Genomic DNA, 144179 nt, shown 5'->3' with positions numbered 1-144179 from the left:
TTGCAGAGCAGTGCCGAATGCCCTAGTCCTGCTCCGATTTCTTATGTTATCTTGTTGTAGCATATTTCTAGAGTGGAGTGGAACAAAGTTAATCAGAAGCCCCCTCTCACTAAATGGTCCTGCAATACCAAAGTCAATGTCAGTTCCCATCTCTCCCCTATGCTCATGTTGTTGCGCTGGTTTCTATAAGCCCCCTTTATCTTACTGATCCTGTTTCCTGAGCAGCAGACTCAGTGTCCATGATAATATAGCTTCCCATTCTCTCTGTCCCTACCCTATATCCCCAACTCCAGTATATTTTTGGGGAAGCTGTTCCAATTTCAATGCACAGCCTGACCCCTGCTGCAAGTGCTGCTGGGACACCCAGGAAAATGTCAGCCCCAAACCTGGTGATGGTTTTTGCTGCGGGCGGGGTGTGGCTCATAGGCCCACTAGTCGGGTGAAGTAAGGTGGGGAAGGAGGTTGTGAGAGCTAAAAAAGAGAAGGGCAAATAAGCAGGGTTCCTGCATTATTAGTGACCCTTGCAGTAAGGTGCAGACATGCAAGTGCCAAATAAGGGCAGGCCTCGATTTGGCTGCAATGCTTTCTAGGTTCACATGCAGAAAGGCTACTTATATGCAGAGTGCTTGAGCCATACCCAATCATTGCACATGATGCATCCATAATCTGCATTCCCACCACTAGCAATTCAGTACCCAAGAATCAGAGCCCACCAGTGGGCTCACTGCACTCGTCAACAGCACCCCAACAGTGGCCAGTCTGCACTCTTCAGCTACACCCAACCAGTGGGTAATCAGTACCCACAAAACATACCCCACCTGTGGGCAATCAGCACCCACAAAACATACCCCACCTGTGGGCAATCAGCACCCACAAAACATAGCCCACCTGTGGGCACTCAGCACCCACAAAATATACCCCACCTGTGGGCACTCAGCACCCATAAAACATAGCCCACCTGTGGGCACTCAGCACCCACAAAATATACCCCGCCTGTGGGCACTCAACACCCACAAAACATACCCCACCTGTGGGCAATCAGCACCCACAAAATATAGCCCACCTGTGGGCACTAAAATATACCCCACCTGTGGGCACTCAGCACCCACAAAATATACCCCACCTGTGGGCAATCAGCACCCACAAAATATACCCCACCTGTGGGCACTAAAATATACCCCACCTGTGGGCACTCAGCACCCACAAAATATAGCCCACCTGTGGCCACTAAAACATATCCCACCTGTGGGCACTAAAATATACCCCACCTGTGGGCACTCAGCACCCATGAACTGTGTCCCGCGAGTGTGCTTTCCCCACCCATTCACCACACCACATCAATGACTCTCCACTCCAAGAGGCAACACCCTGAGGTGGGCTCAGGCATCCAGGGAGGGTGCGGGTTTGCTTTCCAATCACCTGAATTTTTGTTTTAAACCAGAGTCCTGGAAACACGGTTCCGATAAAATAAAGAGACCACCTCCTAACTTCGCGCCTCTCTTTAACTGTTGTGGAATTCTGACAGGAAACATTCCCCCATTAACCGCCGCCAAGACCGGCTGCGTGTTTACTTGATTGACACTTGTTCCGGCCACTCAGCGTGCGGCTCTGAGAGGATATGTCCAATCAGAGACCTTGGGGGCGGGACTGCAGCGGAAGGCGCGCGTTTCCTGTTTGAACACAATGTTGACAGCACTGCCCCCTATCCCGGAGGACTTGGCAATAGCCGGTACTGCACTAAGAACAAAGAACAAAGATAATTACAGCACAGGAACAGGCCCTTCGGCCCTCCAAGCCTGCGCCGATCCAGATCCTCTCTCTAAACATGTCGCCTATTTTCTAAGGTTCTGTATCTCTTTTCTTCCTGCCCATTCATGTATCTGTCTAGATACATCTTAAAAGACGCCATCGTGCCCGCATCTACCACCTCCGCTGGCAACGCGTTCCAGGCACCCACCACCCTCTGCGTAAAGAACTTTCCACGCATATCCCCCCTAAACTTTTCCCCTTTCACTTTGAACTCGTGTCCTCGAGTAATTGAATCCCCCACTCTGGGAAAAAGCCTCTTGCTATCCACCCTGTCTATACCTCTCATGATTTTGTACACCTCAATCAGGTCCCCCCTCAACCTCCGTCTTTCTAATGAAAATAATCCTAATCTACTCAACCTCTCTTCATAGCTAGCGCCCTCCATACCAGGCAACATCCTGGTGAACCTCCTCTGCACCCTCTCCAAAGCATCCACATCCTTTTGGTAATGTGGCGACCAGAACTGCACGCAGTATTCCAAATATGGCCGAACCAAAGTCCTATACAACTGTAACATGACCTGCCAACTCTTGTACTCAATACCCCGTCCGATGAAGGAAAGCATGCCATATGCCTTCTTGACCACTCTATTTACCTGCGTTGCCACCTTCAGGGTACAGTGGACCTGAACACCCAAATCTCTCTGGACATCAATTTTCCCCAGGACTTTTCCATTTACTGTATAGTTCACTCTTGAATTGGATCTTCCAAAATGCATCACCTCGCATTTGCCCTGATTGAACTCCATCTGCCATTTCTCTGCCCAACTCTCCAATCTATCTATATTCTGCTGTATTCTCTGACAGTCCCCTTCACTATCTGCTACTCCACCAATCTTAGTGTCGTCTGCAAACTTGCTAATCAGTCCACCTATACTTTCCTCCAAATCATTAATGTATATCACAAACAACAGTGGTCCCAGCACGGATCCCTGTGGAACACCACTGGTCACACGTCTTCATTTTGAGAAACTCCCTTCTACTGCTACTCTCTGTCTCCTGTTCCCCAGCCAGTTCTTTATCCATCTAGCTAGTACACCTTGGACCCCATGCGCCTTCACTTTCTCCATCAGCCTGCCATGGGGAACCTTATCAAACGCCTTACTGAAGTCCATGTATATGACATCGACAGCCCTTCCCTCATCAATCAACTTTGTCACTTCCTCAAAGAATGCTATTAAATTGGTAAGACATGACCTTCCCTGCACAAAACCATGTTGCCTATCACTGATAAGCCCATTTTCTTCCAAATGGGAATAGATCCTATCCCTCAGTATCTTCTCCAGCAGCTTCCCTACCACTGACGTCAGGCTCACCGGTCTATAATTACCTGGATTATCCCTGCTACCCTTCTTAAACAAGGGGACAACATTAGCAATTCTCCAGTCCTCCGGGACCTCACCCGTGTTTAAGGATGCTGCAAAGATATCTGTTAAGGCCCCAGCTATTTCCTCTCTCGCTTCCCTCAGTAACCTGGGATAGATCCCATCCGGACCTGGGGACTTGTCCACCTTAATGCCCTTTAGAATACCCAACACTTCCTCCCTCCCACTGGATCTCAGTCCCACTGGACTGAGATTAATTGGGGAGCAAGCTAAACAGAATCACAAATCAGCAGGAGGCCCATCAACGGAGTGGGGAGAGGTCTATTTACTGTTGTGTCAGAGCAAGCATGCATAGTCCCGTCACTGCAGAAAATGGTAAAATATTCTGTACCGCACAGGAACATCATTCAAATTGATCTGGAGCAAAATAATGCTGCTGGATTTTTTAAAAATTCTGTAAATAGAAATGATCAATCTGAACAACTTTTGGGACAAACAGCTTTAAACTGTTTCAAATTTAAATATGACTAAGTCGCTTAGTCACACTGAATGTTCCATATTTCCCTAAATTAATTGGCCAGCAATTTACTGTATAAACAAGATGTACAAGCTAATCTATACCATATGTCGTGTTAGAAGCCATATATAACCCCTGAATAATAGCTAATATGAAACTATTTCTTTATAGTTTTGATTTAGCTGACATGGGTAAAATATACTGCTCTTAAATAATGTATTAGAACTATGGAAAAATTGTTATCCAGTGCCGTCCATGATCAAATAGGCTGCTGGCAGCCATTCAACAACAACCATAACTTGTACGTATATAGGACCTTTAACAATAAAATGTCCCAAGGTGCCTCGTAGGAGTTTGTTACGACTGAGGTGGGAGGAATGCACTGTCTTTTTAGGTCCACTTCTCCACAGGTCACAACATATATTTAAATGTTTACCCAGATACCAATGTAGTCGATCATATACTTTACTCCTCATCACTGAATAAAATACACCAACCAGGTTTCTTTAATCAACAAAAAAACTATCAATTTATTGTAAAACAAGACTTAACCAGTAACGAAGCAAAGCATTAACATACAGTTTGAAATATGAAAGTTCCCATTTTAAATTCCGCACACACAAACTCACACATGCTGAAAAATATACAGAAATTCGCTCTGCAGAGGTCTGTTACAAAAAAAGACAAAAAAGAATACTTTGGCCAAATACTTGCTAATTCTTGATGAAACAAAGAGAAGAAATGGAAAAATGTCAGCTGTTCCTTTTTGATCCGGTGTCCCAATTACGTGCAGACAGCTGTCACTGGGATCTTTCTAGAGTAGTTCTTTTCAGGCGACGTTTTCAGACCAGTTTGGCAGGTTTTCCAGGAGAAATGCGGCATTAGGCGTTTCTGGCAGGCTATTCGGGAGAAATGCAGCATCAATTTCACTATTTCTTACACTTGATTCTCAGGAAGTTCTCAAAGAGATGGAAGGGTTTGAGCTGATGGTGACTGCTCTCTTGGCTGGTTTTCTCCAACTGTCTTCAAAACAGTTCACACCCCAACACACTGCCCAAAGTGAAACCAAAAACAATATCTCAAGAGTCAAGCCTCCAGACCCTGTACATCTTGACCTGTCACTTTTCTGTAAACATCTCCCCGAATCAAAAAGCCCCTGCTCAGTATTTATCTGAAGACAGACTTCCAGTGTCCTTTCAATGACCCCAGTGAAAAAACACTGTCCAGTATTTCTAAACTACTCAGCCTTCCAATTAATCCATCTCCACAATTTAAATATGAGTCCCCAAAAAAAAACTTAACAAAAAATATTGAAGCACCGTTTTATAAAGCAAAATTTGATACCTAGTCACCTAATGCGATATTAGGGCAGATGGCCAAAAGCTTGGTCATAGAAATAGGTTATGAAGAGCATCTTAAAGGAAGAAAGTGAGGTAGAAACGCGGAGAGATTTAGGGAGGGCATTCAGGAGCTTAGCACCTAAGCAGTTGAAGGAACGCCCGCCAATGGTGGCCACCCACTCCTTAGTCTATGCTTGAAAAGTAGTTTCTCAGTTGGTATTGTACTAGTGCAATGTAAACTCAATATGACTCACTGGAGGCAATTTTCTGAGTTTGTATTACCAGTGGGAAGCACATGCCAGAAAGTCGTGATCAAGGGTTTTCATCCATTAAATATGTATCCATGAATCTTCATTATTGCTGGGTCAAAATCCTGGAACTCTCTACCTAAAAGCATTGTGGGAGCACCTTCATGACATGCACAGCAGTGATTCCAGGGAGCGGCAACTATGGATGGGCAATAAATATCGGCCTTATAAGCGATACCTACATCTCAAAATTGAATTTACAAAGGACTATTTCCCATTATTGGGATCAATGACAAGGCTCCCTACTGTTAATTCAAAGCCAACTCTAAAGTCTATCTGTCTTTTAACACTGTTTGCCGCCTCACTGCGTCTAATTCCAATGTCCTTGAGTTCACCACCAGTATCCATAAGAATACTGCCAGCCTCCCTGACTCTCCTGTCGAAGACATTGCTGCTTCTCCAACTGCATACATGTCTGTTAGTTCCTCTGTACTGGGTTTATTTCCAACCTCCATCAGTTTGCTACAAACCTCGGCAAGTTAGCAGATGAAATCACAAAGATTATGCTTTCATCTGTGAAGATATAACTAGCTTTTTAAAAAATTTGTCCATGGGATGTGAGCATTGCTGGCAAGGCCAGCATTTATTGCCCATCCTTAATTGCCCTTGAGAAGGTGGTGGTGAGCTGCCTTCTTGAATCTATGTGCTGTATGTACACCCAAAGTGCTAGTTCTATGCTTATTCAATTTTTCTGTGGTGGCATGGTACAACTGAGAGGCTTGCTAGGCAATTTCAGAGGGCAGTTAAAAGTCAACCACATTGCTGCGGGTCTGGAGTCACATATAGGCCAGATGGGGTAATGACAGAAGCTCGACAAAAACAAAATACTGTGGATGCTGGAAATCTGAAATAAAGACAAGAGAAACAGAGTTACCATTTCAGGTCAATGACATTTTATTCTCCACAAATGCTGTCAGATCTGCTAACTATTTCCAGCATTTTCTGTTTTTATTTGGGTCTGAGCCTTTTATTGAAATATGTGGAAAATTCTTTAATCCAGTCCTACTCAGGCCCCCTCCCTCGCCTCATTTGTTGGTACATTGATGACTGTATCAGTGCTGTTTTCTGCTCTCGCCAGAAACTGGAAAATGTCATCAACTTTGCTTTCAATTTCCGCCCTTCCCTATCGTCACTTGATCCATCTCTGAATCTTCCCTTCCCTTTCTCGACTTCTCTCTCTCCATTTCAAAGGATACGCTATTGATCAATATTCACTATAAGCCACAATTTTGACGCCACTTCCTCCCATCCCACTTCCTGGAAGGATTCTCTTCCATTCTCCCAGTTTCTCCATCTCTATCTCATCTGTTCTAACTGTGTCATGTTCCACACCCCACCTTTCGATATGCCTTCCTTTTTCCTCAACTGTGCATTGCCCCCACCACCACTGTGGTTGACAAGACCCTTGACCGTATTTGTTCCATTTCTCACATTCTGTTCTCATTCCCTCCCCTCCCTCCCAAAACCACGACGGGGTTCCCTTGTCCTCACCTTCCATCCCACCAGTCATCACATTCAACAGATCATCCTCCACCATTTCCACCACCTTCAGCGTTATGCCACTGCCAAATACATCTTTCCTTCCCCTCCTCTTTCAGCATTCTGAAGGGACCATTCCCTCTAAGAGACCCTGGTCCACTCCTCAATCACCCCAACAACCCCTCCCTTTCCCACAAAACACGGGCCGAACAGGGTGAGGTTACCTGGTGCTTAGAGGATCAGGGAAGGGAGGAGGGGAGAACTAAGGGTGGGGTTACCGGGTCTACATGGAGGAGCTTGGGAGGGAGAAGGAGAAAACCTGAAGTGGATTATAATCCTAGCCTTTTTTTGGGACTATCCCGGATTAGGCCTACTCCCCAGATGGTCACTTTCACCTAAGATCGAGAAAGACAGACCTCACAGACACTTCTGTGGGTCTGAAGAGTCTGGGCATCTCTCCTCAATAATGTACATCCCCACTGAAGAGCGTACAGAGATGGGTTCTCGAGTTTGCAATACAGAAGACTACATAAGAAATATATTTTCTAAATTATATAAAAGTTTATTAAAGAACCGAACATGCAATTCACATGTGATGGGAAGTCAATCGCAACATTATTAGTTCCAGGGAAAGAAAGAAAGCATAATCTTATTTCTCGTAGAGAATCCAAGTTTTAAGTCTAAATATTATTACAGTAAAGTATCTGAGATATCCATCTATATTTAAAGCAGCATTTACCTTAAATCCCTGAGTAGAAAGCTACAGAGTTTAGCGAGATACCTGTATCCCAATTAAGGGGAGAACTATCATCACTGCACCACAGTAGCAGAACATGTACCATGCGAAATGCTGGAGTGACTCCAACAAATCTAAAGATCCACTGTGTGGTTCCATTATTTATACCGTTCCTAAGCTACATAACTTTTTTTTTTTGCTTATGTGGTGTTATCTCTCTTGCGAGTAGGTCCGTCCCCTTTTATTTTCCAAATAAGGCTGAATAACTGTTAATTTCTGGTTAACATCCGCCTTCTTTGATTTCTAAGAAAGGCGAGGTCAGCTGGGCCAATGCTGGTCAATTTCCATTAGTCATCTAAATGTGTTTCAAGATTAGAATTCAGTTTCTTGGGTTTGGTCAGTTTTGTCAAAACTTCAGTTGACTGTCATTTGGGGCTGTCCACATAAGACCATCTTGTCAACTATTACACTGTGGCAGCTTACATGATCGGTTGCTGTTCAGGTTACTGGCTGGCAGAGGGAACTGTAGTATAGGGATGTAAATAGTTAATACCGAAGACGGTGAGAGAGACCTCTCGCACTGTATGAGTGATGATGTAACAGTCACATGGGACAACATGGGATTCCAGATGAAATATTATCAGACAACAGACCACAGCTCGTGAACGAATGTTATACCATGAAGATAGGCTTTCAGTATCTTACGAGCTCACTGAGGCACCCACAGTACAATGGCGAAGCAGAGCGGGGTGTGAGGACCATAAAATCTTTACTCAAGAAAAATGAAGATCTTCCTATCTCACTCCTAATTTATCGTTCAGTGCTACTGCTTTGCAGATTATCACCAGCAGAATTACTTATGGGAAGGAAGTTAAGAACACAGCTTTCAGTATTGCCTCAACAATCGGGGGAGATGGTGGTGTAGTGGTAATGTCACTGAACTACCAATCCAGAAGCCCACGCTAATACTGTTCAAATCCCACCATGGCAGCTGATAGATTTTTACTGATTAATTGAATTTAAATTCCATCATTGATTGTCATAAAAACCCATCTGGTTCACTAATTTCCTTTAGGGAAGGAAATCTGCCATCCTCACCTGGTCTGGCCTACATGTGACTCCAGACCCTCAGCAATATGGTTGACTCTTAACTGCCTCTGAAATGGCCTAGTAAGTCACTCAGTTGTCAAGGGCAATTAGGGATGGGCAACAAATGCTGACCTTGCCAGTGATGCCCACATCCCATGAAAGAATTAAAAAAATTAATGCTAGGATTGAAGACTCAAGACTACGAGAAAATTCGAGAAAGAGAAAAGTTCTAGAGAAGGAAACAAACCCGGAATTACAATAGGAGATTTCAAGAGAGAAGCTTACCCAAATTAAACAATGGTCGAAAAGTTTGGATACGTAACCTAGAGCGAGAAGGTATAGTATTCCATAAACATGAGAACTATTAGCAATTGTATGTTATATGAACAAATGAAGGGAACATACAAAGGAATCAGAGGAATATCATTCCTATTCTTCAAAAGTAACAGCCAGTAATCTATCTGCAAGATCCAGCTGAAGAGAAACAAACCCAAGCCAAATGGAATACTACAACCCGTAGAAATGAAAAACCAAGTCAGCAACCCAGACTTCCTATGAAGACTATTGGTCATCCCAGACAGATTACAACCAGATCGAGGAGAGTTGTCAAACCTCTGAAGAGACTGAATCTGTAAAGTCAGAGACTTGGGGGAGAGAGAGTAGTAGAGAAGTCATAAATGTATATATGTTTGGAAAAATGTTAGATAAAGATTTGGAGGAAGATGTAGTAGAAGGATTAAAGGGTTAATACTGAAGACAGTGAGAAAGATCCCTCCCACTGTACAAGTCACAGGAGAAAGGCTTGAGAAGAAGGTATAGCAGCATGAAGGACGCTAGCTTAGGTGGCTTGCGGAAAGTGTATACAGTAAATGTAAATTATAGAGTTTTAGTTAACCCTTTCCGGAGTCTAAGGACTGAATTTTACAGACCCCGACATTGGGGGTCATGGAGGGGGGGCCGGAACATGCCTCTGGGAGAGGTCCGCCACGGGCCTCAAAACCAAGAAGGCCTGACCCCATAAGCAGCAAGGTCAAAATTGAAATACGTAAATTTATGAAAAGTAATGTATTAATTACTTACCCACTCCCGCCATTGGTCCCGGTGTAATATTTGTCCTGATGGCTGGCACTCCCGCGCCTTTGGATCCCCGTTCAGAGATTCACTGCAGGACACTGATGGGGAGGGGGGAGCAAGTAAGTATTTCAGTGCTGGGCGGGGGTGGTGGGGAGCAGGGTCAAACTCATCCGATTGATGGAGGGGATGCTGGGAAGGGGTGAAGTTAAAAATTTATGAACTTTGGGGGGTGGCGGGCGGTTGAAGGTCAGGTACACAAGGTAAGTATTTTGTGGGGGAAAGATGGCAAGGAATGAAATGTATGGCTATTGGGGGGGTGGTGTAGGAGAGGGGCTAGAAACATTCATTTAATCTTTTAAATAAATTTGAATTCAATTTCTCGTTAAAAATTTACACTGTCATGTAGGGCTTGAAGCCCTTTAAAAATGGCGTCGGCACCTGCACAGTGTTGCCTGACACCATTGCAGGGGACGGACTGCCCACCCCCTCCATGTCATCGGGGTGGGGGGGGGGGCGCAGTCCGCCTTGGCCATTTAAATGAGCTGCCGTGCTAAATATCGCAGTGGATCCGTGACGTTTGGTCCACGCAGGCAGACTGCCATTTCTGAAGCTCGCCGCCCCAGGACTTTCTCTAGAACGCACTACAACGCTACTAATACAACTAAAGCCAACAAACCCATCAGGAACGGTCACAGTCAATGGGGGCAAATTGATTCTATAGGGGGGATGGTTGAGACTTAGAATTGGATACTCTACGGCATCATAGGGAGGGATGGGGATTCAGCAGTAATATTCGGTTTGATTTCAGGAGGATCAAGGGTCAGAGTAGGCATTTCGATGGTAACAGGAGGTGGGACGGCATGAATAAATTGATTGTGACACCGTACACAGTAATAGGAGGACATTGAATGGTAACGAAGGGAAGGATTAAGGTTACATTGGATGGGTCAAGGGTAGTGGTTCAGGCTGGAAGTTGGCAGGAAGAATTTGGAAGGTGGGAGAATGGCCTTTAATTAAACCGGGACCATTTTCTCAATTGATAATGAAAACCACGTGGCTAATCAAGGATTGCAAGGCGAGTGGGAGGTGACAAATGATTGTGCGTGGTACGCAACTTGGCTGCATCTCTAAGGCTCAGAAAAGAAGATGGTACATTACCTGGATGTTTCCGCTGACTGGCAGCAGAAGGCTGCATTGGAACATTCTGCTCATTTCATTACTTGCAAAGCTGCAGCTACATTTTTCTAATACAGTGAGAAGAGGAACAGAGGAAATGACTAAGGATGGATCTTTTCCCTCAATGCATGATAGCTGAATGCCAGCAACAGAGAACAGGAAGGTGAAGATGCTGCAACTGACAACATGCAGGATTGGCATTTCTGAAGACGGGCACTGGCACGCCATCGCATCCTCGGGACCAGGACAAATGACCTTCAAATGTCAGAGAGGTAATGCTAGAGACACATAAGGATGTATCATGAAATGGTCACAGAACAATCTATGACCCTGTAGCCGCTTGGGTTTTGTGGGACACCCATGTCACTTCCCCTTAACGTGACTGCTGCACTCAATTGATTGCCTATCGGCATCTTCCAAGGATCAACAGGCGGCATATGTGGCATATTATCAAAAAGATGACCAGTGCCCTATTTCATCTAGCCAATGAGTTTATCTACTTATCTGTAGAGGAGGACAGCTATGTAGCATGGTCTAGGGACTTCGCTGCCATTGCTGAGTTCACTAGAGCAGAAGGGGTGATTGACTGCACTCATGGGGCCATTAGAGTTCTCCGGGAGACACGGCAGCATGTATGATTCGCAAAAGCTTCCAATATTTGAAAGTAAAATTGGTTTGCAAAGACAGGAGAAAATTAATTCAGGTTTGCAAACATTTCCAAAGCAGCTGTCACGACTCATACTTTTTGACAAAATTGCAGCTGCCAGAAGTTATTGAAGAAGGAGCTGAATTGGACACCTGGATCCTGCGTGATGAGGGTTACCCTCTTTGTAATGAAAGCAAAATACTGCAGATGCTGGAAATCTGAAATAAAAACAGCAAGTGCTGGAAATACTCAGCAGGTCAGGCAGCATCTGTGGAGGGAGAAGCAGAGTTAACGTTTCAGGTCTGTGACCTGAGAACTGGCAAAGATCAGAAAAGAATTAGGTTTTAAGCAAGTGAAGCGCGGGGGGCGGGGGGAGCGGATTGGTGGGGAAGAGAACAAAAGGGAAGGTTTGTGATAGGGCAGAGGTCAGGAGAGATTAAATAACAAAGCTGTCATGGGACAAAGGCAAAGAACGTGTTAATGCTTGTGGCGAAAGACAAAGCATTAGTCCAGAGAGAGTGTTAATGGCAGAATAATGAGCAGCTCTGTCCACATGAAAAACAGGCAGACGGTTGAAAAAACAAAATAATAAAAAAATAGAAAAATATAAATAAAAGGCCAGTCATGCTCTGAAATTGTTGAAATAAAGATTGAGTCTGCAAGGCTGTAACGTGTCTAATTGAATGATCAGGTGCTGCTCCTCAAGCTTGCGTTGATGTTCACTGGAACACTGCAGCAGGCCAAGGACAGAAATGTGGGCATGAGAGCGGGGGTGGGTGTGTTGAAATGGCAAACAACCGGAAGCTCGGGGTCATGCTTTCGGACTAAGTGGAGGTGTTCCGCAAAGCAATCACCTAATCTGCATTTGGTCGCCCCAGTGTAAAGGCAACCGCATTGTGAACAGTGAGTACAGTATACTAAAATGAAGGTAGTACAAGTAAATTGCTGCTTCACCCTCTTTTTACCTGGTTGATGACACCAGTACGTCATCCCCAAAGCGGTGCTGAAGATAGAAGCATCCTCCAGAGCTATAATCAATAACACCATTGGCATTTTTAAAATGCTTGTATGCTGCCTTGAGAGGGGCTCATCCTGACATACCAGAGAGGGTCTCATGAGTCATCATTGTCTGCTGTGCATTACACAGCCTGGCACTTAGACACGGCTATTTTCTGCAGGTGGAGGAACAGGAGGAACAACAGATGAGGAACACTTTGAAGAGGGTGAGGAGGAAGATAACAATGAAAACGATGTCGGTATGGATGTAAGGACCATGGGGAGACATGCAACGGACATCAGCGAACACCTCATATTTGCACTTTTCTGACAACAGTAACCCAATTTAAAAAGTTACGTTGAGAGGAGTAAACCCACGAATGAGGTTAACCAGACCAGGTGTCTTTAAATCAACAAATTAACTATTTAATTAGAAAAATGAAATTCTTAAACATTACTAAGATATAAACAACATTTAAAATAGAAAAAACTAGAATCCTTGCAAATTTACGCTCCTGCCGGAGGTGAGCTTGCTTGAAGTCCTCACAGCTGTCCGATGGGGAGAAGAAAGGTTCTTCAAAAGTAGAAAAATCCGTAGTCTAATTCCAATAGTAAGTGATGCTTTCCCTTTCCACCGATGACTGCAGTAAATCAACAATTAACAACTTGCAAACACTTGCAATAGAATCAATCTGACTTTAGAGTTTTTGAGGGATAAAAGATTGTCACAGTCTAATTTCTCTTCCTTCAGTTTAAATTATCAGAGATCTTTTCTTTCAGGTGCTAACACATAGCTGTCTGTCTGTGTCCTCAGTTAGAACAGGCTGTTTTTTTCACTATAAGCCAGTTCAAAATTAAATTGTAACAAATATATTTCTCGATGCTCAGTCCAAGTGGCTGTATCCAAGGTAACGAGAATGCACCCATTGAATTGCAGTCTCCAAATGGTTGCATTCAAAGCAACAAGAATGCACCTTCTCGATAACTCCTGAGGCCTGCTTATTCTTAAAGCAGTACAGGTCCTTTTTGCTGTCTTAAAGACACACCACATATTTCCTGAAAAAGAACTACAGGATCATAACAAGAGAACATTCGTATTGCTGGAGGTGGCAAAATTCCTTTTCTTTACTTCCAATCTAAGAGTCTTTGCTTCAAGATTAACTCTCTCTTGACTGTTTGTGTTTTCTGGAATTTGCAGTAAAGCTTCAATTGAAATCTACCAATTTTACATCCAAACATAGACCTGTCATTATACCCCGTGTTGAAAGAACTGTGTGACGCCTGCTGCAGCCAAAGTGCTTTGAATGCCTATCAAGTAAAGACTGTGCATCAAATCTGCGTGGAGACTTCGAGTGACAACTGATTATTTTTACACAAGGGTACCTCACCCATCAGGAACATAACCCACAAAGACTAACAACCCAGTTATTTATTTATTTTTAAGAAACAGCTAATTTTTAAAACATTATTTAAAAAAAAACGATTAACCATTGATTTTTGAATGGATGTGTGAATGGGAGAGTTAGGTTAAAATAAGAAATTATAAGGTCTTTAGACATAGATTTGTCTTAATAGTGTTTAAGATGTTGTTGTTGTCTAAAGATACCTGGTTTGGTGTATTTTATTCTGGGGGTTAATAAAATGTTTAATTTGGCTGCTTTCCAGTTAGGTGAAAAAACTTTAAATAATATGCTGCGACCTATGGAGTGAGTCCTGGAGTAGTGAAGTCTTGCTTCAATTGTATAGAAGCTTGGTTAGACCGCACCTAGAGTACTGTCTGCAGTTTTGGTCCCCTTACCTTAGGAAGGATATTATTACCATAGAGGGAGTGCAACAAAGATTCACCAGATTTGTTCACAGGATGGCGGGACTGTCCTATGAAGAGAGATTGGGGAAACGGGGCATGTATTCTCTAGAGTTTCGAAGAATGAGAGGTGATCTCATTGAAATCTACAAAATACTTAAAGGATAGACAGGGTAGATGCAGGTAAGATGTTTCTCCTGGTTGGGGAGTCTAGAACCAGGGTACACATTTCAAAATAAGGGGGAAGCCACTTAGGACCGAAATGAGGAGAAATTTCTTTACTCAGAGGGTTGTGAATCTTTGGAATTCTCTATCCCAGAGGGCTGTGGAAGCTCAGTCATTGAGTATGTTTAAAGTAGAGATTGACAGATTTCTAAATACAAATGACATAAGGGGATATGAGGATAGTGTGGGAAAAAGGCATTGAAGTGGATGATCAGCCATGATCATATTGAATGGCAGAATAGGCTCGATGGGCTGAATGGCCTAATCCTGCTCCTATGTTCCTATGTTCCTATGATGAGACTGAATTGACAGTGCATTGCTCCCACCTTGGTCATAACAATGTGGCCAGCAGATCTCATGGTCTTTGGGCTACGATTGAACAGGGAACACAACAATGCTAGGAAAATAAGGATGTGACCACAGGCGCATGAATGGAAGGCAGGTTTATACTTTGAACATTGAAAATAAACAGATGTGATACAGCCATCATTGAGGCCTGAGGCTAACATAAAACTGACAAATGGACACTGGACACTTTCTGAAAGACATTGCAAGCTAAAATGCGTTCCTGTCATACGCCTCCAGTAAACATCTTCCTCTTCAAATGAAACTAAGCAAATGACTTACGAGAGTGGATTACAAATTATAGTAAATAAGTGAATTGAGAATTGATTAAAATGTGGACATTATTTACAACACCCATGCCACCTTCATGCTCATAACTTTTTCATTTTACGTTTCCTACCGCAACATCTAGATGCAACTCCGACATTAGCAGCTGAGGTGGTGGCAGTCTGCTCAATGCACTGCCCCATTGCGGTGGATGACCATGGCAGGCATCCTCTAGAGGTATGGGGCCTTGATGGCTTCATCCTACTGGGGGTCTGCAGCAATGGTGATTCAGTATCCCCCGTATGCTTGCCTGCTGGAGGTAAGGGGTTCAATGTCGGGGTGGGAGGAAGAGACCCTGCTCATCCTGGGGGTGTCCTGAGAGTAAGGCCCTGGGGCTCTCGTCCTCTTTGTGCATGATGGCACCTGCCTGTCTCCCTGAGAGGAAGGAGCACCTGTTGGGAGGTCCAGGTTCCTCGTTCCCAGCAGTCCTCCGATTGTCAGGGGACCCAGCTGGCACATGCTTCCTCAGCTGCTGGCACATGTCTGTGTTGTGAGCATCACCTTGTGACCCAGATTCTAATCTTGAAACCCCCGTGGACCATGTGGATGTATTTGCACTGGCGGAGGTGGAAGAAGAGGCAGGTGATGGTGCATCCTCAGGGGAATTGGCGTCTTCATCATCCCCAGAGGAGCAGTCTTGGGCCACGTGGCGTTCCACGATTCGAGTGTGGGCATCTGCAGTGGAGACATTTTAAACATCTGATGCACATGAGTTCACACAATTTCCTTCGGCTTCCACATATGGCTGCATGAGTGGAGATAACACTTCATCTTTAAACCATATGGCTCCTGACTCGCCATCTGCGATCACCCTCCCTCCCACCTCTCTTACGATCTCCAACGCCTCCTCCTCAGCAGGGGTCAGCACCCTGATGTCAGGGATACCTCCTCTCATTTTAGCACACTCATGCTGGTTGTGGGCGCTTTTATCCTGCAGGAGACAGTGCAGATTTAATGACATGTCAAAAGATGCCTCACACCCATTGCATAATCACAACATCACTCATTCCGCAGTGGCTTTCACACGACACATCCAAGCACATAAGCAATGCCAATCATCATCTTGGTGCACAATCATTTAGTAAATGGCACCAAGCTGCTCACGCATTCCATTGCATGCCTTATGTACCCTTTGTCTTAAAGACACAGAAGCAGGGAGGAAAACAATGAAGCTGCTTTACCAAGACCACTTACCCTCGCCAATCTGAGCAAGTCATTGATCTGTTTGCGACACTGCACCCAGGTTCTGCCCATCACCCCATGGTTCGAGGCCTTGTCTGCTACCTCCCTCCAGGCTGCCTTGGTGAGGCAGGAGGGTCTTTGGACTCCATCTGGAGGGAAGAGGACCTCTCACCTTTCCCTGATGGCCTGGAGAAGAACCTGCAGGGAGGCATCACTGAACTGTGGGGCAGGACGCTGTCTGCTGGCTGACATCTGCTTTATTTTTGCTGCAGGGAAAATAAATGATGTGAAGTTTGTACTGGGTTTCACAAATTCAGGGAGGCAAAAGCATTTCACATTAAGAACAAGCTTAAATTTAGGTTACTCTGCAGAGAATTACATGACAGGAAGGCCGCTGATCCTTGAGGCTGCAAGCGCAGAATGCTTTATATCCATGGCGATCATGATGTATGGCTCCATGACAGCGGGTTCCACCAATGAAAGGCCGCCCCTGCCGCATGATCCCATGTGTCTCCCATGCCCATCACCGTGGGGTACATTTAAATATAAAATCGTGTGAGATACGGGAAAAGTGGCAGAAATTACGTCAACTTCCAGTCCCGCCATCGGAAACGCTGCAGGACTCATAAAATCCTGGTCTTTGTCCAGGACTTTTCTCCTTCCCTTGTCTCCTGAAGGTGATGATTTGTGATGGGTAAGTTGTAGAGTTGTTGGGTGCTCCCTAATGCCTTACCCAAATGATAATTGTTCCGTATGAGAGATTAAATCGACTCCAAGAAGGTTTATCAACCATGAAGGGTGCCATGGTCAGATTCAACCCTGTCCACAACCTATCATCCATATAGGGGTCACTAGATGGTAATCAGAAGCAGAACCCTTTTTTTTCCCCTCTTCCGAGCCTGGGTTACTGATACTGACTCTGCCACTGCTATCAATGCCTGGCTGAGAAGAGTATAGACTGGGAATAGAACCTGGGACCTTGGAGAATTGCAGTTCTTAGCATACAGTGAATTTACTAACTGAGCCTAGGGGAAGCTGTCAGCTGACGTCTAGAAGTTCTGCTCCTTTCCGTCATTCTGAAATGGTGGAATTGGTTGACCGTCACAAATGCTGGAGGCCTCATCTGATCTAGTGGCTGCAATCTGTGAAGATTCTTCCATTTTATGAAAGGGAATCCAAGCCAAGAGCTTCATTGAACCACAGCCTGTGAGACTTAACAGGACACAGCTGTGATTCATCTTCAGTCAAATAGCTAGCCAACATTCATTACGTAGTTTCACAAATTGAGAATAGCCGCCTTGTTGAGGTGTTGGTGTACTACCGGTAGCCTTAGAAAATTCTCCAGTGAGAGATAGCACCACCAGAAAAGGAGAGAACTGGGGAGAAAAATTTAAAAAGTAGTATTGCAGCTTTGACCTCAAGGAAAATCAAGGTTTTCAGCAAGAGACAACGTCTGCTTTGTGTTCTGCTCAAATATAGTTCTGGATCCAATCTTAGGAATACAAATGGTAAATGTATTCTAATCGTAGATTGTCAAACATGACGCACAGTTTGGGCGTTTGTGCCAAAGTCTCAATCAACTATTGAGTACCACTTTAGAGTTTATGTGACAATATGGGCGGCACAGTGGCGCAGTGGTTCGCACCGCAGCCTCATAGCTCCAGCGACCCGGGTTTAATTCTGGGTACTTCCTGTGTGGAGTTTGCAAGTTCTCCCTGTGTCTGCGTGGGTTTTCGCTGGGTGCTCCGGTTTCCTCCCACCACCAAAGACCTGCAGGTTGCTAGGTAAATTGGCCATTATAAATTGCCCCTAGTATAGGTAGGTGGTAGGGGAATATAGGGACAGATGGGGATATGGTAGGAATATGGGATTAGTGTAGGATTACACTGATGGTCGGCACAGACTCGGTGGGCCGAAGGGCCTGTTTCAGTGCTGTATCTCTAAATAAATAAAATAAATAAGAAATACAGGAGCAGCCCTGCTATTTGTAAATGATAGAGTCACATTCATTTCTGGGTAATCATCAAATGCAGGAGATGCTATAATTAATCTTTTCCAAATTAATAGGAATTAGTTTCTTCTCCATGGCTGCAAGTCAAAAAGAAAGCAGCTCCTGCTCCACACAGACAAATATCTCTGGAGTCAGAAAAAACTTGGCTGCCTCTTTGAATGCCAGAGCTGGCATGCCAAGTCCATAAAATTTCCTGCCAGTGAATGTAAAGTGCTCTGGAGAAGACAAGCTGGAGTCTAGAGTAGTGAGGCACGTGCCTCCAAGGTACAGATGCAAGGTAAGAAGATATATCCAGTAGGTATATGCACTGGAGCAGTGTAATTTCCAGCATCATCTGGCAACCAGATGTTTCTGTCTGGTTCAGGAATAAAAGCAGTCACATTGCATAGGGGATATTGCCCCCCAAAACTTTAGAGGATACAACAATTGTGCACAGTGACTAGCAAAATTTAATTAAGCGTATTAATTTGAAGTCTAACCTAAGCTGAACTCGTTTCCCTGACACAACAGCACACCAAGTGATCACGAAGGGCAACAATCCTAACTTTGAGCCTCCACTCAAGCCCTGCTTCACGGAGCCTAATTAATCCCCCAAATCCAAAAACAACCACATTATGTTACATTGCCATTGCATTGTTAGGGAGGCGGTGGTGTGGTGGTAATGTCACTGGACTAGTAATCCAGTGGCCCAGGCTAATGCTCTGGTGACGTGGATTCAAATCCCACCACAGCAGCTGGTGGAATTTAAATTCAATTAATAAATGCAATTAATTAATAAAAATCTGGAATTGAATGCTTATCTCAGTAATAGTGCCATGAAACTATCATCAATTGTCCTAAACATCCATCAGACTCACTAATGTCCTTTAGGGAAGGAAATCTGCCTTCCTTACTTGGTCTGGCCTACATGTGACTCCAGACCCAGACCAATGTGGTTGACTGTTAACTGCCCTCTGAAATGGTCTAGCAAGCCACTCAGTTCAAGGACAATTAGGGATGGGCAACAAATGCTGGTCTGCCAGTGATGCCCACATCTCATGAAAGAAGAAAACATTCATGCCAGTGTGAGCTCAGCCATACCAAGAAATCAGGGTTGAGTCAATGCACTCCTCCTACAAAAATCCAAATGTACCATGGTGGTATTTTATATATATATATAAAATCTTCCCCCTCCCTGATGTGTCGCAGTGTCTGCAGCTCAGCCTCCAGCCCAATGACTCTGAGCCGAAGCTCCCCCAGCCGCAGACACTTATTGCAGGTGTGTTTGCCTTGGATCACGCTGGTGTCCACAAGCTCCGACATTCTGTAGCTGCCACACACCTGCCCTGCCATCTTTTTGGGTTTAATTAATGAATTATTTTCCTGATTAAATTTTAATTAATGTCTCTAGTCCTGCCTGTGCTTACATTCTTAATATTTCAATAAATGTTCTACTTACCCAGTTTGAAATTCCCTAGTTAAGATAAATAGGACTCACCAGCCAATTTAATAAAGCTCCACTACTACTGATAAAACCTTACAATTACTAAAATTACCTGAATTTTGAAAGATTAATAAGAAAAATACTCATCAACAAATCAACTACCCGATTTCCTGTGGATGTCACACTTTGATTTTTCTCAGAATGTGCTCTGGAGCCACGGACTGGACTGGACTGGACTGGATAGCTCCTTTAGGTGCTTTTTTTCCCAAAATATACTTTATTCATAAAAATCTGTAAAAAAAATATATTACAAAACAGTTCCAAACAGCACCAAATCAAACAATACAAAGAGTGCAAAGGAGATAAGTTTCCTTCAATACAGGAGTGAGTTGCCTCACAACCCTTCCATTTCATTTTACATGCCATGTACATTTTACAGCAAACAAATATTTTCCGATACAGTTCGAGGAGTTTCCCATGGATCCAGCCCCTCAGTTCAGCTTGGTGGTGGGACCTTACACAGTAGTCTTTCCCCATTGAGCCTTTGCTGCGGCTGCCCCAAGCTTTAGTACGTCCCTATGGACCTTGGAATGTGCCAGTCTGCAACATGGGGTCGTGGACAACTCTTTTCCTGGAAGACCAGCATGTTTCGGGCAGACCAAAGGGCGTCTTTCACCAAATTGATAGTCCTCCAGCAGCAGTTGATGTTTATCTCGGTGTGCGTCCCTGGGAACAGCCCGTAGAGCACAGACTCCTGTGTTACAGAGCTGCTTGGGATGAACCTCGACAAAAACCACTGCATCTATTTCCACACCTGCTTTGCAAAGACACATTCCAGAAGGAGGTGGGCAACCATCTCTTCCCCACCACAACCACCTCGAGGGCATTGTGCGGAGGGGGTGAGACTTCGGACGTGCAGGAAGGATCTGACGGGGAGGGCTCTTCTCACCGCCAGCCAAGCTACATCTTGGTACTTGTTTGAAAGTTCTGGTGATGAGGCATTCCGCCAAATGACTTTGGTGGTCTGCTCGGGGAACCATCCGACAGGATCCACCATCTCCTTTTCTCGTAGGGCCTTGAGGACATTCTGTGTTTTCCCACAGAAACTTTCCCACAAAGGATAGGTGGTACGGCATGGTCCAACTGGATGCAGCATTCCACGGCAATGTGACCAGGCCCATCCTTCGCAACACCAGGGACAGATAGAACCTCAGTACATCGTGACACTTGGTGTTTGCGCACTGGGGATCTATGCACAGCTTGATGCAGCCGCACACAAAGGTGGTCATCAGGATGAGGGCGACGTTGAGTACATTTTGCCTGCCCTCATCCAGAGGTTTGAACATCGTGTCCCTCCGGTCCCGGTCCATTTTGGATCCCCAGATGAAGTGGAAAATGGCTCGGGTGACCGCCACAGCGCAGGAGTGGGGTATGGGCCAGACCTGCGCCACGTAGAGCAACAAAGTGAGTGCCTCGCACCTGATGACCAGGTTCTTACCCACAATAGAGAGAGATCGCTGCTCCCACATGCTCAGCTTATGGTGTACCCCGGCTACTCGCTCCTCCCAGGTTTTGGCGCCCGCCCCAGTCCTTCCGAACCATATCCCCAGCACCTTCAGGTAGTCTGACCTGTCGGTGAAGGGGACAAAGGATCGGTCGGGCCAGTTCCCAAAGAACATGGCCTCACTCTTGCCGTGGTTAAATTTGGCTCCCGAGGCCAGTTCGCACTGGTCGCAGATGCTCATCAGTCTGCGAACGGACAGCGGATCCGAACAGAAGATGGCGACGTCATCCATGTACAGGGAGGTTTTAACCTGAGTGCCTCCACTGCCTGGGATTGTCACCCCTCTTATGCTCGCATCCTTCCAAATGGATTCAGAAAAAGGTTCGATACAGCAAACAAACAAGATCTGGGAGAGAGGACAGCCCTGTCTGACTCCAGATTGGATCGGGAAACTTTCTGATTCCAACCCATTAATTGAGACTGCGCTACTGATGTTTGTGGTGCTGCTTTTTTTCCCCCCAAAATATATTTTATTCATAAAAATCTGTGAAAAAAATACATTACAAAACAGTTCAAAACAGCACCAAGTTGACATTCCAAAACATGCAAAGGAAATCAGTTTTCTTCAATACAGGAATGAGTTGCCTCACAACCCTTCTATTCCATTTTACATGTTATGTACATTTTACAGCAAAACCATATTCAGTGTATACAGCCCGAGGGGTTTCCCATGGTCCAGCCCCTCAGTTCACTATGGTAGGAGGACCTTACACAGTGGTCTTTCCCCATTGAGCCTTTGTAGCGGCTGCCGCAAGCTTTAGTGTGTCCCTCAGCACGTAGTCCTGGACCATGAAATGTGCCAGTTTGCAACACTCGGTCGTGGACAAATCTTTGTGCTGGAAGACCAGCAAGTTTCGGACAGACCAAAGAGCGTTTTTCACCAAATTGATGGTCCTCCAGCAGCAGTTGATGTTTATCTCGGTGTGCGTCCCTGGGAACAGCCCGTAGAGCACAGAGCTGCTGTCTGTCTCCGAGTCCTCCTCTCTCCCGCTCTTTTAGGTGCTGCTGTCTGTCTCCGAGTCCTCCTCTCTCCCGCTCTTTTAGGTGCTGCTGTCTGTCTCTGGGTCCTCCTCTCTCCTGCTTTTTTAGGCACTGTTGCAGGATTGCTGAGGTGCCTTCCCGGAATAGTGACAGTGGTTCCATGAAACACAAACCTTCTGTCATCTCTCAGGATGAAAGCATTTGTTCTCCCATCCCTGCCACACTGCAAGGGTCCTTGCTATTGCCTGTCAGCAGCCAGCCCACACTGCTGCAACCCAGACCGAGACATTGCAGTTTGAAGCCGAGGCGTCTAGGCCCAGAGCTGCCCGAGGCTTCCAAGGCCATCTCAGTCTCCTCAGTTGAAGGTCAGCAGCCTTCCACCACCCATACTGCAGACACTGGTGAAGCACCTCATTGGAGCACTAGGATAGGATAGGAAAAGGTACGCGGAAGACAGGCACTAACAGAATGCACAAGGGTGACTAATTTCATTTTGTATGCATTACTTAATCAGCTAATTTATAAAACTGGATGTGCATTTTCTGGTGGTTTTTATTTTCATGTTGTTAGGAAGAGGACAGCGTGAGGGTCAGTGATAGAAGAAAGGTAAAGGGTATGAGACTGTTAGTGAATGGGGAGATGTGGGTGAGGTTACTGGCATTGCTTATGAAGAATCTGATCACATAGAGCCTGGGCAGAAAAGGGCTATCTGTGTTGTACCTCCCTTCCTTTTTCTGTTCCTCTACTTCTCTACTTCCCGTTGCACTTCCTGCTTCATCACTTTCTCCTTTGCTTCCTCTTCCTTGTGCTGTTGCCTCTCAGCTTCTTGCCTGATAGGTGAAGGCAAGAACTGTTCGCTCACAGTGGCCACATTGTGCAGAATTCAGCATACTATCATAAATCTCGATACCCACTCAGCTGAATACTGCAGCGCTCCTCCAAAGTGGTCCAGGCAACTGCAGCATTGTTGGTGGTATCGATGGCATGCTCTATAATGTTCCTTGTGGCTTTCATTGTCAGCCTGTTGTGTATATGTGTGAATCATGAGTCATGAGTCATGTCATGAGTGAATAACCCTTGTTGCCCAATCGCCAGTTTTTGACTTGCCATGTAAGTTCAAAGACAGATGGCACAGAGGACTGTCACAGAATGAAAGAATTGTGACTACTGCCAGGATAAGGGGCATTCAACTGCACGATACACTGCCTATGGTCGTGCACCAGCTGCACATTGAGGGAGTGGAATCCCTTTTGGTTGATGAAAATGGCTGAGTTCAGATGAAGAGCATGCAAGGCAATTATGTGTGCAGTCATGGGACCTTCACCATGGAGAAGCCTGCAATCTATGCAAAATGTCACACTTGTACCTGCTGCTTGTCTCTGGCAGGAGGGACTGAGATGAATGTGCATCTCTGTATAGAGAACCTCAGTGACAAGGACCTCAACTATTTACCATATTTATTAATGAGATAGAAAGTCACAAATCCAAATTTGCCAATGACACAAAGGTAGGCAGCATTGTAAGCAGTGTAGATGGAAGCATAACATTACAAAGAGATATTGATAGGTTAAGTAAATGGGCAAAACTATGATAAATGGATTTCAATGTGGGCAAATGTGAGGGCATCCACTTTAGACCTAAAAGTATGGAGCAGGGTGAAAAGTTAGTAACAGAGCAAGTCCAAGGTGACTCGAGGGTCCAAATCCATAAATCATTAAAATGTCATGAGTAGGTACAGAAAAAATCAAAAAGGCTAATGGAATGCTGACCTTTATATCTAGAGGACTAGAATACAAGGTGGTAAAAGTCATGCTTCAGCTACATAAAGCCCTCATTAGACCACATCTGCAGTACTGCAAGCAGTTCTGGGCAGCACACCTTAAGAAGGAGGGAGTGCAGGATAGAGTTACCAAAAAGCTACCTAGACTCCAAGGATTAAATTACAAGGACAAATTATAAAAATGAGCATTATAAACTCTGAAATTTAGAAAGTTAAGGGGTGATTTGATTGAAGTTTTGATTAAGGGGAACAAATAGAGTTGATACAGAGAAACTATTTCATCTGGATGGGAGTCTAGAACTAGGGGGCATAGTCTAAAAATTAGAGCCAGACCTTTCAGGATTGAAATTAGGAAACATTTCTTCACATAAAGGGTGGTAGAAGTTTGAAATTCTCTCCCACAAATGGCAATTGATGCTGGATCAATTGTTAATTTTAAAAATGAGATTGATAGATTTTTGTTAACAAAAGGTATTAAGGAATTTGGGGAAAAGGTGAGTATATGGAGGTAAATAATAGATCAGCCATTATCTCACTGAATGGCAAAACAGGCTGGCGGGGTTAAATGGCCTACTCCTGTTCGAATGATCCTATGTTCAGTGACCTCTTTTGTACAGCAATGCACTGCAAACTGTAAGATATTACATATGTCTTTAGCTGCAGGCTGGATAAAACACGAGCAATGGTCACTTTAAGAGCCACAGGCAATGCTGTCCTTGCCCTGTTTTGAGGCTGCTGTTGTAGATACAACAGTTGGCAGATTTCACTCATGACCTTTTTTGTGAAGCATAGGCGTCTCATGCATGAGTTCTTGCTGAAGTTGCAGTAAGAGAATTGCTTCCTGAAGACCTTCGACGAATATAACCTCCTGATATGACCTGATTTCCTCTTCCTCCTCCTCCCTCTTCTAGCAGCTTGTCTCACTCTGCATGGCCTCTCTTCATTCCCCAGTCATGCTCAATTCCCAGAGGAAGTCCTAGCAGGCCACTCATGTCTGGAAACAACTTCTTTCAGGATAATATTTTTCTGATAAAAAGAAATTGCTGGAAGAGCAGACAGACCACTCCCTGTAGACTGTTCATATTTTAGCCAGGTATAGAAATCCTTCAAAAACATGTACAATTTCACCAGCAGCCAAAATAAATAATCCAGCAACTAACTTGCAATTAGTTTGTGACCACTTTAAATAGCACTGGTGGGTTCCATCATTTTGTTTAGTGTTACGCTCAGTTGTGCAAGGTTTTGCATTCGAAAGTAGTAGAGGTGGCTTTAATTCAGCATTGGATAATAATTTGTGTCATCATCTCACTGTTTTGCATGTTGCCAGTGGTTGTTCAGTGTGGGTGCACAAAACCCTTTATCAAAACGCTTTCTGTGCAATTCCCATCGGAAGTATGTACATACATCTCAGACCCCATTTTCGAAACTTATATGGCCGCATAACAATTAATAAACAAGTGCTACATGGCTCAATTTAGCCCCCATAGGTTTTTAAAAGACAGGCATTTTATCACAGCAGGAGGGAGTGTAAAAAAAGGAAGTTACTGCGGTATTAATAAGGTAATGGTTTTCTTTTACTGTACTGATTGCAAAAGATATTATGTAATCTGGTCACCTGATTACCCCAGGTACTTTCCTCCAAATAATGTGGAATCTTGCCTTACTCTTGATATCAATGGTACATAACAAGTATTTGTTCTCACAAACTAGTTTATTTATCTTATACCCAAACTACAGATATACTCACTATATTGATAGTTGGTAACCCCACGTGCAGGAGTTCATCTCTGGATGGTCAGTCCGCTGAACGAGTTCTCTTCACGTCTTCAGTGACTGACCAGGTCATTCTTACCTGACTGCAGCAACAATGTCCTTGTGAGCCATGGCTTTATACCCCTTTCTGACCCTAGGTCCTTTGACATATAAGAAAATATCTCAAATTGAGTCATCCAATTGGGTTTCAGTGCCTTATCAATGCCACCATGGCTATGCAAGACCACCTGTATGTGGTCATTTCCTGCTCTCAGCAGGGCGGTTATCAGGTGCATATAAGCAATGGAGGTGATATCTGCATCTTGGTAAGGCAGGAAGAATTCACACATATCCAGTGAGGCCATTTTCTATAAGAGTTGTCATAGACAGAAGGCTAAATGGTGGCCCACCTGTCCGGGCCTCACGCCAAAGTGCCACGCAATCTCAAGCGCGGTGCCTCATTTAAATAGCTGGGGCAGCCCGCCACCCCCTCCCCCCCCCCCCAATCATATGGAAGGGAGGGGCTGTTTGTCCCTGGCAATGGCGTCAGCTGTCTGTGCGCAGGCGCTGACACCATTTTTAAAGGGCAGTCAGCCCTGTTGAGAAATTTAAATATTTAAAGCCATATGCAATAAAATTAAATAAATTTCTTTTGCCCATCTCCCACCCCCAATAACAATTGCCATCACTATTTGCTCTTTCTCTCCAAACAACACTTACCTTTAACATCTGACCTTCCCCGCCTCAAACTGCACAAAGTTTAAAGCATAACCCTTCCCACCATCCCCGACACTCATGACGTTTATTTGACCCCGTCGCCACCCCACCCAGCCCCTGCACTGATAAGCTTACCTCCTCCCCCCTCCCCATCAGTGTCGCGCCCGGACGGGGATCTGAAAGCACGGGAATGCCAGCCGCCACGCCGAAGATCGTGGCGGGCCCTCAGGATCGTGGGTAAGTACATGTAAATGTGTTAATTTGATTAGTTTGAATATGCTAATTGTGGTCCGGTCACCCAGCTGTGGGGTGACCACCATGGAGCCTCGCTGCTGCTGGAAGGATCAGGCCAGGCTCGGCCGGCATCGAGGTCCATGGTGGGCTTCATCCGGAGCCATCTTTAGGCAGCCCCCCCCACTGCCCCCGCCCCCGCCACGGATTACAACGTTAAGGGCTGCTTAAAATCCAGCCCAGAGTGTATTAAGTTTGTAATAGTCTGGGCTACCACCTTAATGACATGGCCTGACATGTCTGTGTGTGTGTGTGTGTGTGTGTGTGTGTCTGTGTGTGTGTGTCTGTGTGTGTCTGTGTCTGTGTCTGTTCAGTTCACACTGCCTTTATTTTTAAAAAGTCCAATTTAAGCCCCAGTGATGATGTCTTTGGTCAGAATTCTTCTCCCTTCATCCCAATATCCTCCACACTCTATATTCCAACTACCCTTTGTCAAACTCTGCACACAAAATTACCAAGTCCCAGTTTACATGTGTAACAAGTACATTTTGCAATTTGATAGAGCAGCTAAATCACAAACAGAAATCCAGTAAAGCTGTTAACAAGCAAATAGCTGAATAAAAACATTGTGTAACAATATGTCCCCCTTATAATTAAAGGTTTGTAAAATAAAGGCTATAATTCAGGAACTGCAAAGACAGGAAGCAAAGATACTATGCGTCACTACAGATGGCTCCTCATCATTGGGTAGACAGGAAAATAGAGTTGAGGCCACAATCAGATCAGCCACGATCTTATCAAATGGCGGAACAGGTTCAAAGGGCCGAATGGCCTACTCCTGCTCCTAATTTCTAATTCGTATGTATATTTAGGAGATGCTAATGCTCAGGCACTTTGTAGAGGAATGGGATTGGAGATGGGGTGGTAGTTTGCAAGGACAAAAAGTGTTAAGGGTTGGTTGTTCATGGAAGGGGAAATGACAGCAGTTTTGAAAGGGAGAGTGTCAGCTAGCATTGGGCCAACTAGGGAAATTGAGTATTTGGCAGTTTAAGTGGGGTAGGGTCAAGGGAGCAGGAAGTGCATCTTGTGGACACAATGACTTAAGAGATGACTTGGCTTGGTGGGAGTGGGAAGGGAGGAAGCAGTCGAAACATTGGAATGGATAGTCTTAATGTTAATTACAAAGATGTCCATGAGCTCCTCGCACTTGTTATTGAAGGTAAGGATAGAGGGGAGAGGGGTTTAATGACATAGTGAAGAAAAGAAACCAAATGTTATGTTTGCTCTCCAGGCTAACCCTAGAGTAGTGGATAGTTTTAGCCGAGGAGAGTATGACTGTATGATACTTGATGTAGTGCAGCAAGATCTAGTAACAGATGGCTAAACTAGTTTCTTTTCCAAAATTGTCCCAACTTTGCAGATCATTTTTTTTCTAATCCACACATATCTGGAGCTGTATTTGAAGGTGACGTCACCAAAAGGGAGAGCAGCTGATTCTTACACATTCGAGTTACTCCCTTTCTGTCTCTCCTCTACTGAAGGCACTGACTCATGTTGGGGTTCCAAGGTTATAATATTAAATCTCGCCTTCACCTTCCCTGCTCTAAGGAGAACAATCCCAACTTCTCTCAATTTTCCACATAGTTGGAGTTGTGGTTGACTGCCCTCTGAAATGGCCGAGCAAGCCACTCAGATGCAAATGGCTCACCACCACCTGCTCAAGGCAATAAAGGATGGGCAATAAATGCTGGCCTTGCCAGCAATGCTCACATCCCAAGAATAAATTTAAAAAATAGCAGGAGTGCTGTTGAGGTGAATGGGACGAGAGAGGGCTAGACGAAATGGAGGAGTGAAATGGTTGGAGGAAACGGCAGCCACTTCCTCACCACCACCACTATGGGCTGGATTTTATGCTCCGTTAGAAGGCAGGTTTTTTGGCTGGGGCTGCTGAAGAATTAGCGCGGAATCGTCCGCCCCAGGACCCAATGCCATAAGGCCGGTTTCCGATATTCTCGGAGGCGGTGAAGTTCCGTGGCAGCACCTCTGCCATGGCGTGACGAGATCGTAATTTAAATGTTACATACTGTTGATGTGAATTTGTATCTAATTCGCAGCGATCCTACCAGGCGTTTGCAATCTTACACATGACATGCAGCACTCAAGTGCCTTCACTTTCTTGTCTTTGAAAAGCTGGCGCCACTGAGGCGAGTGTCATCCCTGCCTGCAAAGGTTAGGTAAGTTATCTGTTGTTATCTTGTGGAATCTTTTTTCACATTGGACGTTGCTGCTGAGCTCAATCTGCAGGTGAGAGGGAAGGGGGGGGGAGCTCTGCAAGTGGATACTGTTGAGGCGGGGGAGAAGGGGGGAACACTGCAATCCAACATTGCCAATGCTGCCCCGCCACGTGATTGGGGGGGATGGCCACCATCATTATGTTAAATACCCACCTGCTGTATAATCATGGCAGAGTGGCCATTATCGTCATAGGTGGGACCATCGCCACCGACAGCGGCCACGGAATACCAAAATCCAGCCCTATATGTGGAATCAGTCTCCAGGACATCATCATACAATTGCAAGCCTCTGCCTCCGGATGAGCTCAGGCTTGCCAATTTGCACCTTTGACATGCAGATTGCATATTACTTTCATGGCGCTCTGGTCTCCCGCAGTGCACTCACCTCCTGTGAGTTGACGAGCTGCAGATACTGCAGGGATCGGGTGCACTGCCAGTAAAATTCCATTGCCCTCAAAAAATGCCTGCTAACTGCTTCATTAACAACCTTAATTGACTTCCCACCACTGCTGGTCGGGTGATATCAGGGCACAGAAGCCGCCTTCGGGAAAAGTGGCAGGAGACGGGAACACCTCAGTATTTCTGTCCGCCATCATTTTTTCTAATTTTCCTTGCCCCCCCCCCGCCACTCCCACCCACCCCCCCCACAACCTCCAAACCTGCCTGCAAGGGCCTGGTAAAATTCCACCCAATATGGTTGCGCCAACCAAAAAAGAGCTATCTAGGTTAATTCCACTTTCCAGCTGTTGGTCCTTAGCCCTGCAGGTTGCAGCACTTCAAGTGCATACCCAAGAAATTTTAATGCGATGAGAGTTTCTGCCTCTACCATTGTTTCAGGCAGTGAGTTCCAGACCACAGCCCCCTCTGGGTGAAAAAATTACTCCTCAACTCCCCTCTAATCCTTCTATGAATTACTTTAAATCTATGCCCCTTAGTTATTGACCTCTCTGTTAAAGGAAATAGTTCCTTCCCATCCACTCCATCTAGGCCCCTCATAATTTTATACACCTCAGTTAAATCTCCCCTCAACCTCCTCAGTTCCAAAGAAAACAACCCCAGCCTGTGCAATCTTTCCGCATATCTGAAGTTCTGCATTCCTGGCTACATCCCTGTAAATCGCCATAGTAACCTCTCTAGTGCGATCACATATTTCCTGTAATGTAGTGACTAGAACTGGATGCAGCACTGTGGCTGTGGCCTGATTAGTGTTTTATAGCATAACCTCCCTGCTCTTACAATCTATGACTCGGTGTAAATATTTGACAAAATACTTAAGCCATGGACTAACGAGTGATTTATAAAGGTTTAGCATAACTTTCTTGCTTTTGTATTCTATTCCTTGATTTATAAAGCCAAGTATATTTATTTTAATGACCTTATTAACTTGGCTTGCCAACTTCAAAGATGAGTGGACTTGAGGGATTTTATTTCAAAGTAACACATTACAATTCTTGAAAGGTTTGTATGATTGCACTGAAACTGACGAATAATTTAAACCATAACTTTGAAAACTCAACATTTCACATTGACAGTAATGAAGATCTCACACAGACGCCCTGCCCCTAGGCACGTTCACTCTCTATACATGCATAAAATGACCGTTACATCAGCTCTGTACATAATCTATGAATGCAGATATTCCTACCACAAGTAGTATTTTCCAGGTCAGTGTTTCTCCATGCAAAAGCAGTTTGCACACAGATATGTTCAGAATTTCACTGGAAGAGAGTGAGTTGAGATGGAAAATTGCCCACAAGAATTCTTTCTGGGAAGCTGCATAGGAAAAATTCAGATCCAATGCCAATAGAGGCAAGAAAGGCTGAATTGTTGATGCATGAAGAGATGGAGGGAAAGCAGAAGGCTGTGAGGAGAAAGAGACTGAAAGAAAGAGTTGTATTAATTTAACTGATTATCTGATCTTCGAGAAAGCACTTCACATGCAATGAAATTACACTGAGGTACAATTATTGTTGGTAATTATCAACTGTTGCTACATAGAAAAGCAACAATCTCTAGAATCTATAGCCCATTTTAGGTTCCTGGTTCTCACATAGCAGCAGTGTTGCATGCACTACTGAATCAACTAGCTGATATTAATAGAGCTTCTCCAGGTAGCTTCAAGTGATTTAGAGAGAATTCTAGAGGAACAGCCTTTCCAGTACAATTTTTCTTGTCTTCACTGATTATAGTACAAAGAACAAAGAACAGTACAGCACAGGAACAGGCCATTCAGCCCTCCAAGCCTGCGCCGATCTTGATGCCTGCCGAAACTAAAACCTTCCGCACTTCCAGGGTCTATATCCCTCTATTCCCATCCTATTCATGTATTTGTCAAGATGCCTCTTAAACGTCGCTATCGTACCTGCTTCCACCACCTCCCCCGGCAGCAAGTTCCAGGCATTCACCACCCTCTGTGTAAAGAACTTGCCTCGCACATCCCCTCTAAACTTTGCCCCCTCACCTTAAACCTATGTCCCCGAGTAACTGACTCTTCCACCCTGGGAAAAAGCTTCTGACTATTCACTCTGTCCATGCCGCTCATAACTTGTAAACCTCTATCATGTCGCCCCTCCACCTCCGTCGTTCCAGTGAAAACAATCCGAGTTTATCCAACCTCTCCTCATAGCTAATGCCCTCCAGACCAGGCAACATCCTGGTAAACCTCTTCTGTACCCTCTCCAAAGCCTCTTCGTCCTTCTGGTAGTGTGGTGACCAGAATTGCACGCAATATTCGAAGTGTGGCCTAACTAAAGTTCTGTACAGCTGCAGCATGAATTGCCAATTTTTATACTTTATGCCCCGACCGATGAAGGCAAGCATGCCGTATGCCTTCTTGACTACCTTGTCCACCTGCGTTGCCACTTTCAGTGACCTGTGGACCTGAACACTCAGATCTCTCTGCCTGTCAATACTCCTAAGGGTTCTGCCATTTACTGTATACTTCCCACCTGCATTATACCTTCCAAAATTCATTACCTCACATTTGTCCGGATTAAACTCCATCTGCCATTTCTCCGCCCAAGTCTCCAGCCGATCCATATCCTGCTGTATCCTCTGACAATCCTCATCACTATCCGCAACTCCACCAACCTTTGTCGTCCGCAAACTTACTAATCAGACCAGCTACATTTTCCTCCAAATCATTTATATATACTACAAAGAGCAAAGGTCCCAGCACTGATCCCTGCGGAACACCACTGGTCACATCCCTCCATTTAGAAAAGCACCCTTCCACTGCTACCCTCTGTCTTCTATGACCGAGCCAGTTCTGTATCCATCTTGCCAGCTCACCTCTGATCCCGTGTGACTTCACCTTTTGTACCAGTCTGCCACGAGGGACCTTGTCAAAGGCTTTACTGAAGTCCATATAGATAACATCCACTGCCCTTCCTTCATCAATCATCTTCGTCACTTCCTCAAAAAACCCAATCAAGTTAGTGAAACACGACCTCCTCTTCACAAAACCATGCTGCCTCTCGCTAATAAGTTCATTTGTTTCCAAATGGGAGTAAATCCTGTCCCGAATAATCCTCTCTAATAATTTCCCTACCACTGATGTAAGGCTCACTGGCCTATAATTTCCTGGATTATCCTTGCTACCCTTCTTAAACAAAGGAACAACATTGGCTATTCTCCAGTCCTCTGGGACCTCACCTGTAGCTAATGAGGATGCAAAGATTTCTGTCAAGGCCCCAGCAATTTCTTCCCTTGTCTCCCTCAGTATTTTGGGGTAGTTCCCATCAGGCCCTGGGGACTTATCTACCTTAATGCTTTGCAAGACACCCAACACCTCCTCCTTTTTGATAATGAGATGACTGAGACTATCTACACTCCCTTCCCTAGGCTCATCATCCACCAAGTCCTTCTCTTTGGTGAATACTGATGCAAAGTACTCATTGAGTACCTCGCCCATTTCCTCTGGCTCCACACATAGATTCCCTTCTCTGTCCTTGAGTGGGCCAACCCTTTCCCTGGTTACCCTCTTGCTCTTTATATACGTATAAAAAGCCTTGGGATTTTCCTGAATCCTGTTTGCCAATGACTTCTCATAACCTCTTTTAGCCCTCCTGACTCCTTGCTTCAGTTCCTTCCTACTGTCTTTATATTCCTCAAGGGATTTGTCTGTTCCTAGCCTTCCAGCACTTACGAATGCTTCCTTTTTCTTTTTGACTTCGTTTTTCTTTGGCCTCCTTATCTTGAGAGACAATGGGTAAGCGCCTGGAGGTGGTCAGTGGTGTGTGGACCAGCGCCTGGAGTGGCTAAAAAGGCCAATTCTAGAGTGACAGGCTTTTCCACAGGTGCTGCAGATAAAATTGGTTTGTCGGGACTGTTACACAGTTGGCTCTCCTCTTGCGATTTTGCCTTTTTTCCTGCCAACTGCTAAGTCTCTTCGACTCGCCACACTTTAGCCCCGCCTTTATGGCTGCCCGCCAGCTCTGGCGAATGCTGGCAACTGACTCCCACGACTTGTGATCAATGTCACAGGACTTCATGTCGCGTTTGCAGACGTCTTTAAAGCGGAGACATGGACGGCCGGTGGGTCTGATACCAGTGGCGAGCTCGCTGTACAATGTGTCTTTGGGGATCCTGCCATCTTCCATGCGGCTCACATGGCCAAGCCATCTCAAGCGCCGCTGACTCAGTAGTGTGTATAAGCTGGGGATGTTGGCCGCCTCGAGGACTTCTGTGTTGGAGATACGGTCCTGCCACCTGATGCCAAGTATTCTCCGGAGGCAGCGAAGATGGAATGAATTGAGACGTCGCTCTTGGCTGACATACGTTGTCCAGGCCTCGCTGCCATAGAGCAAGGTACTGAGGACACAGGCTTGATACACTCGGACTTTTGTGTTCCGTGTCAGTGCGCCATTTTCCCACACTCTCTTGGCCAGTCTGGACATAGCAGTGGAAGCCTTTCCCATGCGCTTGTTGATTTCTGCATCGAGAGACAGGTTACTGGTGATAGTTGAGCCTAGGTAGGTGAACTCTTGAACCACTTCCAGAGCATGGTTGCCAATATTGATGGATGGAGCATTTCTGACGTCCTGCCCCATGATGTTCGTTTTCTTGAGGCTGATGGTTCGGCCAAATTCATTGCAGGCAGCCACAAACCTGTCGATGAGACTCTGCAGGCACTCTTCAGTGTGAGATGTTAAAGTAGCATTGTCAGCAAAGTGGAGTTCCCTGATGAGGACGTTCTGTACTTTGGACTTTGCTCTTAGACGGGCAAGGTTGAACAACCTGCCTCCTGATCTTGTGTGGAGGAAAATTCCTTCTTCAGAAGACTTGACTTCTTTTTGACTAGATTCACAATATCCCGCGTTATCCAAGGTTCCCGAAACTTGCCAAACTTATCCTTCTTCCTCACAGGAACTATTCAACTGACGTTTGAAAGACTCCCACATGTCAGATGTTGATTTACCGTCAAACAGCCACCCCCAATCTAAATTCTTCAGTTCCTGCCTAATATTGTTATAATTAGCCTTCCCCTAATTTAGCATCTTCACCCGAGGACTACTCTTATCCTTATCCACAAGTACCTTAAAACTTATGGAATTATGGTCACTGTTCCCGAAATGCTCCCCTACTGAAACTTCGACCGCCTGGCCGGGCTCATTTCCCCGATACCAGGTCCAGTACGGCCCCATCCCTAGTTGGACTATCTACATATTGTTTCAAGAAGGCCTCCTGGATGCTCCTTACAAATTCTGCCCCATCCAAGCCCCTAGCACTATGTGAGTCCCAGTCAATATAGGGGAAGTTAAAATCACCCACCACTACAACCCTGCTACCTTTACATCTTTTCAAAATCTGTCTACATATCTGCTCCTCTACCTCCCGCTGGCTGTTGGGAGGCCTGTAGTAAACCCCCAACATCATGACTGCACCCTTCCTATTCCTGAGCTCCACCCATATTGCCTCGCTGCATGACCCCTCCGAGGTGTCCTCCCGTAGTACAGCTGTGATATTCTCCTTAACCAGTAATGCAACTCCCCCACCCCTTTTACATCCCCCTCTATCCCGCCTGAAACTTCTAAATCCTGGAACATTTAGCTGCCAATCCTGTCCTTCCCTCAACCAAGTCTCTGTAATAGCAACAACATCATAGTTCCAAGTACTAATCCAAGCTCTAAGTTAATCTGCCTTACCTGTCATACATCTTGCATTGAAACAAATGCACTTCAGACCACCAGTCCCGCTGTGCTCCGCAACATCTCCCTGCCTGCTCTTCCTCTTCGTCTTACTGGCCTTATTTACTAGTTCCCCCTCATTTATTTCACTTGCTGTCCTACTGTTCTGGTTCCCACCCCCCTGCCACACTAGTTTAAACCCTCCCGAGTGACGCTAGCAAACCTCGCAGCCAGGATATTTGTGCGCCTCCAGTTTAGATGCAACCCATCCTTCTTGTCCAGGTCCCATCTGTCCCTGAAGAGATCCCAATGGTCGAGATATCTGAAACCCTCTCTTCTACACCAGCTGTTCAGCGACATGTTTGGCTGCACTATCTTCCTATTTCTCGCCCCACTGGCACGGGAAACAGGGAGTAATCCCGAGATTACAACCCTTGAGGTCCTGTCTTTTAACTTTCTACCTAACTCCCTAAACTCCCCCTGCAGGACCTCGTCGCTCTTCCTGCCTATGTCATTGCTACCGATGTGTACCACAACCTCTGGCTGTTCACCCTCCCCCTTCAGAATGCCCCCTGTCCGTTCAGAGACATCTTTGACCCTGGCACCAGGGAGGCAACATACCATCCTGGAATCTCTTTCACTCAATACTCCTCTAAACATTTCTCGCTAGTTGCTCCTAAGCACCATATAGGCCATTGAGCTTCAGGTCCTCCACACTCTACCCTTCCTCCAACATTTTAAAGGCTCTTAAAACCCCAAACAAAAGCTAAACCCTGAGGCTGCTGGAAATCTGAAGTAAAACAGAAAATGCTGGAAATACTCAGCAGGTCAGGCAGCATCTGTGGAGAGGGAAACAGAGTTAATGGGTTGAATTTTAACACATGAAAATGGGTGGGCTGGAGTTAGGCCAAATGTTAACATTTTTTAAATCTCCAACCCCACCTGAACCCCCCCACTTCCGAGTTGAGCAGGGACAGGACAAAGAGGTGGGTTGGCAATTTAAATATTATAATCATGCTGATATCCTCTGGTTCAGGGCCCTTTGTAGTTTTAACCATGGCCAACCGGGTTTCCTAGGAATTGGGAAACCCAACAGCTAAAGAGAGGTAAGGGCAGCTTCAGGAAGAAGGTAAGTGCCTTTTATAGCAATGCTTGTGGGCCAAGAGGAGGAGTGCTTCCCCCACCCACCACACCCAGACCTCTTCTCTCTTATACAAAGACTCCTATAGCCCAGGGGTGGGATACCCCTTCCGCCTCGGGATCACTTGAAGTTGCATTCACTGACCTTGACCACTTATGTGAGGTCATTGAGCTTCTTGCAGCACTGTATCCAGATCCAGATTCACAACCTTCTGTGGAAAGAGGACCTCACTCCTGCTCTTCACCTCGTACAACATGGCCTCCAATGCAGCATGAGAACCTCGGGGCAAACCTTCTCCCTTGTGTGTTGATAAGTTTCTTTTTGCAGCGGCGACAGGGAAAGCGAGGTGGCAGCTGGGTAAGTAAGTCCTATAGATTTGGGCAGCGGCTGAACCCGAGACACTACACCTGTAGTGTCTCCCACCCGCCCTCCTCCTCTAACCAAAAAAAAAGGACTCGGTGGTGTGCAGATAAGGTAAGGCTTTTTCTATTTCCTTTTTTTTTCGTGTGATTGGTAAAAACTTTTCATTCCTTTTTCATTTATCTAAGTTAAGACTAAGTTAAGCTTAAGATTAAAAATGGCAGGAGATCTCAGACCCGTGTTATGCTCCTCTTGATCGATGTGGGAGCTCAGGGACACGGCTGATGTCCCTGACTCCTTCACATGCTGGAAGTGTGTCCAGCTGCAGCTCTTGTTAGACCGCATGATGGCTCTGGAGCTGCGGATGGACTCACTTTGGAGCATCCGCGATGCTGGATAGCACGTTTAGGGAATTGGTCACACCGCAGATTAGGATTGCTGAGGGAGAAAGGAAATGGGTGACCAAAAGGCAGAGAAAGAGCAGGAAGGCAGCGCAGGTGTCCCCTGTGGTCATCTCCCTCCAAAACACCAGGGGAAGGCAGCAGTAGCCAGGTTCATGGCACCGTGGCTGGCTCTGCTGTTCAGAAGGGCGGGAAAAAGAGTGGAAGGGCTATAGTCATAGGGGATTCGATTGTAAGGGGAGTAGATATGCGGTTCTGTGGTCGAAAACGAGCCTCCCGAATGGTATGTTGCCTCCCAGGTGCACGGGTCAGGGATGTCTCAGATCGGCTGCAGAACATTCTGAAGGGGGAGGGTGAACAGCCAGTTGTCATTGTGCACATAGGCACCAATGATATAGGGAAAAAACGGGATGAGGTCCTACAAGCAGAAATTAGGGAGTTAGGAGCCAAGTTAAAAAGTAGGACCTCAGAGGTAGTAATCTCAGGATTGCTACCAGTGCCACGTGATAGTCAGAGTAGAAATGAAAGAATAGTCAGGATGAATGCGTGGCTTGAGAGATGGTGCAGGAGGGAGGGGTTCAGATTTTTGGGACATTGGGACCAGTTCTGGGGGAGGTGGGACTATTACAAATTGGACGGTCGACACCTGGGCCGGACTGGAACCAATGTCCTTGGGGGTGCTTTTACTAACGCTGTTGGGGAGGGTTTAAACTAATGTGGCAGGGGGATGGGAACCAAATGAGGAGGTCAGTGGACAGTAAGGAGGTATTAACTAAAGCCTGTAAGGAACTAGATAATGAAGTCAGCGTGACTAAGGGGAAGAGTAGGCAGGGAGCAGATGATGAACGCAAAGGGACTGGTGGTCTGAGGTGCATTTGTTTTAATGCAAGAAGTGTAGTAGGTAAGGCAGATGAACTTAGGGCTTGGATTAGCACCTGGGAGTATGATGTTATTGCTATTACTGAGACTTGGTTGAGGGAAGGGCACGATTGGCAACTAAATATCCCAGGATATCGATGCTGCAGGCGGAATAGAGAGGGAGGTAAAAGGGGTGGAGGAGTTGCATTACTGGTCAAAGAGCTGTGCTGAAGGAGGGCACTATGGAGGACTCGAGCAGTGAGGCAATATGGGCAGAACTCAGAAATAGGAAGGGTGCGGTAACAATGTTGGGGCTGTACTACAGGCCTCCCAACAGCGAGCGTGAGATAGAGGTACAAATATGTAAACAGATTATGGAAAGATGTAGGAGCAACAGGGTGGTGCAGATAGGAGATTTTAATTTTCCCAACATTGACTGGGATTCACTTAGTGTTAGAGGTCTAGATGGAGCAGAATTTGTAAGGAGCATCCAGGAGGGTTTTCTCGAGCAGTATGTAAATAGTCCAACTCGGGAAGGGGCCATACTGGACCTGGTATTGGGGAATGAGCCCGGCCAGGTGGTTGAAGTATCAGTAGGGGACTACTTTGGGAATAGTGATCACAATTCCGTAAGTTTTAGAATACTCATGGACAAAAACGAGAGTGGTCCTAAAGGAAGAGTGCTAAATTGGGGGAAGGCCAACTATACCAAAATTTGGCAGGAGCTGGGGAATGTATATTGGGAGCAGCTGTTTGAAGATAAATCCACATTTGATATGTGGGAGGCTTTTAAAGAGAGGTTGATTAGCGTGCCGGAGAGACATGTTCCTGTGAAAATGAGGGATAGAAATGGCTAGATTAGGGAACAATGGATGAAAGGTGAAATTGTGAAACTAGCTAAGAGGAAAAAGGAAGCATACATAAGGTCTAGGTTGCTGAAGAAAGACGAAGCTTTGGAAGAATATCGGGAATGTAGGACCAATCTGAAACGAGGAATTAAGAGGGCTAAAAGGGGTCATGAAATATCTTTAGCAAACAGGGTTAAGGAAAATCCCAAAGCCTTTTATTCATATATAAGGAGCAAGAGGGTAACTAGAGAAAGGATTGGCCCACTCAAGGACAAAGGAGGAAAATTATGCGTGGAGTCAGAGAAAATGGGTGAGATTCTAAACGAGTACTTTGCATCGGTATTCACCGAGGAGAGGGACATGACGGATGTTGAGGTTAGGGATAGATATTTGATTACTCTAGGTCAAGTCGGCATAAGGAGGGAGGAAGTGTTGGGTATTCTAAAAGGCATTAAGGTGGACAAGTCCCCAGGTCCGGATGGGATCTATCCCAGGTTACTGAGGGAAGCGAGAGAGGAAATAGCTGGGGCCTTAACAGATATTTTTGCAGCATCCTTAAACACGGGTGAGGTCCCGGAGGACTGGAGAATTGCTAATGTTGTCCCATTGTTTAAGAAGGGTAGCAGGGATAATCCAGGTAATTATAGACCGGTGAGCCTGACGTCAGTGGTAGGGAAGCTGCTGGAGAAGATACTGAGGGATAGGATCTATTCCCATTTGGAAGAAAATGGGCTTATCAGTGATAGGCAACATGGTTTTGTGCAGGGAAGGTCATGTCTTACCAACTTAATAGAATTCTTTGAAGAAGTGACAAAGTTGATTGATGGGGGAAGGGCTGTAGATGTCATATACATGGACTTCAGTAAGGCGTTTGATAAGGTTCCCCATGGTAGGTTGATGGAGAAAGTGAAGTCGCATGGGGTCCAGGGTGTACTAGCTAGATGGATAAAGAATTGGCTGGGCAACAGGAGACAGAGAGTAGCAGTGGAAGGGAGTTTCTCAAAATGGAGACGTGTGACCAGTGGTGTTCCACAGGGATCTGTGCTGGGACCACTGTTGTTTGTGATATACATCAATGATTTGGAGGAAAGTATAGGTGGTCTGATTAGCAAGTTTGCAGATGACACTAAGATTGGTGGAGTAGCAGATAGTGAAGGGCACAGTCAGAGAATACAGCAGAATATAGATAGATTGGAGAGTTGGGCAGAGAAATGGCAGATGGAGTTCAATCAGGGCAAATGCGAGGTGATGCATTTTGGAAGATCCAATTCAAGAGTGGACTATACAATAAATGGAAAAGTCCTGGGGAAAATTGATGTACTGAGAGATTTGGGTGTTCAGGTCCATTGTTCCCTGAAGGTGGCAACGCAGGTCAATAGAGTGGTCAAGAAGTCATACGGCATGCTTTCCTTCATCGGATGGGGTATTGAGTACAAGAGTTGGCAGGTCATGTTACAGTTGTATAAGACTTTGGTTTGGCCACATTTGGAATACTGCATGCAGTTCTGGTCGCCGCATTACCAAAAGGATGTGGATGCTTTGGAGAGGGTGCAGAGGAGGTTCACCAGGATGTTGCCTGATATGGAGGGCGCTAGCTATGAAGAGAGGTTGAGTAGATTAGGATTATTTTCATTAGAAAGACGGAGGTTGAGGGGGGACCTGATTGAGGTGTACAAAATCATGAGAGGTATAGACAGGGTGGATAGCAAGAAGCTTTTTCCCAGAGTGGGGGATTCAATTACTAGGGGTCACGAGTTCAAAGTGAGAGGGGAAAAGTTTAGGGGGGATATGCGTGGAAAGTTCTTTACGCAGAGGGTGGTGGGTGCCTGGAACGCATTGCCAGCGGAGGTGGTAGACGCGGGCACGATAGCATCTTTTAAGATGTATCTAGACAGATACATGAATGGGCAGGAAGCAAAGAGATACAGACCCTTAGAAAATAGGCGACAGGTTTAGATAGAGGATCTGGATCGGCGCAGGCTTGGAGGGCCGAAGGGCCTGTTCCTGTGCTGTAATTTTCTTTGTTCTTTGTTCTTTGTGCTATTCCTGAAGGCCACACTCTCTTCCCCAGCGACTGCCAGTACCTGCTCCAACATGAATACACGTTTCTTTTAAGAGGTGCATGTTGGCTTTAAGCATTGCAAACTAGTTTTAAATGATGCAAGCCTCACATGAACTTGGGCACCTAGTGTGACATGCAGCCACTCAACATTGTGTTTCGCACTGGGCTGCACACTACAATCATTTAAGTGAGCAGACTGCACATAGTTCGTGTGCTGCCTGCATCAGAATCAATGGGTATGGGTTAATTATGCATTGACTCAAAGATTGGTAGCATTTTAAATAGTCTGGATGGAAGCATAAAATTACACAGAGATGTTGATAGACTAAGTGAATGGGCAAAACTGTGGCAGATGGATTTCAAATGTCAGGTCATCCAATTTGGACCTAAAAAGGCTAAAACAGTGTACTTTCTAAATGGTGAAATGCTAGAAACAATGGAGGCCCAAAGAGACTTGGGCTTCCATGTACATAGATCATTAAAACGTGATGGGCAGGTGCAGAAAATAATCAAAAAAGCTAATGGAATTCTGACTTTTTGATCTTAGAGGATCAAGTGGATAGAAGTCATGCTTCAACTATACAAAGCACTTGTTAGACCATACCTGGAGTACTATGAGCAGATCTCGGCACTGCATTATTGTAAGGATATATTGGCCTTGGAGGGAGTGCAGTGTAGATCTATCAGAATTTAAGGAATACATTTCAAGGAAAGATTACACAAACCAGGGTTGTGTTCCCTGAAATTTAGAAGGTTAAGATGTGTTTTGATGAAAGTTTTCGAGATATTATGGGGAACTGATAGGGTAGATAGAGAGAAATTATTTCCACTGATTGGGGCATAGTCTAAAGGTCTTTCAGGAGTGAAGTTAGGAAACACTTGTACATGCAAGGGTAGTGGAAGTTTGGCATGTTCTTGAACAAATGGCAATTGTTAATTTTAAATCTAACATTGATAGATTTCTATTATCCAATGGTGTTAAGGGATATGGGGCAAAAACGAGTGTATGGAGTTAGATCACAGTTCAGCCGTGATCTCATTGGTGGAACAGGCTCAAGGGGCTAAATGGACTTCTCCTGTTCCTATGTTTCTCTGTCAGTCTGGGACTTGCTATTGTGAGTGACTCCACTCCACCTCCTCAGGATTTGACAAGTAAGAAGCAATCAGAAGTTTTAAATGGGGTTGAGAGAGAAAAAAGCTAAACTAATTCACGATGGAATAAAGAAGGAGAAAAGGGTAAGATTCTGTTTCTTTTCTACTGTCACAAGTTGCAGGAGGTCTTTTGTTTTCAACCTTAAGAAAAAGCCTGCGTGAATGTGTTGGAGCCATGTGTAGGAGTGGGGAGCTCTGCCTTTTGCCCTCCTTGTGTCAGAGTGTTAAAGATTTTGTTTCACTCAAAAAAGCTACTCTTTTCTTTGTTTATATTCAATATTTTACAATCATTTGGAAAGACACCCAAAAAAAGAGAAGGAAAGATGACCTAATTTACTGTAAGCACTTGTTATTTTGTTTTCTGTTATCTGTTCTGTATTGTGTTTAATTAATACATATAGGTCTGAATTAAATTGGAATTATTGGGGTTAACTAACCTATTAAATTGTGAACAACAGACCCTTCTTGGGCCACGATGAAACTCTAGTTGTTGTAATTACTTACCTCATCACGCCGGCCGTCCCACTCCGATATTACGGTCGGTGGCCGGCACTCCCACACCATCCGATCTCTGACCAGTGAAGTATGCAGAACACTGGTGGGGAGGGGGGAGAAGGTAAGCTTTGAGGGCCAGAGGTGGGGGAGCAGGGTCAAACCTTTTTGATTGGTCTAGAGGGTTGTGGGAAAGGGTAAAGTTTATAGTTCATTAACTTTGTGGTGGGGGGTGGGGGTACTGGTTGTCAGAGTTCTGATGAAGGCTCATTGACCTGAAAGGGTAACTCTATTTCACTCTCCACAACTTTTGTACTGCTGAATGTAAATCTACATTTCCTAGTTTAAGTGGCTATTTCCCCATGGTGACAAATGCAAATTATGAATTGATGAATTAAACCTTAGGCTCTTAAGCAGAAGCACAGTGGATTCTCAGTTTCTTTTCTTATGAACAGGGCTCTATGATTTTCTAGACCAGATGGAAGTTGATGACATAGCAAGAGATTGCAAGAATTTAAGACATTGCATGAAATTTCGCAGAATGGTGATGATTCAGACTAAAGGCCTTGCCTTTCAAAGACTTGGCCTTACCCCATTCACAATAACTTTTTATCTTCTAAGATAGAGTGCTCAAGACAGTGGGGAGGGGAGATATGGAAGTTACCTCCAATGTAATTGCAAGCACTTCTGTCTCTAAGGTAAAATCCTCAAGCCTGGTCATTGTTTGTTTCTGATATTGGAATTGATAAGATAAATTGATATGAATTGCTGTTTCAAGCACTCAAGAAAAGAACATTTTCATTGAAAGAAAAGAGAGGAGTGCAGTCCAGTGTTTCAAGGAAGAAAGTTTTTGGGGGGAAATAAAATTGAACATTGGGTGGCACAGTGGCGCAGTGATTAGTACCGCACCCTCACAGCTCCAGCGACCCAGGTTCGGTTCTGGGTACTGCCTGCATGGAGTTTGCAAGTTCTCCTTGTGACTGCGTGGGTTTCCGCCGGGTGCTCCAGTTTCCTCCCACAGCCAAAGACTTGCAGGTTGAGAGGTAAATTGGCCATTGTAAATTGCCCCTAGTGTAGGTAGGTGGTAGGAGAATTGTGAGGATGTGGTAGGGAATATGGGATTAATGTAGGATTAGTATAAATGGGTGGTTGATGGTCGGTACAGACTCTGTGGGCCGAAGGGCCTGTTTCAGTGCTGTATGACTCTATGTTCTATTGACAAGACCTGTCCATCCAACAGTGCTGCTCTCTGGATTTGGAGTCATTTCGAAATGATCAAATAGTCTCAGGCACAATACAGCAAGATATTTTGGGAAATAAAAAGTCCAGGAGCAGGTTGGGTTAAGAAAAATTGGAACAAACAAAATGTGTTAAAACTTAGACCTATGTTTTAAAGATATTATGATTAACATTGGACAGTAAAGTTCCTCCAGGGCCCATGAATGAGATGAAATTGTACTTACTGTGTAAAATTAATAAGAGGAAGTGATTGAGGATATAAGATAAAAACAGGAAAATTGTACTGCCAAAAGGATTTTTTTCTAAAAATCATTCACTTAACTGAATTGGAATAAATCACCTGAGAGTAACTCATCAAAAGATGTCAAATTGGTATCAAAATACATTCTCATGAAAGTCAAAAAAGTGTAGTTAAAAATACTAAGTTGACAGATTTCTCTTGGAGATATTTGTGTTGTTGCCCACGGAACAATAGGAAAACTCCAATTGATAGCCTGGACAATGCCCGAGACTTCGGGATCATGCGGGGGGAAATGAGAAAAGATCTCCAGACACCTCCCTGTGTTAAGATCACCTGAAAGCCCAAGAATGGCTGTGTCAAATGTCATGGCGTAATATTAGGTACCAGAATGTGTGTGTGCACAAATGTGATATGTTATGTGTAAAGCAACTAATGTGGCGGTGCGTAGATGGCGCCATGCAGCTCGGCCTGTTCTGGCCATTTCGCGGGCATTGTGGGCTCTCTTTTCCTGCAGGATGAGGACAGAAAGATTCAAGAGTAGGATGCCCTCCTTCACCTATTCCACATGACATTCACATGAATTGGTGCCCTCCTCAATGATACGCCCTTCTGAATATCTGAATAACGTGAGGGTGGCTGCCATCTCAAGTGATAGAACTGGCCACTTGATCTGATAATGTTAGGGAGACCTATGGACATTCTGGGCTGGATTTTACCAGCCCCCCACAACCCCCCCACCCCCCCCCCCCTCCCCCCGGCGATGGGAGTCGTGACGGGGGGGGGGGGGGGGGTGCGGGCCTGCAAAATACTTCCAGGAGAGGCGGTGGCACCCCAATTTAAATATTCAAAGTGCTACCTACATTGCCTCATTATGCAACCCGCCATCTCTCAGTCCAAAGTTCTGCATTTTCCTGTGAACAGACGTCTCTCACGTGCCTTCCCATTCACAACTAAGAAAAGCCGGTGGGACAGCAGAAGCAGCAGTCATCGGAGCCTGTGCTGGTAAGTCTTGCAGACAGGTCTCAACTCTGCATGTGTGTGTATGGAGGTGTGTGGGGGGATGGTCTTACCGAGGGCGCAACTCTGCAAGCATGTGTACAGAGGTGGGAGGGGGGATGGCATTACTGGGGGCACAACTCTGCAGACGTGTAGGGAGGTTCTGCGTACCCTCCCTCCGTAAAGAGTGGCTGCTCTGTGCCATTGTTAGTTTGTGTGAGTGAAGGAGCAATGGCGCTCCAGCAACCCTGTGTGTGGGGAGGGTGCCAGAAATGGTAAGTGTGCAAAGGTTATCTAGATGGTGGCCCAATTAATGCAGCTGTTACAATCTGAATGTGGTCATGCTGTGCCACTCTTAGTGGGAGCTAAGATGGGTAATGCCATGCCACACCACATAGTTGGTGCATAAAAGCACCTGATGTACCGGTCAACATCAATCTCTACCCTGCTCGGTGCCTTCAAAGAAGTGAAGGAACCGAGTTTAATTGCAACTTGGGAATGGGGATGGTTCACCCGATATTCATTTATCTGCTTGTCATGAGGATCCATATGCGCCACAGGCAAAACCATCAGGCAGGTGCAGCCCACATACAGACCCTGGTCATGAGCAGCAGCAGACGCCAAGGAGAGCTCACCATTACAGATCGCCGCACATCTACAGGTCCCACATGACATACCAGCAGATGTCAGAGCCCCAGTGTCAGAGGTGACTGCAGGTGTCGAGAGAGGCAGTGACACATTTCTGTGCTCTGCTCAATGATGACCTGCAGCCGATGGGCTTAGGGGGACATCCTATGCCTGTGGCCCTCAAAGTGACAGCAGCTCTTAACTTTTACGCCCTCTGCATCATTTCAGGGGCCCACTGGAGACCTTTGTGGGGTCACTCAGTCAGCAGTGCACCGCTGCATCAGCGAGGTCACCGATGCCCTGTACCAGAGGGCCGGTGACTATATCTGCTTCACGGCGGACCCTGAGAGCCAGGCCCAGAAGACCATCGGTTTCAGCTCCATCGGGGGATTCCCACAGGTGCAAGGGGTCATAGATTGTACCCATGTGGCTATCAAGGCTCTGACTGGTGACCAGCTGAATACATAAACTGTAAGGGCTTCCACTCAATCAACTTGCAGCTTGTGTGTGATTGCCATAAGCGCTTTATGCAAATCTGTGCCCATTTTCCAGGCAGCTGCCATGACGTCTTCATCCTGCACCAGTCCCAGCTGCTGTTGCTGTTCACTGAATTGGCTCAGATGGTGGGGTGGCTTCTTGGAGACAAGGGCTACCGCTTACAGACATGGCTCCTGACACCACTTAGACATCCCACCACCACTGCAGAGGAGAGATACAATGCCAGCCACGGAGCTACAAGGGCCACCATTGAGTTGGCAATCGGCATGCTGAAAATGTGCTTCTGCTGCCTGGATAGATCGAGTGGGGCCCTGCAGTACGAACCAGAAAGGGTAGCTCGTATCATTTCTGTCTGCTGTGCTCTGCACAACTACGCACTCAATAGGGGGAGGCCTTGCAGGATGAGGAGAGATGTCAGCAGGACACCTCCTTGGATGACGAGGACACTGAGGACTTGCAGCAGAAAAGGCATATAAGAGGACAGAGAGCATCCAGGCATCACGTGCAGGGTAAGCAACAAGCAAGAGATGCACGGCAATGCCTTATTGATCCATGCCATAGGAACCACCGTGGGCTCTGCATACCACACAGCACCCTTGTTCACCTGTTGTGCAGCAGTCCTTATCTGCAACATCTTTGCGTCTGCCATTACTGGCAGCAGCAGACTGAGCCATTGTCCATGTTACTGCATCTGTGGAGATGCACATGAGTAATACTGATATGGCAATGATGTTATTCCATGCATTGGCAGTTCTGAAAGGCCAATGATGTAATGGGAGGAGACATAATCGGTACATTCCGACACACGTTATTCACACAGTAAAAACAACACACATGTTCATGCATAACATTTAGTGAGATAACTTTTTACAGTGTAGTTGCACCCACGCATTTCCATTTGTGTCACAATGTTTTCTTTAAATGTTTGTGAGTGCTCGTTCGCGGTGCCACCTCTGCGCTAGCAGCCCAACTGGAGGAAGGCTGCTGATCTAATTGCCTTTCGGTTGTGGATGACTTTGGTGGTCGTCCCTGCGCGCACGAGGGCTGGAGACCAGGGAGATACGATGTGAAGAGCACACTGTCAGTCTTGAGGTTGCACACGTCACGATTATGACAGCATTGTATCACACAATAACAATTTCACAGTCATTATGTATATCAACTGGACATATGTTCACCCAGGACCCCGAGCTCTATGTCACCGAATGAGCGCTGTACATGGGTCACAGAGATCTCCAGGGCCTCCTCCTCAGTGTCGGTGAGCCTTCTAATGTCTGGCGCTCCTCTAGCAGTGGGGCTCACCTCCCTTGCATTGTGGGTCCTTTCAGCCTGGAGGAGCATGGAGGCAGATATTAAGCATGGCAGATCAACAACACAACACATGTCACAAGAGGGGTGCTGGGCCCAAAGGTGTGGGATGCTCGGTCTGCAATACTGTCATGTAGGTGCCATGCTCTGAGCAGCAGACAAGAGTAAGTTCTATCATACATTCTTCCATTTATGTCATGCTTTTCCTCCCTGCCCATCCTCCATATCTTTGGCATGGCAGTGGCACACATGTGCCACTCTATGTGGGCACATCCATGTTCGGTGGAGCCCTGATATAAAGTGCCAATTACTTTTGCAGCACGCAGAAGATTGTTCATCCTCTTGTGGCACTGGGCGCAGTCACGCCAGATGGCCCCACAGCTACTGACCTCCTCTGCCACCGCCAGCCAGGCTTGCTTGGTCAGGAGTGAGGACCTCCCGCCTTGCCCGCACAGCCTGGAGGAGAGTGAGCAGGGAGGCATCACTGAACTGTGCGGTCACCCTGGAACGCCCCTCTGATGACAGCTTCTGAATTTGGGGTTGTCCAAAAAAATTAGATGAATCTTCTGAAGCTCAAGACCTCTGAGCTTCTTTGTGCAGCTCTTGTATTGGAGTGGAGACATTAATGATGTGCTGGCTGCCCTTTAAATAGGGTCCCAGCACCTGATGAGCGCCTGACTCGGTGTCGGAAATATTGCCCCCTCCACTAAATATCGCGGCGGCGCCACGACAACCGCCATCTTTAAAGCAGTAAAATTCAGCCCTCTGAGAGTCCAGTCTGCCTACATTCTGTTGCAGGTCACCTGTCACCTGGGTGCCGCTTGCCACTCACCTTTCCAGACATCATGTGGTCATTAAATCTCTTGCGTAATTGGTCCCATGTCCTTTGGGTCATTCCCCTGCTGCTGACCTCACTCACCACCTCCATCCATGCCTTTTTGTCTCTTTCAATGGGTTCCTTCTCCCAGATGGTGGGAAGACGATGTCTTTCCTGTCACTGACAGCCTCTGTCAATGCCTCGAGGGAGACATCTGCGAATTGTGGGGCCGCCAGTGGACACCTGCCCATTCTATCTCTTTTTATGGAGGTCTCCTGCTGTTCCATTTCCTCAGTGGGCAGCGGGCCCAGCCACGGCTGCCACTCACCTTTTCAGTGTGCCCTCCTTTATCGATTACTGCCTCCATGTCAGTCCTGATGCCACTAATTGGGCACCCCGGCCAAGTAGGTCCTTTGCATTTAAAAATAGCATCACTAATGCCGTGGAGTGGGGTTGGGAGCCTTAAATGATCCGGGCATCGGGTTCCAGACCCCAGAACAAAAATTCAGGCCTATGATTGTATGACTCTATGGGCAGGATTTTTATTTAAACGTCAGGGTGGGGATGAGGGTGGCCAGTCACTTAAACCCACCTCTCGGGTTGGCGTGCTGGTTTCCCAACGCAAAACCGGTATGCTCAAATTTTAAAAGGAGTAGCCAACCAGCCTGAGATTGTTAAATAGCCAGTTAAACCATTTAACAAGCTTGTGGTCAGTTCGTTAACGGCCAGTTTCAAATTTTCTTTTGGATGCATGGGCCGGAATTATATGGTGGATGGACGGGAGCCAGACTCCGACGTGAAAGTCGGTGGTGAACCTGCTTCCGCCTAGCCTGGGGATCCGTCCCATATTTTACGGGTCCCCAGGCTTTAATTGTCCCAAGGTGGGATTTCCACCCACCTGAGGGAGGAGGTCCCGCCTCTGTGAGCTGCTGGCCAATCAGCGGGCTGGCAGCTGTTAGTCCCAGCAGCACCACCGGGAGCGGTGGCCACTGCTGTGACTGCAGCCCAGCCGACGCCATGGATCGAGGAGGGAATGTAGGTAGGGGCATGCCTCAGCAGGGGTATCGGTCCTTCCCTGTGAGGCTGGAGTGGTCGTTTGGGGAAGGGGGTGTCGTGAGTCCCGGGGGTGGGTTGGGAGGCAGGGGCGGCCCTCAATCGGGCACCCTGTGCCCGACTGCCATGCCGCCCCACCGAGGTGCAGAAAGGCCGGGAGCTATCGTTGGGCGGCCTTTCACATCCCCAGCAAACCCGTTTGCCACGGGTAAAATACCTTTGGAGGCGGGCGAGGGCTCTTAAGTGGCCATTAAGTGGCTACTTAAGGGCCTTGATTGGCCTCGGGCGGGCGGGTGGGCTGTTTCCCACCTTCGACCGAGGTGCTAGTATCTGTGCTGGTGGCGGGTGTGCAAGAAAGATGTGATGTGGCTTTGAGGTGTCTTCCTCCTCTGACACCTTGGGAATTTGTTGGCGTTGTTTGAAATCCTGCTAATCTGCAGCTGGCCCTGTAAGAGACAGAAAGGAAGGTGGTGTTGAGAAATCTGGACAGTCAACAGATGCTCCACTGCTTAAAGTAATGAGATGACAGCTTATGCATTGACCACTTGTTGCACGGGGAGCATTGGCATGCATTCCCTGAACCTAGAGATGTTGAGATCTTTTCACCCTGTCTGAGGTGGACTCTTGTTTCTCCATCTCCAGCATCCCTGTGACTTGCCAGTCTGACCAGATCAAGGCCAGCTCCTCAAAATGTGTCAGTGAGAGAGCCATGGCACCCTAACATCCAGACATGCCCTCTCGCTTATAAAAAAACAAGAAATGCTGGAAATACTCAGCAGGTCTGGCAGCATCTGTGGAGAGAGAAGCAGAGTTAACGTTTCAGGTCAGTGACCCTTCATCAGAGTTCTACCAGCCCCTTGGGGACAGGCTGGAAGGTGGAAAGGCTGGCAAAATGGTGTGGGAAGGCGTCGGTTGGCATACTGGACATCTTCCCGCCATCATGCCATTTTGACAGCAACGGGAAAGACAAGGCGTTAAACCACTTAAGTGACCAATTAAAGGCATTTTGCCAGTGGCTGCGGCCCCGGGCCCATGTGGGAAGACCATCCAGTGAAACCTCCTTTTTGGGCACTCTTTGGCGCACTCTTCATAGGGCTCCGGCTATTGATGTGCCCTCCTCCTCCAGGTGCAGCCCCAGCAATGGCCACCGCTAGCAGTGGCGCAGCTGATGCTGCTGGGCTGCTGGCCCTCTGTTTGGCCGGCAGGTCTTGGGAGCGGGCAGTTGTCCTTAATAGGGATGGCCGCCACCAGCAGAATGCGGCCCCGGATCCTGCTGCCTGCCAAAGTGGGCATTGGGGTAGTAGAGGATCGAGTTGAGCTTTGGTGCTCCCCCATCAGTGAACAGGCAAGGTATCCAGAGAGTGTGCAGCACCTGTATCCCTGCAGAGTCGGTACCTTCAGGAAAGGGTGGCGGCGTTGGGGGGAAGAGGGAGAGAAATTGGAGAGGGAAAATTAATCAAACTTTGTGTGTAATATTATACTCAGTTGCTACATTTAAAACCTTAAGATAATTCTGTTACCAGGATATTCAATTATGAAGTATGATATATACTTAGCAACAGATCTTAAAACTAAACAGTGCAATATGTTTTTTATTCCACAAATAGCCACATTCCAATTGGTTAACCGGAATCAAAAATATCTACATTTAATTCAAAATAACTTTCACAAAGGATGGTTATAGGATTTATATGATCTAGAAGCTGTGCCCAGTTGTGACTCATTATCACCCAAAAAGCAACAACTTGCATTTATGCAGTGCCTTTAATGTAATGAAACATCCCAAAGACATTGCTGAGGCTACGCCTGGAGTATTTAGTGCAGTTTTGGTCTCCTTACTTAAGGAAGGACATGCTTGCCCTAGAGGGAGTACAAAGAAGGTTCACTAGACTGATTCCTGGGATGAGGGGATTGTCCTATGAGGAGAGATTGAATAGACTGGGACTATATTCCCTGGAATTTAGAAGAATGAGTGGTGATCTAATTGGAACATATAAAATTCTTGAGGGGCTTGACAGGGTAGATGCTGAGAAAATGTTTCCCCAGGTATCTAAAATATGGGGTCAAAGTCTCAGAATAATGGGTTGGCCATTTAGGACTGAGATAAGGAGAAATGTCTTCACTCAAAGAGTTGGAATGCTCTACCCCAGAGACCTGGGGATGCTCATTCGTTGAGTACATTCAAGAGAGAGGTTGGTTGATTTTTGGGTATTAAGGGAATTAAGGGCAGAGTCAGGCAGTGTTACGGTGGTGGAAATAGGCAGTCTTAGTGATGGCGCGAATTATATAGTTCGAAGCTCATTGCGGGATCAAATATGACTCCAAGGTTCAGCCTCAGGCATTTGCCTGGTAGAGGAATGGAGACGGTGGCAAAGGAGCAGAGTTTGTGAAGGGGACCAAAAACAATGGTTTCAGTCTTCCCAATATTTATCGGAGAAAACTTTTGCTCATCCAGTATTTGGATGTCGGACAAGCAGTCTGACAGTTTGGAGACGGTGCTAGGGTCGAGATAGAGGTGGTGTTGAGATAGAGTTGGGTATCGACAGCATACATATGGAAACTGACACTGTGTTTTCGGATGATGTCGCCGTGGGACAGCATGTAGATGAGAAATAGGAGGGGACCAAGGATAAATCCTTAGGGGACACTGGCGGTAATGATGAGGGAGCGGGAAGCAACGCCATTGCAGGTGATTCTCTGTCAACGATTAGATAGATAAGAATGGAACCAGGAGAATGCAGTCCCATCCACTGGACTATGGTGGAAAAGGGTTGGGGCAGAATTTTGTGGTTGACTGTGTCAAAGGCTGCAGACAGGTCAAGACGGATAAGGAAGGAAAGTTTACCTTTGTCATAGTCACATAGGATGTAATTTAAGTACTGTGGTAGGGGCGGAAACCTGATTAAAGGGATTCAAACATGGAGTTCCGGGAAAGAAGGGCATAAATTTGCGAGGCAACAACACATTCAAGGACTTGAGAGAAAAGGGAGGTTGGAGATGGGGTGGTAGTTAGCAAGAGTTCTTTTCTTCAGGAGAAAGCTGATGACAGCAGATTTGAAGGAGAGGGGGACAACACGTGAGGAGAGAGAACGGTGAACGATATCACTTAACATTGGAGCCATAAAGCTATTATTTAATGTGATTAGAGTTCTGGGGAATAGTTTATCATAGAGCCGCAAAAACATAGTTAATATTCATTTTATTTGGAGTTTGATGAGCTGTGTCATCAACATTACAACATACCGAATAGGGATCGGATGAATGACAACCTTTTTTCAGTTTGTGCCGTAGTATTTAGGGGATATTTAAATGGTTCAGTGCCATTATATTTTTCACACAGCACTTAGCTATGGATGAGTCCCAGGGCTGGATTTTGCTGCCGGCTTTGAGTCCAAATGGGGGTCCCGAGCCTGCACTTGCCAGCAGCATGACTGGCTCAGCAATCATGCAGGAGACGGCCTCCTAATTGACCACCTCCATGCTCGGTGTCCTATTAAGGACAGCAGGCAGGCTCTCGATGCTGCAGGCCCAATCAGAAGGCCACCAGCTCTGGAGCATTGGCAACCCCACCGGGAGAGGTGGGCGTTATACTGAGGCAGGTCAAGGACCACAAAGGTGCCTCAACAGGGAAAACAGTGCAGAAATAAACACAATTTAGGATCAGTTTTGGCCGTGATTGTGGCCTTTCATTCTTGTGGCCCCATCAATGGGGCATGGAGCCCCTGGCTATGATGGTTACCCGGCCTGCCGAATGGAGGCTGCCTTCATTGAGCTGGCAGCATCTACATGCAGGCCGGGGCTGCTCTGCCAGCAGTGACATGCTAGTGAGGCTGCAAAATTGCACCTAATTGGGGCCTTAATAAGCATAATTGGCTGTCAGCCTCCATGGAGTGGGCAGCCACTCCTATTCCCAGCTCACCCTGGGAAAGATCCTCGGTGGCGGGAATGCACGGGGTGCTATCTCTAAGAGGGTCTCCCCAATTTTCCTGGCACCCCTCCCCCCTCACCGACCCCGACTCCAGGCCCACCATCACGGGGCCTGGAAAATTCCGCGCCTGTAATGTCTCTGTATGTGCCTCTTTTATAGAGGCATTTTCACAAACAGAGACCAGAATGCTGTAAGTTAAATGTTTTCTTTGCTAGATTCTCTGTGGAGGATTTGTTGAAACTGTTCCCTTTGCCATGTATTTAAGCAAGCCTGTAGATTATCATTGTAGCAGGTAGGCAGAATATAAAAATACCAGAACATCTTGAAAGTTGCACTACTGATCTATTGGACAGTACAAGTTGGAGTTAGAGTTCTGTTCTTATGCTGGCATGGGGGCTGGTACCTTTGGAAGACTTCTGGTAGTTGACACTTTTCCTCATATTAAATTGGCCAAAGTTCCCTTGGGTGAGGAAATGGGTGTTGTTCTGGAATATATGAAAGAAATTCTCTGGGGTTGGATGGTGGATCAACAGGACAGGAGCCAGGATACCCACTGTTTCTCATCTCTAGGTGCAGTCTGGGTATTATCTGTTCACATTGGAAATTATTCCACAGGCATTTTATCAAAGGATGGGAGTATGACACTGTACTGCAAATTACTTAATATTATAGTAGTCACGATAGCAAACATTGTCGCCATACATTGCATCATTCTGAAAGGAGATTTGATGAAACAAAGTGACTTAAAAGCACTGATAGCGGTTAGCTAAACAGTGAGTTCTACATGTCCAAATGTTCTTGTACCAGTATAACTGCGTTATAGAGTATGTGATATCCCAATCTTCACCGGCTAAGTGAAAAAGCTTTAGTAACTATGATGATACACTCTTGTTAATGCAGTTTCTCACTTAAGCAATTGACGTTTGGAAGGGAATTCCGCCTCCACATATTGTTCCATTTCCTTCTTATAACGAGCAGTTGGACGGAAAGGAAAAAATACTGAATTTCATGACTGAGAAATGACATTGAAGATTTACAGGCTGGGAAACAGAACAAAAAAGCTTAACGTTACCAAGGCAACAACCATGGTTCTTTTAGTGTTAACTACTTCGATTCCAGGTATCCTGAACTATAAAGAAAGGTTGAGCAGCTAAATCTGTTCTCACTGGAAAATACATTTTCAGTGCATATAGAGTATATTTGTCTTAGTACATATTTAAGTCTTCCCACTCCGCTCTATTGTGAGACCGCTTCCCTAAGCTCCAATGTTGATGGCAAAGATACCATGCTCCAGCATTCTGCAATTCCCTTCCTAGAAACTGTTGACATGCTTACTCTCTCTCCAGATTCAAAAGACTCAGGACCTGCCTCTTTGGCCATTTATGGCATTATGCTCACTTCCCATAACCTCTCTTACTTCCTGCTTGGTATCCTCTAGTCCCCTGTATATTGCCTTAAGGTATTTGTGGAAAGTGTTGTATCAGTTCACGTTGTTGTAAACATTGCAGCACTGCTTTCAGTTGCTACAACTTTACAACTAAGAATTAGAAAGGCAGACATATATTTATTTATACACTGCCATATCACATCTCTCAGAAATACCTCAAAGTGCCTGACATACAATGAATCACTTTGAAATGGCAAGTCTTGACATGAAGACAAATGGAGCAGTCACTTTGGTCACAGCAAGACCTCACCAACAACAATGAGATAAATGCCATTCATTTGTTTTGAAGTTTTGAGAGGAGAATGCTGCCCAAAACCCAAAGAGAACTCCCTGCTCATCTTTGAATGGTGATGGAAAGGGCAGGATTTTCCCTCCGGGGTGGGAAACAGAGTTCAGGACTGTTTCCAAGTGCTGAACGGCCCGGATTGGGGGGTGGGAGTGGGTGGGTGGGGAGGGGGCATGGGAACCAGTCACTCATTGTGACTTTTACGGGGCAGCCCCTTAATTAACCTGGAGACGGGCTCGCCAACCAGTTAAGGATGGCAGGTGGATTCCCGAAGTTGGAGGGCCAGTCAGAGGCCTTCCAGCTTCAAATGAGTAACAGGCTACAACAGAGGGTAAGCAAAGGAGAGGGTGCTTCAAGGTGCTGTCAGGCAAACCCCTCCATCTGCCAAGAATGAGGAAAATTAATTTCGCCACATGAACATTGATTTCAAACAGCTACTGGTGAAGAAAGAACTTGCTTTAAAAAACCATTGGAGACATTGTCTGGAGAGAGACATTAGCATATCCACAGACAGTACTTTAAAGAACGAAGGGGGGATTCCCTGCTCCAATTTAATCCACAATGAACTTTTGATTACTAGACATTGAAGGTGGAAAGGCTAGTATTCCAAGCTGAGATGGCCGAATACACAAACAGATGTGGTCGGACCTGTTTAGTCACATGGCTGGCTGACTCTTGGAGTTGTTTGAATTTTGAACTTGCCACAGAGTGTTTGAAATCAGAAGGCTGTTAGCTGCTGGACTGAGAACAGCTCTCTCCTGTCTGCTCTCATCTAGCTCTCACCAGCTTCAGAAACCATTGAAGACACCTGAACCCCAAGAGAGAAAAGTCTCCTACAGTGAACAAGGTTTAAGAAGAATTCGGGGCCCCGACAAAAAGCAAGACTACTTACAAAAGGACTTACAGTGAGCTTGAAGCACAGTAAACAAGAAACTCTTCTGATATAAAAACAAGAAATGCTGGAAATACTCAGCAGGTCTAGCAGCATCTGTGGAGAGAGAAGCAGAGGTAATGTTTCAGGTCAGTGACCCTTCATCAGAACTGGCAAATGTCTGAAATGTAATAGGTTTTAAGCAAATAAATGGGGGTGGGGTAAGAGATAACAAAAGACAAGGTGTTGATAGGACAGAGGGCCACAGAGAATAACTGACCAGAAGGTCATGGAGCAAAGGCAAATGGGATGTTAATGGTGTGTTGAAAGACAAAGCGTTAGTGCCGAGAGGGTATTAATTGACAGAAAAATGAATAGCCCTGGCCCAAAGCACAAACATGAAAAAAACAGTGGGTAGGCACATGGTAAAGTCACTGATTATAAACAAGTGAGGTGGGGGTTGGGCAAGAGATAACAAAGGAGAAGGTGCAGATTGGACCAGGCCACATAGCTGACCAAAAGGTCACGGAGCAAAGGCAAACAATATGTTAATGGTGTGTTGAAAGACAAAGCATTAGTACAGATTAGGTGTGAATATACTGAATATTGAACAGCAGCAAGTGCAAACCTGAAGAAAAACAATCAGGAATTTCAGAAGAAGCGTCTTGACTCAGTGATGACAATGTTTGAAGCAAATTGAATAGATGCATTTAAGGGGGAGCTAGACACGCATATGAGGGGGAAGGGAATAGAGGGTTATGATGATAGATTTAGATGAAGAAAAATGGGAGGAGGCTTGAGTCGAACATAAACGGCATGGACTGGTTGGGCCGAATTGCCTATTTCTGTGTCATATATCTTATGTAAATATGTTCTTTTCATGAGTTTAGAGAGTTTGCTGTTTGCAACTTGTTAGCTGTGGGACTGTTTCCTGATATGGTTTGAGGGACTTTGAGCTGGAATTTGGCATGCCTACTTTTGGACACTGGTCTTTCCAGACTTGGATCTGCTCCACCACCAGGGCGTTGCCTTGTTTTCAAGACGCCTGCCACCCTTCCTCCCCACCCCAGTCTCAAACAGCAAGCAGATTCTGTGAAACAGTCCAGAGAACAGAACTATATCCACAGGAATATTAGCTATTGGTGTAGAACACTGTGAGTAGTTTAATGATTTTTCAGGTTATTTGGTGATACGTACATTTCCAGTTTAAGAGGCTTTTTGATGAGAGTTACCTAATCTTTTTCCAGGTTATACAGAATGTCGAAGTCAATTGAAAGCATAATGGAAGCTGTTGATTCTTCCAGATGTGTGGGGATTGAAATCTCCAACAAAAGCATGCACTACGTTTTAACTGAACCTGTGTAAGTACATCAATTTATGCTTGCAATTCTTTCTTTGGAGGGCTGTAGAAAACCTCAAAGGACTTTGTCGTGTTTAATGTAAATACTTGTTGAACATTGTTGAGATTCGATCCAGTGTTGACTTTCTTTTTCCCAGCAATTTCAAAGTGGAAGTCTTTGTGGAAAACAAAAAAAATGTGTTTGGCTAAATCTTGACTTAATCCAAGCCAATTTGATTCTAGTTACAGTAGAATGAAAGACTGTACAGTTAAAGCATTGCAGGTTAAATATCTTAGTCAGGTTACGACCAGAAAACGCACATCATTCAGCATTTTGAGGTGCAGACCCAGAGCTGAGTTCTGATAAAACTCTAGTTCTGCTCTGGTTTTGATTTGAACAGCCTCCAATTTTCCACCCTCATAAACTTGGCTTCATACAAAACTCTGCTGCTCGTATCCTAACTCGCACCAAGTCCTGTTCACCCAACACCCCTGTGCTCGCTGACCTACGTTGGCTCCAGTTCTGGCTTTTAAGTTATTTTTATAAAGCTATTTAACTTATGTTTGTGCAAATGTTACCACAACAGACTTTTGTTTTTAAGCATCTTTATTAACCACTTTCCTCCTCTCCTAAAAATTCTAAATTATGCTGGGATGTGGTTAAGCAATGCCTCGATTTTAAAATTCTCATCCTTGTTTTCAAATTTCCCCATGGCCTCGCCCCTCCCTGTCTCCGTAATCTCCTCCAGCCCGTTTCGACCTCTGCGCTCCTCCAATTCTAGCTTCTTGAGCATTCCTGATTTTAATTGTTCCACCATTGGCAACTATGTCTTCAGCTTCAGGCCCTAAGCTTTGGTATTCCCTCCCTAAACCTCTTTACCTCTCCACCTCTCTCTCCTCCTTTAAGACGCTCTTTAAAATCTACCTTTTTGACTGAGCTTTTGGTCATCAGCCCTAATATCTCCTTATGTGACTTAGTGTCAAAATTTGTTTGATAATGCTCCTGTGAAGCAACTTAGGATGTTTTACTATATTAATGGTGCTATATAAATACATGTTGTTGTAATTTAAAGAATACAAAGGAGTATCGGACCTTTTAAGACTATAATACATCCACAATGTGTATCTGACAGGACCTACAGTTACAGTGGCCGTTTGCAAAGCCCACCACCACCCACCATCAACAGAGGGGAGAAAGGAGTCTGCGTGTTCGTCAAGACACCATACACAGCCTGTGGCACTGTCGGGGTGCTGAGCTACAAATTTGACAACACCCAGATGTCGCTGCTGGTCTCCAATCCTTATGACTACAGCAAGTACAGCATTGAGTATGCTCTGTATGTGCCTGACAGGCCCATGCCAACTGACAACGACTTGTACAATAAGATGTACGACCAACTAACAGAATCGTCTTCCTTCTCTAAGGCATCCCTGGGCAAAGGGAACCCATCTCTGAACATCAGAAAAGGAAACATATTCCTTTCAGCTACTATGTCTAATGAGAAGAAAGCTATACTCAAAATAGATATTGGAGATAATTAACCCTCTGCTAAATCTCTTGCACTTAGAGAATCGTATATTAATTCTCAGCACAGAATAAGACAAGTATACTGGTGCTAGCCAGAAGTATCTAACCCCATTTTCCTGTTCCTCCTATCATTAACCTTTACCTTCAAGTGTTTATCAAATTCCTTCTGAAATGTTGTGGATTGCCTCCACTTCAATTGCCACTGGCCATTCTCTACTAAACCTTTGCTTAAAAGTAAATTTTTTAACCTCCTCCCCTCAGGGGGAGGAGCTGAAGGTTCTCCAGTGACTAATTTAGCAGATGTTTTTCTTGCCATTGATAGTTAAGTTTCCACCGGTAATAAAGCCATAATCATCAGTACTACTCAGTTTTATAATTCTAAAGACGTTTGTGAAGCTGTCAAACAAACAATTCAGTTTTGGAACCTTACAATGTTAACATTGAAATGATCACTCTAATACACAGCTTCATCAAAGTGCAATGTACTGAGCTACATAATAAAAAACAATTGATTGACTAATTCATTGTTTTTTGCTTTTTGTATCATCTACATAACAGCTATAAGCATTACACTTACATATATACATCCTGGCCAAAAAAAAATCAACACGTATTGTTTTGCTTTCAATTGGAGATTTCTGAAGATGTTGCTAAATTTAATTAACAGTCAGAGACTGCTGAGAGTGGCAAGTGAGTCAGCAGTTGTACAACACATGCTTTGGATGTGATGATTTGCAAAGGTTGGTGATGGTGTCCCTTATAGTAATTGGAGAAGGTATGTGTTATGGTGATTGGAGATGGTGAGCTGAATTTTGTCAGCCTGTTGGAGGGCCCAGTGGTGATACTGGAAGTGGGTGCCATTGCCACATGTCATGTGTGCGGCCGGCCAACCACAATAACGCGGCAGCTGGCCAATTGACATAACCAAGGCGTGGGGGCTCATCCTATTGCAGGATGGGGGCGGGTTACGAGGCTCTGATGGCAGCATCAGCTGGCGAGAATACAGGTCAGACCACCACAATATGCGAGACCTGCGCTGGTGGGGCATACTACAGGGCTCTACTGGATCAATTGAGGCACCGGAATCTCATCTTCAATGGCCCGCTGGATGGTCGCTCAGGTGGACCCGTGGAGTGCTGCATTGCAAGGGTTCCTCACAGGCATCAGTAGCCATGTCTTCAATGGATAGCCCTTGTCCCCGAGAATCCATCCCTGAAGGTGAGTGGGGAGCCTGAAAAGCTGTGGCAACTGGGACTGTTGAAGTACATAGGCATTGTGGCTGCTTCCTGGAAAGTGGGCACACACCTGCAGGATGCACTTCCGGTGGTCGCAGACCAGTTGTACATTGAGCGAATGGAAGCCCTTCCTGTTGATGAACGCAGCTGGCTGGTCTGTGGGAGCCTTGATGGCCACATGTGTGCAACCCATGCCACCTTGCACCTGGGAGAATCTAGCGAAGGCCCTGAAGCCGATGGTCCTCTCTGCCTGACTGTCAAGGTCGGTCCACAAAGATGGGATGTATGAAACCTATGCTCGTTGAATTTTAGCCCTCCCCTGTACTGTCCTTGCAGAGATGAATTTGCCTCGGGACCTTCCCATGCTACTCCCCTCTGAATATGCCCAATGCTTGTAGACAGCCCTGCACCCAAGACTGCGCCCACACTACGTTTTCACCTGAGAATGGGCCCACCTTACCTTTGCACCCAAAAGTGGGCCCACCCTACCCTTGCACCCAAGACTGTGCCCATGCTTGCACCCACTCTACCCTTGCACCGGAGACTGCTCCCACCTTACCCATGCAGCCGAGAGTGGGCCCATCCTTTCTGCGAGACCAGCGCTGACAATGGCCTTCTCTCCTCCCTCTTCCGTAATTCACTGCTCCGCATGAGTGCCTTCCCATGGTGGCACTGAGGCCACTTCTCGGTGCAGCCACCTTTAAACGACCAGAGATCTGAAGGCATGCGATCCCAAATGCTGTTGACTAAATCTGAAACCCCTCCCATAAAATTTGCTTCAATTCAATGCAAATGTATTCGAACTAGCTGTTCACACTGGTACAATCAATTGAGGAGGGTTTGAAGGGCTTTCCTCTTTTCCCTCTCCTTATTTCACCACAACAGGTTTAATTTTTCCTTAAAGTGGATTTACTGGCCAATTTAGTAGCTGTTTGATTATTTACTAGCTATGATCATAACAAGAACCAATCAGGCAGGTTTTCTTGAGTTAACAAAGAAAGAGGCTAACTTTATTGTACCAAAACTGAATAAAATAATAAACAATACACCAACCTTCACTCTCACACACACACAAGAGGTTTACACACACACACAAATTGGTTACAGAGTGGGGAATGGTAAATTGGTTGAGTCCATAAAATAAGGATACAGTCTGTGGTGATTGGTGATTCAGCTGACTTCTAGCTGAATTCAGTGGTCCTGAGGCTTTTAGTTTGAAGAGGTAGATGACTGGCTCGGTGAGTCTCTTGGAGATAGTGATGCACATGATTTCCTCCAACAGTGTTGATGGTTGTAGCTGGAATATGTAAAGTTGGTCAGTCAACATACAGGATTTGAAAGCTTTCAAGCTGGAATGGAGAGAGAGAGAGAGAGGGGGACCCCCACTTAGGGTCTGCTCATGTAAGAGCCCAGTTGCATCTCCTCTGCTGCAGAGAAAATACCATCTCAAAACCACAGATGGGGACGGGCTTGTCACGTGACATTTACTCAGTCATTCAAACATAGCAGTTAGCAGTATTCTTCTTCCATCGTCTCCGCCTCCGGGCTCACTTCTTTGACCAGGAATCCTCCCCCCGATGAGTAGACCCATTCATCCGCCTCCAGCATTCTCCCTCTACCTGGACCCCTCCCCCAGCCTCTTACCTGCTCTTGATCTTTTTCATTGAAAACTGTCGGCGAGGCATTAGTCGTCTCAATTTCTCTGCCCCCCTCACTCACTCTAACCTGTCCCCCTCTGAACTTGAGGCACTCTGTTCTCTCAGGTCTAACCCCGACATTGTCATCAAACCTGCAGACAATGTGCTGTTATTGTATGGTGTACCGACCTCTACCTTGCAGAGGCTCAGCGCCAACTCTCAGACACTTCTTTTTACCTCCCTCTGGACCATGACCCCACCACCGAACATCAAGCTACTGTCCACAGGACTGTCACTGACCTCATCTCCTCTGGAGATTTTCCCTCTACAGCTTCCAACCTCAAAGTCCCGCAACCCCGGACAGCCTGCTTCTACCTCCTTCCCAAAATCCACAAACAGGACTGTCCCGGCAGACCCATTGTGTCAGCCTGCTCCTGCCCCACTGAACTTATTTCTTCCTATCTTGACTCTATCTTATCTCCACTGGTCCAGTCTCTTCCCACCTACATCCGTGACTCTTCTGACGCCCTACATCATTTTGACAATTTCTAGCTTCCTGGCCCCAACCGCCTCCTCTTCACGATGGGCGTCCAATCTCTCTACACCTCCATCTCCCACCAGGATGGTTTGAAGGCTCTCTGCTTCTTCCTGGAACAGAGGCCCAACCAGTCCCCATCCACCACTACCCTCCTCCACCTGGCTGAACTTGTTCTCACATTGAACAACTTCTCCTTCAACTCCACTCACTTCCTTCAAGTAAAAGGTGTTGTTATGGGTACCCGCATAGGTTCTAGTTATGCCTATCTTTTTGTGGGATATGTCGAACATTCCTTGTTCCAGTCCTACTCAGGCCTCCTCCCCCAACTCTTTTTCTGGTACATTGATGACTGTATCGGTGCCGTTTCCTGTTCCCGCCCCGAACTGGAAAACTTTATCAACTTTGTTTCTAATTTCCACCCTTCTCTCACCTTTACATGGTCCATCTCCAACACTTCCCTTCCCTTTCTTGACTTCTCTGTCTCCATCTCTGGGGATAGGTTGTCTACTAATATCCATTATAAGCCCACTGACTCCCACAGCCACCTCGACTACACTTCTTCACACCCTGCCTCCTATAAGGACTCCATTCCATTCTCCCAGTTTCTCCATCTCCGACGCATCTGCTCTGATGATGCTCACTCCATGACAGAGCTTCTGATGTGTCTTCCTTTTTCCTCAACTGAGGATTCCCCCCACTGTGGTTGACATGGCCCTCAACCGTGTCCAGCCCATTTCCCGCACCTCTACCCTCACCCCTTCGCCCTCTCCCAGAACCGCAACAGGGTTCCCCTTGTCCTCACTTTCCACCCCATCAGCCTTCATATCCAAAGGATCATCCTCTGTCATTTCCACCACCTCCAGTGTGATGCCACTACCAAACACTGTAGTGTTTCCCCTCCCTTCCCCTGTCAGCATTCTGAAGGGATCGTTCCCTCTGGTCCACTCCTCCATTACCCCACCACCTTCCTCTTGCAATCACATGAGGTGTAAAACCTGCCCATTTACCTCCTCTCTTCTCACTATCCCAGGCCCCAAACACTCCTTTCAGGTGAAGCAGTGATTTACTTGTACTTCTTTCAATGTAGTATACTGTATTAGCTGCTCACAATGTGGTCTCCTCTACACTAGGGAGATCAAACGCAGACTGGGTGATCGCTTTGCGGAACACCTCCGCTCAGTCCGAAAGCATGACCCCGAGCTTCTGGTTGCTTGCCATTTCAACACTCCCCCCCCCACATCTCTGTCCTGGGATTGCTGCAGTGTTCCAGTGAATATCAACACAAGCTCGAGGAACAGCATCTCATTTACCGATTAGGCACACTACAGTCTGCCGGACTGAACATTCAGTTCAATAATTTCAGAGCATGACAGGCCTCCCCCCCCCACCCCCCCCCCCCCATTTCTTTTACTTTTAGTTATTTTTTCTTTTTTCTTTTTTCTTTATTTTTTGTGTTTATTTTATTTCATCTTAGTTGTTCAGTTTGCTTACCCACTTTGTTTCATGTTTGTACTTGCGGCTGTTCAATTTTTAGTCCGTTAACACCCTATCTGTACTAATGCTTTGTCTTTCAACACACCATTAACATATTGTTTGCCTTTGCTCCATGATCTTCTGGTCAGCTGTTCTGTGACCTTGTCCTATCTACACCTCTTTTGTTATCTCTTGCCCTACCCCCTCTTTACTTGCTTAAAATCTTTCACATTTCTAATATTTGCCAGTTCTGAAGAAGGGTCACTGACCTGAAACGTTAACTCTGCTTCTCTCTCCACAGATGCTGCCAGACCTGCTGAGTATTTCCAGCATTTCTTGTTTTTATTTCTGATTTCCAGCATCCGCAGTATTTTGCTTTTATTTTAAGTTAGCAGTATTTCTCTGCTTGCAGAGAGAATAGGTAGTTCCTTTAAACTTCCTGGGTCTTGCTTCTTGCTGGGAAATAAACTGACATTTTGTCTCTCTTCTCACAAGCATTGAAGTGTAGGATACTGTGTAGCAAACTAAGTGATCATCTTAAGCTTAAAGGATGACTTTGCAGGCAGCTTGTGTTTTAAAAATGTCTTTTTAAAAAAAATATAAATTCAGATCTCCGGTCAGTGGACCAGAGAAAATTATCATTCAACAAAACAAATTGACGTAACACCACATTGTGGTGGTAACGCTGCCTTGTGGCTTTCCTGCCGCTGACAAAATTCGGAACTGACATCACAAAGTCGGGTTTCCAGGCGAGTGCGTCTACCCCGATTTTTTGGCTCCCTGTGCCTCGGCTCCCACTCCTTCAAAGAATGACTGAAAGGTTGATAGGGAGGGAAAAATTAGAGTATGAGAGAAAGCTAGCTAGAAATATAAAAACAGATATTAAGAGTTTCAATAGATATTTAATTTTTAAAAAGTGAGCGTTGGTGCTATAGAAAGTGAATTTGAGGAGTTAATAGGGGAAAATAAGGAGGTGGCAGATGAATTGAACAGGTATTTTGCATCAGTCTTCACTATAGAGGATACAAGTAACATCCCAGAAATGGCTGGAAATCAGGAAATGGAGGAGTGGGAAGAACTCAAAAAAATTTCAATCACCAAGGAACTGGTACTGAACAACTTGTTAGAGCTGTGAGCTGACAAGTCCCCGGCTCCTGATGAACTTCATCCTGGGGTCCTAAAAGAAGTGGCTAGTGAGATAGCTGATGCGGTGGTATTAATTTTCCAAAATTCCCTAGATTCGGCGAAGGTTCCTTTAGATTGGAAAATAGTGAATGTAACTCCTTTATTCAAAAAAGGAGGGAGACAGAAAGCAGGAAACTGCAGGCCAGTTAGCTTAACATCTGTCTTAGGGAAAATGTTAGAAGCTATTATTAAAGACGTTATAGCAGGGCACTTAGATTAAGGTAATCAGGCAGAGTCAACGCGGTTTTGTGGAAGGGAAATGATGTTGAAAAAATTTATTGGAGTTTTTTGAAGAAGTAACATGTGCTGTGGAGAAAGGGGAACCGGTGGATGTACTATACTTAGATTTCCAGAAGGCATTTGATAAGCTGCCACATCAAAGGTTATTGCGGAAAGTAAAAGCTCATGGTGTAGGGGGTAACATATTGGCGTGGATAGAAGATAGGCTAGCTGAAGGAAACAGAGAGTCGATATAAATGGGTCATTTTCTGTTTGGCAAGATGTAATGAGTGGTGTGCAACAGGAATCAGTGCTGGGTCTCAACTTTTTACAGTTTATATAAATGACTTGGATGAAGGGACCGAAGGTATGGTTGCTAAATTTGTTGATGACACAAAGATAGGTAGGAAAGTAAGTTATGAAGCGGACATAAGGAGGCTACAAAGGGATAGAGATAGGTTAAGTGAGTGGGCAAAGATCTGGCAAATGGAGTATAATGTGGGAAAATGTGAAATTGTCCACTTTGGCAGGAAGGATAAAAAAGAAGCTTATTTTCTAAATGGTGAGAGATTGCAGAGCTCTGAGATGCAGAGGGATCTGGGTGCCTAGTGCATGAATCGCAAAAGGTTAGTACACAGGTACAGAAAGTAATTAGGAAAGAAAATAGAATGTTGTTGTTTATTGCAAGGGGAACTGAATACAAAAATAGGGAAGTAATGCTTCAGTTTTACAGAGCATTGGTGAGACCTCATCTGGAGTACTGTCTACAGTCTTGGTCTCCTTATTTAAGGAAGGCTGTAAATGCATTGGAAGCAGTTCAGAGAAGGTTAACTAGACTAATACCTGGAATGGGTAGGTTGTCATATGAGGAAAGGTTGGACAGGCTAGGCGTGTATCTGCTGGAGTTTAGAAGAGTAAGTGGCGCCTTGATTGAAACATATAAGATTCTGAGGAGTCATGACAGAGTGGATGTGGAAAGGATGTTTTCCCTTATGGGAGAATCTAGAACGAGGGGTCACTGTTTAAAAAAAGGGGTCAACAATGTGAGACAGAGATGAGGAGAATTTTTTTTCTCTCAGAGGGTGGTGAGTCTTTGGAATTCTTGTCCTCAAAAGGCAGTGGAAGGAGAGTCTTTAAATAGTTTTAAGGAAGAGGTAGATAGATTCTTGATAAGTAAGAGGGTGAAAGATTATTGGGGTAGGCGGGAATGTGCAGTCGAGGTTACAATCTGATCAACTATGACCTTATTCAGTGGCGGAGCTCGCTAGAGTTGCTGAGTAGCCTATTCCTGCTCCTGATTCAAATGTTTGTATATATGTATACTGGGCAGATAAAATACAGTCTGGTGTGTACTAGGGTGATTGGAGATGGTGTGTGTACTAGGGTGATTGGAGATGGTGTGTGTATACAAGGGTGATTGGAGATGGTGTGTGTACAAGGGTGATGGAGATGGTGTGTGTACAAGGGTGATGGAGATGGTGCATTTTTTTATTCTTTCATGGGATGTGAGCATCACTGGCAAGGCCAACATTGGTTGCCCATCTCTAATTACCCTTGAGAAGGTGGTGGTGAGCCACCTTCTTGAACCGCTGCAGTCCATCTGGTGTAGGTGCACCCACAGTTCTGTTAGGAAGGGGGTTCCACAATTCAGACCCAGTGATAATGAAGGAACGGCGATATACTTCCAAGTCCAGATGGTGTATGGTATGGAAGGGAACTTGCAGGTGGTGGTGTTCTCATGTGTCTGCTGCCCTGGTCCTTCTAGGTGGTAGAGGTCCAGGGTTTGTAAGGTGCAGTCGAAGGAGCCTTGGTGAGTTACAGCAGGGCATCTTGTAGATGGTACACACTGCTGCCGCTGTGTGCCAGTGGTGGAGGGAGTGAATGTTGAAGGTGGTGGATGGGGTGCCAATCAAGCGGCCTGCGTTGTCCTGGATGGTGTCGAGCTTCTTGTGTGTTGTTGGAGCTGCACTCATCCAGGCAAGTGGAGAATATTCCATCATACTCCTGACTTGTCCCTTTGGGGAGTCAGGAGGTGAGTTACTCTCACCAGTCTAGTAGCTGTACTCGAACAGCTTCCCTAGGGGCGTGGCTAGTTTTGGAGCACAAGTCTTCAGTAATACTACCGGGATCTTTTCAGGGCCCATAGCCTTTGCAGTATACAGTGTCTTCAGCCCTTTCTTGATATCGTGTGGAGTGAATCAGATGGGCTGAAGACTGGCATCTGTGATGCTGGGGAGCTGAGCAGGAGGCCCAGATAGATCATCCACTCGGCACTTCTGGCTGAGGATGGTTGCAAATGCTTCAGCCTTGTCTTTTGCACTGACATGCTGGGCTCCTCCATTATTGAGGTTGGGGTGTTTGTGGAGCCTCCTCCTCCTGTTAGTTGTTTAATTGTCCAGCACCATTCACAACTGGATCCATTGGTTGTGAGATCGTTTAGCTCTGCCTATTGCATGCGGCTTCCGCTGTTTAGCATGCATCTCGTCTTATGTTGTAACTTCGCTGGGTTGGCACTTCATTTTTAGATATGCCTGATGCTGCTCCTGGCATGCTCTCCTGCACTCCTCTTTGAATCAGGGTTGATGCCCCAGCTTGATGATAATGGTAGAGTGAGGGCTATGCCGGGCCATGAAGTTACAGATTGTGGTTGAATACAATTCTGCTGCTGCTGATGGTCCACAGTGCCTCATGGATGCCCAGTTTTGAGCTGCCAGTTATGTTCTGAATCTATTCTATTTAGCATAGTGGTAATGCCACGCAACATGATGGATGGTATCCTCAGTGTGAAGTCAGGTCTTCGTCTTCACAAGGACTGTGCAGTGGTCACTGCTACCAATACCATCATGGACAGATGCATCTGTGACAGGTAAATTGGTGAGGGCAAGGTCAAACAGGTTTTTACCTCTTGTTGCTTCCCTCATCACCTGTCGCAAGCCCAGACAGACAACTATGTCCTACAGGACTCGGCCAGCTCAGTCAGAAGTGCATTATGGTGATTCGAGATGATGGCTTATGGTGATTGGAGATGGTGTGTGTCATGGTGATTGGAAATAGTGTTTGTTATGGTGATTGCAAATGGTGGCCAGGATTTTATGGGCCCCCCGAGGCAGAGTTTGGGCAGGGGGTGGGCACGGAGTATCACCATGAGCGGCGGGGGGGTGTGGAGTGCTCGTCGCCTCCCTGTCACCAAGCGAACTTCCAGGAGACGGGATAGGCCGATGACAGCCTTCCCACCCAGTGGTCAATTGAGGCCCTTAAGTGGCCTATTAATGGCAAATTCAAGGCCTTTTCCTGCTACCGCTGGGATCCTCCCAACACGGTGGTAGGGGGAGGGCCTCCGCCACTTGAGGAAGTTGCCTTGTAACACGAAGCACCCTCCCTGTGGCTTGAGGGGTGTCCCTCCTCCATGGGCAAGCTGTGACCCACAGAGGACCCCCACCGGGAACTACTTCATTCCCCGGGATACCCCTTCCCTGGACTGCACGGCCACCCCCCTTGCGCTGCTGGGGCTTTCCGGATTTGCCCCAGCGACCCTGCCTCACCTACCTCTGGTCCAGGGTTCCAGTGCTGGGCCTGGGTACAAGACCTCTGTAGGACTGGCAATGACCACCGCTCCTGGTGGCGCTGCCAATACTGCTGAACTCCCTGTCTTTAAAGGGATGGGGATCCCGGCTCGTGAAACTTTGATGGAAAAAGACCAGAGGATCGCTCCATGGGTGCAGGAAAAGGCCGAGGCAGGAATTCCCCCGCCTTTTCAGTCCGCACCAGAACCCTGCCTCCTACACAAAATCCAGCCTGTTGTATGTTATGGCGATTGGAGATGACGGCCGGAATTTTATGGTGGGCGGACGGGAGCCGGCCTTGCCTGGGATCAATTTGGTATTTTATGGGTCCACAGGCTTGAATTTTTCCGAGGCAGGACTTCCACCCGCTTGAGGGAAGACGGCCCGTCTCATTGAGCTGCTGGTTAATCAGCGGGCCTGCAGCTCTTAGTCCCAGGAGCAGTGACCACTGCTGGAACTGCAGCCCAGTCTAAGATAGAAGAAGACGTGGAGCTGGGAGGAAAAGTAAGTTTTGGTTACCTCGCCGGGGGTAATCGGTCAGGCCCAGGGGAGACAAGGGTCATCGGTTGGGGGGAAGGGGGGCATGTTGGGTGCTATGGGTGGTTGGGGTAGCGGGGGCGGCCCTCCATCGGGCCCCTCCCTCCCGGGATGATTGGCAACTGCCTAGTTTTCCCAGGCGGCTTTTCCCAGCTCCAGGATGCCCGCTTGTCACGCGCAAAATCCTCGAGGCAGGCGAAGGACCTTAAGTGGCCGTTAAGTGGCCACTTAATGGCCTTGATTGGCTTGGGGCAGGCGGGCCATTTTTCGCCCATCCCTCTGCCCTACATAAAGGGTGGTGGAGTTGGGAGCGGGTCAGGAAAGCCTCCCGGAGCCTCCTGCTCCATTTTACGCAACCACCCTTTGCTACTATCCTACTCGTTGGGGTGGCGTAAAATTCCAGCTGATGTGTGTTATGGTGATTGCTGATGTGTTATGGTAATTGGGGATGGTGTGCCCCATAGTGGGAAAAGCATGTGTTGGCAATGGCATATTATGCTGACTTGAGATGGCATATGCTATAGCAGCTAGGGATACTGTGTGTTAAAGTATCTCTGAATGTGTTATAAAATTTGGAGCAGATCATCCTTTAATGGCTGGGGGTGGTGTGTGATAACAGTTGGGGTTGATGCATCACAGCAGCTCACAATTACATTATTGGTAATGACATAGTGGATGGGGATGACGTGTCTTGTCGAGACGATGTAAAGTATAATAGCTGAGATTGTTGTGGATCAATGGAGATGCCTGTTACAGTGACTGAGACATACAACAATTTGTTGTTTGCCATTTCAAAAGGGAGTGAGCCCCAAGGTGGGTATCTGTCTTTTTACAAAGCCTCTCACATGAGGATCTGGATTGAACAGGTGGCAATAAGTAAGTCTGGTAGGTTGCATTGGACATGGACATATAGAACATCCAGGTGGTAGGCACATCGCAACATATCCTGCATTGGTCCTTCTAGCTCACAGATGACAGACACTTGATATGCTGCTGATGAGGTAACCTTGAGGCTTGGGGTGACAGTTACTGGAAGGTTTCATATGAACATAGGAGCAGGAATAGGCCATTCAGCCCATTGAGCCTGCTCCGCCATTCAATACGATCATGGCTGATCATCGTGTTCAATACCTTTTCCCCACACTATCCCCATATCCCTTGATATCATTGGTATTTAGAAATCTGTCAATCTCTACTTTAAACATACTCAATGACTGAGCTTCCACAGCCCTCTGGGGTAGAGAATTCCAAAGATTCACAACACTCTGAGTAAAGATATTTCCCCTCATCTCGGTCCTAAGTGGCTCCCCACTTATTTTGAAATTATGTCCACTGACTCCCCAACCAGGGGAAACATCTTAGCTGCATCTACCCTGTCATCCCTTGAAGTATTTTGTAAGTTTCAATGAGATCACCTCTCATCCTTCAAAACTCCAGAGAATACAGGCCCAGTTTCCCAATCGATCTTCATAGGATATCCTGCCATCCGGTAACAAGTCTGGTGAATCGTTGCACTCCCTCTATGGCAACAATATCCTTCCTAAGGTAAGGGGATCAAAACTGCACACAGTACTCCAGGTGCGGTCTAACCAAGGTTCTGTACGATTGAAGCAAGACTTCACTACTCCTGTACTCAAATCCTCTTGCAATAAAGGCTAACATACTATTAGCTTTCTTAATTGCTTGCTGTACCTGCATGTCAGCTTTCAGTGACTTATCGACAAGGTCACCCAAATCCCTTTGTACATTTAAACATTCTCATCTCTTACCATTTAAGAAATACTCTACAGATCTATTCCTCCTACCAAAATGGATAACCTCACATTTTTCCACATGTATATTCCATCTGCCACGTTCTGGCCCATTCACTAAATCTGTCCAAATCCCCTTGAAGCCACTTTGCATCTTCCTTACAACACACATTCCCACCAGCTGGAGACTGGGTATTAGACTACATTTGATCAGAGAACAGGTCCAGTGTTAATGCTGTGGTCAGGAGTATTTTAAGCTGAGTTGTGCTAATCATGTCACTCATGAGGAATTCCTGGTAGTTGTTGTCTGCCTAGTGAAAGTTCTAAACCATCTGGATTTGGGGAACTGGGTGCGGTTTCTGTTTGCTCCCGTTAGTCATATCAACGTAATCCAAGCGGAATTAGCTGAGCCAGCACAAACGGGTTGGAGAATTTTAAATAGAAGGGAGTTACACCCAAAACCATTTTCCATGTTTTCCATGATCTTTTACTCTGGTTCAAAATTCAAATTGTCTGGATCAGGCCCCACCCACAAAACGGGCCACACTCCCAGGTTGAAATTATGAGATTCTGCTGATAGCGCTGTCTTGAGAAAGCTCATTTCCTTAGGTTCACAGATACTTGTAGGTGCATTTTAAAAGTTTTTCCATATCAAAAGTATTGAATTTACCAAACAAAACTGACTAGTGTAAACCAATGAAACTATTAAATGGTTCAGTATAGTTTTTTTAAAGTGCATTTCAATCATCTTAAAGCAGGTTACTCATGTGTGGAGGACTGGACACCCTTATTAAAACTGCTTATTTTTGGTGATAAACCCATTTACACTGTATTAATAACCCTGGACCAGGTTACTGCTATTAAATATATCGAGGAATAGTTTTTAATGGAAAGAAAACGAAAGAAGCAATAATGTTCTATTACTCAACAGCTACACTCATTCCAATACACTGCCATTAAACCACAGCAGATGTAAAAGTGAAATAAGAAGCTGCAGTGCATTTGCAAAATCGACTTCAACTCACTCGTCAACGTCAATGAGCCATTTGCATTATGAACAACAATGGGAGACAGGCAGAAAGTGGAGATTTCGGGCAGCTTCAAACATTCGGGTTAAAGTTGCCTAAATTTCTGACTCTTCCTGAAATGGGCAGAGCATTTAAATTGATAAGAATTGAATTGCCTGAAATGATCAGTACACTCACTTCTTTATAAGCGTCCTCTTTGTAATTGAGGCTTATGTTAGTGGTGAATGGTTAGCATCATTTGCCTGATACAGATGGCTGCTTGTGATAAGTGGGAATGGTGTCAACGGTGGGGACTGTGTATACTTTTGTGGGTCACATTAACTTTTAAAATGATGAGGAGTCAGTTCGCACCCTGATGGTAGAAAGGGTTTTCATTCAATGACTCTTATGTTGCAGTATTAATGATTGCAAAACTGTCCACATTCGCTGTTTATTACTCCTCTGAAACTGACAGCAACTTTGGTGGAAATCCAGAAATTGCTGTCAGTGATTCTATGCTTCTCCAGAGGATGCGCTGTTGAAGTTCTCCCCATTCTGCAATCAATTAGAAATCACTGAACTGATGTGAACTTGCCCTTTTATACTATTTGTCTCACTGTAAGAACTCTTGAAAAAATTACACCTTGTTGAATGAGGTGGAACTGCGCTTCTAACGACTCACTATGTTCATAATTACTGCTGAACAGACTCACTGGTCCTGAAAAACTAATTTTATATTTAAAAAATGTCAAATTTCTCCATTATGGGAAAAGGTTGATATATTTTTAAAGTAATAGGCTGGAGTTTTACAGTGGGGTGAAGGCCCCACACAACGGCCAAAAAGTCGGAGCCAAGCCCAACTCCACCAGGCCTGGAATCCACACCATGACTTTACATAGCCCAAGCCCTTAATAGGCCTCAGGTGGGACCTCCACTCCTCTGAGGTAGGAGATCCCGCTTCAAAGAGATGCCGACTAATTAGTGGGTCAGCAGCTCTTCAGTCCCAGCAGTGGCAGTGGGAACGGTAGCTACTGCTGGGACTGCACCAACTGAGAATCTGGAGGCCCCGGAATAGAGTTAAGTGTATGGAGCCTCATCAGGGACAATCGGCTGGGGCCCAATGAGGCAGGGGGGAGGGTGCGAGGTGGGGGGGTGGGTCGGTCGAGGGGAGGGGGGGGTGGAGGTACTCCAGTGGAAGCAGCTTGTGCCATGTTGGGGGGCCTTCTGTTGGGCACAAGGTGCCCAATCAGGAGGGCCCCCTTAAGCCGGCATGCAGGTCACCAGGTTTTACTGGGCGGTCTCCTCAGCTGGCAAAGTGCCCGTCCGCCGCTGGTATGGGAGGAGACCCTTAAGTGACAATTAATTGGCCACTTAAGTGCCTCAATTGGGCTGGGGCACGCAGGCCGTTTGTTACCTTCCCCGCCGCTCGTAAATTGCAGCAGGAGCTGGAAGGCGACAGGATCAGCCCCCTGCCTCGCACTCAGTTTTACACCCCGCCCTGTCTCCAGCCCACTCCTACAGGGGTGTAAAATTCCAGACATAGATTTTTTTTTTGCAAAAGGTTGTTTATGATATTCCAGCTTCTACCTTACTCCCATTTGTATGGCCCAATGGTTTATTTCACGCTCTGTAAAATTTAATTAAAAATGTAGGATAATCAGTGCATTTTACTTCTGGTTTGCAGCCTGTGAGAATACTTCAATGTGACTGGCTACTTACAATACTTGATGACATCAATGTTGATGGATGCCTGGAGATCCCCTTGATGTGGAACCAGATTCAAAATAACATTGGAAAAGGAGAAATCCACAGCACAGAGAGCACTGTATCTTGGAGGTAGCTTTCTTTGAGGTCAGTGGTGAGTGTCACTGCTTCATGGCTGACCATGAAATCCAGGTCCATCTGCCTGACAGAGGAGCTTAGCTAAATGGATAATACTCCTGTCACGTGCTTCCATATGAAGGAGACAGAATTTCATTCAAGGTGGGAACTTTGATTGGCACTTTGGTGAGCAAATCCTGGACACCCAGAGCTAAGAAAGGGACCATGGAATAGTCTTTGTTATCGCTATATCTCTGTTGAAGGCAATCTAAAACAGAGAGAGGAAGCTTACTCTCTGGTTGGTCGAGGGGTATGAGAGACTCTTGACTAAGGAATGAACATGTATGACTTATAATAGAAAAGTTTAGTGCCAGTTAATTCATGGACAGCTAACTTGTGTGTTTAGCCCATAACAAGGGAAAAGTTGCATGTTTTGATGTTTTATGGCACAAGGTGTGGTCGGAAATAATTGTCTCTCATTAGAAAACTGTAATTCATAGAATCATACAGCACAGGAGGCCATTTGACTCACCCTGCATGTGCTAGCTCTTTGAAAGTGCTCCCCAATTAGCCCTGCTCCTCTGCTCTTTCCCCATGGTCCCGCAAATAGTTTTTTTTCACGTATATATCCATTTCCCGTTTGAACGTTACTATTGAATCTGCTTCCACCACTCTGCCAGACAATGATTTCAGGTCACAATAACTCGCAGCATAAAAAATTATCTCCTCTCTATTATGACCGACCTTTCTGCCAGTGGAAACAGTTTCTCCTTATTTACTTTATCAACACCCTTCATGATTTTGAACACTTCTATTCAATCACCCATAACCTTTTCCGCTCTCATGAGAATAATCCCAACTTCTCTGGTCTCTCCACAAACTGAAGTCCCTCATATTCATTTCACTCATGCATTCAATATATAATTATCCAGTTTGTTGGTTTACAGTTGCCCTTTCCTCACTGGATTGCTTTTCAGTCCACCATCTGGAAAGGCAGGAGAATGTAAATGTGTGTGAGATCACAGTGATCCCCAGGTCACACTACCGTTGAATTTGAAATTGGGCGCTAAAAATGTGCTCCAGACCGCAGGGACACGGAGTCCACTTACCAAAATGACCAGTCATACTGTGTACCTGATTCACAGGCCTGCAATTTCCTTCAGGCAGGTACATGAATTGCACCTCCAGCATGCAATCTGTGAGTGCCAAAGGTCAAAGTTCACCCCAATGTTGTTCGGATGGGAACTAAGCAGTGAAACTATGGGCTGGATTTTGTTCTCCCCCAGGCGTCGGGTTCTGTGGGGGATGGGGGTGGGGCTGGGGCCTGAAGATGCCTCCGGGAGAGGGCCGCCATGCACCCTGACGCCAGGAGGGCCCAGCCCCATATTACCGGTGGCAACAAGGCCTCGTGCCAGCCCCCTGCCACTCAGCGACTGGACCCCATTTGAATATTTAAATAAATTAAAATGAATGAATTCATGATAATCATGTCGCCTCCTGATGTCCCGCTACGATCTTCAGCCCGGTAGCCGGCATTCCCTTGCCTTCGGATCCCTGTCCAGGGAAACGATGTGCCACGCTGGTGGGGAGCAGGGAGGAATTAGGTTTATCAGTGCGGGAGGGAGGAAGGGGTCAAAGTAACATCATGGGTGTAGGGAATGGTGGGAAGGATTGGAGTTTAAAGTTTATGCAGTTTTGCCGGGGGGGATGGGGGAACAGAAAATCAGATGGACAAGGTAAGTGTTTTGGGAGGTGGAGAGAGCAAATAATTAATTTTATTGTTATTGGGCAGGGTTGGAAGAGGGGCGGAAGAAACGTCTGTATTTTTTAAAATCTACTTTACCTTTAAATATTTAAATTTCCCGGTAAGGCTGAAAGCCCTTTAAAAATGACATCAACACCTGCACACAGGCAGCTGACGCCATTGCCGGGGACAGACAGCCAGACCTCTCCATGTGATCGGGGTGGGGCCGCCCCCCCCACCCCGACTATTTAAATGAGCCGCGACATGCGGCCCACATGGGCAGGCCACCATTTCTTTTTTCCACCAGCCGCCATCGGCAGAGGGCACAGAAAATTCAGCCCTGGGTTTATAATATTTGGCATCACTGAATCACCCAACACACCTGGAGTTTCAAGTCCTATCCAGTTGTGTTTTATACTCATGAAGAGACATGACTTTTGTTTACCTTGTTCTCAAAAGTAAATTGTGGATGTGATGATGTCATTGCTGATTGATGTCGCCATTCGTGTGTTGTGAGTGCCCACTTACCTCATAGATCTTTTATTTTTATTTTATTTAGAGATACAGCACTGAAACAGGCCCTTCTGCCTACCGAGTCTGTGCTGACCATCAACCACCCATTTATACTAATCCTACACTAATTCCATATTCCTACCACATCCCCACCTGTCCCTATATTTCCCTACCACCTACCTATACTAGGGGCAATTTATAATGGCCAATTTACATATCAACCTGCAAGTCTTTGGCTGTGGGAGGAAACCGGAGCACCCGGCGAAAACCCACGCAGACACAGGGAGAACTTGCAAGCTCCACACAGGCAGTACCCAGAACTGAACCCGGATCACTGGAGCTGTGAGGCTGCGGTGCTAACCACTGCACCGCCCAGTGAAAAGATGTGCTGCTATTAGAGACAGTCTAGACTCTTCTGGTGGTGACACAAAGACTCCCAAACATTATGCAGCATGGCAGGCAGTCTTTAGTCATTTGACAACAGTGAAGATCCTTGGTTGTGGAAATAGAGTGAATCTAAAAGCAAAGGCTGCATGTTTTATTTATAATGGATTATTAAGATAAATACATTTTTGGTTTTAATTTCTTATGTGTTGTCACGAACATTCTTTTTGCACACTTCAACCAGGGGGAAGCTATTTAAAGACCCAGCAGGTACAGAAATGCGAACACCAGAATTCATTTGTAAAATAGGATTCTTATACATTGCAGTAATGGCAACAGACTCACTGGAATATTTACTGATATTCAAATATTTATTTGTCCTCTTTTCTCTAAATGCCTGGTGCTGTGGCAGTACACGTTTATACAGCAGAGTCAGGATCAACCCATGATTACATATTAAAACATAAGAGTGATATAAAACACATGAACAAGCTGAGTCAGATCTACACTCCAGTAAAATGATTACAGGGTTTTCATTCAGATAATTCACACAATCAGTAAACTCTTTCAATATTCGAAAACCTTCCTTTAATTGATCGGCATTGCTCTCTGCAAACTTTATGGGTCCATGTAAATGTTTCAAACTGAAGAAAAAAGAAAATTAACTGACTTCACACTGATGCTTCTTAATTCAGGATTTGCAATAGCTGAATATATTCTACTGCCTTACAATATTGTCTAGATCAAATAAAAATTTATAAATTGTAAGTGTGTGTGTGGAAGTTTCATTAATGCTGCAGAGTGTCATCAAATCAGAAGAAAGCTCGCAACAAATGAATTGCTGAAGAATCCAGTTCAGTCTTTACCAGCCTGCTAAACATCTCTGATATCTATGTCAATGATGCAATTCTCCATTTTTTCCGTGATGGCTGAAACAACTACATTCCCTCCACGAACAAAAATCTTTCCAGTTCCTGAGTCCAGTTCCACTTTATCGAAGGATTCTGATGGTGCCAGATCGTAATACATCTTGTCGTACAGATTTCCATCTGTTGGTTCAGGTTCATAAGGGATGTATAAAGCTAAAACTGTTCGGTACAGGTTGTAATCATAGGGGTTGGAGAACAGCAGTGAGAACTGGGTACGACCAAATGCATAGGTCAGCACCCCAACACTACCGCGAGCTGTACCTGAGGTCCTAACAAACAGAGCATCTCCCTTCTTTCCAGGGTTGATCAAGGGTGTTGGCGAACTGTGTATATAACCACTGTAAATATAAGTCCTATAAAAAAACATATTACAGGTACAGCATTAAGGAAGGATTTATCCCAAGCTCTGTAATCCTGCTCTTACGATTCCGGCCTGAGAAAGATTAATCGCGAAAGAAAGTCTGAATAGAGGGTCAATAGTACATCAATAATAACCAAAACTGTTGCTAATACCAGCCTGGCAATAACATTGTACAATATAATCCTCAGTGCATTCATATCAAATTACTCTGTCTGCTTTATTTTAAACAATAACATTGCTAAATGAATTCACTGGCAGTCAATTATTACATTTTTGTTGCAAACTCACCATTCTCAACCTGGAAAAACAGGCAGACTGCAGTTGTGGATATCACTTATCCACAGACTATACCCATTCCACAGCCGGTCTGATAGAAGATATAGGGATGTCATTCCCTCATTCCCTTTGTCCCAACGTTGGTGACTGTGCCTTCCGCCATCTCGGCCCTAAGCTCTGAAATTCCCTTCCCAAACTTCTCTGTCTCTCCACCTCTCTCCCCTTCTGTGAGATCTTCCTTAAAACCCACCTCTTTGATTAAGCTTTTAGTTACTGCTTCAGAGTATTTCCTTCATTGGCTACGTGCCAATTTGTGTCTGATTCCATTCCTGTGAAGTTCCTTGGTATGGTTTCTTATATTAAAGGCACCATATAAATGCAATTTGTTGCTGTCAATTTATTGGGTGAGTTGAGGCCAGCTGATTCCAGAGAAACTCAGGAAAAGTTTACAGGATCAAAGACTTTTTCAAAGCACTTTGCAGGATGAAGGTAGAAACCTTGTTTCAAAAAAGCGGAACCACTATAGATCTTAAACTATATTGTCATATATATATATATACTATATGTGTCACGTAAAGTGCAGTGATTGAAACTGCAACAGCTCAACCTGAAGAATTGCAAAAATTGACTTTTCTTTTTAAACAAGTGAAGAATGTGCTATAAATGGCCGCCAAATGTCAAATAAACTGGCTTTGTATATTCAAGCTGTCTACTGTCTGGTACAAACAAAAATATACATTCCAAGCTAAGAGGTGTCAATTGCATCCATCCTTAACTCATCAAGAGATATGGGTTCTTCTGAAACAAAGAAGGCGTGAAGTAGCCATATCCTGGGCCATTGTCAGTCACAACAAAGAGGAAAATCTCTGTCTCCCAACAAAGGCAAAGGTGTGAAACCATTTTTGACCTTAAAAGTAGTTATCTAAAGAGAGAGAGAGAGACCAAGGAAGAAGCATCACCAAAGCTTGTCCAGCTGAGAGCTGGGAGAAAATCCAGCAAGCCAGAAAGGAAGTCACCCTGCTGTGAATTCTACCATTTTCAACCAGTGCAGCAGAGAATTGGAAGTGACCCTGTCTTCAAACTGAACTTTCAACTAACAGAGAATTCTACAAACACCTCAGGCCTGCAACTAAAGAGAACTTGACCTTCAAGGGAATTCAACAGGTTTCCCATGAATCCCGAAACCCTACCTCACTTCAACCCACTTACTTCTTTTCCTTTCTATCTATCGCTTGTCTGCGTGTGTGTGTGCGTGCACACATGTAAATGCATGAGTGGGTGTAGTTGTGACAATTTCAGTATATAACTATATCAAGAAATAATGAATCCTCTGTTTTAAAACTATAAGAAAACCTGTCACTCTCTGTTTATTTGACAAATAAAACACAAAGGGGTTAAATCCTAATAAGAAAAACACTTGTTGCGGTCAGGTGGGAGTTGAACACTGGGAACCACCCACACCTCTCACCATGTGGCCGTAACAATAGCAAATAGCATAGATGTGTTTAAGGGGAATATAGATAAACACATGAGGAAGAAAAGAATAGAAGGATATGCTGATATGGTTAGATGAGGAGGGGTGGAGGAGGCTTGCGTGGAGCAAAAACACCAGCATGGACCAATTAGGCAGACTGGCCTGTTTCTGTGCTGTACATTCTATGTAATGTGACATTCCATAAACGAAAAAGATTTACATTTATATAGCACCTTTCATGACCTCAGGACATCCCAAAACACTTTACAGCCAACAAAATACTTCTGTAATAAAAGCAAAATACTGCGGATGCTGGAAATCTGAAATAAAAACAAGAAATGCTGGAACCACTCAGCAGGTCTGGCAGCATCTGTGAAAAGAGAAGCAGAGTTAACGTTTCGGGTCAGTGACCCTTCTTCGGAATGTAGTGCAGTTGCTGTTGTAAAGTAGAAAACAAAGCAGCCAATTTGTGCACAGCAAGTTCCCACAAACAGCAAACTTGGGGCAACTTACTGCAACAGCACACAGTGTATTTAACAGCTGTTATGACCAGCTGGAAAGGAGTCTAGGACTCCCCTTCTCAGTCTTTTCCTGGTTTGGCCATAACAGGATATAAATGTTAAAAACACAGTGTTTTTAGCTACCCATCAGTGAGTCCTTGTCCACTGCTCTCTAATTGTAATGGCAAAGAAATCAACCAGACATGTTTTCTTATATTAAAACAGCAACGGTTTAAGTTTATTAACCTTATAACTCGAACTCAGTTAAAACTATTAAAAATACCCGACACAACCATGCTAGCAAGCATACGCAATAACCACACATGCAAATAGAGACTGAAAAGGAGAAAGAATCAAATGGGAAAGGTTTGAAGCAATAGCTGGAGTTCAATTATTGGTTTTGGATTCGATGTAAAGTCTTTGATTGAAGTTAAGTCTTGCAGTTCTCATTGTGGCCCAGTGCACGCTTTCAAACTTGTTCTGCTGGTCTTCTGTCTTGAGTTTTAATTACTTCTATGGGTCCCTGGAACTTTGTGTGAGAGAGAGACAGAGAGAGCGAGAGAGAGAGAGAGAGACAGAGAGAGAGGTGCTGTCTCTTCACGTTCACTTGCAGTCTCCTTCCCAACTGTTCTGAGCCAGGCACAGTTCAAAAAAAACCTGGGCCAGCAGGTTAGTCATGTGACTAGTTCCCTGGGTGAATGTACAGGAAAACACACATGCATTTCTCATTCATTCTCATTGATTCAGAAATCCTAAAAATTGTTATAGCCTGTCTTTCCTTGGTAGCCGTGTTGCATTAAACTGCTCTTTTTCCCTTGAGGTGGGTCTGAGATAGCTATGTGATGCCCAAAAGGATTTGAAGTTTCTTCACTATCAGCCTGCAATATATTGGGAATGGGCATCCCGATAAACATGTGATTTTTGGGGAGGTTTGCAGTTTGCACATTTCCATGACTGTCTAGGGTGCCTTTGTTCCTGTTGAGGTCTGCAGAGGGAAGGTTAGATTTAATTTGCCCTGGTTTGGAGTCCTGCTCATGAGAGACAGCAGTCGGTGGATCCACTCTGATCTCTCTTTCAGTGTTTGGATGAGCCATGCTAGGGCTTTTCACTTTAGGGGAGGGTTGGTTCCCTTTTCTCCTGACTGTGAGGGAGAATTCTTTGCTAATCTTCCCTTTGTCCTCTGGGACACTCCTGCTTGCAGGTATTTGTCCAGATTCTACTGCACTCGACTAGGTGAGGCACCACCCTCGCGATTTCTCTGCCCTCTTCAGGACACTCTTTCTCTCTGCAGGTTTCTGTAAATGCTGTTAGTAACTCTGGTGGGGTGCTTCTGGTGTCTGCATTTACATCGGAGGATGTGGAATCTAATTTTTCCAACATTTCGGGGTTGGCTAACTGCACAGTAGGGGTTTCCATTTGGGAATCCTCTCGGATCTCCTTTAACCTGTCCTCTTTGTCCCTTTTTCCCCTTTCCTCTCTAACTTTTTGCCAGCCATGTGCCTGTCTGTCCCTTTTGTTCTTGGCAGGGGTCACTTACAATTCACCAGCCCTCTGCTGCAGGATTTCCTAAAAGCTGATACATGACTTAGGGTTACAGATTTCACTGTCGGTTGGGGTTTCCCCTCAACCTGGCACATGTGGCAACTCCTACAGTACTCCACCACATCTTTGTGGAGTTTTGGCCAATCAAACTGCTGTCTTATGCTGGCTTGGGTTTTTCGTACACCACCATGTACGGTCATTATAATCTCAAGGGCCATTCTTAATATTTCTCTCCGGTACCTCTGCGGCATTACTACTTGGTCAACCACTGTCCTCTTTTTGTCCTCAGTTCTGTCAGGAGAATTCCACTTCCTCAACGGTACATCGTTCTTTAAATAATAGCAATCAGGGACTCCCACTGCTTCAATTTCAGTCTGGGCAGCCTGTGCTAACTCTCTTAGTACTTGGTCAGCTTGCTCAGCCTCAGCTCGGGAAGATTCATTTCATTCATTCCCTGGGTTCTCTAGCTTTCCAAAGAAAGTCTCAGATAGACAGACCTCATTGTCATCTGGCTGCAGTGCCAATTCAGTCTCCTCTGGGAAAGCTAGTTTGATCATGGCCTGATTCGTTTCACATGCAGGGGAACTGCAGGGGAGCATCTCCTGCCACTGCCCTGTCTCTCTGACACGACTGGGGAAGCTACCACCTTCGCCCCACCAGATCATGACCTAGGAGCAGGTCAACTAGGGACAATCCCTACGGCCACCGGTTCCGAAACTACATCGCACTCCAAGTGCACCCGGTGTAAAGGTACAGGCATCCACTGCCCTCCAATACCATTCACCACCATTCTGGTATTTACTGCACTCTCTGGGTGAAAGGTCAGGCCTTTTTCCAGTAAAAGGGATCTAGTGGCCCCTGTGTCCCTGAGAATTACTATGGGCTTGCTTTCCCCACTCGAAGGGTATGGGGTTAGAACAAAGAACAGTACAGCACAGGAACAGGCCATTCGGCCCTCCAAGCCTGCGCCAATCTTGATGCCTGCCTAAACTAAAACTTTCTGCACTTCCGGGGACCGTATCCCTCTATTCCCATCCTATTCACGTATTTGTCAAGAAGCCTCTTAAACGTCGCTATCGTACCTGCTTCCACCACCTCCCTCGGCAGCAAGTTCCAGGCACTCACCACCCTCTGTGTAAAGAACTTGCCTCGCACATCCCCTCTAAACTTTGCCCCTCTCACCTTAAACCTATGTCCCCTAGTAACTGACTCTTCCACCCTGGGAAAAAGCTTCTGACTATCCACTCTGTCCATGCCGCTCATAACTTGTAAACCTCGATCATGTCGCCCCTCCACCTCCGTCGTTCCAGTGAAAACAATCCGAGTTTATCCAACCTCTCCTCATACCTAATGCCCTCCAGACCAGGCAACATCCTGGTAAACCTCTTCTGTACCCTCTCCAAAGCCTCTATGTCCTTCTGGTAGTGTGACGACCAGAATTGCACGTAATATTCTAAGTGTGGCCTAACTAAAGTTCTGTACAGCTGCAGCATGACTTTCCAATTTTTATACTCTATGGCCCGACCGATGAAGGCAAGCATGCCGTATGCCTTCTTGACTACCTTATCCACCTGCGTTGCCACTTTCAGTGACCTGTGGACCTGTACGCCCAGATCTCTCTGCCTGTCAATACTCCTAAGGGTTCTGCCATTTACTGTATACTTCCCACCTGCATTAGACCTTCCAAAATGCATCACCTGATATTTGTCCAGATTAAACTCCATCTGCCATTTCTCCGCCCAAGTCTCCAACCGATCTATATCCTGCTGTATCCTCTGACAATCCTCATCACTATCCGCAACGCCACCAACCTTTGTGTCATCTGCAAACTTATTAATCAGACCAGCTACATTTTCCTCCAAATCATTTATATATACTACAAAGAGCAAAGGTCCCAGCACAAAAACCCTGCGGAACACCACTAGTTACAGCCCTCCATTCAGAAAAGCACCCTTCCACTGCTACCCTCTGTCTTCTATGACCGAGCCAGTTCTGTATCCATCTTGCCAGGGTTACTCTCCCTTTAGACACAAAATCCTGATAACCTTCAGGAATTCTATTAAATTTTATTGCACCTACAGCAGTAGGCTTCCTAAGTCTTACTACTGCTGCAGTTAAAGCCACAGCTTGTTAAGCTGTGCTTTCCATCAGGGTCCTTTCTCCTTCAGTGAGCGGGTGTGCTCTGATTAACCCTACAAGCTTTCCCCATAGTTTCCAGGAGTCAGTTCTTAGATGCTTTATTACAATGGAAGCACACAGGTCTCCGGGTCTCACTCCTACTTAAAGCACCTTCCTTTTGGTGGAGGAGGGGCCCATGTCTCCTGCTTTTGTCTCTCTCCCAGGACTGCTTGGGATTCTATCACCTTCCCACCCTTTGTCCTTTTTGGATTTGTGGAGGTGATTAGGAAAGGTTTTCCCCTGGGGTACTGACTTGTATATTAGAGCAAACTCATCAGCCAGAAACTGCAGCTTGCCTGCCTCTATGAACTTTTTGTTCTTCCACGTGAGTCTTTATAGAGAGGGGGAAAGAGTTTTAAAATTCCTCGAGCAAAATTACCTCTCTGAGATTTTCATAGCTGGGCTGCACTTTAAGAGCCCTCAACCACTGGTCAAAAGCCAGCTCCTTACTTCTCTCAAACTCCAAGTAAGTTTGATCAGCTTGCTTTTTTTATTTTAGAGATACAGCACTGAAACAGGCCCTTCGGCCCGAGTCTGTGCCGACCATTAACCACCCATTTATACTAATCCTACACTAATCCCATATTCCTACCACATCCGTCCCTATATTCCCTACCACCTACCTATACTAGGGGCAATTTCATAATGGCCAATTTACCTATCAACCTGCAAGTCTTTTGGCTTGTGGAAGGAAACCGGAACACCCGGAGGAAACCCAGGCAGACACAGGGAGAACCTGCAAACTCCACACAGGCAGTACCCAGAATTGAACCCGGGTTGCTGGAGCTGTGAGGCTGCGGTGCTAACCACTGCGCCACTGCTTCTTGAGGATTCTAAACTTTTGGCGATAGGCTTTCCAGTACTAGCTCATATGACCCGAGGACAGCATTTTTTGTCAGTTCATAATTTGATGAGCTCTCATCTGGCAACAGGGAATAAGCCTCATGGGCTTTTACTCTTAGCTTACTTTGCAACAACAGAGTCCAAGTCTCAGCCGGCCACTTTAACTGCTTTGCAAGTTTTCAAAAGATACAAAAAATACTTCCACATATCCATCATTGAATTTTGGAATCAACTGGGAAAATTTTATCAATTCAGTGCACAGCTCCGAATTACTATTCTCCATATTGGCCAAACCTTCACTGGGGTAACTCTGTCACCCCCTACTTAATTCAAGCCGCCTCAGCTCTCTTTCCTCACATTCCTTCTGGAAATTCCTTTCTCTTTCTCTCTCCTCTCTCTCTTATTCTTTCTCCTGTCTCTCTCTTTTTCTCTCTCTCTCTTTCCCTGTCTTCTAATTCAGGTTTCCTCTGTCCTAATTATATTTTTGCTAGCAATACCCTGTCAGAGTCTATTTCAAACCCTGTTTCTGATCCTTTAGGTTCGAGGGAAAAATGGTTGGCCACTAGTCTTAGGAGTTCTGATTTCCTAGCCTTGGCACGGACAATGATCCCACACTGCTCAGCCATATTCCTCAACTCTTCCATAGACAGTGCCTTTAACTTATCCCAAGTTACTTCACCCTGGCTTGGGGAGTTACTGGCTTCAGTCACAGACATGTTAGTATTCTAGCGCACACAACCACATCAATTTGACTTCCCACTTCCAATTTCTCGTTTGTCTGTGGCTCCAATCTCAGACGCTAGTCCCAAAATTTCTGTTACGACCAGGTGAGGAAGGGGTCTAGAGGTTCCCTCTCAGCCTTTTCCTGGTTTGGCCATTACAGGGTTTAACTTTTAAAATCGCAGTGCTTTCAGCTACCCCTCAGTGAGTCCTTGCTCACTGCTCCTGAATTGTAATGGCAAAGAAATCAACCAGACAGGTTATCATATATTTAAACAAGCAAGGTTAACCTTAAAACTCAAACTCAGTTAAAACTACTAAAAATACATGATGCGACCATGCTAGCATTTGTGCGTGATAACCACACACACAAATAGGGACAGAAAAGGAGAAAGAATCGAAGAATCAAAGGGGAAAGGTTTGAAGCAATAACTGGAGCTCAATTACTGGTTTTGGATTCGATGTAAAGTCTTTGATTGAAGTTAAGTATTGCAGTTCTCGTTGGGGCCCAGTGCACACTTTCAAACTTGTTTCGCTGGTCTTCTGTCTTGAGGCTTAGTTACGTCTGTGGGTCCCTGGAACTTTGCGTGTGAGAGAGAGAGACAGACAGACAGATATGTGTTTGCTCTTCAAGTTGACTTGCAGTCTCCTTCCCAACTGTTCTGAGCCAGGTAAAATTAGAAAAAAAACTTGGGCCAGCAGGCTAGTCATGTGACTCCTTCCCTGGGTGGAACGGCCTCCCCTGCGAGATTTGTGGATTCCTTCAAGCTTACCAGACATTCTCAGTGGGGGACTGGGGGCGGCAGTGGAATGCTGATTCTCACACATTCATCTGGCTAAGTGAATCAGCGAGGCATTCCCATTGTTTTCTTCATGCAACTTTCTTTTAGAATGCAAACGTGCAGTCATGTTTTCAGCCACTGTCTTTTAATGTGCAGCCATGTTTTCAGCCACTGGTGGGAGGAAACCGGAACACCCGGAGGAAACCCAGTTTAAACAAGTTATTTCAAGTCCAGTAACAGTTCAAAATTAATGTTCCATATGACAAAATTAATACGTCTCATTTTGGCAGATGTGGTTTTCATCACACAGCAAAGTCATCAAGAAAGCTCTGGCTTAGTGTTCTCCTGTGACTTCCTTTATTAAACAATTTTCAATTCATTCTGTTGCATTTTTCTGAGAGTGGCTCAAAACTATAAATAACTGCACATGTACCAAGTGCCTTATCATCTTTCTCCCTAAATTATCCCCGCTCCTTCCTGATAGCGTGAACATTTGCTCGGATATAGCTCCATTGGATCTGGCCCAAGTGGCCCTTTGTTATATGTGAGTCGAGATAGTGAGTGTCAGCAAGGTATTCTACAGTCACATAGCACATGTAGCCCCATCACAGTCACACTCCAGCAATGACACCACTGCAATGCTGGGTCTAACTTTAATATAAAATTACAAGAAACAGTTTGGACATTTGTGAGGTTGATTCCCCCGATTGGGTCTTCCAAGCATGGAGTGGTGCTTTTAGGGAAGACTGGTTGGGAAATCGCAGGCCCCTCATTTGCGTGGAGCACATGGTCACACCTTTGAATACTTACACGGGTGAAGTGAAGAATTGGTTCTCGGTGTTGTTAGTGATTTCAACCTGAACACTTCTGTTAAATTCACCTTGTGGTGCAGCCATTCTGTAAAATTAAGCCAAAAGAGATTCACTCAGCAGAGCAAATTCACACATGCAAACATTGCTTTAGCAGGAAATAAATGGGAATATTTCACTGACATTCTTGTTCTTAGGTTCCTTTGGAATTCAGCAAAGTTTACATGGTTTAATTGGCTGTGATAAGTTACAGGCTGATTACACACACAGCTCTATTGAAAACCCATGCGTTACACAGCACTTGCAGTTACCTACAGCAAGGATCTCAAAACCCTTCAGGATATTGAGAGTTACCAAGAACTCTTTCTGGTACAGGTGGCTTGAACGGGCAAGAAGGATAGGTTAGAGGGAATACTATTAATGGCATGGTTTGTGCTTTTGCAGGATTTGGGGCATTGCTATAGCCAATGAGGGCCTGAGATTCAGAGCCAGCCAACTTGATTCAATTGCCTAAGAGAGGTGCAGAAAGGAGCTATCCATGGTTTCTTCACCAATAATGGGAGTACAGTTGGCACTCGAGAGAGATTTTTTAAAACTCATTCCTGGGATATGGGCAGTGGTGGTGAAGCTGGCATTTATTGCCAATCCGTAGTGACCCTGGAGAAGGTTCTACTGAGCTTTCTTCTTGAACCTTGAAAGATGAGATCAAATGGGCCAAAGGATCTTCATTTAAATCGAATTCGTGGACTCACCAGTTAGAAGGAAATGAAAAAAATATTCTATGGATTTTCTATTTTAAAAGTCACAAGTAGTTCTCGGAGATGCCATCTTTCGGGTGAGATGTTAAACCGAAGACCCATCTGCCCTCTCAGGTGGGCATAAAGGATCCCATGGCATGATTCAAAGAAGAGCAGGAGAGTTCTCCCTGATGTTCTGGCTAATATTTATAGTTCAACCAACATCACTAAAAAATGATTATTTGGTCATAATCGCATTGCTGTTTGTGGACTTGCTGTGTGCAAATTGACCGCCACATTTCTCTACATTACAACAATGACTACACTTCAAAAGTACTTCGTTGGCTGTGAAACACTTTTGTTTGTCCTGAGGCCGTGAAAGAAGTGATTTAAATGCAAGTTAGTTCCTTCTTTTAACTGGGAGTAACTAAGTTTTTTAAAGGGAGTAGCTAAATTAATTTAAAGGCAAGTCATGGCAGGAGAGCTCAGCCCCGTGATATGCTCCTCCTACACTATGTGGAAAATCAGGGACGCTTCCAGTGTCCCTGACAACCATGTGTGCAGGAAATGTATCCATCTGCAGCTACTGACTACCTGCATTATGGAGCTAGAGCTGCGGGTGGATTCACTGTGGAGCATCCGTGATGCGGAGGACGGCGTGGATAGCACGTTTAGAGAGGTGGTCACACCGCAGGTAATGGCAGCACAGGCAGAAAAGGGATGGGTGACCACCAGGCAGAGTAATAGGTGCAGGCAAGTAGTACAGGGGTCCCCTGTGGCAATCCCCCTCTCAAACAGATATACCGCTTTGGATATTGTTGGGGGGGATGACCTCCCTGGGGAAAGCATCAACAGCCAGGTCTGTGGCATCAAGGATGGCTCTGCTGCACAGCAGGGGGGATAAAGGAGTGGAAGAGCTATAGTGATAGGGGATTCTATCGTAAAGGGTACAGATAGGTGCTTCTGCAGCCGCAAATGTGACTCCAGGATGGTATGTTGCCTCCTTGGTGCTAGCATCAAGGATGTCACGGAGCGGCTGCCGGACATTCTGAAGGGGGAGGGTGAGTACCACATTGGTACCAACGACATAGGTAGAAAAAGGGATGAGGTCCTGCAACAAGAATTTAGGGAGCTAGGTAGCAGATTAAATAGCAGCACCTCTAAAGTTGTAATTGCTGGATTACTCCCGGTGCCACGTGCTAGTGAGTATAGAAATAGGAGGATAGAGCTGATGAATGCGTGGCTGAGGACATGGTGCAGTAGGGAGGGCTTTAGTTTCCTGGATCACTGCGTCTGTTTCTGGCAAAGGTGGAACCTGTACAAGGTGGATGGGTTGCACCTGAACCGGAATGGGACAAGCATCCTTGCTGGGAGATTTACTAGTTCTGTTGGGGGGGGTTGAAACTAATTTGGCAGGGGGATGGGATACAAAGTGGAGGTACAGTAGGGGGTAATATAGAACAGAAAGTGAGTCTGCCTGGAAATATAGACCTGGTAAGGCACAAGGGAAAAATGCAAGGTTGGATTGCATCTATTTCAATGCAAGGAGGCTTACTAGTAAGGCAGATGAATTGAGGGCGTTGATTAGCACATGGGATTATGATATTAAACCTATCACAGAGAAATGGTTGAGGGAGGGACAGGACTGGCAGCTCAATATTCCAGGATATAGAATCTTCAGGCGTGACAGGGGAGGGGATAAAAGAGGAAGTGGCATTGCACTGTTGATCAAGGAGTCAATTACTGCAGTAAGGAGGGATGGCATCTTAGAAGGTTCCACAAATTAGGCCATTTGGGTAGAACTTAAAAACAAAAAGGGGGCAATCACTTGGCTGGGTGTCTACTACAGGCCTCCAAACAGTCAGGAAGAGATAGAGGAGCAGATATGTAGGCAAATCTCTGAGAGGTGTGAAAATAATAGGGTAATAATAGTAGGGGATTTCAACTTCCCCAATATTAACTGGGATAGTCTTCATGCAAACAGCTTAAAAGGGGCGGAATTCTTAAAATGCATACAGGAGAGCTTTTTGAGCCAGTATGTAGAAAGTCCTACAAGGGAAGGGGCAGTACTGGACCTAATCCTAGGGAATGAAGCTGGACAAGAGGTAGAAATGACAGTGGGGAAGCATTTCGGGGATAGTGACCATAACTCTGTAAGATTTAAGGTAGTTATGGAAAAGGACAAAGACGGACCTGAAATAAAGGTACTGAATTGGGGGAAGGCCGATTTCAATATGATAAAACAGGATCTGGCCAAAGTGGACTGGGAGCAGCTACTTGAAGGAAAGTCTACATCACATCAGTGGGAGTCATTCAAAGAGGAAATAGTGAGAGTCCAGAGCCAACATGTACCCGTTAAGGTGAAGGGTAGGACCAATAGGTCCAGGGAACCCTGGATGTCAAGGGATATAGAGCATTGGATCAGTAAAAAAAAGGAGGCTTAAGGCAGATCCCAAGCGCTGAAAACAGCGGAGGCACTAGAGTATAGAAAGTGTACGGTGGCACTTAAAAAAGTAATTAGGAGAGCGAAGAGGGGGCATGAAACAACACTGGCGGGCAAGATAAAGGAAAACCCCAAGGCAGTTTATAAGTATATTAAGGGTAAAAGGATAACCAGGGAAAGAGTAGGGCCCATTAGGGACCAAAGTGGCAATCTTTGTGTGGAGCCGGAGGACATAGGTGAGGTTTTAAATGATTACTTTTCATCGGTGTTCACTATGGAGAAGGACGATGTAGGTATAGAGATCAGGGAGGGGGATTGTATTATACTTGAACATATTAGCATTGAAAGGGAGTAAATTTTAGTTGTCTTAGTGGGCTTAAAAGTGGATAAATCCTCAGGCCCAGATGAGATATATCCAGGCTGTTATGTGAGGCAAGGGAGGAGATAGCAGGGGCTTTGACACAAATTTTCAAATCCTCTCTGGCCACAGGAGAGGTACCAGAGGATTGGAGGACAGTGAATGTGGTACCATTATTCAAGAAGGGTAGTAGGGATAAACCAGGTAATTACAGGCTAACATCAGTGGTTGGGAAAATATTGGAAAAAACTCTGAGGGACAGGATTAATCTCCACTTGGAGAGGTAGGGATTAATCAGGGATAGTCAGCATGGCTTTGTCAGGGGGAGATCGTGTCTAACTAACTTGATTGAATTTTTCGAGGAGATGACCAGATGTGTAGATGAGGGTAAAGCAGTAGATGTAGTATACATGGATTTCAGTGAGACTATTGATAAGGTCCCACATGGGAGATTGGTTAAGAAGGTAAGAGCCCAAGGGATCCAGGGCAATTTGGCAAATTGGATCCAAAATTGGCTTAGTGGCAGGAGGCAGAGAGTGATAGTCGAGGGTTGTTTTTGCGAGTGGAAGCCTGTGACCAATGGTGTACCACAGGGATTTGGTGCTGGGACCCTTGCTGTTTGTAGTGTATATTAATGATTCAGACGTGAATATAGGAGGTATGATCAGTAAGTTCGCAGTGACACGAAAATTGGTGGTGTTGTAAATAGTGAGGAGGAAATCCTTAGATTACAGGGAGATATAGATGGGCTGGTAAAATGGGCGGAGCTGTGGCAAATGGAATTTAATCCTGAAAAGTGTGAGCTAATGCGTTTTGGGAGGACTAACAAGGCAAGGCAATACACAATGGATGGTAGGACCCTAGCATGTACAGAAAGTCAGAGGGACCTTGGTGTACTTGTCCATAGATCACTGAAGGCAGCAGCACAGGTGGATGTGGTTAGGAAAGCATATGGGATACTTGCCTTTATTAGCCGAGGCACAGAATATAAGAGCAGGGAGGTTATGATGGAGCTGTATAAAACGCTACTTAGGCCACAGCTGGAGTACTGTGTACAGTTCTGGGCACCACACTATAGGAAGGATGTGATTGAACTGGAGAGGGTGCAGAGGAGATTCACCAGGATGTTGTCTGGGCTGGAGCATTTCAGCTATGAAGAGAGACTGAAAAGGCTAGGGTTGTTTTCCTCGGAGCAGAGAAGGCTGAGGGGGGACATGATTGAGGTGTACAAGATTATGAGGGGCATTGATAGGATAGACAGGAGGAAACTTTTTCCCTTAGTGGAGGGGTCAAGAACCAGGGAGCATAGATTTAGGGTAAGGGGCAGGAGGTTTAGGGGAGATTTGAGGAAACATTTTTTCACCCAGAGGGTGGTTGGAATCTGGAACGCACTGCCTGATGAGATGGTGGAGGCAGGAACCCTCACAACATTTAAGAAGTATTCAGATGAGCACTTGAAATGCCATAACATTCAGGGCTACTGGCCAAGTGCTGGAAAATGGGATTAGAATAGATAGGTGCTTGATGGCAGCATGGACACGAGGGGCCGAAGGGCCTGTTTCTGTGCTGTAAAACTCTATAACTCTATGGGGTAAAGAGAAGGGACAGGTTTGATAGTCAGGAACCCCCAAAATTGTGAACAGGACTCTGAATTTCAAGCAGAACACAAAAGCATATTACCAAACAAAGTTAATTGAGCAAAATATCTTTCTAGTTTGCCAAGATATTCTGCTTGTACCCTAATTGGCCATATGCCAGGATTACAACACACTGTGAAGGTGCTAAATTGAGGGAAGGCTAATTATCACAATATTAGGCAGGAACTGAAGAATTTAGATTGGGGGCGGCTGTTTGAGGGTAAATCAACATCTGACATGTGGGAGTCTTTCAAATGTCAGTTGATTAGAATCCAGGACCAGCATGTTCCTGAGGAAGAAGGATAAGTTTGGCAAGTTTCGGGAACCTTGGATAATGTGGGATATTGTGAGCCTAGTCAAAAAGAAAAAGGAAGCATTCATAAGGGCTGGAAGGCTAGGAACAGATGAATCCCTTGAGGAATATAAAGGAACATAAGCAAGGAGTCAGGAGGGCTAAAAGGGGTCATGAAAAGTCATTGGCAAACAGGATTAAGGATAATCCCAAGGCTTTTTATGCATATATAAAGAGCAAGAGGGTAACTAGGGAAAGGGTTGGCCCGCTCAAGGACAGAGAAGGGAATCTATGTGTGGAGCCAGAGGAAATGGGCGAGGTACTAAATAAGTACTTTGCATCAGTATTCACCAAAGAGAAGGACTTGGTGGATGATGAGCCGAGGGAAGGGAGTGTCGATAGTCTCAGTCATCTCATTATCAAAAAGGAGGAGGTGTTGGGTGTCTTGCAAAGCATTAAGGTAGATAAGTCCCCAGGGCCTGATGGGATCTACCCCAGAATACTAAGGGAGGCAAGGGAAGAAATTACTGGGGCCTTGACAGAAATCTTTGCATCCTCACTGGCTACAGGCGAGGTCCCAGAGGACTGGAGAATAGCCAATATTGTTCCTTTGTTTAAGAAGGGTAGCAGGAATCCAGGAAATTATAGGCCGGTGGTAGGGAAATTATTAGAGAGGATTCTTCGGGACAAGATCTACTCCGATTTGGAAATAAACGAACTTATTAGCGAGAGGCAGCATGGTTTTGTGAAGGGGAGGTCGTGTCTCACTAATTTGATTGAGTTTTTTGAGGAAGTGACAAAGACGATTGATGAAGGAAGGGCAGTGGATATTATCTATATGAACTTTAGTAAAGCCTTTGACAAGGTCCCTCAGGGCAGACTGGTACAAAAGGTGAAGTCACATGGGATCAGAGGTGAGCTGGCAAGATGGATACAGAATTGGCTCAGTCATAGAAGACAGAGGGTAGCAGTGGAAGGGTGCTTTTCTGAATGGAGGGATGTGACTAGTGGTGTTCCGCAGGGATCAGTGCTGGGACCTTTGCTCTTTGTAGTATATATAAATGATTTGGAGGAAAATGTAGCTGGTCTGATTAGTAAGTTTGCGGACGACACAAAGATTGGTGGAGTTGCGGATAGTGATGAGGATTGTCAGAGGATACAGCAGGATATAGATCGGTTGGAGACTTGGGTGGAGAAATGGCAGATGGAGTTTAATCCGGACAAATGTGAGGTAATGCATCTTGAAAGATCTAATGCAGGCGGGAAGTATACAGTAAATGGCAGAACCCTCAGGAGTATTCACAGGCAGAGAGATCTGGGCGTACAGGTCCACAGGTCACTGAAAGTGGCAACGCAGGTGGATAAGGTAGTCAAGAAGGCATACAGCATGCTTGCCTTCATCGGTCGGGGCATAGAGTATAAAAATTGGCAAGTTATGCTGCAGCTGTACAGAACTTTAGTTAGGCCACACTTAGAATATTGCGTGCAATTCTGGTCGCCACACTACCAGAAAGACGTGGAGGCTTTGGAGAGGGTACAGAAGAGGTTTACCAGGATGTTGCCTGGTCTGCAGGGCATTAGCTATGAGGAGAGGTTGGATAAACTCAATTTGTTCACTGGAACAACGGAGGTGGAGGGGCGACATGATAGAGGTTTACAAAGTTATGAGCGGCATGGACAGAGTGGATAGTCAGAAGCTTTTTCCCAGGGTGGAAGAGTCAGTTATTAGGGGACGTAGGTTTAAGGTGAGAGGGCAAAGTTTAGAGGGGATGTGCGAGGCAAGTTCTTTACACAGAGGGTGGTGAGTGCCTGGAACTTGCTGCCGGAGGAGGTGATGGAAGCAGGTACCAAAGAGACGTTTAAGAGGCATCTTGACAAATACATGAATAGGATGGGAATGGAGGGATCCGGTACCCGGAAGTGCAGAAGGTTTTAGTTTAGGCAGGCATCAAGATCGGCGCAGGCTTGGAGGGCCGAATGGCCTGTTCCTGTGCTGTTCTTTGTTCTTTGTAAATAGCTTTATTTCACATTGGTTTGAACAACAGTGTCCTGACCTGCAGCTTGTCGTGAATGTCAAAGAGCCCAACCGTTCACTTAATGCCGGGTCACTTTCTGGTCGAGAGTCGCTACTTCATTTGGGACTGAGTTAGCTTTGCGAGGCGGCCCTGTTTCATGAGAATAGAGGGCACATCTGCAGAGAACCAATGTAAAAGTGGCATTGTGAAACAGTGAAGCGAACTGCACCATAAACAAGAGAAAACACAATGGGAGGAAAGCGCTACACTGAGTTTTTAAAACAACAGCAGAGGATAGTGACAGACAAAAAAGACTCACTTTAGTCTGGCTGGAAAATCAATTTGAAGGCAGACTGTCAAATCACTGCAGTGTTGCAAATCTCCAAAATGCTCACGTCTTCAGATATTCGTCGTTAGCTGCTTCCACACCCCTTTTGCAATTGCTGCGACCCCCACCCGCCCCACTACACCATTGCATTTGACACGCCCCCTTCGCACTTACATAACGTTTTCGAATTTTCAGATGCTTTTTGCAGCACCACACTAAGTTCAGACAGTTAACATAAGATTGCACCAAGTTTACATGTAACAAACTCAACCTGAACAGAGATTTATTGTACCAACATTTTACTAAAAGGGCACCAGACTATCACGACATGGTTGATTATTTTTTTCATAACGGCAGAGGAAGCTGGATAAATACATGAAGGAGGAAATAGGGAGGAGGCTCGTGAAATGGCCTGTTTCTGTGCTGTAAAATTCTGTGAACCTTTCTAATTCATCAACAAGTCAGTCTTATTTTCAATAGAAAACTAATCAGACTATCATAGCTTCATAGGGTTGAATGTTGTAGTTGGAACATGGTGGCTGTTCCCCATGGAACCCATGTCGCTGTGCCCCTGTGTAGGCCATTTTATATATTGACAGTGGCCATCGCGCCCCCCCCCCCCCCAATCAAAGGGCGGGGGGGTGGGCAGACGCCCTCGGCGACGCTGTTCGCGGTATCACCTGTTGAAGGAGCAGGTGCTGGTGCCATTTTTAAAAGGCTGCCAGCCCTGCAGACAGTTCAACACAGTGCAGAGTTGCCCCTTTCCCCCCCCCCCCCTCTCCCTTCCCTATAAACAAAGTGCAGAATTGCCCCCTAGCCCACCTCAGTGGATCCATCTTTCCCTGGACAGGAAAGTGAAGGCGCGTGGGTGCCGCACATCGCGCTGAAGATCGGGAACTGAAGATACGATTGGTGCGGATTAGATTTTAATCGATGCAAACATGGAATTTAAATATGCAAACTCAGGTCCCATTGCAGACTGGCGGAGGGGCCGCCACGGAGCTTCCACGCTGCTGGGAAGAACTGGCCCGGCAATCCCGGCGTCAGGTTCCGTGGCGGGCCACTGCCGCTCCGATTCTGCCACGAAACCCAAAGTCAGGCTGGGAACGAAATCCAGCCCATAAAGTCATTATGGCACAGAAGGAGTCCATTTGGCCCATCGCGTCCATGCTGGCTCTCTACAGAGAGAGCTAGTCCCATTTCCCCACCACGACCCATAATTCTACAAGTTTATTTCCCTCCAGTGCCTATCCAATTTCCTTTTGAAATGATTGATTGTCTCCGCCTCCACCACCCTCATAGACAGTGAGTTCCAGTTCATTATCACTCGTTGCGTAAAACAGCTGTTCCAAAATAATAGTCTACACATGTGTAAAATGTAATGACTGAGCCTCTCTGAGATTAGAAAGTGTAGATGTACAAAGGGACCTGGGTGTCCTTGTCTATCTTGACTCTGTCTTTTCTCCACTGGTCCAGTATCTTCCCACCTACATCCGTGACTCTTCTGCTGCCCTACGTCATTTTGACAATTTCCAGTTTCCTCCTCTTCACTATGGACGTCCAATCTCTCTACACCTCCATCCCCCACCAGGACGGTTTGAGGGTTCTCCGCTTCTTCCTTGAGCAGAGGCCCAACCAGTCCCCATCCACCACCACCCTCCTCCACCTGTCTGAACTTGTTCTCACATTGAACAACTTCTCCTTCAACCCCACTCACTTCCTTCAAGTAAAAGGTGTTGCTATGGGTACCCGCATGGGTCCTAGTTATGCCTGTCTTTTTGTGGGATATATCGAACATCCAGTCCTACTCAGGCCCCCTCCCCCAACTCTTTTTCCGTACATTGATGACTGGATCGGTGCCGTTTCCTGCTCCTGCACCGAACTGGAAAATTTTATCAACTTTGTTTCTAATTTCCACCCTTCTCTCACCTTTACATAGTCCATCTCCGACACTTCCCTTTCCTTCCTCGACTTCTCTATCTCCATCTCTGGCGATAGGTTGTCTACTAATATCCATTATAAGCCCACCGACTCCCACAGCTACCTCGACTACACTTCTTCACACCCTGCCTCCTGTAAGGACTCCATTCCATTCTCCCAGTTTCTCCATCTCTGACGCATCTGCTCTGATGATGCTACCTTCCATAACAACGCTTCTGATATGTCTTCCTTTATCCTCAACCCAGGATTCACCCCATTGTGGTTGACAGGGCCCTCAACCGTGTCCGGCCCATTTCCCGCACCTCTACCCTCACCAGTTCCCCTCCCTCCCAGAACCGCAACAGGGATCCCCTTGTCCTCACTTTCCACCCCATCAGCCTCCATATCCAAAGAATCATCCTCCACTATTTTAATCACCTCCAGCGTGATGCCACTACCAAAGGCACCTTCCCCTCCCTTCCCCTGTCAGCATTCTGAAGGGATCGTTCCCTCCGCGACGCCCTGGTTCACTCCTCCATTACCCCCACCACCTCGTCCCCTTCCCATGGTACCTTCCCCTGCAATCACAGGAGGTGTAATACCTGCCAATTTACCTCCTCTCTCCTCATTGTCCAAGGCCCCAAGCACTCCTTTCAGGTGAAACAGCGATTTACTTGTACTCTTTTCAATGTAGTATACTGTATGTGCTGCTCACAGTGTGGTCTCCTCTACATTGGGGAGACCAAACGCAGGCTGGGTGACTGCTTTGTGGAACACCTCCGCTCAGTCCGAAAGCATGACCCCGAACTTCCATTTGCTTCCCATTTCAACACACCCCCCTGCTCTCATGCTCACATCTCTGTCCTGGGATTGCTGCAGTGTTCCAGTGAACATCAACACAAGCTCGAGGATCAGCATCCCATTTATCAATTAGGCACACTACAGCCTGCCGGACTGAACATTCAGTTCGATTATTTCAGAGCATGACAGGCCCCCTATTTTACTTTTATTTTTAGTTAATTTTTATCCTTTTTATTTTTTGTGTTTATTTTATTTTACTTCGTTCAATTTGTTTCTACTGTGCCTACCCACTGTGTTTTTTTTCATGTTTGTGCTTGTGGCTGTTCAGTTTTCAGTCCATTAACACCCTATCTGTACTAATGCTTTATTTTTCAGCACACCATTAACATATTGTTTGTCTTTGCTCCACGACCTTCAGGTCAGCTATTCTGTGACCTTGTCCTATCAACACCTTCTCTTTTGTTATCTCTTGCCCCACCCCCGCTTTACTTGCTTAAAATCTTTTACATTTCTTATATCTGCCAGTTCTGAAGAAGGGTCACTGACCTGAAACGTTAACTCTGCTTCTCTCTCCACAGATGCTGCCAGACCTGCTGAGTATTTCCAGTATTTCTTGTTTTTATTTCAGATTTACAGCATCCGCAGTATTTCTCTTTTATTTTATTGGATACGTCTATTGACTGCATTGAATGCAGGATTAAGGTATATTCCCTAAAGATTTCCTCAAGGTCTTGATTGTGGTCTTTGCTGCAAAGTGATAAAGCTATTAAAGATAGGGGAGTATACTGAACTGAAGATGCCTTGGAATACCACTTTCCTTAGTCAGTCCCACAAATGGATGCAGCAGACTATTTTTCCTGTGCATTCCACAGTGCATGAGTCATCTAGATCAGTAGTGTGCACTGTTTTTTGTTGGACCGCAATTGTTGACAACGCGATCTGTAGGTGGCGCTGTTTTGGCACATGCGCAGATACAGCATGTGCCACGAAAACGTCACAGCCTGCGACTGTAGCAGCTGCCAGGACTAAAGATGGTGCTGGTCAAAAAATCACAGAGATGAAACCTAACAAACACGTGGCAGAATACAATGGCCGGAGTGAGAGAGTGGAGCGGGCCGGGGAGACCAGGGGGAGCGGTGCAGGGGGGCGGGGGAGGGAGAGAGAGGGGGGGGGAGGGAGAGGGAGGGAGAGAGAGGGAGAGGGAGGGAGAGAGAGGGAGAGGGAGGGAGAGAGAGGGAGAGGGAGGGGGGGGGAGAGAGAGGGAGAGGGGGGGGGAGAAAGAGGGAGAGGGAGGGGGGGAGAGGGAGGGGGGAGAGGGAGAGGGAGGGGGGGAGAAAGAGGGAGAGGGAGGGGGGGAGAGAAAGAGGGAGAGGGAGGGGGGGGAGAAAGAGGGAGAGGGAGGGGGGGGGAGAAAGAGGGAGAGGGAGGGAGGGGGAGAAAGAGGGAGAGGGAGGGGGGGGAGAGAGAGGGGGGGGGAGAAAGAGGGAGGGGGGGAGAAAGAGGGAGAAAGAGGGAGAGGGAGGGGGGGAGGGAGAGGCAGAGGGAGGGGGGAGAAAGAGGAAGAGGGAGGGGAGAAAGAGGGAGGGGAGAAAGAGGGAGGGGGAGGAGAGGGAGGGGGAGGGAGAGGGAGGGGGAGAGAAAGAGGGAGAGGGAGGGGGGAGAAAGAGGGAGAGGGAGGGGGGTGGGAGAGGGGGGAGAGGGAGGGGGGGAGAAAGAGGGAGTGGGAGGGGGGGAGAAAGTGGGAGGGGGGAGAAAGGGGGAGGGGGAGAGGGAGGGGGGAGAAAGGGGGAGGGGGAGAGGGAGGGGGGGAGAAAGGGGGAGGGGGAGAGGGAGGGGGGAGAAAGAGGGAGAGGGGGAGAAAGAGGGAGAGGGAGGGGGGGAGAGAGAGGGAGGGGAGAGAGGGAGGGGGGAGAGGGAGGGGGGAGAGGGAGGGGGGAGAAAGGGAGGGGGGAGAAAGAGGGAGGGGGAGAGGGAGGGGGAGGGAGAAAGAGGGAGGGGGGGAGGAGGGGGGGAGAAAGAGGGAGGGGGGAGAGGAGGGGGGGAGAAAGAGGGAGGGGGGAGAAAGGGGGAGGGAGGGGGAGAGAAAGAGGGAGGGGGGAGAAAGAGGGAGAGGGGGAGAGGGAGGGAGAAAGAGGTAGGGGGGAGGGAGAGGGAGGGGGGGAGAAAGAGGGAGGGGGAGAGGGAGGGGGGAGAAAGAGGGAGAGAGAGAGGGAGGAGCGGAGAAAGAGGGGAGAGAGAGAGGGAGGGGGGGAGAAAGAGGGAGAGGGAGGGGGGGAGAAAGAGGGAGGGGGGGAGAAAGAGGGAGAGGGAGGTGGGGGAGAAAGAGGGAGAGGGGGAGAAAGAGGGAGGGGGAGGGAGGGGGGAGAAAGAGGGAGGGGGGGAGAAAGAGGGAGAGGGAGGTGGGGGAGAAAGAGGGAGAGGGGGAGAAAGAGGGAGGGGGAGGGAAGGGGAGGGAGGGGGGGGAGAAAGAGGGAGGGGGGGAGAAAGAGGGAGGGGGAGGGAGGGGGGGAGAAAGAGGGAGAGGGAGGGGGGGGAGAAAGAAGGAGAGGGGGGAAGGAGAGGGAGAGGGAGGGGGGGGAGAAAGAGGGGGGGGGAGAAAGAGGGAGAGGGAGGGGGGGAGAAAGAGGGAGAGAGAAGGAGGTGATGGGGAGAGAGAGAGAGGGAGGGGGGGGAGAAGAGGGAGAGGGAGGGAGGGGGGGAGAAAGAGGGAGGGGGAGGGAGGGGGGGAGAAAGAGGGAGAGGGAGGGGGGGGAGAAAGAGGGAGGAGGGGGGGAGAAAGAGGGAGAGGGAAGGGGGGGAGAAGGGGAGAGAGTGGGGGGGGAGAAGGAGGGGGGGAGAAAGAGGGAGAGAGTGGGGGGGGGAGCAGCGGAAGAGGAGTGCCTTTTTCTGTGCATGCGCTATGAACACAACAGCAAAAGACTTACTGGCCAGTCCCTGGACCCGGTGACAACACGCTCGCACTCTACGGCCTCTCGCTTCTGGCCCTCTCCATTCAGCCCTTCCCTCCAGCTGCGGGATGCCCAATCCAGTTGCTTTCCCTACTTCTCCACAGTACTTCAGGCATTGCAACTGTCTGTCCCTGCATTTTGCATGCTCCCTCTCCCCACCCCTCCCTGCTCTCCCCACCCCCTCCCCCTCTTCACCCACCCCTCTCTCTACCCCCCTACCTCCACCCCTCCTTTACCCCCCTACCTCCACCATACTTGAATATCTGAAGTGCAGTTGCAAAGTCGGGGAAATAGCATGCAAAACAAAACCTCAACAATTCTGGGTTTAATTATTGAAAAGTTTTATTAAGTTCATTAAGTATCCGAGGAACTGCTGTGCATGGATACATGAGTGTTGTGTCCAGCATTCCCGTTAGACAGACAGGCCGAGTCTCTGCTATGCACAGCTAAAGAGATTGTTCCTGGAGAGCCTTGTGGTGAATGAACGCTTGGCTCTCTATTCCACTACTGTATTGTCCATGTGAAGAAGGCAAAGTCACAAGAGTCTGAGCTCAGTCTATTCTTGGTGAATGTTCCCCAAGCGCATCCCAATGTGCATTCCCAATTCATCCATAAATGCAATGTTCCTTTCCACATCGTGATGAGCTCCGCAGCATGATCTAGTTGCCTTCGTTGCTTGAATGCTGACCGTAAGTCTCGAGGATTGTTTTCTCGACGGCATGTTTTTACATGAAAAGAAGAAAAGCAAATCAGAGTCAGAGTGCTTCCCTCCCTCCAATGAAATTACTGTTGCGCATGCTTTATGCTCTGCAGTATAGGCCAATGAATCACTTAGTACTCACCTCAGCTGTAGGAGTCAGGATGATGTAACTGCCCCTATCTCGTGATGGTTCAATGCTGCTCTCAGGGAAAACATGAATGATGTGAGGGTGCTGGAAAAAGAAGCACATTCCTTTTGGACTATGAACATAAAGCAGGCCATTTAGCCCAGCTGTTCCCTGCTAGTGGTTATGCTACTCGTGCGTCTTCCCATCCATTCCCATTTAATCCTGCCTACTACTATCAGCATCATCTTCCATTTCTTTCACTCTTATCTACCTTTGCCTTAAAGCAACACTGAGGATGGAGAATGGTGTGGCTGCACTCCCACCTCACCAGTTGTGTACGCAGCAAGAGCATTCACATTTGTGCTACCACTGGACACGGCATGCTTGTTTCTTTTCGTGCTCAGTCTCTTCTTGCTGAATGTTCCCCAAGTGCTTGACCCCTTTGGACGCCTTCTCTGCTTGACAGGCAGCAGCTGGCAATTGCGGAGTCTCACAAGGCTCTGCATGGTTGTTTCAAGGGCGGATGGGGAAACATGTGGCTGTGTGTCCACGTGCACTGCTTGGATGGGTGCAGGAACAGGTGACTGTGTAACTGAACAGCAAGGAGAGGGTACCACAGGTGGGGGAAGTGGAGCTTTGAACAGGCAGGCGTATGTATGGCCCATCAGATCATTAGGCCAGGGGGTGAAACGCTCAGGATCCATGGATTGTGGCACGCGACTGATGTCCAGCGCATGGCCACCTCCATCCGAAGGTGCTTCCGGGCAATTGTTGGGCAAATTAATTGGCTCCATCTCATCAGCCAGTCCTTGTGTCCTCCCCCCCGACCTCCCTTCCCCCCTCCCTCCTGACCTCCCTTCCCCCCCGTCCCTCCCTTCCCTTCCCTCCTTTCCCCCCCTTCCCCCCTACCTTCCCTCCTTCCTTCCCCCCCTTCTCTCCTTTCCTTTCCTTCCCTCCCCTCCCCTCCCCTCCCCTCCCCTCCCCTCCCCTCCCTTCCCTTCCCTTCCCTTCCCCTCCCCTCCCTTCCCTTCCCTCCCTTGAAATGTATTTTCAGAGCAACTTACCTTGGAACAAACTCCTCTGTCTAATAAAAATGAAGCAAATGTCCAAAATGACTAAATAATTGAGATAAAATGCCTGACGAAACCTCTCCTCCTTCCATTTTCAAAAACTCGCGCCGAAGCTTTCGGAAGATTGACGCACATGCGCACACGGGCTCCGGTCATCTGCGCATGCGCTGCGGTCCGGATTGCCAGGACCAGTTTGCGCATGCGCAAAGGCCAACCTGGCGTGTTCCCCGAGGAAGATGACGTTACGCGATGACGTCGTCTGCGCAAACTGGTCCTGGCAATCCGGACCGCAGCGCATGCACAGAGGGCCCGGGACCATGTGCGCACCGCGGCGCATTCTGATGACGTAGCGTTGTCATCAATCACTTTGTTTTTGTGACAATTGACAGGACATAGGGACAGAGTAACAGAAACACAGAGAGGTAGAGCACGACAGGAAATGGTTTAATACCGGAAAGCTGAGGCTGATTAACCTGCCACATATTTCTAGCATTTTCTAGTTTCCAGCATGCAGATTTTTCCTATCAGGGTAGTGGACATGGAGAGAAAGTCATAGAGATTATATGGGGAGGGAAGAATAGAAAGAGGATGAGAGTGAATTACAAAAAAGGGGAAGGTCACAGGGACAGATACATCTAATGACCATATAGAAATGATGATTAAGGTAATATCTGCACCTCGGTTAGGTTGACAAATGAGGTAAGTGGATATTGTATGAATGTAAATGGAACCCCTGTATTCTGGTATGTCTCTAGAGCATAAATAAATAAATCAGTAGAATGCCACAATACAAGGTCTTGTTCTGCCCAACTGCCTGCCTCTCTTCTGTGGTTACCTTTGCACCCTGGTATCCCTGGAGGTGGAGAATGTGGTGCTGGATTCTTTAGAATGGCAGCAACTACCATTAGTGTTTGATCCAGTGCGAGGGGTGAGAGCAGGAAGCTACAGCAGTTTTAGGCAGGACCCTAAACCTCTTGGCCCTGCCTTAAACATGTCATTGAGCATATTTAAGACTGAGATGGATAATGTTTTGAACACTAAGGGAACAAGGGATATGAGGTTTGGGCAGGAAGGTGGAACTAAGGTAGAAGATCAGCCACTATCTTACTGAATGGTGGACCAGGCTCAACGGCCATACGACCCACTCCTGCTCCCATTACGTGTTCTTACAAATAAAGTGCAATGTATGTCTCTTATCTGTGCAGGCGCAGTTTGGAACAGGTATGTCCAATGCAACTGCACAAATCAGGTTAGCGATGTAGAAGGGAGTACAGACATGAGAAAGAAATAGCTGTAAGTGGATGGCCCAGCCCTTTGATACCACACTATCCGGCCTCCCCAACTCTCCAATTCTACTACTTTCCAACCCTTGTCACGCTCACGCAGGGAGAAATTATGACCTATAAAATGAACTGATGAATTGAACTCAAAACGGACACTTTTTGCTGCAAAACAAGATGGAGTAAGAGGTCAGGTGACTTCTCCTGTATTGCGAATACACATGGTAACTGCTGGAATCCTCAACCCATCATCACATCCGGTCAAGTGTTGAAGAAAGCATTAGAAATGTAAATGGCCCATTCAATGATAATGGCTACCCCTCTTCAACAAGTTGGGCTAACAATGACTGCAGACATGGATATTCCAGACTCAAACTGGATAAAGGGTGTGAAAAGGCACCACTTTATCAAGATGGCATAGAGATGAGCAACATCCAAACCCATTGTTTAACAATGACCATAACATCAAATAGCATTTATGAAAACACAATGGGAGAGAAACTTTAGTCACCTGACAGAAACCAAGGCACTGATAAGGAATTTTATTAAGAGACATTCTCTGTGCAGAGAAAGCCAGAAGCCAGAAAGAGAGACCCAACCCAGCAAGAAGAAGGTCCCTGTCAGAATAGCATCTTTAAACTACCTAAAGGCAGAGTCAAAAAGGTGACCTTTGAAACGCCCAACCGAGAAATTGTAACAGGATATTCACCATCGAACTGTGACTGAGATTTGACCAAAGAAGTCTACAGCCAAAGCAATAATAAAAGCAAAATACTGCAGATGCTGGAAATCTGAAACAAAAACAAGAAATGCTGGAATCACTCAGCAGGTCTGGCAGCATCTGTGGAAAGAGAAGCAGAGTTAACGTTTCGGGTCAGTGACCCTTCTTCAGAAGGGTCCATCCGTCCACCTGAAACTTTCCAAAATTTGATATCAGTGAAGCAGGAAGAAGGAAAAACAGGCCTGCACTATTTTTAAATCTTCCTCCCAGGCAAACAAACAAGGTTTCACAATGAACTTCTTTTAAAACCATCAGACCTAAATGCATGCTATCTTTTAATCTCTATCTTTACTTGTGTGTGTATATGTGCATGCATGTGAGTGGGTGAAGTTGCAAATATTTTCGGGTATTGTTTAATACATAGTGGCGCAGCGGTTAGCACCGCAGCCTCACAGCTCCAGGAACCCGGGTTCGATTCTGGGTACTGCCTGTGCGGAGTTTGCAAGTTCTCCCTGTGTCTGCGCGGGCTTTCGCTGGGTGCTCCGGTTTCCTCCCACATCCAAAGACTTGCAGGTGATAGGTAAATTGGCCATTGTAAGTTGCCCCTAGTGTAGGGAGGTGATAGGGAATATGGGTTTACTGTAGGGTTAGTATAAATGGGTGGTTGTTGGTCGGCACAGACTCGAAGGCCCTGTTTCAGTGCTGTATCTCTTAATAAATAAATAAATGTTTATCTTTCTTTAAACCTAAGAGAAAAACTGTCCTTTGTCTGTTTATTGACCATTAAAATGCTCAAAGGTTAAAATGCAATTCCAATACAAACACACTGTCTTCAGTCAGTTGAGAGGTGAAAAGGGAAGCCACCCCTAACATTTCCCACCTGTCTGCAACACCCTCCTATTCTAGCCCTCACTGACTCAACTCTCTCAGTTCTACTTTCCAGTCCATCAGATTCTGCATTATGCAGCCATTCCCAGCTCCTTGTTCTCCACTTTTGTGGTGTCAGCAGCTGCACACTCTGTATATGGATCCGTATATTTATTTTCCCTTGCAGTGCAAATGGCGCAGTCTGTAATTTTCCAAACAATGCTCATCTCCTAGTATTGTAGCTTCTGATTTCTTTTACCCCATATCTTGTGTAACATCCATGTCGAAAAGACAGCATGAGTGCTGTCTGTGTCTTTCAAAGACAGAATACAGCTGACAGGTGGGAAACCCATTAGTGTAGGCTGTGCATCTTTGGAAAACAGGGGACAACTGAGCAGGAGAATGGCCATAAAGTGAACAGAGCAGAGAGAAACCAGCATTGATAGAATGATAGAATGATAAATTGATAGAACTCCCTTCCTAACAGCACTGTGGGTATACCTACCCCAAATGGACTGCAGCGGTTCAAGAAGGCAGCTCACCACCACCTTCTCAAGGGCAATTAGGGATGGGCAATAAATGCTGGCCTGGCCAGTGCCGCCCACATCCCATGAATGAATAAACAAAAATTTTAAAGGAAAAAAATGTGGAAGGTCTGCAAGCATAGCGAGATTTCAGGAAGGGGAAAGGACTGCCAAACCCAGCAGCTGAGACAGTGAGACGAAAGAAGATGGAGATTCTTGGATCTATAAATCTATTTTCTAGTCGTTTTCAGAAGAGCCTTAGTCCAGGTCTGATGGCAAAGATAGGGAACAGAACTTCAGACGAACCGAAGCCAAAGAATCATTTACAGCATTAACTTTTATTGATTCAGTTGATTCCTTCCATTGCATAAGTTCTGAAACAAAAAGAAATTACATAAAATCCAGAAAGAAAGAACTGCATTTATGTAGCGTCCTTCATGCCTCAGGATATCCCAAGTGCTTCACAGCCAATGAAGTATTTTTGAACTGCAGTCACTGTTGTGGGAAATGTGACAGCTAATTTGCACACGGCAAGCTCCCACAAACAGAAATGTGACAATGGCCATAAAATCTTTTTTTTTAAGTGATCTTGACTGAGGGATAATTATTGAGAAAAACACAGGGGAGAATTCTTCAGAATAGGGCCAGGGGATTTTTAACGGGCACCTGAGAGAACAGATGGGGACTCGGTTTAACATCTCATCCAAAAGACAGCACTCCTTCAATACCACACAGGAGTATTAGCTCAGTTTTTTGTGCTTAAGTTTCTGGACTGGGCCTTAAGCCCACAACGTTCGCAACTCAGAGCTGAGAGTCCTAACAACTGAACCGCAGCTGAAGTAATTGACTATTGTAATGTAGGAAATACAATCTAAATGTAATGTATTCTACAACTCAGAAACAGGCCATTTGAGACAACTGGTCTATGCCGGTGTTTATACATTGCACATATCTTCGCCCATTCTAATTACCTCTATTTGAATAAACATTTTAACCTCCACTGGGATTTTGCTGTTACTGAGCCAAAAGCAATGTTACACTTTCTCAGGGTAAACATAAATAACTGTGTCCAAACTAACAATAAGCAAAATATTGCAGGTGCTGGAAAACAGAAACAAAAACAGAAAAGGCTTGAAACAATCAGCAGGTCGGCAGCACCTTTATTGCGAATGTAACTCCTTTATTCAAAAAGGGAGGGAAAGAGAAAGTAGGAAACTACAGGCCAGTTAGCTTAACATCTGTCTTGGGGAAAAGGTTAGAAGCTATTATTAAAGACGTTATAGCAGGGCACTTAGAAAAATTCAAGATAATCAGGCAGAGTTAACATGGTTTTGTGAAAGGGAAATCATGTTTAAACAATTTATTGGAGTTCTTTGAAGAAGTAACATGTTCTGTGGATAAAGGGGAACTGGTGGATGTATTGTACTTAGATTTCCAGAAGGCATTTAATAAGGTGCCACATCAAAGGTTATTGCAGAAAGTAAAAGCTCATGGTGTCGGGGTTAACATATTGGCATGGATCGAAGATTAGCTAGCTAACAGGAAATAGGGACTGGGCATAAATGGCTCATTTTCTGGTTGGCAAGATGTAATGAGTGGTATGCCACAGGGATCAGTGCTGGGGCCTCAACTTTTTACAATTTATATAAATGACTTGGATGAAGGAACCGAAGGTATGGTTGTTAAATTTGCTGATGGCACAAAGATAGGCAGGAAAGTAAGTTGTGAAGTGGACGTAAGGAGGCTACAAAGGGATATAGATAGGTTAAGTGTGTGGGCAAAGATATGGAAAATGGAGTATTATGTGGTAAAATGTGAAATTATCCATTTTGGCAGGAAGAATGAAAAAGAAGCCTGATCCCTAAATGGTGAGATATTGCAGAGGTCTGAGATGCAGAGGGATCTGGGTGTCCTAGTGCATGAATCACAAAAGGTTAGTACGCATGTTCAGCAAGTGTTTAGGAAAGCTAATAGAATGTTATTGTTTATTAATACAAAAGTAAGGAAGTTATGTTTCAGTTATACAGGGCATTGGTGAGACCACATCTGGAGTACTGTGTACAATATTGGTCTTCTTATTTAAGGAAGGATTTAAATGGATTAGAAGCAGTTCCAAGAAGGTTTACTAGGCTAATACCTGGAATGGGCAGGTTGTCTAATGAGGAAAGGTTGGACAGGTTAGGCTTGTATTCACTGGAGTTCAGAAGATTAAGCAGCGACTTGATTAAAACATATAAAATCCTGAGGGGTCTTGACAGGGTGGATATGGAAAGGATGTTTCCCCTTGTGAGAGAATCTAGAACTAGGGGTCACTGTTTAAAAATAAGGGGTCGCCCATTTAAGACAGAGATGAGGAGAATTTTTTTCTCTCAGAGGGTTGTGCATCTTTGGAAATCACTTCCTCAAAAGATAGTGGAAGCAGAGTCTTTAAATATTTTTAAGGCAGTGGTAGATAGATTCTTGATCAACAAGGAGGTGAAAGGTTATAGGGGATTGGCAGGAATGTGGAGTCGAGGTTACAATCAGATCAGCCATGATCATATTGAATGGTGGAGCATGCTCAAGGGCCAAGTGGCCTACTACTGCCCCTAATTCATATGTTTGTATGTTTACTGTGGAGAGAGAAAACAGACTTAGACTTTCAGGTATGAGCCTTTCATAATGAGGGGTCCACACCTGAAATGTTTACTGTCTGCTCTCTCCACCAATGCTGCCTGACCTATAGAGTCATTTATGGCACAGAGGAGTCCCTGGCACATCAAGTCCATGCCGGCTCTTCATGAAGCAAAACAGTCAGTCCCATTTCTCCACTCGATCTCTGTAGCCCAGCAAATTTATTTCCTTCAAGTGCTCATCCAATTTCCTTCTGAAATTATTGATTGTTTCTGCTTCCACCACTCTCGTGAGGAACAAGTTCCAGGTCATTACCACACGCTGTGTAAAAACATTCTTCCTCACATTTCCCCTGTATCTCTTGCCCAAAACCTTTAATCTGTGTCCCCTAGTCCTTGTACCATCAGTTAATGGGAACAGTTTTACCTTGTCTAACTTTTCTAAGCCTGTCATAATCTTGTACACCTCTAGCAATCTCCCCTTGATCTCCTTTGCTCCAGGCAGAACAACCCCAGATTTTCCAATCTAAGCTTGTAGCTAAAATCCCCCATTCCTGGAACCATTCTGGTAAATCTCCTCTGCACCCTCTCAAGGACGCTCCACATTTTTCCTAAAGTGTGGTGACCAAAACTGGAAGCAATATTTGGGGCCGAACCAGAGTTTTATAAAGCTCACAAAACCTCCCTGCTTTTGTACTCAATGTTTCTATTTATGAATCCCAAGATCCCATGTTGGAAAAGGTTATAAGAGACAGGATTTATAATCATCTTGAAAAGAATAAGTTCATTAGCGATAGTCAGCAAGGTTTTGTGACGGGTAGGTCGTGCCTCACAAACCTTATTGAGTTTTTCGAGAAGGTGACCAAACAGGTGGATGAGGGTAAAGCAGTGGATGTGGTGTATATGGATTTCAGTAAGGCGTTTGATAAGGTTCCCCACGGTAGGCTATTGCAGAAAATACGGAAGTCTGGGGTTGAAGGTGATTTAGAGCTTTGGATCAGAAATTGGCTAGCTGAAAGAAGACAGAGGGTGGTGGTTGATGGCAAATGTTCATCCTGGAGTTTAGTTACTAGTGGTGTACCGCAAGGATCTGTTTTGGGGCCACTGCTGTTTGTCATTTTTATAAATGACCTGGAAGAGGGTGTAGAAGGGTGGGTTAGTAAATTTGCGGATGACACTAAGGTCGGTGGAGTTGTGGATAGTGCCGAAGGATGTTGTAGGGTACAGAGGGACATAGATAGGCTGCAGAGCTGGGCTGAGAGATGGCAAATGGAGTTTAATGCGGAAAAGTGCGAGGTGATTCACTTTGGAGGGAGTAACAGGAATGCAGAGTACTGGGCTAATGGGAAGATTCTTGGTAGTGTAGATGAACAGAGAGATCTTGGTGTCCAGGTGCATAAATCCCTGAAGGTTGCTACCCAGGTTAATAGGGCTGTTAAGAAGGCATATGGTGTGTTAGCTTTTATTAGTAGGGGGATCGAGTTTCGGAGCCACGAGGTCATGCTGCAGCTGTACAAAACTCTGGTGAGACCGCACCTGGAGTATTGCGTGCAGTTCTGGTCACCGCATTATAGGAAGGATGTGGAAGCTATGGAAAGGGTGCAGAGGAGATTTACTAGGATGTTGCCTGGTATGGAGGGAAGGTCTTACGAGGAAAGGCTGAGGGACTTGAGGTTGTTTTCGTTGGAGAGAAGGAGGAGGAGAGGTGACTTAATAGAGACATATAAGATAATCAGAGGGTTGGATAGGGTGGATAGTGAGAGTCTTTTTCCTCGGATGGTGATGGCAAACACGAGGGGACATAGCTTTAAGTTGAGGGGTGATAGATATAGGACAGATGTCAGAGGTAGTTTCTTTACTCAGAGAGTAGTAGGGGCGTGGAACGCCCTGCCTGCAACAGTAGTAGACTCGCCAACTTTAAGGGCATTTAAGTGGTCATTGGATAGACATATGGATGAAAATGGAATAGTGTAAGTCAGATGGTTTCACAGGTCGGCGCAACATCGAGGGCCGAAGGGCCTGTACTGCGCTGTAATGTTCTAATGTTCTAATGTTATAAAAAAAAAATGCTTTGCTAACCACTCTCTCAATAAATACTGCCATCTTTAAAGATTGATGCACATGCACCCTTAGGTCCCTCTGTTCCTGCACATGCTTTAGAACTGTGTCATTAAGTTTATACTATCTCACCCTATCCCTTCTGCCAAAATACCTCACACTTCACTATATTAAATTCCATCTTCCGCTTGTCTGCCCATTCTGCTGGCCTATCTATGTCCTGTTGCAGGCAGTTTGTTTCATTCTCACTGTCTGCCACTCCTCCAAGTTTGTTATCATTGGCAAATTTTGAAATTCTACTCTGTATTCCAAGATCCAAGTCATTTATATATAGCAAAAGAAGCAGTGGTCCTCACACTGACCCTTGGGAACATCATTGTCTACTGTCCTCCAGTCTGAAAAATAAGGCTGTGTTTGCTGACAATGCAACCACTAGGTGGCGCTGTACTAGCACATGTGCAAATGCAGCCTGTTCCACTGAAATATCACTGTCTGCGCTGTTCAGGCAGCTGCCAGGATTAAAGGTGGCGTTGCTCAATTTATCACAGAAAAAGAACTCCAATCCATGGCAGCACACAATGGACATGTTTGATACTTGGAGAACATTACGCTGTTTAAAGTCTCATCAGAAGGACAGCACCTCTGACAGTGCTGCACACCCTCCGTAATTCTGTGAGGTTTCAGTACCATCACAGTCTCCGGCCGGTCACTCCCCCAATCCCTCCAGATGCGAGCTGTGTGCCACAGGCCGCTTCCCTCCTCTCGGCCATTCACTCCTACATCGCCCCGTCACCCCTCGTGGCCTGCTTTGCTTCTTCGGGCGGAGCGACTGGCCGAGAGTAGGGAAGCGGCCCGCGGCCTGGAGCTAGTGTCTGGAGGGATGGGGGGGGCGAAGCGGGGAGCGAACGGCCTGGAGTGAGTGGCCAAAGGACGAGAGCGTTTTCCTGTGCCTGCAGCAGTTAGTTATGGCAAGGCAAGGCATAGGCTGCGCATGCACAGCATCTCAGCGCACAGGAGACCGTTTGCGCGTGTGTGCAGCTTGGAGAGCTCTAATGACGTCAGCAGGCCGTTGTGTTGTCAGGAGTCACTTTGGAAAAATAATCATTTACCACGACTTGCTGTTTTTGTCCTTAAGCCAATTTTTATACAATTGGGCACTGTCCCTCATATTCCATGAGCCTCAATTTTGTTAACCAGCCTTTTGATGTGGTACTTTATCAAACACTTTCTTAAAATTCATATAGACAACATCCACCACAAATTCTTCATCAACCTTCTCAAAAAATTCAATTAGACTAGTCAAAAATGATCTGCCTTTTACAAATCCATGCTGGCTATCCTTAATTAACTCAAACCTCTCCAAGTGTCTGTTGGTTTTTTTCCCTGATTATTGTTTCTAAAGTCTTATCCACCACTGACGTTAAACTAATGACCTGTAGTTGCTTGGACTGTCCTTACAGTCTTTCTTGAATAAGGGTGTCACATATGACACTCTCCAATCCTCTGGCACCTCCCCATATCTAGAGAAGATTGGTAGATTACGGCAAGACCTTCCACCATATCCACCTCCACTTCTTTAGCAACCTGGGATGCAAGCCATCCGGACCGGGTGACTTATCTACCCTAAGCATAGCCTGTCTTTCTAGTACCTCCTCCCTCTCAATTTTTACACAACCATTACCTCTACTGTCTCCGCTGCTACTGATATTTTGTCAAACTCCACTTCCTTAGTAAACACTGATACAAACTCATTAAGTATTCTAGCCTTGCCCTGCACCTCTAAGCATATATTACCCTCTTTGTCCTTAATAGGCCCTAATCCACTTCTTACTACCTGCTTACTATTTACATGCCGGTAGAAGATTTTTGGGTTCCTTTTATGTTGACTGCCATCTATTCTCATATTCTCTCTTTGCCAGTCTTATTTTCCTCTTCATCTCCCCTCTCAACTTATTGTATATGGCCGGGTTCTCACTTGATGAGTTCACCTGAGATGCATCATACACCCTCTTTTTTTATTTCATTATAATCTCCATCTTTCTCGTCATTCAAGGAATCATGTTCTTGGTTCCCTTACCTTTCACTGTTGTTGGTATCTACCTAGCCTGTACCTGAAGCATCTCTTCCTTAAAGATAACCCATTGTTCCGTAACACTTTTTCCTATCAGTCTTTGATTCCATTTTACCCTGGCTAGATCCCTTCTCATCGCATTGAAATTAACCTTCTTCTAATCTCGACGTTCTACCTTATATCGTTCCTTGCTTTTCGGCATTACTGGTCTAAACCTTATGACACAATGATCAGTCTTACCCAAGTGCTTCCCGAGAGACACTTGGTCCACTTGGCCCACCTCATTTCCCAGCACCAGATCCAGCAATACCTACTTTCTGGTTGGGCCGAGAACATACTGATCAAGGAGGCTCTCCTGAACACACTCTAACATTAATCCAATCGATATTTGGACAATTAAAGTCCCCCAATATCACTATTCTAAAGTTCTTGCACGTCTGTGTGATTTCCCTGCAGATTTGCTCCTCTATCTCTCTCACTATTTGGAAACCTATAGAGTACCTCCAGAAACATGATCATACCCTTTTTGCTTCTTAACTCTAACCAAACAGTTTCTGCTTTTTCTCTTTAAAACACTACAATGTCTTCTGTTACGGCCAGGTGAGGAGGGGGTTTCAGGCTCCCCTTTTGCGCCTTCTCTGGTTTGACTGCAACAGGGTTTATCCTTTTTACACCGTGTGCACTTGCTCCTGTTCCTCTAATGTAATTGCCAAAGAACCAGTCAGACAGGTTTTCTTGAGTTTAAACAAGAAAGATGCAAGGTTGTTACTCTTAACACACTAACCCGGTTAAAATTTCTAAAATACGCTACACATCACGCACGCATTCACACGAGAGTCACAAACACACAAATAAATTACAGGGGAAAATCAGATTTGGTGGTTGGATTAAAGCCTGGAATAAATGGAATTTAAAATGATATCTTAGTCCCATAGTCCTCAGTTGAAATTGTAGTCCTGAAGTCCTCACTGGGCCACGTACACGATTGTGGGCTTGCTTCTCTCAGGGCTCCTGAAGGCAGAAGAGGGGTTTGATTCTTGTCCTCTGGTTGCTAGTTGTGGCAGTCTGTCGGCTTGAGGGGCTTTCTCAGTTGCAGCCTGGTTTTCTTTTGATCTTTACCGGGGAGAGAGAGAGAGAGAGAGACCTGTTTCGTTGATGGCTTTTTTAAAAATTCATTCATGGGACGTGGGCATCGCTGGCTAGGCCAGCATTTATTGCCCATCCCTAATTGCCCTTGAGAAGGTGGTGGTGAGCTACCTTCTTGAACCGCTGCAGTCCATGTGGGGTAGGTACACCAACTGTGCTGTTAGGAAGTGAGTTCCAGGATTTTGACCCAGTGACAGTGAAGGAACAGCGATATAATTCTAAGTCAGGATGGTGTGTGACTTGGAGGGGAACTTGCATGTGGTGGTGTTCCCATGCATTTGCTGCTTTTCAATTACTCTGTCTGCTTTGTGTGTGACAAAGCTTACCGTCTCTCCAGAGCTGCGGAGACAGTCACATGACACTATCAAGCCCCTTTATTGTTAAAGTGAGGTTTCTGGAATCTTCTTTGAGATTCAAGGCACTACACCTCAAGCTGTCCAGTCACACCTTGGGGGGTTGGTGGGGTGGGATTGGCTGTTTCAAAGTCAATGGGTGTAGATGGCCCTGACGACCATGCTGATAAGACATTCCAGGTAATTTAATCACAGAGAGCACCCCATTGTTCTGGCTAGGTTGAATCAGACTTGTCATCTCCAGTCTGATCTTTTGATGTTTCGACGGTAAATTGCAGTGGCCATCTTGGCTGCCAGTTTACTTTTTAAAATGTTACTCGCATGAATTTCCAGTAAAAGTCTAATGCCAGGTTCCAACTGATGAAATTAATATTTCCCTTTTGGCATATAGGGTTTTCATGACATTTCCCTCATCAGTACTGCCACCCTGCCTCCCTTTTATCTTCTCTATCTTTTCTGAACACTTTATATTGTTATGAAAATGCTTCCTTTTTTAATATTTTATATTTTTGAGGACTTGTGTTAAAACTGAAAAGATTCAATGGATGTGTTTTTTTTAACCAAGTTCACTGAAAGGGAACTTGAGATGTTGTTTGAAAGCAACCTATGCAGGAAATCATGTGCTTTAAGCTCAACAAACAACAGAAACCTTGGTGACCCATGGAAGATGTTTACAGAGAAGCCACATATCAAGGTTTTTGGAGGTCAGGAGGTTGACTTTCTGTTTGGGGAAGATATTGTTTTCAGTTCAGTTGGGGTGTAAACTGTTTTGAAGACAGTTTTGCCTGCCAAGGAAAAAGAAACCACCCAACTCACCGCTTTCTCTACCTCTTTGAAGAAACCCGGCAAAGATCCAGTGTGGGAGAACTAAAATCCCTGGTGCTGTATCTATCCTGAGAAGCTAGAAAAACCTGCCAGATTAAATCTCAACACCACCTGAAAAGAACTGCTTTAGAAACGATCCCAGTGACTCTTCTCCATATACCCGGACGCCAGACGCCAGGCAAAAAGGGACATCTGACTTCTTTCCATATCGTACTTTGTTCTTCAAGAATTAGGTATTTGGCCAAAGTATTCTTTTTTTTCCTGCCATTTATTTGTAACAGACCTCTGCAGAAAGAATTTCTGTATTTTTCAGAGTGTGTCTGCGGGAAATTTAAAAAGGGAACTTTAATATTTCAATCTGTGTATTCATGCTTTGCTTCGTTAGTGGATAAGTTTTGCTTGATAATAAACTGATAATTTTGTTGTTTATTAAAGAAACCTGGTTGGTGTATTTTATTCTGGGATAAAGAATAGAGTGTACGATTGACCGAATCGGTAACTGGGTAATCATTTTTAAAATATATGTTGTGACTTGCGGAGAAGTGGGACTCAAACAGAAAATGCACTCCTTCCACCTCGGTCGTAACAATATCCTTGTCCATTAAATGCCCAGTCCTCACCATTTTTAAGCCTTGTTTCCATTATTACCCCTTGTTATGAATGCTGGACTTTGTAACATGATTATATTTTTTAAAAAAGATTTTTAAAAGTTTAAGATGGAGTCCAAGAAGTCAGGTGAGCTCACATCCATTCGGCTCGAGCACAAGACAGAAATCTTGGTTAGCAGGACAAGAGAGAACACAGAGACCCTTTTTTTGAAAAATAGAGACTGCAGGGGCATAACACCTGAGGAACAAGAGGTTTCACCCTTCCAGACTTTCGGATTGTAAATAGGGGGTCAGCGATTCCGAGGATGTAAAGAACAAAAGAACAAAGAACAGTACAGCACAGGAACAGGCCATTTGGCCTTCCAAGCCTGCGCCGATCTTGATGCCTGCCTAAACTAAAACCTTCTGCATTACTGGGGTCCGTATCCCTCTATTCCCATCCTATTCATGTATTTGTCAAGATGCCTCTTAAACGTCGCTATCGTACCTGCTTCCACCACCTCCCCCGGCAACAAGTTCCAGGCACTCACCACCCTCTGTGTAAAGAACTTGCCTCGCACATCCCCTCTAAACTTTGCCCCTCTCACCTTAAACCTATGTCCCCTAATAACTGACTCTTCCACCCTGGGAAAAAGCTTCTGACTATCCACTCTGTCCATGCCGCTCATAACTTTGTAAACCACTATCATGTCGCCCCTCCACCTTCGTCGTTCCAGTGAAAACAATCCGAGTTTATCCAACCTCTCCTCATAGCTAATGCCCTCCAGACCAGGCAACATCCTGGTAAACCTCTTCTGTACCCTCTCCAAAGCCTCCACGTCCTTCTGGTAGTGTGGCGACCAGAATTGCACGCAATATTCTAAGATGCAAATGTACCAGGCAGATACGAACAGCTGGTATAAATGGAAGGCCCAGGAGCTCTGCGGAAACTAGACTTCTGGATTTTGCATATTGGAAAAGGACAATAAGCTATTGACATTTGATTCCAGATAAATTTAACAGACTTTCTGGAGGCAGACAGTCTGTACAGAAGAGCAGTGGTGGCAGCCTCAGAGCAGAGTGTAAGAAAGGAAGACAACCAGCGGCGGCAGCCTTGAGAGTGAGAGGGGGCAAGACCTGCTCTCGGAAGCCTGATACAGTGAAAGGCTGCCAAAGCATGAACCTGCTTTGAAAGTCGAAGTTTGCAGAACCACCAGGAATTGCCTTATTCATGGATGTCCAGGTCGAAATTGCTCAGAAAAGTGAGCCACGAGGATTCTGACTTTGTGAAAGGTCTGGGATATCCATCCCATTGCAACTGGGATATGTTTGGGACTTTTAACCGCAAAGATTTTGCCATCAAAGAGGACTGTGTAACATATGAGTGTGGTGTGAGGTTTTCAAGTATTCTAACAAGTAAAGAAAATACCTTTCTTTGTAACTTGGGGTATCAGCTACTTACAAAGTACTATTTAGTTAATGGAGATTTCTTTTAGTTTAGTTGTTATATTTCACGTTAACAATCTCACTGAGGTTGTAACACCACTGCATCATATTCCCATATTGCTTTTTGAGCTTGTCACCAGTCTCTTTCACCACACTTTGTGCTTACATGAATAGTAATCCTGTCTTTGCATTCCTCATAGTCCTTCTCAGTCTACTCCTGTCTAATATAGAACTACTCTGTTCTCTAGTACTGTCCAACACTCTCACTCTTGTATGCAACTTATTCCTTTTTTCAACTTCAAGATGCTGGTGCCTATCCCCATGCCACTTTAGTTTAAACCCTCCCCAGCTTCACTAGTGAACCTCCCCATGAGGACATTGGTCCCAGTCCTGCTGAGGTGCAACCCATCCCTTTTGAATAGGTGCCTGATACCCCAGAACTGGTCCCAAAGCCCCAGGAATCTGAAGCATCCCTCCTGCACCATGCTTCAAGCACAAATTGATCCTCCCTATCTTCCTATTTCTACTCTCGCTACTCAATACCTTTCCTTTATCCCCCTATGAGGGTTTTTTCATTCCATATTAGGTCTTACTCCAACTTAACCCTTTCAATTGTTCTGGTATGACCTCACCTTCCATACATTGTCTCTACAGATGGTTTGATGGCCTAAGTCATTGTCACACAATGGGGAATGTTTGCTAGCCCCATCAACATTCCAGTCATAAATGGCCTCCGAATACCTTCATTTGCCTTTCCATCCCTATGAGGCCTACAAGTGTATCACTTATTGTTACTCTGAGTCTGTCTTAATTCAAATGGAGGACAGTCATCAAGACGTCTTGTCTCATCTCAAAAGCCACTTCTGCTATTGTTGCTACAGCAGACACTGTCTTTCACCATCTTTCCAGTACAGCATACGAATACATATTTCACATAACAACATGATTCCAAACACAAGGTCATAGAGTCATAGTTATACAGAACAGAAACAGGCCCTTCGGCCCATCGTGTCCATGCTGCCATCAAGCACCTATCTATTCTAATCCCATTTTCCAGCACTTGGCCTGTAGCCTTGTATGCTATGGCGTTTCAAGTGCTCATCTAAATACTTCTTAAATGTTGTGAGAGTTCTTGCCTCTACCACCCCTTCAGGCAGTGTGTTTTAGATTCCAACCACCCTCTGGGTGAAAAAGTTTTTCCTCAAATCCCTTCTAAAACCTCCGCCTCTTACTTTAAATCTATGCCCCCTGGTTATTGACACCTCTGCTAATGGAAAAAGTTTCTTCCTATCTAACCTATCAATGCCCCTCATAATGTTGTACACCTCAATCAGGTCCCCCCTCAGCCTTCTCTGCTCTAAGGAAAACGACCCGAGCCTATCCAGTCTCTCGTCATAGCTGAAATGTTCCAACCCAGGCAACATCCTGGTGAATCTCCTCTGCACCCTCCAGTGCAATCACATCCTTCTATAGTGTGGTGCCCAGAACTGTACACAGTACTCCAGCTGTGGCCTAACTAGCATTTTATACAGCTCCATCATAACCTCCCTGCTCTTATATTCTATGCCTCAGCTAATAAAGGCAAGTATCCCATATGCCTTCCTAACCACCTTATCTACCTGCGCTGCTGCCTTCAGTGATCTATGGACAAGTACACCAAGTTTCCTCTGACCCTCTGTACTTCTGCGGGTCCTACCATCCATTGTATATTCCCTTGCCTTGTTAGTCCTCTCAAAATGCATCACCTCACACTTCTCAGGATTAAATTCCATTTGCCACTGCTCCGCCCATCTTACCAGCCCATATATATCGCCCTGTAATCTAAGGCTTTCCTTATAGCTTTCCTTACACAACTTAATCCTAATATGCACATAGAAAGTATAATTATTCCTGAGCATAACCGCAACATTTCTTAAAAGCATTCTACTTTAAAAATATAGCACCTCATGTAAACTGCGGCAGGCCAAGTGGTTATGGTACCAACAGATTAAATATGGCAGTTGTTAACCCCTTAATTCCTACATATGATCACTGTCCTCTAAATATTCCAGTCCTGACACTTAATTCACTTGAACCACCTCATTCCCCGGAACCTGATCCAGCAATGCCTCCTTCCTCGTTGGGCTGGAAACATACTGATGTATAAAATTCTCTTGAACACACTCAAGGAACTCTTGCCCTCTCTGCCCTTTACACTATTACTATCCCAGTCTATATTAGGATAATTAAAGTCCTTCATTATAAATATTCTATAATTCTTGCACTGCTCTGTAATTTCCTTGCAAATTTGTTCCTCTATATCCTTCCCACTAGTTGGTGACCTGTAGAATAATCCCAGCAAGGATATGGTACCTATATTGTTTCTTACTTCTAACCAAATAGATTGTCCTTGACCCCTCTAGGACATCCTCTCTTTCCAGCACTGTAACATCCTCCTTAATTAATACAGCTACCCCTCCTCCTTTCCTTCCTTCCCTAACATTCCTGAACACTTTGTATCCAGGAATACTTAGTATCCAGTTCTGCCCTTTTTTGAGCCAAGTGGCCGTTATTGCCACAACATCATATTTCCACGTGGTTATCTGCGCCTGCAGCTCACCAATCTTATATACATGAAATAAAGATTAATTTTCTGGACACTGCTGCCTGCAACTCAGCTTAAATATCCTGGCGGCATTAAAAAAAGTGTATATTTTTTCACGTTTTGCACATTTTCGCTTATTAGTTATAAAAATATTGGAGATAGGGAAAAGGTTGTTTGATCGCCTGGGAGCTCCTGTGTCAGATCAATCATGGTAACCCTGTATCCTTCAGAACCGACTCTCGGCATTGGACGATTCAACTATTGTGATTGGCTCCAGCATGTGTCCATCAAGCACTCGTTTTGAATGGGGTAAAACCAATGGGCGGGGGGGGGGCACCAATCTCACCAGCTAGACCATGTCAAAAATGGTTAAATAGAGGCAACAACACAGATACCATAATAGCAAAATACTGTTGGAAAACAATCAACAGGACAAAGAACAGAATTAAAACAGAAAGTGCTGGAAATACTCAGCAGGTCTGTGACTTTAAACGTTAACTCTGTTTCTCTCTCCACACATGCTGCCTGACCTGCTGAGTATTTCCAGCACTTTCTGTTTTTAGAATTAGAATTAGAACATTACAGCGCAGTACAGGCCCTTCGGCCCTTAATGTTGCGCCGACCTGTGAAACCATCTGACCTACACTATTCCATTTTCATCCATATGTCTATCCAATGACCACTTAAATGCCCTTAAAGTTGGCGAGTCTACTACTGTTGCAGGCAGGGCGTTCCACGCCCCTACTACTCTCTGAGTAAAGAAACTACCTCTGACATCTGTCCTATATCTATCACCCCTCAACTTAAAGCTATGTCCCCTCGTGTTTGCCATCACCATCCGAGGAAAAAGACTCTCACTATCCACCCTATCTAACCCTCTGATTATCTTATATGTCTCTATTAAGTCACCTCTCCTCCTCCTTCTCTCCAATGAAAACAACCTCAAGTCCCTCAGCCTTTCCTCGTAAGACCTTCCCTCCATACCAGGCAACATCCTAGTAAATCTCCTCTGCACCCTTTCCATAGCTTCCACATCCTTCCTATAATGCGGTGACCAGAACTGCACGCAATACTCCAGGTGCGGCCTCACCAGAGTTTTGTACAGCTGCAGCATGACATCGTGGCTCCGAAACTCGATCCCCCTACTAATAAAAGCTAACACACCATATGCCTTCTTAACAGCCCTATTAACCTGGGTAGCAACCTTCAGGGATTTATGCACCTGGACACCAAGATCTCTCTGTTCATCTACACTACCAAGAATCTTCCCATTAGCCCAGTACTCTGCATTGCTGTTACTCCTTCCAAAGTGAATCACCTCGCACTTTTCCGCATTAAACTCCATTTGCCATCTCTCAGATTTGATTTCAGATTTCCAGCATCTGCAGTAATTTGCTTTCATTTAAGCAACAGAATTAACCTTTCGGGTAAATATAATCTCCAGCCAGGAGGGGGCAGTAAAGGTATGGCGAACACTCTTGGCTGCGCCTAGTACTCGTTGATTTTTCTTAAGGACCAATGGAGGTCCGTTTTACTGGCCGGGCGGGCCAATGAGATTGCAGAATTAGGTGCTGTGTTCGGAGAGGTGGGTTAAAGTTGGTGGCAGCGGCAGTGCTGGGCACCCGGAGTTGGTTGATAGATTTTGTGTGGCCTTTGAGTTAGTTGGGTCATGCCGTATTACGGCTCCGAGGATACGGTGAAGGAGCTGAGGCGGAGCTTGTCCAACCCCAGTATCCAGGCCGATAGGCTCCGCTACAGGAATGTGGTGCTGAGAGTGATCCGGTACATGAGCCAGGGGCTGGACGTCTCCGCTCTCTTTATGGAGATGGTGAAGGCCAGCGCCACCGTGGACATCGTGCAGAAGAAGCTGGTCTATTTGTACATGTGCACGTATGCTGCTCTGAAACCCAACCTAGCGCTTCTGGCCATCAATACTCTGAGGAAAGATTGCGCTGATCCCAACCCCATGGTCAGGGGGCTGGCTCTCAGAAGCATGTGCAGCCTCAGGTTTGTCGACACCTGTGCCGCTCTTGAGCAAGTATATTTGAATTTGAGTGTCACCCCTAGTTAACATTCTCGCCTCGAGTCAGAAGGTTCTGGGTTCAAGTCCCACTCCAGAGACTTGAGCATAGAAATCTAGGCTGATGTTCTCAATGCAATACTAAGAGAGTGCGCACTGTCAGAGGTGCTATCTTTAGGATGACCTGTTAAACTGAGGCTCTGTTTTCCCCCTCACTCGGACATAAAAGATCCCACAACACTATTTTAAAGAAGTGCAGGGGAGATTCCCCTGGTGTTCTGGCCAATATTTATCCCTCAATCAACATCACAAAAATGAATTATCTCATCTTTATCACATTGTTTGTGGGAGCTTGCTGTGTGCACCTTGGCTGCTGCATTTGCTACCTAACACTGACTATTCTTCAAAAGTACCTAATTGACTGTAAGATGCTTTGGGACATGCTGAGTTGTGAAAGGTGCTAAGTAAATGCAAGTCTCTCTTACTAGCGTTTCATTCGTCTGTGTGTTGTGGGGGAAGGATTTTCTTGTGCACCACATCTAGTGAGATTGCAAATGTGTTCTTCATAAATACTGTTCCCATTTTGCTATCAAGTCTCCAAAGATGAAATGTGGTTAAAATCAAAGTAAATGGAGTTGATATACAGATCAGCCATGATCTGATTAAGTGGCAGAACAGCTTTGAGGGTTGAATGGCCTACTCCTGTTCTATGAACTCTTAATCACTAAATAAAGTCTTGTGGGTTTTTCCTTATTTTGGGATGAAATTTGACTTAAATGTGCCAGCTACATCTGGTTCTGTAGTGCAGTAAAATGGTGCCTAATGTAACTGCTGCCCTGATGTAGCTGCATTTTGTTCTGTGCCAATCACGATAAAGGATGAGGGAGATGGTGATACAAAGCCCTATCTATTTCATGTGTCCAGTGTCAGCATCATGCAATCCCAACTCTGGTATTATGGTTAACACAATTTAAAGCTGCTTTTACTCTGCTCCAACAATATGTCTCTGTCCCAGACATAGAAGAAAAGTCCCTCTTGGTACCAGTGTATTATGTTTCTATGTTCCTCAGTAGTCATTCTGTGTAGGCAACTTGCAGCTAAGAGCCATCCCATCAGTCAGTGCTTGACATGCACCCAGATCCTAAAATTGAATATCCGGAGTCTTAACTATTCCACAATGCAGTCCACTAATCCACTCATTTGTTTTGTTTCTTTAGTGGCTCTGAGAAATCATTGGTCTCCTGAAACTGTGGCAAAGGCATCTTTGTTGCCACAGATGCACGATGGCATACTAATTATCCAGTTCAGTGTAACAGCATCTCTCGATGTTATCCTTAATTGGTTGTGCTTATCAAGTCATTTGCAAGTATAATATTTAGGCAGTTGGGCTATTATTTTCAAGTACCTGATCAAAAGCAGCACATAACCAATAAAAATTTTCACAGCTGATGACCTCCATCCCTACAACATTAATCTTGGGATGCAAAGTGAGTGTTGGAACCTTGAGATTTAGGCCAAAAGTTGGATTGGGCTGTGCTGCTTACTGTGATTGAAAATCTACCAAGACCCAGAGCTTAAGTCCACAAAGGAACAATACCCAGCTGGGTGAGGTCATGGCTGACGGTCAGAACTGCCAGAGCCCAAAGTGCTGCAAAAGCCTGCTTCAGCACAGGAGTAGGAGGAAAGCCTTCATTTCATCACATACTGCATCAGTAACAATTACTAGAATCAAGGTTGCTAATAAATCAATAACTTAGCTTTTTCACAATTTTAATGTATATTAAATGTTAATGTGCGGAGCTGCATATCTCGCAGTTCCATTCCCCCTCAGACGAAGCGTCTGCTGGTTAAATATAGAATGACCACTTGAGAGCAGTGCTGGAGACTGCCGGCTCCATACTTCAGCAAGAGCCAACATCTTAAGGGAAAATGTGGGAACCATGTGGAGAGGTGGAGGAAGAAAATCAGTATGATGGTATCTATGCTTGTGTCGTCAGATTTAAGGAGTTATAGTATAATGCCATGCATAACTTGGGGTGGGGAGGATGAGTAGAGTTGGCGGGGGGGGTAGTGGGCGGTGGGTTGTGGAATCCATCTAACAGACTGATGGTAACTGTAAGATTTGGTTCAGGAGTCACAGAATACTCCCAAAAAAAGGGGGTCGAAGTCATAGATGCTTTTGAATTAGTTTAGTAAGAAGCAGCAGTTTAAATATGATGATGCATAAGCGAAATAGACAGAAAAGACAGATAACCTTAACCGGTTGAATAGTTTACCGAACCCAGATCATACAGTGGGGCAAAACTATGGTGGCAGCCTCCCCGATGGATGAAGCAGGTGAGGTGGTGGTGGGCTCTTTGGTCCTCGGGATCCTCAACTTTCTTGAGGTAACCAAAGTTAGGCAGAAGCCAGCAAGACTCCACTTTGGGAAGCTCTCCTCTCTCCTTTCTAAAGGAGACTGAAGATTTCCCTCCTGAGCACCTGTTTATGTACTTGATTCTAAGGGCTGATGGGTTTCCCACTTCAATCACTTGTGAGATTCCAAATGCTCAATCACCAAGGGTCAGGTAGTCAAAGTAAACTCCTCCTCTGTCCATCACTCTGTCCCTGAAGTCATCTTGTGGCTTATCAGGTACTGTTTGTAAACTCTGCAGGCACTTGTCTAGAGAGGGTATGAGGCTGCATCTTATCAGCTTTAGGAATGTCTTTTTCAGAGCCTGTGCTAGAGTCATGTCCTTAGCAGAGATAACAGGACTATACTGTCCTGTGTCTGTCAGCCTGCTATAGAATCTTTCTTTCTGAGTGAGAAAGCGCACTATTTCTATGATCAATTTATTTTCTTAAGATTTTATATGGTTGTTAGACAGCCATTTCTTACAACAGTGGGTGATGCTTTACAAACTGAGTAACTTCATGGACCTGGTACTGCTATGAGAGATTCTGCATCACTTGGGTACCAAAGTTACTGGTTAATTCTTCAAGGTTGGGGAAATAACTGGACTGTGCAACTGTAACGAGAGGAAGCACAGAATCTCTGAGTCTGATTGAGTGATCTCTGTGTTTTGTTTAGAATGCCTGGTATAAGTGAGTACATTCAACAGCCAGTATTGAATGGATTAAGAGATAAAGCTTCCTACGTCAGGCGAGCAGCAGTCCTGGGATGTGCTAAAATGCAGACCCTTCAAGGAGACACAGAAGTTGGTAAATACAAAAGCATTCTGTCCCTTTTTATTAAAAATGTATTTTACAGATTTCTGGAATGTTTTTGTGAAGGTGCAGTATGTTCAAGGAGATTGTTTTTTGTTTTAAATAATCAGATCTACCTGTTCATGGTCTTGTTACTTGATTCTTTAAAAAAAATCTTTAAATGGGGATAGGTCAACTTGGCTGAAAGCATATCATTTACTGCAGGTTCCTTTTTGTGAGATCAGGATGTGCATGATGAACTGTAATCTATAAACAGTTCTTCAGTCATACTAACCTGAAAGATTTTAAGTATGATCCCTGATCTTTGTCAAGTTAGTGGGCAGCAGGAGAGAGAAACAAGGGTAGGCCATTCAGCCCCTCGAGCCTATTGTGCCATTAAATTAAATCGTGGCTGATCAGCATCTTAGCTCCCTACATGCTTTTGTTCTGTAACTTTTAATACCTGTAGCTAACAGAAAATCTGTTGATCTCTGTTTTCAAATTTTTCAATTGACCTAGACTCAATAGGTTGCCTTCAGTTCCATGGGTTTTATTTTTATGGACGGTCTCTTATGTGGAACCTTATCGAATGCCTTCTGGAAGTCTATATAAATAAGATCCATAGACAGTCTCTTATCTACCACTTTTATTGCCTCCTCAAAAAAAGTCAACCAAACTGTTAGACAGGACTTTCCCTTTACAAGTCCATGTTGGCTCTCTGATCAGCTCATATTTGTCCAAATGCTCAGCCACTCTCCTATCCTCAAATGTTTTTTTATTTGTTCGTGGGGTGTTGGCGTTGCAGGCTAGGCCAGCATTTATTGCCCATCTCTAATTGTCCTTGAGAAAGTTGTGGTGAGCTGCCTTCTTGAACCACTGCAGTCCTTGGGGTGTAGGGACACCCACAGTGCTGTGAGGAAGGGAATTCCAGGATTTTGACCCAGAGACAGTGAAGGAACAGTGATATAGTTCCAAGTCAGGATGGTGTGTGTCTTGGAGGGGAACTTGCAGTTGGTGGTGTTCCCATGCATCTGCCGCCCTTGTCCTTCTAGATTGTGGAAGTCGTGTGTTTGGAAGGTGCTATTGAAGGAGCCTTGGTGAGTATTTGCAGTGCATCTTGTAGATGGTACGCACTGCTGCCACTGTGCATCGATGGTGGAGGGAGTGAATGTTGAAGTTGGTGGATGGGGTGCCAATCAAGCGGGCTTTGTCCTGGGTGGTGTCGAGCTTCTTGAGTGTTGTTGGAGCTTCACTCATCCAGGCAAGTGGAGAGTATTCATCACATTCCTGACTTGTGCCTTGTAGATATGGACAGGCATTGGGGAAACAGGAGGTGAGTTACGAGCCGCAGAATTTCCAGCCTCTGACCCGCTCTTGTAGCCACAGCATTTATGCAGCTGGTACAGTTCAGTTTCTGGTCAATGGTAACATTTCCCCCCCCGCACAGTAGGATGTTGATAGTGGGGGATTAAGCAATGGTAATGCCATTGAAAATCAAGGGGAGATGGTTAGATTTTCTCTTGTTTGAGATGGTCATTGCCTGGCACTTGTGTGACACGAATGTTACTTGCCACTTTTCAGCCCAAGCCTGGATGTTGTCCAGGTCTTGCTGTGTCTGGACATAGGCTGCTTCAGTATCTAAGGAGTCGTGAATGGTGCTGAACATTGTGCATTCATCAGTGAACATCCCCACTTCTGACATTATGATTGAAGGAAGGTCATTGATGAAGCTGCTGAAGATGGTTGGGCCTAGGACACTACCCTGAGGAACTCCTGCAGTGATGTCCTGGAGCTCAGATGATTGACCTCCAACAACCACAACCATCTTCCTTTGTTCAAGATATGACTCCAACCAGCAGAGAGTTTTCCCCCTGATTGCCATTGAGTCCAGTTTTGCTAGGGCTCCTTGATGCTGTACTCTGTCAAATGCTGCCTTGATGTCGAGGGCAGTCACTTTCACCTCACCTCTGGAGTTCAGCTCTTTTGTCCATATTTGGACCAAGGCTGTAATGAGATCAGGAGCTGAGTGGTCCTGGCAGAACCCAAACTAAGCGTCAGTGAGCAGGTGATTGCTGAACAAGTACTGCTCGCTAGCACTGTCGATGACTCCTTCCATCACTTTGCTAATGATCGGGAGTAGACTGATAGGGTAGTAATTGGCCGGGTTGTATTTGTCCTGCTTTTTGTGCACAGGACATACCTGGGCAATTTTCCACAATGCCGGGTAGATGCCAGTGTTATAGCTGGTCACTCCAAGCAATACTGTCATGGATAGATGCATCTGCGACAGGTAGGTTGGTGAGGACGAGATCAAGTAGTTTTTCCTTCTTGGTTTTCTCACCACCTGCTGCAGACCCAGTCTAGCAGCTATGTCCTTTCTGACTCGGCCAGCTCAGTCAGTAGTGCTGCTGCCGAGCCACTCTTGGAGATGGACATTGAAGTCCCCCACCCAGAGTACATTTTGTGCCCTTGCTACCCTCAGAGCTTCTTCCAGTTGTTGTTCAACATGGAGAAGCACTGATTCATCAGCTGAGGGAGGACGGTAGGTGGTAATCAGGAGGTTTCCTTGCCTATGTTTGACCTGATGCCATGAGACTTCGTGGGGTCTGGAGTCAAAATGTTGAGGACTCCCAGAGCAGCTCCCTCCCGACTGTATACCACTGTCCTGCCACCTCTGCTGTGTCTATCCTGCCGGTGGGCCAGGACATATCTGGGGATGATGATGGTGGTGCCTGGGACATTGTCTGTAAGGTATGATTCAGTTAGTGTCAGGCTGTTGCTTGACTAGTCTGTGGGACAGTTCTCCCAATTTTGGCACAAGCCCCCAGATGTTAGTAAGGAGGACTTTGCAGGATTGACAAGGCTGGGTTTGCTGCTGTTGTTTCTGGTGCCTAGGTCGATGCTAGGTGGTCTTTCCGGTTTTGTTCCTATTCTTAGGCATCATAGCAGTTTGATACAACTGAGTGGCTTGCTTGGCCATTTTAGAGGGCAGTTAAGAGTCAGCCACATTGCTGTGGGTCTGGAATCACATGTAGGCCAGACCAGGTAAGGACGGCAGATTTCCTTTCCTAAAGGACATCAGTAAACCAGTTGGGTTCTTGCAACAATCAAAAATGGCCATCATTAGATTAGCTTTTAATTCCAGATTTTTATTAATTGAATTCAAGTTTCACCATCTGCTATGGTGGGATTTGAACCCATGTCCCCAGAGCATTAAAATGAGAACAGAAAGTGCCGGAAATACTCAGCTGGTCTGGCAGCATCTGTGGAGAGAGAAACAGAGTTAACGTTTCAGGTCTGTGACCCTTCATCTAAAATGTTAACTCTGTTTCTCTCTCCACAGATGCTGCCAGACCTGCTGAGTATTTCTGGAACTTTCTGTTCTCATTTCAGAGTTCCAGCATCTGCAGTATTTTGCTCTTATCCCCAGAGCATTGGCCTGGGCTCTGGAATACTGGTCTAGTGACATTACCATTGGGGTTGAAACCATTAGTTCCAGGAGATTTGCCCATCTTTAATCTCATTAGTTTTTCTATTTTTTTTTACTTCCATTGAACCTAATTCGGGTCTTCCTTTGTTTTATTTTTATTTTTTCTTGTACCTCTGGTACTTTATTCTCATCATCCACTGTGGCCAATACAAAGTAGCTATTTAGTAAGGTTGCCATTCCCTGATTTTTCAATTGCTTTATCACCTGTGGCTGTTATTAAATTGACTACATTACTTAGTTTCCCTCCTTCACTTAATATGTTTGTAAAAACCTTTAGTGTTGTCCTTGATATCCCTTGCAAGCTTTTTCTCATTCCTTGTTTGACCGCTCTTGTCACTTTCTTTGTATCCCTTTGCTGTTTATATCTTTTCTCAGTCTGCAGCATCTCTACTGTTCTTTACATTCGCATAAGCCCGTTCTTTAGTTTTATACTATCTCTCACTTCCTTTATTGGCCAAGGTTATTTCATTACACTTGTAGAGCTCTTACCCTTTAAGAGAAGGGTACAGGTCTTTTTTGAACACCTCCCACTGTTCATCTATAGTTTTATCCAAGATGAGCTTCCGACCGCATATACGCATCATCACTAATACCACCTATTTCCATCTCTGTAATATCGCCTGACTCCACCCCACCTCAGCTTATCTGCTGTTGAAACCCTTGTCCATGCTTTTGTTACCTATAGACTTGACTATTTCAACGCACTCCTGGCCAGCCTCCCATTTTCTCCATAAACGTAAGGTCATGCAAAACTCTGTTCCCCCTGTCCTAACTTGCACCAAGGCCCATTTACAGATCACCCCATCCTCGCTGACATGCATTGGTTCCCAGTTAAGCAATGCCTCCATTTTAAAATTCTCATCCTTGTTTTCAAATCCCTCCATGGCCTTGCTTCTCCATTTCTGTAATCTCCTCCAGCCCCATAACCCTCCAAGATATCTGTGCTCCTCTAATTCTGGCTGCCTTGTGCATTCCTGATTTTAATCGCTCCAATCATTGGTGGCTGCGCCTTCAGCTGCCAAGGCCTGAAGCTCTGGTATACCCTCCCTGCACCATTCCGCCTTTAAGGCGCTTCTTAAAACCTGACCAATTGATGAAGATTTTGGTCATGTGCCCTAATATCTCCTTATGTTGCTCATTGTCAGATCTTGTTTAATAATACTCCTGTAAAATGCCTTGAGACATTTTACTCTGTTAGAGGTGTTGTATAAAAACTTGTTTGTTAATAGTTCTGCCCAAGCTATTGTGGTCAATTCTGCCTCATCCCTCCAAAGTCAACTTTACCTCAATTTAAAACCTTGTTATGTGACTTGTCCTTCTCCCTCTCAAACCTAATATTGAATTTATATTATGGCCACTGGTAGCTAGATGTTCCCTTCCCATTAGATTATTGACTAATTCAGGCTCATTACTCACTACTAATTTGAGATTTAGTGATCCTTGAAGTGGGAGGATGGAAAAAGGAATTTCATTCAAAGCCTGGTTTAGACCACAGCATATTACTTCATACTAATTATTTTATTCGGAGTTAGTGTTTATTAGAAGTCATAGAAATCTGAAGGGTGGAGAGATTTGAAATTGTTGTGTCGTTTGTGTCCTTTTTTTTTTCCCCCCCCCCACAGATGGAGCAGTGGTAAATGAGCTGTACGCTATGCTGCGTGACTCAGATCCCATTGTTATGGTGAACTGCTTGAGAGCGTTGGAGGAAATCCTGCATCATGAAGGGGGTGTGGTCATCAACAAGCCAATAGCACATCACCTTTTAAATAGGTTTGTTTGTTCTGTTGCATTGTCACATTTTAAATGTTGTGTGTGAGAACTTTGCTGCTCCTGCTGCTGTCCAGTATTCTCTTACTGGAGCACTGCAGTAGTCTCTGTATAAATGGTGGAAATGAAGAATAATATCCAAGTAAAATGAAGAATTGCTTCACAGGTCCTGGCATCATTTTCCAGGCTACCTTCTCGGGTGATGGAGAGATGATATTTTCCCCCATCCCATTCTCTTCCCTGCTGTCTTGAAGGTGCAGATTTTATGCTGCACTGTTTACCCCTTCTAATGTCTGCTTAACTACCCATTCTTCATTTCTGCACCAAGACATTGAAACCACAGGCAGCTTGGTGGGAACAAGGGCATATAGCAGAGCCTGATCATTCACAGGCATTGATACAATCAATTAGTCATTGGATAGTCGTCAGGAACAAGACTGACTATCTAATCTAGTCTGGGCAGAAGGTTTCTAATCCAGATTGCGATCGGGCGGTTGCTGCTGGGAAGTATGTGTGTGAGTGAGGACAGGATTAGGCTCACAAAACAGCCTGTCAGCAATCATTATCTAGGTACCTTTGGGTGAAGTATTGAAGACAATACCCCAGCACAAGTTTGTGCTTTCAGTCAAGAAGGGCAATGTTTTGGATTGTGGGGTGAGTAGGAAAAGGACTGGAGCATTTTCACTGAGGAATATTACTTCAATTTATTTATTTGTTTAGAATGAAAGACTTGGATCACTGGGGACAGAGTGAAGTGCTGGCGTTCTTGGTTCGCTACAAGACCCGAACTGAAGACGAAGTGTTCACTATTCTGAATATACTTGATGGTTTTCTCAAGAGCAGTCAGCCTAGCGTTGTCATGGCGACCACCAAACTTTTCCTCCTCCTGTCCGAAGATTTCCCTAATGTGCAGATGGACATTCTAGAACGCATTAAAGGACAGTTACTGGCTATCTGCACCTCTGAATGCCACGAGCTGTGTTTCCTGGGCTTGTGTCATACACGGGAGATCCTTCGTAGCTTGCCTGGACATTTCAGTGGCCACTACAAGAAGTTCTTCTGCACGTACTCTGAGCCAAATTACATCAAATACCAGAAGATGGAGATCCTGCGGGACCTGGTGAATGATGAGAATGTCCAGCAGATACTTGAGGAGCTTCAGACCTACTGCACTGATGTTTCTGTAGAGCTAGCCCAGATGGCCATTTTAAATATAGGTGAAAGATATCATCTACTTTGCATGTTCATACATTATAGCCCAATTCTGCTATTCTCCAGACCTAATTGGATAATTGCCTAAAACATTCATAGTATACTAATTTATACTGAGGTCAAATACAATACAAGTTTATCTGAGGGCCATGTTTTTTGTTAAGCTAAGAATGAGAAAAAGCTGTGTCCCATTGCATTGGCCAGGGTACACTGCATCATCTAATAACTGGTGCGATCCCACTACTGTGCCACAGCACTGGGTAAGGAGGGGGGTCCTTGACCTGCTGTATTTCTGACCAGGGCAGGTTCACCCCTCCTTGGTGACCCTAGGTTCTTCTGGGAAACACCATGCGGATGCTGATGTTGTGCGGAAAGGTACAGCCCAAAACTCCTGATTATGAAAATCCTGCAACCTCAGCCTCTCAGCATCTGGATTGCAGGCACTTGCCACTGCATCCTGTGACTAATGGTCAACACATTCACCACCCGTGTTCACTAAGTAAGGATCACACTATTTGATTCCATTTCAATTTGTACCAGGAAGTTCCTGATGGTGGTGCTGCTGAGTTATATATTGTCACTCTTCACAGGACTTTGATGCTGCTATTCTGGTGTAAATATAGTGTTGTGATTTATGGTGCTTGTATGTCTGCCAACTTGGTGAATTCTGAAGTTCAGTTCCTTGACTGAAATGTATTCATTTGGTAACAAGGTCTCTGAGTTGCATCACAGATTTGGTGAAGTGTTTTTTAAGCTCTGGAGGCGGCGGCGCAGTGGTTAGCACTACAGCCTCACAGCTCCAGGGACCCGGGTTCGATTCTGGGTACTGCCTGTGCGGAGTTTGCAAGTTCTCCCTGTGACCGCGTGGGTTTTCGCCGGGTGCTCCGGTTTCCTCCCACAGCCAAAGACTTGCAGGTGATGGGTAAATTGGCCGTTGTAAATTGCCCCTAAGGTAGGTAGGTAGAGAATATGGGATTACTGTAGGGTTAGTAGAAATGGGTGGTTGTTGGTCGGCACAGACTCGGTGGGCCGAAGGGCCTGTTTCGGTGCTGTATCTCTAAATAAATAAATTGCAAGATAATTATAGTTAAGGGGGGGTAATTTGGCCGATCAGTGGAGAAACCTACAGTTCTCCTCATTGAAGCATTGAATTACTTTCTAAGCAATTCTAGTCTTTTGCTTCCTCTACTATATCTGTGTGTCTGTTCCATGTGTGGAGCACTCTAACTCTGACATCAGTCCTAAACTTACTGTTACTAGTTTGAACCTGTGTTCCCTTGCCCTACTCTCCTCTGTAAGCTGAAAAGCCTGATTCTCTCCAGTATTTTCCCACAGCTGCTAAGGACACTACATGAGTGTTTCCTTTACTTCTCATGGACCAGTATTGGACACAGCACTGTATACGTGATCAGGCCTTTGCCCATTCTTTGTCTATTTAGCTTAGTACCATAACGCCTGCAGTAACACGCTGAACGATTGACTGAACTGGACTTCCTTCTCTATTATTGTATTGGAGCTCACATGGCATATCTTCTTCCCTCCCTTTTCTTTTATTCCTGCTAATATTCTGCCCCCCCCCCCCCCCCCCCCACACACACATTTAAGGAGGCTGTTTGCTAGTGGGGTCACCCTCTGGTACCTCTTGCAGGTGGCTGAGCTATTTATGTGAGCCTCAGTAGAAAGTGTCAATTGGCAGGTGCATTACCACCAACCCCAGTTCTTCTGCTACCCAACATTTACCGAATGTCTGCATCATCATTTCCAGTGGGGGGTCACTGGATCCTGCCCTTGCTTTCTCCCGCCTCTCTCTTTCATGGACACTTGGTCCAGTTTTGGCAACCTTAAATATGTCTCTAGTTGAGATTCAGCACAGACTGGGGATCAAAGCTGGAAACTCTCGGTTTGTACAGCTCGACTATGCACTGCTGTAAACACCTGAGCTATTGACGGAGCTTAAGTTTATTTTAGCCCTTATCCTGCTGACTAAAAGAGAACTTCAGACAGATGGTACAAATGTTGTAACTAGTGTTTTACAGTTAATATGTAACAGAAGCTATTATGGAAAGTACATCTTCTGAAGAATGGTACAGGGAACTTCTCCATCTCTTTAATTATATGTTGTGTTTCCTAGGTCGAATTGCACGGACATACAGTGAAAAGTGTGTGGTTATTTTGACAGGGCTGCTGGGCCTCAAGCAGGAACATATTACTTCAGGTACAGCACTCTTCCAGTTTCCATCAGCCATTTGCTCATATTTATCAGTATTAAACTAATCTCTCTCTCTCTCTCTCTCTCGCTGTCTTCAGCTGTCATTCAAACATTTCGTGACCTTGTATGGCTGTGTCCCCAGTGTACAACGACTGTATGCCAGGCACTACCAGGGTGCGAGGAGAACATTCAAGACAGTGAGGTAGATTAACAGGGATGAGGTAGCAGTTTTTGCTTTTAAGACTTACGATGACCTACCTAGGCATTCACTTTGTGTCTAGGTACTGAACCATGCAGACCATACAGGGCTATACGGATAGAGCCAGGGAATTGGACTGATTGCATTGCTCTGCAGAGAGCCAGCATGGACTCGGCCGAATGGCCTCCTTCTGTGCCGTTATGATACTATGACCTAGAACATCCCCAGTTCAAAAATTTAACCAATCTCAGTCAGTTTGATGCCTTTGGACTTGTTATCCCCAGGTTGGAGGAGGGCGAGTGGATGGGAGTGAAACAGTGAGCCAGGATTCCCTCTTCTGTTCACTATCCAATAGCCTCTTGGAATCCATGTGAATGTCAGATAAGATCAAGATTGGGTTCAACTGTGATACCCCCATGATCAAATAGCTTACCAAAACACACTTTGTGGACTCAAAAAATGAATAGTGTTTGAGCAAGATGCTGCAGGAAAACATGGAGACATGCAGGATTAAAAATAATGCTTCGGGGAATGTTTCTTTTCTAAACTAATTAACTAACTCTGCCTCTCTTTTCTCCCTTCCACCCACCTCCCCTCACCAATCAGGGGAAGCAGGCCTTAATCTGGCTCCTTGGGCTGCACGGAGAGCAGGTTCCCAATGCTCCCTATGTCTTGGAGGAGTTTGTGGACAGTGTGAAAATGGAGACCTCTGCGGCAGTGAAACTGGAGCTGCTCACAGCGATGGTGCGCCTGTTCTTGAGCCGCCCAGCTGAATGTCAAGACATGCTGGGCAGACTGCTGCATTATGTTATCGGTATGGATTGCGCTAATGACAGAAGGTTAGGGATAGCTCTGTGTGATGTGGGGAGAGGAATGACAGTTTCCTCCCTTCCTGTCCCTAAAGCCCTAACTCCTGCTTGGAGTTTGGTCCTATGGATGCCTGGCATCGGTGGCCATTGGTCAATATGAGAGTCAAGTAGGGGGTTGAGTTGAAGATTCTGTAAGATGATTGCAGCTGGAAATTATCACAGGTGCACAACTCTGCACTAGTTTCCACTTCATTATTAAGGGATTGTGTCGGATGGCAGTTGCAAATTGGTGTCTTTTGTTACTTGCAGCCATGTCTAATTGAGACACGGTTGTGGGGTGTGTACTGGGGGAAGAAGGGGAAGGTACTGTTTAGAAAATTTGAGATACTTGATGCGGGGGTGTTTTTGGGTGTTCTGTAGATGTGAAGCTTCACATTGTTGGCAATCTTAATAGATGAGTCTGTATTTTGAGATATGCAAGGGCAGCAACCAGTTGTGAGACAAAGGGTGAAGCAATGTGTTGGCTGCCTTTTGTGATTTCAAAGTAGTTAAAAGGGCTACAAAGCATAAGGAGAGCAGTTTTATTCACAGTACTTCACTCACTCTTGGTGTAAAAAGAAGTACATAGTTATGGAAAACTTCATTACTAGTCAGGTAAAAACAGTGAATTTCAAGTCTCTTTCCCTGTGGCCTGCTTCAGCCACAACACCAACGGTTGCCTTAGTCCCAAAAAAGAGCTCAATGCAGTTTGACCAGGTTTGCAACTTTGAATCAGACTTGGAGATACCTGAAGCACCCAAGCCCAGAAAAACCACCCATCTGTCCGGTCAGCTGCACGCTCACTGGGCTGGCCTGGCCTGGAGAGGAAGAAACCCAAAATGACCAGTCTACATGGGAACTGGAAGGTTATTCCTTAAATGGTAATCATTATTTTAATGATCATGTAATTCTTAAATGACATTGGGAGGAGTACCATGGAAGGGTTGTACCTCTAAAAATTATTTTATTCCTGTTGCAATAAACACTGAAGTTTTCCTGATGCGTGCTGGTGTGTTATTCAGAATAAGCAAGTTATGCTTGAGGTTTCTACGAATTTCAGGTTGTAATTTCTTAAATCTTAATTGATACCTGTTGACATTTTTTTGCTTTTCAAACTTTTAGCTTTCCCTGCCAATTTTCTCCTTTACCCTCCAGAAGCCATTGATGTCTTCTTTGGCTCCACAGGTACTGGTCACCCTCCAGTACTTTGCCCAGAATACACTTATTCATGTGAATGTTGACGGCCTATTCAAATGTAGGAGCTGCACAGCCAAACCTGATCCTATTCTCACCCAAGATGTACTTTCTGAATTACTTTTTTTGCCCTTCGTGACACAGAAATGAATTGTAGTAGCCTTATCACTGCCTTGACATCAGTGAACTCTTCATACTGGGAATCAAATGTGCGACCTTTCTGGTAGTTCAGTTACTGGCTAGATAAATTCAAGTGAACCTTGAGTTTACATGACTCATCCATAGATGTCAGCTGTTTTCCAGCATTTAGCTTTAGCGACTTTCTATGTGAGCATAGACAGCATTTGATGACAGAGAATGTCATAGCCAATGCTGATTTCTCACCAGACTACTGCATGTCTTAGGCTAGCTGTTTCAGTACAAACTGGTGATCAAATCTGAGACCTTGTTGGACTTATGGTTCAATTTCAGCTAGGTAGTGTATTTACGAATCAACTGTGGGTTTTCTAAGATTAACCACGTCATTTGCTGTTTTTCTCACTGCAGACATTTGTTGATTTCTTTTGACAGAGGAGGAGCTTGATATGGCCGTGCGTGATCGTGGGCTGCTGTATTATCGGCTGCTTCAGCAAGGAGTTGAAGAGGTCAAGCGAGTAGTCTGTGGGCCGAGATCTGATCCATCCTTGGGTGTAATAGGTGGTCAAGCCAATGAGGCAGTCAGTGCTTGGGCAAAAGACTTTAACACACTGATACCAATCTATGGTCGAGAACAATGGAGTTGCTTAACAGCACAGAAAGGGGTTTCCTTAGAAATCCTGCAGGTATCAGCAGTAAAATCAGATGAGACAGGTAAGGAGTTATAACAGTCTTGGTCCAGGCCTGAACTGTATGCTAATCAACCTCCTTTATTATGGCATGGCATCAATGCATTAGAGTTGTTTTGTTTTCCATCTGTGTGTCCTAGCCCTTCCGACCTTCCACTTCTGACATTGCACTATTGCTGATTCCTTCATTTGCTGTGACCTGCCCTTCGGAACTCCCTCCTACCATCACATTGCCTTTCTATTTCTCTCACTGCCATCAAAAACTGTTAAAGTTCTATCTCTTGGACTATGCTTTCAGTTCAGCCACCGAATTCACCACAGTTCAGTGCCAAATTCACATTCTTGCAAAAATGCTTTGAAATATCTTTCACTTGAGTTATCTGTAAATGCAAGTTCTTATCATTAGTTCACTACTGTCAACAAAAGGGCAGTGTTTCAGTTTAACTTTAGGAAAAAATGCTCCAAGTATGAAATTTTAAGCCTGTTTGACAATACATTTACTGTTAAAATAAATAAACTAGCAAGAGGAATCTCACCAGACAAGTAATTCTGCTTAGTCATTCTCCATCAGCTGCATAAGCCCTTGTATAAGTTTAAGCAATGTTTAATTTGATCAACGTTTACCTTTTACAGAGGTCAGAATCAGTAATGGTCCACCACACTGAGACCAATAACAGCAAGTGATTGACTAAGGGACTGATAAATGCATTTATCCTGTGCTTCTGCACACAGTATTGCTGAAAGAGGCCTTTTGCAAACTCCTTCACTCTCGCAAACACTTAAGTGTGGAGCAGGTGTAGCTTTAGTTTTTGTCAGTGGCTCTTGTGCAGATGTAGCGTAGCTTTAACTTGGCATTCCTGCCTGAATTGTTGTATTTGTGCTGTTCAGGTTGTTATGAACAGGTGAGAAAGGGGTCTAGGGTTCCTTCTCAGCCTTCACCTGGTCTTACTGGAACACGGTTTTATTTTAAATACACTGTGTTTTTTGCTCCCCCTTAGTGAATCCTTGTTCACTAACTTCCAATGATAAGGCAAAGAAACTAGCCAAACAGGCTTTCTTAGGTTTAAAGAAAAAAGATTGAACTTTATTAAACTTTAAACTCTAATTCAGGTAACACCTACGCAACGCGCCCATGCTAGCATGCATACACGATACACACATGCAGATAGAGACAGAAAAGAGCAGAAGAAATAAAGTGGAAAAGTTTGAGGCAATATTTGAAGATGATTTTAGTTACTGTTCTTTGAGCTCGCTGTAAGGTCCTTGATTTTAGGTCAGTCTTGCTTTTCGTTGGGGCCCAGTATTATTCTTAAACCTTGTTTGATGTAAGAGACTTTTCTCTCTTGAAGTTCATGTGTCCTCATTGGGCCCAGAGGCTTGTGAGAAAGAGATGGGAGCAGACAGGAGAGGTCTTCTCACTCCAGGAACAAACAGTCTTTTTTCCAGTTCAAACTCTTGGTACAATTCAGAAAAACCCAGGTTGCCAAGCAGGTTAGTCATGTGACTAGCTGGTCTGACCACGTCTGTTTGTGGACTCTTGTCTTAGCCGACCCTGGAATGTCTCCTCTTACACACAACACCTGGTGTTCAAAGTTCATTGTTGGTTAAATTGGAGCAGGGAATAGCCTCTTTATCCCTCCAAGCACTGTCTGTTAGTTTGCAAATGTTTTTTTCCAGCTGCGGCTGACCTGTTTAACAAGTCATTTCCTTGCTCCAGCAACAGTTTGAAATCAGTATTCATATGACAAAATTAATGTGCCTCATTCTTGGCTGAGTGGGGGTGGTGGTTTGCATGACAATATACATAGAAACTCAGTAACAGCATGGCTCAGCTGTCTGACGTGTTGATGTCCTGTGGCACCATGTACTTTTTAATGCATCCTGCTACAGTTGTGTATGGAATATTTTACAGGTGAAGTTTACAGTAAGAAAATGTCTTGTTTTACAATGTCCACTGCTCCAAAAGTCTAGTGGGGAGTGGTGGCATCCATATAGTATTAAACTTTATAGACGAGAAAGTCCCAGATTTGATTTGCCTATGCTGAGTTAGCTGATTACAGTTGGGGCAGCATGTAGGATGTAGCCCTGTGCTAAGGTGGGCAAAAGATCTGCTGATCACTATCCATTGACTCCTGTTGGAATAGTACTTGTGTGTGGTCTTCAGGTGAAGAAGGGGTTTAGCTGTGATTCCTCCTATAGTTGAATATCTTGCTGACATTCACTGGCACATGCACAAAGAATGTCTACTTTGACAAGGTACCAAAAGCTCCTTGAGCTGCCTTCAGGAGAGGATCAAAAAGGCATTTTCTGTCCAATAATGTGCTTTGTTTTGCATTAGTTTAGTTTAGAGATACAGCTTTTAGTTTGTATATTCTGCTGTATTTTTTTTTTTGTTGAAAGTGCCCTGTGTAACTCTGTGTTCTCATTTCTACAAAGACTCAAACCCAGAACAAAGTGAAGAGATAGTCCTGGACTCTGGATTAGTCAGTTTGGAGAGCAATGCCCGACTGTCACCAGAGCAGTTTGAGGAGCACTGGACGCGTTTGGAAGCTGCTAAAGTTGTGACTGTGGATTGGCACACAGACCCATGCCCTGATGCCATTCAGTCTGCCTTTCAGTTTGTTCACATCCAGCCTGTTGCAATTAGCCGAGCAGGAGCGCAGCCCTGGAAGGCCTATCTGTTTGCCAGAAATGAGACTGGGTCACCGTTTCTAATTGAACTATTAATTGCAAAGGGCAAGAAGGATATGCAAGTTACCATTAAGCAGGAGAATAGCAGCGAAGAGCTTCTCAACAGTTTAATCACTATTGTTAAGTCTGTGATACAGGCCTTGGATGGGACTGAAAGTTAGACCTTAAATACACCAGTAACTGCTCCAGAAGAATGCTGTTCTCACTGCGATAAAACCATGTCCACCTTTTATCTCGTATAAGATGTTGGTGGAGCAAAATAGTTGCTGACATGACTGGACTGTAAAAGTGATTCATTGTGTAAAGCAGTTCTGAAATGTTTTGATGTGGTAAAGCATTTTATAAACACAATTTTATTTTTGCAATGACAGATGCATTGGTGAAGCTAATTAATAGTGAGGCCCGTAAGCATTTCACTCAAAATTCTACATGAGCTTAGTTCCTGGACCTGCAGTTGTTAATGTGCATATGCAGCCAAGGCAAAAAAACTTCTCATTGGAAGCTGATACATTCATTTATAAGCTGTTCACTTGACGTTCCAATGTGGTATTTTGGGCTTGCTGTCACTTTTTATAAAGGAAAACAAGCAGAAAGCAAGCAAATGAGATGCTTGACTACTTAATCTATCTTGATGATGTTGGCCAGGGTATCAGGAGCACTCCCCTGCTCTTTGAGAGAAGAAAGGGCTACCAATGAGTTAAGCTGACATTAACTCAAATTGTACAGATGTATATTAACATTCTAAAGTAGTACCTTGGATGGCTTTGTAGCTAAATGCATGGCTCAGCGAGGGCCAAACAGACTAGGGATATTCCAGTTTGATCCTTCAGTTTGTGATGTAGAGGGACAACAACTAAACTGATTGCTCCTTAGTTGTATCAATGGAAATAGTATTGGTTTTGTACTCTGTATATAAACAGATATACAATTTGTATTCATCTATAGTAGTGACAGCTTGGAGGCCTGTGTCACTTGCATACCGAGCCTTTTCCAACAGAAGGTGTTCTGTAATTGAGGCAATTCCATTAGATACTCGGTGGTGACCTAGTTGATCTGGTTGCAGATGACCCCGGTGTGGAAATTTGTACAAACCAGCAATGCATGCATTTGCTGAGTGTACTGGCAGGCTGACCTCTGCCAGAACCCAGACTGCAAGCTAGACACCTGTTCAGTCACTTGGCTTAATGGGGTCACTGGCATTTTCCATCGTCAGAGACACCCAGTGAAATCCACAGCCATGGCAGATTTCAGTATCTCCATCAACACGCCTGCTGGGTTGTTTACTTGTGAACTTGTCTCCGATGGCACTCCTACCATTTGGGACAAAATTGTCCTACGAAAGAAGCTTTAAGAGCCAGTGCATTTGATAATGTGCCAAGAATATAGTTGGAATGTATTTGTATTCAGGTACAATCCCAGGAACCATTTATATAAACATGATTCTGTACTGTGAGCAACTGTGGGGAATGGAGAATTCTGAATCCTTCATCCAAAGTTTATGTAAGGATTTTACTAGAAAGGTGTGTTTGTGATCTTTCAGATACCATTATTTACAAAAGAAACAGTACTCTTTGTGTGACCTGCTGCATGTGTTTTTGAGTTGAGGTTGGAAAGTTACTTGACTAAAAAGAAATAATTTGCTAGAAGTGCCTCAGTAAGCACATTGTGAAATTTGTGTGCACTTTGTTTTTTAATTGCAGGAGCAGGAAGGAACAGACCACAGGAAGAGCTTATTTAAATAAACATGCAACATACCCGCTTTTAATCTCCCGTCTTCTTTTAGTTCCCTCCAGTTTCTGGTGAAGGGGAGAGATAAGTGACCTACCACAACTTCCAATTAAACTTTGCAGTTAACTGAGAATCTGCACAATCAAACTTGAAAAGTTTAACATAAGCCATTAAGATCACAGCAGTGGGCAGAGCATCCTTTGCTGGAAAATGTAAAATAGAAAATGCTGGAAACACACAGCAGGCCTGTCAACGTGAGGAAAGAGAAAAGATAATTTAATGCTTTGGGCACAAGACCCTTCTTCAGAACTGAAAAACCAAAAGAATACTGAGCTCCTTTTGTAGGGTAAAGATTTATTGCTCAAAAGAAAGAATTGTTGCCACAGGATCTTGCAGATTGGAATGTGCTTGTTGGTTTCAGACTGCAGGTTAGAGAAACACAGCATTTTAATTTTGTTTTATATCTGTAACCAATGTGATGTAACAAATGTGATTGTGACACTTGGAGTTGCTAAATTATAGAAGCACAGTGAGAGTGTGTTTATTACCAATAAAAAAAAAGGGTGGTACTGCCAAATCTAGAGCCACCCTGGTTGTCTAGAAGCATACAGGGTAAGATAAAGCAGAAAAAGAAAGCTCATGACAGTCACAAAAAAATTAATACTTTAGAAAGCCTTGAGTAGTATAGAAAGTGCAGGGGTGAAGTTAAAAAGGAAATTAGGAAAGCAAAGGGAGGACATGAAAAAATATTGGCAGGTAAAATCAAAGAAAACCTGAAGATGTTTTATCAGTACATTAAGAACAAGAGGATAACTAAGGAAAGGGGAGGGCCTGTCAGAGATCTACAAGGTAACAAGTGTGGATGCAGAAGATGTGGGCAGGGTTCTTAATCAGTACTTTGTCTCTGTCTTCACAAAGGAGAGGGATGATGCAGACATTGTAGTAAAAGAAGAGGAGTGTGAAATATTAGATACGATTAGCATTATGAGAGAGGAAGTACTAGAGGGACTGACATCCCTGCAAGTGGATTAATCACCAGGGCCGGTTGGATTGTATTCAAGGCTGCTAAAAGAAGCCAGGGAGGAAATAGCGGATGCTCAGAGGATCATTTTCAAATCCTCACTATATACAGGCGAGGTACCAGAGGATTGGAGGTCTGCGAATATTGTTCAATTGTTTAAAAAGGGTGCGAGGGATAGGTCAAATAATTATAGGCCAGTCGGTCTGACCTCGGTGGTGGGCAAATTATGAGAATCAATTCTAAGAAATAGGATAAACTGTCACTAAGCCACAGATTAATCCGGGATAGTCAGCATGGATTTGTTAAGAGAAGGTCATGTCTTACGAACTTAATTGAATTTTTTGAGGAAGTAACAAGGATTGATGAGGGTAGTGCAGTGGTGTTGTCTACATGGATTTTAGTAAGGCATTTGACAAGGTCCCACATGACAGACTGGTCAGAAAAATAAAAGCCGTTGGATTCAGGGGAATGTCATGAGTTGGATCAAAAATTGGTTCGGTGATAGGAAACAAAGGGTAATGGTCAATGGATGTTTTTGTGAATGGAAAGTGGTTTCCAGTGGCATTCCACAGGGCTCAGTGTTGCTGTTTGTGGTGTATAGTAATGATTTGGACTTAACTGTGGGAGGCATGATTGGGAAATTTGCAGATGACACGAAAATTGGCTGTGTAGTAGATGAAGAGGATAGCTGTAGATTCCAGAATGATATCAATGGTTTGGTTGTGTGGGAGGAAAAGTGGCAAATGGAATTCAATCTGGAAAAGTGTGAGATAATGCATTTGGGGAGGGCAAACAAAGCAAGGGAATACACAATAAACGGGAGGATATTGAGAATTCTGCCTTCGGAGAATACTTGGCATCAGGTGGCAGGACTATATCTCCAACACAGAAGTCCTTGAAGCGGCCAACACCCCCAGCTTATACACACTACTGAGTCAGCGGCGCTTGAGATGGCTTGGCCATGTGAGCCGCATGGAAGATGGCAGGATCCCCAAAGACACATTGTACAGCGAGCTCGCCACTGGTATCAGACCCACCGGCCGTCCATGTCTCCGTTATAAAGACGTCTGCAAACGCGACATGAAATCGTGTGACATTGATCACAAGTCGTGGGAGTCAGTTGCCAGCATTTGCCAGAGCTGGCGGGCAGCCATAAAGACGGCTAAATTGTGGCGAGTCGAAGAGACTTAGTAGTTGGCAGGAAAAAAGACAGAGGCGCAAGGGGAGAGCCAACTGTGCAACAGCCCCAACAAACAAATTTCTCTGCAGCACCTGTGGAAGAGCCTGTCACTCCAGAATTGGCCTTTATAGCCACTCCAGGCGCTGCTTCACAAACCACTGACCACCTCCAGGCGCGTATCCATTGTCTCTCGAGATAAGGAGGCCCAAAAGAAAGAAATTGAGAAGGGTAGAGGAAGTGAGAGACCATAGAGTTCATGTCCACAGGTCCCTGAAGGTGGCAGGGCAGGTAGATAAAATGGTGAAAAAGGCACTGGAATGCTTTCCTTTATTGGCCGAGGTATAGAATACAAAAGCAGGGATGTAATGCTGGAACTGTATAAAATGCTGGTTCGGCCACAGCCGGAGTATTGCACACAGTTCTGGTCTACAGGAAGGACATAGTTGCTCTGGAGAGAGTACAGAGGAGATTTACAAGAATGTTGCCAGGACTTGAAAATTGCAGCTATGAGGAAAGATTGGATAGGCTATGGTTGTTTTCCTTAGAATAGAGGAGGCTGACGGGTGACTTAATTGAGGTGTACAAAATTATGAGGGCCAAAGAGAGTAGACAGGAAGGACCTGTTTCCCCTAATGGAGAGGTCTATTACCTGAGGGCACAGATTTAAGGTGATTAGTAGAAGGATTAGAGGGGACATGAGGAAAACCTTTTTCACCCAGAGGGTGGTGGATGTCTGGAATTCGTTGCCTGGATCGGTGGTGAAGGCAGAAACCCTCAACCTATTTAAAAGATACCTGGATCTGCACCTGAAGTACTGTAACCTGCCAAGGCAATGGACCTGGTGCTGGAAGGTGGGATTAGAATGGGCGGCTAGTTTTCTCAGCCTGTGCAGAAATGATGGGCTGAATGGCCTCTTTCTGTGCTGTAACTTTTTTATGGTTCTAGGTGGCAGTAGAGAGTTGTATCAAGTAACCAAGTAGAACTCATGTCTCTGTTTTGAGGTGCAGTTTTTATTTCGGTTGCATCCAAAATATGCCCTCTTTTAAAATTGATAAATGGAGTATTTTGTGCTTGATAATTCAGGTTTATGCTATTAAATTACATTTTCTGTAGTAAGATATCTCTCAACATAACTCCAGTAAAAAGGATCAGTTTGGTTTTGGAATTGAATGTCTTGGACTGTTCTGGAGTGGGTGCGAGGAGGGGTCTAGTTTGAGAATCGGATCTTTCGGGAGTTTATTCTGGGGCTTGGCATTTCTGAAAGTTCTTCATAACATAGAGAGCACTATTATTGGCCTCAGTATCCTGGGCTTAAAAAGGGGGACGGGGGAAAGTCCAGACTCCTCTTCCTAATCACTGTACATGACCTTGTTGGACCTACAAGGTTCA

General features: G+C 45.3%; 4 protein-coding genes across 8 annotated transcripts in view; 2 read left to right on the top strand and 2 right to left on the bottom strand.

Moving 5' to 3' along the window:
* The window catches only part of dclre1b (DNA cross-link repair 1B), a 13547-nt gene extending 11966 nt beyond the window's left edge, over positions 1 to 1581 (bottom strand). For both annotated transcript variants that reach the window (XM_068057652.1, XM_068057654.1), the window contains exon 1: positions 1420 to 1581. The gene's annotated coding sequence lies outside the window, so the exon portion shown is untranslated. The remainder of the gene's footprint in view (positions 1 to 1419) is intronic.
* Positions 1582 to 56708: 55127 nt separating this feature from the next.
* On the top strand, positions 56709 to 59270 carry LOC137384075 (uncharacterized). Its single transcript, XM_068057651.1, has 3 exons — positions 56709 to 57037; positions 57131 to 57244; positions 58356 to 59270. The coding sequence occupies exons 2-3, from the start codon at positions 57141 to 57143 to the stop codon at positions 58762 to 58764; spliced, it is 513 nt and encodes a 170-aa protein (XP_067913752.1). The 5' UTR covers positions 56709 to 57037; positions 57131 to 57140; the 3' UTR covers positions 58765 to 59270.
* Positions 59271 to 76709: 17439 nt separating this feature from the next.
* Positions 76710 to 94693, bottom strand: LOC137384074 (hydra actinoporin-like toxin 5). 2 transcript variants are annotated; one of them, XM_068057650.1, is made up of 4 exons: positions 94573 to 94693; positions 94293 to 94429; positions 86773 to 86859; positions 76710 to 77639 (listed from the first exon to the last, which is right to left on the bottom strand). In XM_068057650.1, exons 3-4 carry the CDS (start codon positions 86856 to 86858, stop codon positions 77231 to 77233), a joined length of 495 nt encoding a protein of 164 aa, XP_067913751.1. In that variant the 5' UTR covers position 86859; positions 94293 to 94429; positions 94573 to 94693; the 3' UTR covers positions 76710 to 77230. The 2 variants fall into 2 exon arrangements, with proteins under 2 accessions (XP_067913751.1, XP_067913750.1); XM_068057649.1 differs by lacking the exon at positions 94293 to 94429.
* A 26064-nt stretch (positions 94694 to 120757) lies between these two features.
* ap4b1 (adaptor related protein complex 4 subunit beta 1) lies at positions 120758 to 140620 on the top strand. Of its 3 annotated transcripts, none has more exons than XM_068057045.1 (9): positions 120758 to 120806; positions 124312 to 124442; positions 129540 to 129687; positions 130405 to 130901; positions 133028 to 133111; positions 133204 to 133307; positions 133911 to 134118; positions 135917 to 136195; positions 138607 to 140620. In XM_068057045.1, the coding sequence occupies exons 2-9, from the start codon at positions 124313 to 124315 to the stop codon at positions 139020 to 139022; spliced, it is 1866 nt and encodes a 621-aa protein (XP_067913146.1). In that variant the 5' UTR covers positions 120758 to 120806; position 124312; the 3' UTR covers positions 139023 to 140620. The 3 variants fall into 3 exon arrangements, with proteins under 3 accessions (XP_067913146.1, XP_067913144.1, XP_067913145.1); XM_068057043.1 differs by lacking the exon at positions 120758 to 120806 and adding an exon at positions 120815 to 121228; XM_068057044.1 differs by lacking the exon at positions 120758 to 120806 and adding an exon at positions 121292 to 121698.
* The last annotated feature ends 3559 nt before the right edge of the window (positions 140621 to 144179 follow it).

Source organism: Heterodontus francisci, chromosome 25 (genome assembly GCF_036365525.1).
Source record: "Heterodontus francisci isolate sHetFra1 chromosome 25, sHetFra1.hap1, whole genome shotgun sequence".
Classification (NCBI taxonomy): Eukaryota; Metazoa; Chordata; class Chondrichthyes; order Heterodontiformes; family Heterodontidae; genus Heterodontus; species Heterodontus francisci.
Note: the sequence above shows the minus strand (reverse complement) of the source record. Positions and strands in the feature narration are given on the sequence as shown.

Bases quoted from the DNA above. Each gene is read 5' to 3' on its own strand.
- LOC137384075 (XM_068057651.1), top strand. From the start codon at position 57,141: ATGTCGAAGTCAATTGAAAGCATAATGGAAGCTGTTGATTCTTCCAGA. The intron at 57,245-58,355 runs GTAAGTACATCA...TGTATCTGACAG, and splicing joins TACGTTTTAACTGAACCTGT to GACCTACAGTTACAGTGGCC.
- LOC137384074 (XM_068057650.1), bottom strand. From the start codon at position 86,858: ATGGCTGCACCACAAGGTGAATTTAACAGAAGTGTTCAGGTTGAAATC. The intron at 77,640-86,772 runs GTAAGTATTCAA...GTTTTTTTATAG, and splicing joins CAATTCTTCACTTCACCCGT to GACTTATATTTACAGTGGTT.
- ap4b1 (XM_068057043.1), top strand. From the start codon at position 120,891: ATGCCGTATTACGGCTCCGAGGATACGGTGAAGGAGCTGAGGCGGAGC. The intron at 124,443-129,539 runs GTAAATACAAAA...CCCCCCCCACAG, and splicing joins TCAAGGAGACACAGAAGTTG to ATGGAGCAGTGGTAAATGAG. The intron at 133,308-133,910 runs GTAGATTAACAG...CTCACCAATCAG, and splicing joins AGAACATTCAAGACAGTGAG to GGGAAGCAGGCCTTAATCTG.